The sequence below is a fragment of the Manis pentadactyla genome, chromosome Y (assembly GCF_030020395.1).
Source record: "Manis pentadactyla isolate mManPen7 chromosome Y, mManPen7.hap1, whole genome shotgun sequence".
Classification (NCBI taxonomy): domain Eukaryota; kingdom Metazoa; phylum Chordata; class Mammalia; order Pholidota; family Manidae; genus Manis; species Manis pentadactyla.
In genome coordinates this window covers 27,800,289-27,944,467 of record NC_080039.1, presented here as the reverse complement: position 1 = coordinate 27,944,467, position 144,179 = coordinate 27,800,289, and positions in this window count along the sequence as shown.

The following is a 144,179-nucleotide window of genomic DNA, read 5'->3' as shown; positions in this document are numbered from 1 at the left end:
AATATTGTCTACGTCATATCTGTCTGTGACAGTGTCTCCATCTATCTGATTCTTGGTAGAGGTAACAATGCTCCTGATGACTCAGGTGTAATCGGTCTTAGGTATTTCCTCTGAGGGGAATGGGACCCATTAAGTTAGTGAGCCACTCAGCCTGGAGATGTAGAAATGTGGAAGGCAGGCTAGAATAGTGCTTAAAGAGAGCATGTGTGGGTAAATCTGAATTTGATCATCCACATTCAAAAAAGACATATTTAGTTGAGGACCCCTGTGCTCCTGGATACCATCGGGAGGCGGGATTCCGATTGGACAAGAGCGAGTGGTCCAGGCCCCACTGACTAAAGGACTTGTGCTCCCGCTGCCCCAACTAGATGGCAAATTGCTTCTTTTTCAGGCTTCTACAAAATCACAAAATGAAAGTATATCCTTCTTCAAGAGTCACACCACGTATTCATACTTGACTCATTTCATTCAGCCTTAACATTTCAATTTGCAGCACGTCCTGTTTCAAACTATATCCCAAATCATAGTTCCTTCAGCGCCAACGCCCATCTCTCCAATGAAGCCACCCTCCTCCTTTTCTGCAGTCTGTTTTTCAAAAATTTAAGAAAGCATTACCTCAGAATAGCACGTGAGACTCTCCACTTGAATACCGCACACTGGTTCCATCCACTCGGGGAAATCCCATGTCTTTTATATTTCCTAGGCCTTGGCCTACCATGTGTGTATCCTACATTGAGTGACTTCCAAAAATTGTTAGGTGACATTCATTGGTGAGGGCCCTATTTGAAATTAACTGCCAGAGAAATGACTCCATTATTTGAAATACAAAGAGGTGATTCTCATCCTAATTCTCCTAGACAGTGGAATGAAGGAGCATTAAAAGCCTTGACATTGGTGGAGCAGGCCATCTGTAGACAACATTTAAGGCGATTAGATTACGGCCTTTCATGGCTTTTGTAGTCTTAGCCTCATCTGATACACCCACTAGAGTGTTATGGCAAGATGGGCCTTTAGAATGGATACATTTTCCTGTTACACCTAAAAAAGTAATCATGTCCTGTGTGACATTAGTTACCTCGTTGATTACCAATGCAAGGTTGTGGAGTGTGGAGCTATTTGGGAAAGAGTTTCAAGAATTAATTTTGCCCTTTATTAAGGAGCCAGTAGAATTTCTTTATCAAACAGGTGAAGAGTGGCCAGTAGCCCTACACTCCTTTACTGGATACATATCATATCATCTACCTCACAGTCCCCTATTGCATTTTGGGAGTAGAACTTCTATTGCTTTTCCCACCATTATTAGGTCTCTACCATTGCCTGAACCTGCTGCTTTGGTGTTTACAGATGGTTCTTCTAACGGCTTAACATCCAGTATTATAAATGAGGAAGCTAAACAGCTAGAAACTAGTGAAAAACTCTGCTCAACGAGTAGAAATGGAAGCTGCTTTATCGGCCTTTACAGTTCTTAGAAATCAACCCTTTAATCTTTATAGCGATTCATTATGTACAGTGAAACTATTTAAAACCGTAGAGACAGCTTTAATTGCAAGTGCCCAAACTACAATTTCTAAGCAACTACAGCAATTACAATCGTTCATTCAAGGACAAACCTGCAAAGTATTTGTGGGGGTATGTGAGAGGACATACCAATTTGCCTGGGCCGCTCTCTGAAGGAAACGCCAGGGCTGATTTTTTTTTACTAAACCTCAGATGTTTTCCATTGAACAGGCGAAGGAAAGTCGTTCTGTACATCATCAAAAATACCTCTGCTTTACGAAACAATACCAAATTACTAGAGAAGCAGCTAGAAATATCATAAGGGGCTGTACTACCTGTCTTGCTTCTCACCCTTATCTCCCTATGGGAGTTAACTCTCGTGGATTGAGAAGCGATGACTTGTGGCAAATGGGTGTGACCCATATACCGTCATTTGGAAGATTGTGCTATGTACATGTATGTGTAGATGCTTTTTCTCATGTGCTAATGGCCACCGCACGAAGTGGTGAAGCTTTTAAGGATGTTGTACAAACACCTCTTTTTTGCTCTGCCTGTGTGGGGATGCCCAAAGCTATAAGAAGAGATACGGTACCCGCATATGTGTCAAAATCTTTTAAGGGCTTTTTAAGTTCCTTGCATATATCATATAGCACAGGCATTCCTTATAACCCTCAAGAACAAGCCATAGTTGAAAGTGCGCATCAAATTTTAAAGACGCAAATAATAAAATCGCAAAATGCTGAAGGAAAAATTTTACACCACCCTAAGTTTGAAATCATGCTGTGTTTGTGATAAATTATTTGAATTGTAAGAATCAGGGATTTTCCCCCATGATGAGACATCACGGACAAGAGCAAGATGAAAAAAGTAAATAAACCGTTAGTTAAATGGAAAGATTTGCTCTCTTGCACTTGGAAGGGGCTGGATGTTCTTTTAACTTGTGGGTGAAGGTATGCTTGTACTTTTCCAGAGGACGCTGATTCCCCTATTTGGGAACCTGATCACTTGATACTCCCATAGGTCGCGCCCGCCGCCACTTCTTCCTAGCCTTCCTCGTAGGAAAACGCTCCTGCCTCCCTCACCTGCAATTCAAATGACATTTGAAAGTAGGCTTACAACACTTCCTACGGACCAAGAAGATTTCACACCTTTTCAGTGCCTTTGCCTGAACCATCGTCATGCTGTGACAGTGGCTGCTCTTGTAGGATCGCCACCTACATTGGGCCGGCCAAACATCTGGGTACTCGAGCTCGCATGCACACGAGACAGCAGCAGATTACCTCCACTCCAGATAAGCTGTTTCTTGTTATGCTTGTAATTGTATCGTGCCAGGTGAATGTTGTTTGTGCTGATAAACATTGGACATACGTTCCCCAGCCTCCTATATTCCATCCTACACCATGGGGAACACCTAATTTAAAAGTTTTTACTCATAATACTGATCTACTTGGAGGAGAATCTACTTAATTCATTAGTACCAGCATTAGTACTAATGTTTCTTACCATGGAAGAGGAAATAGACCTCCCACGTGTTTTAGTACAAATACCACCTGTGTGCCTCTTGGATGTCTTCCATTGAATTATGGAAGTTTTCTTACCGATTCTCCTGCTCGAGACCCCAATAAAAAGAACTTATGGGTCTTGAGTTTTTTCATTTCTGGGAACTCACAATTTTACTGAAACCATCGTTAAAAACAATCAATGCCCTGTGAATTTTCCTTTCTGTGAAGCATTAATTGCTGATAAGGATGCCTTTTGGGCTTTCAGAAATGTTAACACAGGATTTCCCAGATGGCCTGAGTGCTGATTTAAACATCAGGGGCCCCAATTTTCTCCTAAATCTCCTATTTAAAAAATCCTGATTATTCTGTTTCCAGTCCCACTTACGATTATAAACAATATGTAAGAAAAGAGCTCAAGAAAGTTACAATGTGGCTGGAATGACAGACTCATCCCGAAGCCTGAAAAAATTAATAGATGGTTTTCCGCCGGTTGGCTTAATCCCATGTTGTTTGTACACACTTCCTCTAATGTTCAATTGTATATTGATTTATACCGTTTGATTGCTGCTTCCCAAATGATATATTTGAAACGTCCTAGTTAACCTAATCATTTCAATGTTTTAACTGCTTGTGTTAAACCTCAATTCGCTATTCTTTTTCAGCATAAAGGAAAATGAATACAGATTTTGTTAGTGGAACTTGTTATGTAACATGCCTTAATTGCACCTTAACTACTTGTTTAAGTCCTACCTTTGGACCTACTGTGTATATGATGGTATAGCAACGATCTTATGTCAATTTCCCTGTTAATTTAGAAGGACCTTGGTATGATGATCCTGGCTTACAAGCTTTACAATTGATAGATGATATGCTACGTCATCATAAACGTTTTGTAGCAGCACTCGCTTTAGGAATTGCCGCACTTACAACCTTAGGAAGTGCCTTTGCATTATCCACAGCAGCCTTAGTTCAAGAAGTGCATACTGCCAATTATGTTTTTAATTTACGTAAGAAAGTGCCTATTGCTCTGCATTTGCAAGAGCAAATAGATAAAAAGATTGGGGCTAGATTAAATGCTTTAGAAGAAGCTGTATTATATATAGGCAACCAAGTGGAAAATTCAAAGACATGTTTGTCCACCAGGTGCCAGAGCTATTATAAATGGATTTGTCTTACACCTCATTTATATGATGATACGGAAATTTCCTGGGATAAAATAAATAATCATGTATGAGGCGTGTGGGATGATACCAATTTATCCCTAGATCTGGGCCAGTTGCAGCAAACTATTAGCAATATTACTTGTCATGAATCCTCTTCCTCTGCCACTGAAGTGATGGGACCTTTTCTTGCCACTCTACATTATAGCACTGCCAATGCCTGGATTCCATCTTACCTTCATTTCGGAATCATAGTCCTAATAATTGTTTTCCTTGTTTAATTTCCCCCAGTCATCGCCTGACTGCTGAGCAAAGGGTTAAAAGAGACTGCATTAGAATTGAAGATCTTAAAACTTTCTTTAAAAAAGGAAAAGGGGAGAGATGGTGGGAGCCATGCTATTCAATCTGTATAACAAAGCTCAGGCTGGAGGAAGATCCCTACAAAGCAGGGGCCTTCACAGCTGGCTTCCCCTAGTACTCACCTTGATTTTGTTTTTCTCCATTATACCACTGGCTTTGTTTTCGCTTGCATTTTTGCCAAGGGTTAGCTAACCGTTGCTAAGCAGCGCGGATAAGATGAGAACACAAGTTTTCCAGAAGCTTTTCAGGACAGTGCTCCTGAAGAATGCATCACGCAGGGTCCAGGTGGCAATCTTGGCATGAAATACCGAAACCTACTGTTAGTCAGTCAGACATTGTCCGACCCATCTCCACCTAAATGAGAATGCCCCCCTTTTTCATTACAATGCTAGTGAAAATAGTGATGGGGAGTCTTATGGAAATAGAGTTACGAGAGAATACTAAATAGAATAACCCTGTGTGACAATGTTCTCATGTTTTCTTCCACCTGCTACATCTGCAGCTCTTCTTCTTTCCCCATTACAGCCATGTACTAGAATTCACGTGTCCTATGTGAAATTAGCAAATAGCATAATTTTTCCAGAAGTAAAAATACCTCAAGACAAGTGGTGGGCATGGAAGCCACAGGGCATTAATCTGCAAAGAAGTAAAGAGCTAACATTCTCAAAGAATATTTCTCTCAAATACTACCAGCTTTACATCTCCCTGTATGGCCCCAGAAGGTGGCTGGTTAGCCAGAGACGGGTAAGATTCCTCACGGGAGGGACAACCTAAGACAGGCACGGTCGCAGCGGGGCCACCCGGTCAGAAAATGGGGGCCAACAGAGGTGAGGCATAGAACCTCACCCCCTCAGTTTTGAGAGAAATTTTCTGTGCCCATGGAAGTTTTGTTGCCCTTGTCTAGCTTGGGTTAATACCTAGTCTATAGGCACAGACCTGACCATCTACACTTGCCTTTTTACAGCACTAAATCATGCTTTCTATCTATACCTCGCATCGACCTGCTACATCAACATTTGATTAGAAACATAAAGGGGAAAATGTGCGATTCACCTGTAAAGTAAAAAAAAATCATAGAATGATGACACGTCAGCTCAAGTGAGTTTAGGTAAATTTAGGCAGCTGTAAACCATAAGGACGTGTGTTTCAGATTGATTTAAATTAGCAAGAATGCTTACAATTTTCTATTAGAATTTTCTGGATCTTTCAGAATGCCCAATTTTGACAAGTGTTTGTCTTTAAATCAATTTTATTAATACCGTCCGGAGGTTGAAGAATATATTTCATTTATACACTTAAACATACAGACACACAAAAATACCAACTGAGATGTAATGACTTGAGGTAGCAACACTTTCCACAAAAGAACATACACACAGACAGGTAAACCGATGCAAAGGTTTGAGTAACTGACATCCAGTTGCCTTCCTTACTTTTAGCTTATTTGAGTAAAAGTATCTCACTTTTCAAGAATACATTCTGAGGGCGAGCAGTTTACATCTCTGGGTTAAGGTCTAGGTGGCCCCAGACTAACAGGGCCGCTGAAGGCTCCAAACTGATAGGGTCTGTGTGTGTCCAGGAGGCTGGAAATGAAATGCCAGTAGAATTCTAGCACCAGTCACTTAAAGCCAGGCTGTATTGTGAAAGGTAATTTTCTTTCATGGAGTTTTACTTAAAACCTTCCCATTTTTGGAGGACAGTGATGAACCCAATAAGTAAAATAGATTTTCACCAAAATATTTTAGAAAACTAGTTCCATATTGTAGTAGTCCACGGGACTTTTATTATTTTCCTTCCTTGCATTAAAATTAATTTAGCTGTATAAGCTTATTATATCGTATACTTCTCTGGGGGGCCAAGCCTCTCCATTAGAGAGTTTGTATGGAGGCAAGGCTTGTGTGCAGGTCATAAGAAACTTCTTTTTTCACGGTCTGGGCATCAAACTGCTCCCAGTGTTTAGAGTGCATGCCAGAAGCGTGTCTGGCTTTAATCCTGAAGAGGTTGCTCCCACCTGGAAGAGACGGAAGGACAGGCGTGTGGCACCTTTTTGGCCTTTTCTCTGTGTATGGGCGTTCCCTTGCCTTGGAGCCTGTGTGGCAGGAGTCAGTCACCTCCTCTGCCAGGTCTACTGGACTTAACCACTCCTTAGCAGTGTGGCCTGCACCTTGCCTTGATTCCCCTCCTGCCTTCACACTCAGCAAGAGTCACCTAAGAACTCTAGATTTAGTGGCACCTTACCAGGGTGCTCCTACTTTACACCTTCCGGGAGTCCTCATCCAGACCCTAGTTTCTCTGCATGGGATGTAGTCATTCCTTGAGAGCACCCTGCCTGTCCGATCAGTGCAGGGACTGTGTGACCTCTCACTGATTGAGCTTTGGTCAGAGCCTCAAGCCTGTTTTGCTTCCCTGGGGCTCCAGAAAAGGAAATTCCTAGCCCCAGGGTGGCTGCCTCTAAGGAAGGGAGGTCAGTAGAAGAGAGCCATTGACATGTTGGGCTCTAGTAATCAATTCTCCAAAGACCTACCCCGATTGACTCCAGATGTGTGCCTTTCCAGGGCCTGAGTGCCTGTGGAGACGTGGGCTGAGAGTTTGTGTTCTCGGTGGTCCTGCCAGATCCAGATCCAGATTTCAGTGGTAAGGGGGCAATGAAGTATGTGGTCTGGACTTGAGATTTGTTTGGAGACAAAATTTATTGGAACAGGAAACCGAAAAGCCGTGTAAGCGTTTGGTGTTAACATCCCCAAAGCACTGGAGGGTTTTCTGCGACACTTGCATACTTCATTTCTTGTACCGAAAGTGAGAGTTCTGCAACCAATTATACTTGCACTGATAATTGGAGTGTAAGCAGTCAGGAGGCTTCCTTTGAAGATCGCTCACAGCATGCATATAGAGTGTGTGTGGCTACATTTCTTCTCCTGTGGTTGTTGGGATGCTATTTATTGGCAGTGGCTCGCTCACCATAACTGAAACACAGGGCTTCTCCCCCATGTGTGTCCTCTGGTGTTGGGTGAGGTGTGCCCTCTGTGTGAAGCCCCACCCACACTCCCTGCAAACATAGGGCTTCTTCCCCCACGGTTTATCTCTGGTGTCAGATGGGCTGTGATGTCTGCGTGATGCCCTGCCCACACTCCCTGCAAACATAGGGCTTCTTCCCCCACGGTTTATCTCTGGTGTCCGATGGGCTGTGATGTCTGCGTGATGCCATGCCCACACTCCCTGCAAACATAGGGCTACTCCCGGTGTGTGACCTCACGTGTCAGAGGAGGTATGCCGCCTGCATGAAGCCTGACCCACACTCCCTGTAAACCGGGCTTCTCCCCAGTATGTGTCCTCTCGTGTCAGATGAGAGCCCACTCCCATGTAGATGCCCGCCACACTCCCTGCAAACATAGGGCTACTCCCGGTGTGTGACCTCACGTGTCAGAGGAGGTATGCCGCCTGCATGAAGCCTGACCCACACTCCCTGTAAACCGGGCTTCTCCCCAGTATGTGTCCTCTCGTGTCAGATGAGAGCCCACTCCCATGTAGATGCCCGCCACACTGCCTTCAAATATAGGGCATGTCCCCCATGTGCCCTCCAGTGTGGGATGAGATTTGTCCTATCAGTGCAGCCTTAATCACTCCTTCTGTACTTGACTCTTACAGTTGACATACCTACCCACACAAATAATTTGTCTGTGTCTTCTGGATTCACTGTGTGGCCTGTGCTGGCCTCCATCATTCTTTTATGTGTCCTGGAGCCCCCCATTTTTCCTTTGGGTGGGTTGGGGAATGTCCCCAAAAGCTATTGCCTTAAACTTTTAAGCAAAGTTTTGGACCTTTCTTTGACCTCCTGACCTTCACCTTTGCCCCTCCAGCTGTGTTGGCCTGGACAGGGATCCTCCGGTTGGAGATGTTTTCCTCGAGGTGTTTGTGGGGGGATCTGGGATTGATGATTGCGCTCCACATGGTGGCTGAGGAATTTCTGACTGGAGAAGGCCAGAGAGCAGGAGGCACATGGCTGGATCTCTGGCTTTGGTTCTGCTGAAAGAAGAAGTTTCTGGTCGGGTAGATGTTGACAAGCCTGTCTGGGTGGGCTGCTTTGTCTTGTGGGCCTGCCCCACTAATCCTTTTTATTGTGCTAACAGCACAACCTGTGTGTGGCATCTCTTAGGAATGGCACAAATCTAAATGTGATTTATTCCCGTAGGAATTAAGAATCACAGAAAAAGGTATTTGCAAGAAGCCTATCTGTGAGAACATGTAGCAGGGAGTCGCTCCAGCAGGGAGGGGCGAGGGTGATTGAGAAAGCGTGGGCTGTGTATCACTTCAGAAAGACGCAGAAAAGTTTTGAGCCAGCCAAGAAAATGAAGACATATGTAAAGAAATCTTAATATTGATATATAACTTGCTTAGGCAACAGCAGGGAGAGGATGCGAACCCTGCAGCACTTCTCCAATGAGGAACCAGGGGAGGTGCTCATGTGCTAAAGAGTAAATTGCTTTCTGTTAGGGCCCTGAGTGTGCCTGCTCCCCAGGCACCTGATCGTGCAAGGCATTAAAGCCTCACTGTGTTGTTCTTTTTGTCTCTGTGTCAGCTTACTGAGTTTGGACCAGTAAGACTATATCTCACACATCTCCATTCCATTTTGATTCACTGCATCTTCCTCAGAAATCCACAAAACCCACATCCAGGGCATTTTCTACATATTGCTCAGGGTAGGAACTTTAAAGTGTCTTCAGAGGCAGCGTCCCTCTTCCTCAGATGGACCTGCAGTGGCCTTCTCCTACATCCTAATATTGTCTACGTCATATCTGTCTGTGACAGTGTCTCCATCTATCTGATTCTTTGTAGAGGTAACAATGCTCCTGATGACTCAGGTGTAATCGGTCTTAGGTATTTCCTCTGAGGGGAATGGGACCCATTAAGTTAGGAGCCACTCAGCCTGGAGATGTAGAAATGTGGAAGGCAGGCTAGAATAGTGCTTAAAGAGAGCATGTGTGGGTAAATCTGAATTTGATCATCCACATTCAAAAAAGACATATTTAGTTGAGGACCCCTGTGCTCCTGGATACCATCGGGAGGCGGGATTCCGATTGGACAAGAGCGAGTGGTCCAGGCCCCACTGACTAAAGGACTTGTGCTCCCGCTGCCCCAACTAGATGGCAAATTGCTTCTTTTTCAGGCTTCTACAAATCACAAAATGAAAGTATATCCTTCTTCAAGAGTCACACCACGTATTCATACTTGACTCATTTCATTCAGCCTTAACATTTCAATTTGCAGCACGTCCTGTTTCAAACTATATCCCAAATCATAGTTCCTTCAGCGCCAACGCCCATCTCTCCAATGAAGCCACCCTCCTCTTTCTGCAGTCTGTTTTTCAAAAATTTAAGAAAGCATTACCTCAGAATAGCACGTGAGACTCTCCAGTTGAATACCGCACACTGGTTCCATCCCACTCGGGGAAATCCCATGTCTTTATATTTCCTAGGCCTTGGCCTACCATGTGTGTATCCTACATTGAGTGACTTCCAAAAATTGTTAGGTGACATTCATTGGTGAGGCCCTATTTGAAATTAACTGCCAGAGAAATGACTCCATTATTTGAAATACAAAGAGGTGATTCTCATCCTAATTCTCCTAGACAGTGGAATGAAGGAGCATTAAAAGCCTTGACATTGGTGGAGCAGGCCATCTGTAGACAACATTTAAGGCGATTAGATTACGGCCTTTCATGGGCTTTTGTAGTCTTAGCCTCATCTGATACACCCACTAGAGTGTTATGGCAAGATGGGCCTTTAGAATGGATACATTTTCCTGTTACACCTAAAAAAGTAATCATGTCCTGTGTGACATTAGTTACCTCGTTGATTACCAATGCAAGGTTGTGGAGTGTGGAGCTATTTGGGAAAGAGTTTCAAGAATTAATTTTGCCCTTTATTAAGGAGCCAGTAGAATTTCTTTATCAAACAGGTGAAGAGTGGCCAGTAGCCCTACACTCCTTTACTGGATACATATCATATCATCTACCTCACAGTCCCCTATTGCATTTTGGGAGTAGAACTTCTATTGCTTTTCCCACCATTATTAGGTCTCTACCATTGCCTGAACCTGCTGCTTTGGTGTTTACAGATGGTTCTTCTAACGGCTTAACATCCAGTATTATAAATGAGGAAGCTAAACAGCTAGAAACTAGTGAAAAACTCTGCTCAACGAGTAGAAATGGAAGCTGCTTTATCGGCCTTTACAGTTCTTAGAAATCAACCCTTTAATCTTTATAGCGATTCATTATGTACAGTGAAACTATTTAAAACCGTAGAGACAGCTTTAATTGCAAGTGCCCAAACTACAATTTCTAAGCAACTACAGCAATTACAATCGTTCATTCAAGGACAAACCTGCAAAGTATTTGTGGGGGTATGTGAGAGGACATACCAATTTGCCTGGGCCGCTCTCTGAAGGAAACGCCAGGGCTGATTTTTTTTTACTAAACCTCAGATGTTTTCCATTGAACAGGCGAAGGAAAGTCGTTCTGTACATCATCAAAAATACCTCTGCTTTACGAAACAATACCAAATTACTAGAGAAGCAGCTAGAAATATCATAAGGGGCTGTACTACCTGTCTTGCTTCTCACCCTTATCTCCCTATGGGAGTTAACTCTCGTGGATTGAGAAGCGATGACTTGTGGCAAATGGGTGTGACCCATATACCGTCATTTGGAAGATTGTGCTATGTACATGTATGTGTAGATGCTTTTTCTCATGTGCTAATGGCCACCGCACGAAGTGGTGAAGCTTTTAAGGATGTTGTACAAACACCTCTTTTTTGCTCTGCCTGTGTGGGGATGCCCAAAGCTATAAGAAGAGATACGGTACCCGCATATGTGTCAAAATCTTTTAAGGGCTTTTTAAGTTCCTTGCATATATCATATAGCACAGGCATTCCTTATAACCCTCAAGAACAAGCCATAGTTGAAAGTGCGCATCAAATTTTAAAGACGCAAATAATAAAATCGCAAAATGCTGAAGGAAAAATTTTACACCACCCTAAGTTTGAAATCATGCTGTGTTTGTGATAAATTATTTGAATTGTAAGAATCAGGGATTTTCCCCCATGATGAGACATCACGGACAAGAGCAAGATGAAAAAAGTAAATAAACCGTTAGTTAAATGGAAAGATTTGCTCTCTTGCACTTGGAAGGGGCTGGATGTTCTTTTAACTTGTGGGTGAAGGTATGCTTGTACTTTTCCAGAGGACGCTGATTCCCCTATTTGGGAACCTGATCACTTGATACTCCCATAGGTCGCGCCCGCCGCCACTTCTTCCTAGCCTTCCTCGTAGGAAAACGCTCCTGCCTCCCTCACCTGCAATTCAAATGACATTTGAAAGTAGGCTTACAACACTTCCTACGGACCAAGAAGATTTCACACCTTTTCAGTGCCTTTGCCTGAACCATCGTCATGCTGTGACAGTGGCTGCTCTTGTAGGATCGCCACCTACATTGGGCCAGCCAAACATCTGGGTACTCGAGCTCGCATGCACACGAGACAGCAGCAGATTACCTCCACTCCAGATAAGCTGTTTCTTGTTATGCTTGTAATTGTATCGTGCCAGGTGAATGTTGTTTGTGCTGATAAACATTGGACATACGTTCCCCAGCCTCCTATATTCCATCCTACACCATGGGGAACACCTAATTTAAAAGTTTTTACTCATAATACTGATCTACTTGGAGGAGAATCTACTTAATTCATTAGTACCAGCATTAGTACTAATGTTTCTTACCATGGAAGAGGAAATAGACCTCCCACGTGTTTTAGTACAAATACCACCTGTGTGCCTCTTGGATGTCTTCCATTGAATTATGGAAGTTTTCTTACCGATTCTCCTGCTCGAGACCCCAATAAAAAGAACTTATGGGTCTTGAGTTTTTTCATTTCTGGGAACTCACAATTTTACTGAAACCATCGTTAAAAACAATCAATGCCCTGTGAATTTTCCTTTCTGTGAAGCACTAATTGCTGATAAGGATGCCTTTTGGGCTTTCAGAAATGTTAACACAGGATTTCCCAGATGGCCTGAGTGCTGATTTAAACATCAAGGGCCCCAATTTTCTCCTAAATCTCCTATTTAAAAAATCCTGATTATTCTGTTTCCAGTCCCACTTACGATTATAAACAATATGTAAGAAAAGAGCTCAAGAAAGTTACAATGTGGCTGGAATGACAGACTCATCCCGAAGCCTGAAAAAATTAATAGATGGTTTTCCGCCAGTTGGCTTAATCCCATGTTGTTTGTACACACTTCCTCTAATGTTCAATTGTATATTGATTTATACCGTTTGATTGCTGCTTCCCAAATGATATATTTGAAACGTCCTAGTTAACCTAATCATTTCAATGTTTTAACTGCTTGTATTAAACCTCAATTCGCTATTCTTTTTCAGCATAAAGGAAAATGAATACAGATTTTGTTAGTGGAACTTGTTATGTAACATGCCTTAATTGCACCTTAACTACTTGTTTAAGTCCTACCTTTGGACCTACTGTGTATATGATTGTATAGCAACGATCTTATGTCAATTTCCCTGTTAATTTAGAAGGACCTTGGTATGATGATCCTGGCTTACAAGCTTTACAATTGATAGATGATATGCTACGTCATCATAAACGTTTTGTAGCAGCACTCGCTTTAGGAATTGCCGCACTTACAACCTTAGGAAGTGCCTTTGCATTATCCACAGCAGCCTTAGTTCAAGAAGTGCATACTGCCAATTATGTTTTTAATTTACGTAAGAAAGTGCCTATTGCTCTGCATTTGCAAGAGCAAATAGATAAAAAGATTGGGGCTAGATTAAATGCTTTTGAAGAAGCTGTATTGTATATAGGCAGCCAAGTGGAAAATTCAAAGACATGTTTGTCCACCAGGTGCCAGAGCTATTATAAATGGATTTGTCTTACACCTCATTTATATGATGATACGGAAATTTCCTGGGATAAAATAAATAATCATGTATGAGGCGTGTGGGATGATACCAATTTATCCCTAGATCTGGGCCAGTTGCAGCAAACTATTAGCAATATTACTTGTCATGAATCCTCTTCCTCTGCCACTGAAGTGGTGGGACCTTTTCTTGCCACTCTACATTATAGCACTGCCAATGCCTGGATTCCATCTTACCTTCATTTTGGAATCATAGTCCTAATAATTGTTTTCCTTGTTTAATTTCCCCCAGTCATCGCCTGACTGCTGAGCAAAGGGTTAAAAGAGACTGCATTAGAATTGAAGATCTTAAAACTTTCTTTAAAAAAGGAAAAGGGGAGAGATGGTGGGAGCCATGCTATTCAATCTGTATAACAAAGCTCAGGCTGCAGGAAGATCCCTACAAAGCAGGGGCCTTCACAGCTGGCTTCCCCTAGTACTCACCTTGATTTTGTTTTTCTCCATTATACCACTGGCTTTGTTTTCGCTTGCATTTTTGCCAAGGGTTAGCTAACCGTTGCTAAGCAGCGCGGATAAGATGAGAACACAAGTTTTCCAGAAGCTTTTCAGGACAGTGCTCCTGAAGAATGCATCACGCAGGGTCCAGGTGGCAATCTTGGCATGAAATACCGAAACCTACTGTTAGTCAGTCAGACATTGTCCGACCCATCTCCACCTAAATGAGAATGCCCCCCTTTTTCATTACAATGCTAGTGAAAATAGTGATGGGGAGTCTTATGGAAATAGAGTTACGAGAGAATACTAAATAGAATAACCCTGTGTGACAATGTTCTCATGTTTTCTTCCACCTGCTACATCTGCAGCTCTTCTTCTTTCCCCATTACAGCCATGTACTAGAATTCACGTGTCCTATGTGAAATTAGCAAATAGCATAATTTTTCCAGAAGTAAAAATACCTCAAGACAAGTGGTGGGCATGGAAGCCACAGGGCATTAATCTGCAAAGAAGTAAAGAGCTAACATTCTCAAAGAATATTTCTCTCAAATACTACCAGCTTTACATCTCCCTGTATGGCCCCAGAAGGTGGCTGGTTAGCCAGAGACGGGTAAGATTCCTCACGGGAGGGACAACCTAAGACAGGCACGGTCGCAGCGGGGCCACCTGGTCAGAAAATGGGGGCCAACAGAGGTGAGGCATAGAAACTCACCCCCTCAGTTTTGAGAGAAATTTTCTGTGCCCATGGAAGTTTTGTTGCCCTTGTCTAGCTTGGGTTAATACCTAGTCTATAGGCACAGACCTGACCATCTACACTTGCCTTTTTACAGCACTAAATCATGCTTTCTATCTATACCTCGCATCGACCTGCTACATCAACATTTGATTAGAAACATAAAGGGGAAAATGTGCGATTCACCTGTAAAGTAAAAAAAAAAATCATAGAATGATGATACGTCAGCTCAAGTGAGTTTAGGTAAATTTAGGCAGCTGTAAACCATAAGGACGTGTGTTTCAGATTGATTTAAATTAGCAAGAATGCTTACAATTTTCTATTAGAATTATCTGGATCTTTTAGAATGCCCAATTTTGACAAGTGCTTGTCTTTAAATCAATTTTATTAATACCGTCCGGAGGTTGAAGAATATATTTCATTTATACACTTAAACATACAGACACACAAAAATACCGACTGAGATGTAATGACTTGAGGTAGCAACACTTTCCACAAAAGAACATACACACAGACAGGTAAACCGATGCAAAGGTTTGAGTAACTGACATCCAGTTGCCTTCCTTACTTTTAGCTTATTTGAGTAAAAGTATCTCACTTTTCAAGAATACATTCTGAGGGCGAGCAGTTTACATCTCTGGGTTAAGGTCTAGGTGGCCCCAGACTAACAGGGCCGCTGAAGGCTCCAAACTGATAGGGTCTGTGTGTGTCCAGGAGGCTGGAAATGAAATGCCAGTAGAATTCTAGCACCAGTCACTTAAAGCCAGGCTGTATTGTGAAAGGTAATTTTCTTTCATGGAGTTTTACTTAAAACCTTCCCATTTTTGGAGGACAGTGATGAACCCAATAAGTAAAATAGATTTTCACCAAAATATTTTAGAAAACTAGTTCCATATTGTAGTAGTCCACGGGACTTTTATTATTTTCCTTCCTTGCATTAAAATTAATTTAGCTGTATAAGCTTATTATATCGTATACTTCTCTGGGGGGCCAAGCCTCTCCATTAGAGAGTTTGTATGGAGGCAAGGCTTGTGTGCAGGTCATAAGAAACTTCTTTTTTCACGGTCTGGGCATCAAACTGCTCCCAGTGTTTAGAGTGCATGCCAGATGCGTTTCTGGCTTTAATCCTGAAGAGGTTGCTCCCACCTGGAAGAGACGGAAGGACAGGCGTGTGGCACCTTTTTGGCCTTTTCTCTGTGTATGGGCGTTCCCTTGCCTTGGAGCCTGTGTGGCAGGAGTCAGTCACCTCCTCTGCCAGGTCTACTGGACTTAACCACTCCTTAGCAGTGTGGCCTGCACCTTGCCTTGATTCCCCTCCTGCCTTCACACTCAGCAAGAGTCACCTAAGAACTCTAGATTTAGTGGCACCTTACCAGGGTGCTCCTACTTTACACCTTCCGGGAGTCCTCATCCAGACCCTAGTTTCTCTGCATGGGATGTAGTCATTCCTTGAGAGCACCCTGCCTGTCCGATCAGTGCAGGGACTGTGTGACCTCTCACTGATTGAGCTTTGGTCAGAGCCTCAAGCCTGTTTTGCTTCCCTGGGGCTCCAGAAAAGGAAATTCCTAGCCCCAGGGTGGCTGCCTCTAAGGAAGGGAGGTCAGTAGAAGAGAGCCATTGACATGTTGGGCTCTAGTAATCAATTCTCCAAAGACCTACCCCGATTGACTCCAGATGTGTGCCTTTCCAGGGCCTGAGTGCCTGTGGAGACGTGGGCTGAGAGTTTGTGTTCTCGGTGGTCCTGCCAGATCCAGATCCAGATTTCAGTGGTAAGGGGGCAATGAAGTATGTGGTCTGGACTTGAGATTTGTTTGGAGACAAAATTTATTGGAACAGGAAACCGAAAAGCCGTGTAAGCGTTTGGTGTTAACATCCCCAAAGCACTGGAGGGTTTTCTGCGACACTTGCATACTTCATTTCTTGTACCGAAAGTGAGAGTTCTGCAACCAATTATACTTGCACTGATAATTGGAGTGTAAGCAGTCAGGAGGCTTCCTTTGAAGATCGCTCACAGCATGCATATAGAGTGTGTGTGGCTACATTTCTTCTCCTGTGGTTGTTGGGATGCTATTTATTGGCAGTGGCTCGCTCACCATAACTGAAACACAGGGCTTCTCCCCCATGTGTGTCCTCTGGTGTTGGGTGAGGTGTGCCCTCTGTGTGAAGCCCCACCCACACTCCCTGCAAACATAGGGCTTCTTCCCCCACGGTTTATCTCTGGTGTCAGATGGGCTGTGATGTCTGCGTGATGCCCTGCCCACACTCCCTGCAAACATAGGGCTTCTTCCCCCACGGTTTATCTCTGGTGTCCGATGGGCTGTGATGTCTGCGTGATGCCATGCCCACACTCCCTGCAAACATAGGGCTACTCCCGGTGTGTGACCTCACGTGTCAGAGGAGGTATGCCGCCTGCATGAAGCCTGACCCACACTCCCTGTAAACCGGGCTTCTCCCCAGTATGTGTCCTCTCGTGTCAGATGAGAGCCCACTCCCATGTAGATGCCCGCCACACTCCCTGCAAACATAGGGCTACTCCCGGTGTGTGACCTCACGTGTCAGAGGAGGTATGCCGCCTGCATGAAGCCTGACCCACACTCCCTGTAAACCGGGCTTCTCCCCAGTATGTGTCCTCTCGTGTCAGATGAGAGCCCACTCCCATGTAGATGCCCGCCACACTGCCTTCAAATATAGGGCATGTCCCCCATGTGCCCTCCAGTGTGGGATGAGATTTGTCCTATCAGTGCAGCCTTAATCACTCCTTCTGTACTTGACTCTTACAGTTGACATACCTACCCACACAAATAATTTGTCTGTGTCTTCTGGATTCACTGTGTGGCCTGTGCTGGCCTCCATCATTCTTTTATGTGTCCTGGAGCCCCCCATTTTTCCTTTGGGTGGGTTGGGGAATGTCCCCAAAAGCTATTGCCTTAAACTTTTAAGCAAAGTTTTGGACCTTTCTTTGACCTCCTGACCTTCACCTTTGCCCCTCCAGCTGTGTTGGCCTGGACAGGGATCCTCCGGTTGGAGATGTTTTCCTCGAGGTGTTTGTGGGGGGATCTGGGATTGATGATTGCGCTCCACATGGTGGCTGAGGAATTTCTGACTGGAGAAGGCCAGAGAGCAGGAGGCACATGGCTGGATCTCTGGCTTTGGTTCTGCTGAAAGAAGAAGTTTCTGGTCGGGTAGATGTTGACAAGCCTGTCTGGGTGGGCTGCTTTGTCTTGTGGGCCTGCCCCACTAATCCTTTTTATTGTGCTAACAGCACAACCTGTGTGTGGCATCTCTTAGGAATGGCACAAATCTAAATGTGATTTATTCCCGTAGGAATTAAGAATCACAGAAAAAGGTATTTGCAAGAAGCCTATCTGTGAGAACATGTAGCAGGGAGTCGCTCCAGCAGGGAGGGGCGAGGGTGATTGAGAAAGCGTGGGCTGTGTATCACTTCAGAAAGACGCAGAAAAGTTTTGAGCCAGCCAAGAAAATGAAGACATATGTAAAGAAATCTTAATATTGATATATAACTTGCTTAGGCAACAGCAGGGAGAGGATGCGAACCCTGCAGCACTTCTCCAATGAGGAACCAGGGGAGGTGCTCATGTGCTAAAGAGTAAATTGCTTTCTGTTAGGGCCCTGAGTGTGCCTGCTCCCCAGGCACCTGATCGTGCAAGGCATTAAAGCCTCACTGTGTTGTTCTTTTTGTCTCTGTGTCAGCTTACTGAGTTTGGACCAGTAAGACTATATCTCACACATCTCCATTCCATTTTGATTCACTGCATCTTCCTCAGAAATCCACAAAACCCACATCCAGGGCATTTTCTACATATTGCTCAGGGTAGGAACTTTAAAGTGTCTTCAGAGGCAGCGTCCCTCTTCCTCAGATGGACCTGCAGTGGCCTTCTCCTACATCCTAATATTGTCTACGTCATATCTGTCTGTGACAGTGTCTCCATCTATCTGATTCTTTGTAGAGGTAACAATGCTCCTGATGACTCAGGTGTAATCGGTCTTAGGTATTTCCTCTGAGGGGAATGGGACCCATTAAGTTAGGAGCCACTCAGCCTGGAGATGTAGAAATGTGGAAGGCAGGCTAGAATAGTGCTTAAAGAGAGCATGTGTGGGTAAATCTGAATTTGATCATCCACATTCAAAAAAGACATATTTAGTTGAGGACCCCTGTGCTCCTGGATACCATCGGGAGGCGGGATTCCGATTGGACAAGAGCGAGTGGTCCAGGCCCCACTGACTAAAGGACTTGTGCTCCCGCTGCCCCAACTAGATGGCAAATTGCTTCTTTTTCAGGCTTCTACAAATCACAAAATGAAAGTATATCCTTCTTCAAGAGTCACACCACGTATTCATACTTGACTCATTTCATTCAGCCTTAACATTTCAATTTGCAGCACGTCCTGTTTCAAACTATATCCCAAATCATAGTTCCTTCAGCGCCAACGCCCATCTCTCCAATGAAGCCACCCTCCTCTTTCTGCAGTCTGTTTTTCAAAAATTTAAGAAAGCATTACCTCAGAATAGCACGTGAGACTCTCCACTTGAATACCGCACACTGGTTCCATCCCACTCGGGGAAATCCCATGTCTTTATATTTCCTAGGCCTTGGCCTACCATGTGTGTATCCTACATTGAGTGACTTCCAAAAATTGTTAGGTGACATTCATTGGTGAGGCCCTATTTGAAATTAACTGCCAGAGAAATGACTCCATTATTTGAAATACAAAGAGGTGATTCTCATCCTAATTCTCCTAGACAGTGGAATGAAGGAGCATTAAAAGCCTTGACATTGGTGGAGCAGGCCATCTGTAGACAACATTTAAGGCGATTAGATTACGGCCTTTCATGGGCTTTTGTAGTCTTAGCCTCATCTGATACACCCACTAGAGTGTTATGGCAAGATGGGCCTTTAGAATGGATACATTTTCCTGTTACACCTAAAAAAGTAATCATGTCCTGTGTGACATTAGTTACCTCGTTGATTACCAATGCAAGGTTGTGGAGTGTGGAGCTATTTGGGAAAGAGTTTCAAGAATTAATTTTGCCCTTTATTAAGGAGCCAGTAGAATTTCTTTATCAAACAGGTGAAGAGTGGCCAGTAGCCCTACACTCCTTTACTGGATACATATCATATCATCTACCTCACAGTCCCCTATTGCATTTTGGGAGTAGAACTTCTATTGCTTTTCCCACCATTATTAGGTCTCTACCATTGCCTGAACCTGCTGCTTTGGTGTTTACAGATGGTTCTTCTAACGGCTTAACATCCAGTATTATAAATGAGGAAGCTAAACAGCTAGAAACTAGTGAAAAACTCTGCTCAACGAGTAGAAATGGAAGCTGCTTTATCGGCCTTTACAGTTCTTAGAAATCAACCCTTTAATCTTTATAGCGATTCATTATGTACAGTGAAACTATTTAAAACCGTAGAGACAGCTTTAATTGCAAGTGCCCAAACTACAATTTCTAAGCAACTACAGCAATTACAATCGTTCATTCAAGGACAAACCTGCAAAGTATTTGTGGGGGTATGTGAGAGGACATACCAATTTGCCTGGGCCGCTCTCTGAAGGAAACGCCAGGGCTGATTTTTTTTTACTAAACCTCAGATGTTTTCCATTGAACAGGCGAAGGAAAGTCGTTCTGTACATCATCAAAAATACCTCTGCTTTACGAAACAATACCAAATTACTAGAGAAGCAGCTAGAAATATCATAAGGGGCTGTACTACCTGTCTTGCTTCTCACCCTTATCTCCCTATGGGAGTTAACTCTCGTGGATTGAGAAGCGATGACTTGTGGCAAATGGGTGTGACCCATATACCGTCATTTGGAAGATTGTGCTATGTACATGTATGTGTAGATGCTTTTTCTCATGTGCTAATGGCCACCGCACGAAGTGGTGAAGCTTTTAAGGATGTTGTACAAACACCTCTTTTTTGCTCTGCCTGTGTGGGGATACCCAAAGCTATAAGAAGAGATACGGTACCCGTATATGTGTCAAAATCTTTTAAGGGCTTTTTAAGTTCCTTGCATATATCATATAGCACAGGCATTCCTTATAACCCTCAAGAACAAGCCATAGTTGAAAGTGCGCATCAAATTTTAAAGACGCAAATAATAAAATCGCAAAATGCTGAAGGAAAAATTTTACACCACCCTAAGTTTGAAATCATGCTGTGTTTGTGATAAATTATTTGAATTGTAAGAATCAGGGATTTTCCCCCATGATGAGACATCACGGACAAGAGCAAGATGAAAAAAGTAAATAAACCGTTAGTTAAATGGAAAGATTTGCTCTCTTGCACTTGGAAGGGGCTGGATGTTCTTTTAACTTGTGGGTGAAGGTATGCTTGTACTTTTCCAGAGGACGCTGATTCCCCTATTTGGGAACCTGATCACTTCATACTCCCATAGGTCGCGCCCGCTGCCACTTCTTCCTAGCCTTCCTCGTAGGAAAACGCTCCTGCCTCCCTCACCTGCAATTCAAATGACATTTGAAAGTAGGCTTACAACACTTCCTACGGACCAAGAAGATTTCACACCGTTTCAGTGCCTTTGCCTGAACCATCGTCATGCTGTGACAGTGGCTGCTCTTGTAGGATCGCCACCTACATTGGGCCGGCCAAACATCTGGGTACTCGAGCTCGCATGCACACGAGACAGCAGCAGATTACCTCCACTCCAGATAAGCTGTTTCTTGTTATGCTTGTAATTGTATCGTGCCAGGTGAATGTTGTTTGTGCTGATAAACATTGGACATACGTTCCCCAGCCTCCTATATTCCATCCTACACCATGGGGAACACCTAATTTAAAAGTTTTTACTCATAATACTGATCTACTTGGAGGAGAATCTACTTAATTCATTAGTACCAGCATTAGTACTAATGTTTCTTACCATGGAAGAGGAAATAGACCTCCCACGTGTTTTAGTACAAATACCACCTGTGTGCCTCTTGGATGTCTTCCATTGAATTATGGAAGTTTTCTTACCGATTCTCCTGCTCGAGACCCCAATAAAAAGAACTTATGGGTCTTGAGTTTTTTCATTTCTGGGAACTCACAATTTTACTGAAACCATCGTTAAAAACAATCAATGCCCTGTGAATTTTCCTTTCTGTGAAGCATTAATTGCTGATAAGGATGCCTTTTGGGCTTTCAGAAATGTTAACACAGGATTTCCCAGATGGCCTGAGTGCTGATTTAAACATCAGGGGCCCCAATTTTCTCCTAAATCTCCTATTTAAAAAATCCTGATTATTCTGTTTCCAGTCCCACTTACGATTATAAACAATATGTAAGAAAAGAGCTCAAGAAAGTTACAATGTGGCTGGAATGACAGACTCATCCCGAAGCCTGAAAAAATTAATAGATGGTTTTCCGCCGGTTGGCTTAATCCCATGTTGTTTGTACACACTTCCTCTAATGTTCAATTGTATATTGATTTATACCGTTTGATTGCTGCTTCCCAAATGATATATTTGAAACGTCCTAGTTAACCTAATCATTTCAATGTTTTAACTGCTTGTGTTAAACCTCAATTCGCTATTCTTTTTCAGCATAAAGGAAAATGAATACAGATTTTGTTAGTGGAACTTGTTATGTAACATGCCTTAATTGCACCTTAACTACTTGTTTAAGTCCTACCTTTGGACCTACTGTGTATATGATGGTATAGCAACGATCTTATGTCAATTTCCCTGTTAATTTAGAAGGACCTTGGTATGATGATCCTGGCTTACAAGCTTTACAATTGATAGATGATATGCTACGTCATCATAAACGTTTTGTAGCAGCACTCGCTTTAGGAATTGCCGCACTTACAACCTTAGGAAGTGCCTTTGCATTATCCACAGCAGCCTTAGTTCAAGAAGTGCATACTGCCAATTATGTTTTTAATTTACGTAAGAAAGTGCCTATTGCTCTGCATTTGCAAGAGCAAATAGATAAAAAGATTGGGGCTAGATTAAATGCTTTAGAAGAAGCTGTATTATATATAGGCAACCAAGTGGAAAATTCAAAGACATGTTTGTCCACCAGGTGCCAGAGCTATTATAAATGGATTTGTCTTACACCTCATTTATATGATGATACGGAAATTTCCTGGGATAAAATAAATAATCATGTATGAGGCGTGTGGGATGATACCAATTTATCCCTAGATCTGGGCCAGTTGCAGCAAACTATTAGCAATATTACTTGTCATGAATCCTCTTCCTCTGCCACTGAAGTGATGGGACCTTTTCTTGCCACTCTACATTATAGCACTGCCAATGCCTGGATTCCATCTTACCTTCATTTCGGAATCATAGTCCTAATAATTGTTTTCCTTGTTTAATTTCCCCCAGTCATCGCCTGACTGCTGAGCAAAGGGTTAAAAGAGACTGCATTAGAATTGAAGATCTTAAAACTTTCTTTAAAAAAGGAAAAGGGGAGAGATGGTGGGAGCCATGCTATTCAATCTGTATAACAAAGCTCAGGCTGGAGGAAGATCCCTACAAAGCAGGGGCCTTCACAGCTGGCTTCCCCTAGTACTCACCTTGATTTTGTTTTTCTCCATTATACCACTGGCTTTGTTTTCGCTTGCATTTTTGCCAAGGGTTAGCTAACCGTTGCTAAGCAGCGCGGATAAGATGAGAACACAAGTTTTCCAGAAGCTTTTCAGGACAGTGCTCCTGAAGAATGCATCACGCAGGGTCCAGGTGGCAATCTTGGCATGAAATACCGAAACCTACTGTTAGTCAGTCAGACATTGTCCGACCCATCTCCACCTAAATGAGAATGCCCCCCTTTTTCATTACAATGCTAGTGAAAATAGTGATGGGGAGTCTTATGGAAATAGAGTTATGAGAGAATACTAAATAGAATAACCCTGTGTGACAATGTTCTCATGTTTTCTTCCACCTGCTACATCTGCAGCTCTTCTTCTTTCCCCATTACAGCCATGTACTAGAATTCACGTGTCCTATGTGAAATTAGCAAATAGCATAATTTTTCCAGAAGTAAAAATACCTCAAGACAAGTGGTGGGCATGGAAGCCACAGGGCATTAATCTGCAAAGAAGTAAAGAGCTAACATTCTCAAAGAATATTTCTCTCAAATACTACCAGCTTTACATCTCCCTGTATGGCCCCAGAAGGTGGCTGGTTAGCCAGAGACGGGTAAGATTCCTCACGGGAGGGACAACCTAAGACAGGCACGGTCGCAGCGGGGCCACCCGGTCAGAAAATGGGGGCCAACAGAGGTGAGGCATAGAACCTCACCCCCTCAGTTTTGAGAGAAATTTTCTGTGCCCATGGAAGTTTTGTTGCCCTTGTCTAGCTTGGGTTAATACCTAGTCTATAGGCACAGACCTGACCATCTACACTTGCCTTTTTACAGCACTAAATCATGCTTTCTATCTATACCTCGCATCGACCTGCTACATCAACATTTGATTAGAAACATAAAGGGGAAAATGTGCGATTCACCTGTAAAGTAAAAAAAAATCATAGAATGATGACACGTCAGCTCAAGTGAGTTTAGGTAAATTTAGGCAGCTGTAAACCATAAGGACGTGTGTTTCAGATTGATTTAAATTAGCAAGAATGCTTACAATTTTCTATTAGAATTTTCTGGATCTTTCAGAATGCCCAATTTTGACAAGTGTTTGTCTTTAAATCAATTTTATTAATACCGTCCGGAGGTTGAAGAATATATTTCATTTATACACTTAAACATACAGACACACAAAAATACCAACTGAGATGTAATGACTTGAGGTAGCAACACTTTCCACAAAAGAACATACACACAGACAGGTAAACCGATGCAAAGGTTTGAGTAACTGACATCCAGTTGCCTTCCTTACTTTTAGCTTATTTGAGTAAAAGTATCTCACTTTTCAAGAATACATTCTGAGGGCGAGCAGTTTACATCTCTGGGTTAAGGTCTAGGTGGCCCCAGACTAACAGGGCCGCTGAAGGCTCCAAACTGATAGGGTCTGTGTGTGTCCAGGAGGCTGGAAATGAAATGCCAGTAGAATTCTAGCACCAGTCACTTAAAGCCAGGCTGTATTGTGAAAGGTAATTTTCTTTCATGGAGTTTTACTTAAAACCTTCCCATTTTTGGAGGACAGTGATGAACCCAATAAGTAAAATAGATTTTCACCAAAATATTTTAGAAAACTAGTTCCATATTGTAGTAGTCCACGGGACTTTTATTATTTTCCTTCCTTGCATTAAAATTAATTTAGCTGTATAAGCTTATTATATCGTATACTTCTCTGGGGGGCCAAGCCTCTCCATTAGAGAGTTTGTATGGAGGCAAGGCTTGTGTGCAGGTCATAAGAAACTTCTTTTTTCACGGTCTGGGCATCAAACTGCTCCCAGTGTTTAGAGTGCATGCCAGATGCGTTTCTGGCTTTAATCCTGAAGAGGTTGCTCCCACCTGGAAGAGACGGAAGGACAGGCGTGTGGCACCTTTTTGGCCTTTTCTCTGTGTATGGGCGTTCCCTTGCCTTGGAGCCTGTGTGGCAGGAGTCAGTCACCTCCTCTGCCAGGTCTACTGGACTTAACCACTCCTTAGCAGTGTGGCCTGCACCTTGCCTTGATTCCCCTCCTGCCTTCACACTCAGCAAGAGTCACCTAAGAACTCTAGATTTAGTGGCACCTTACCAGGGTGCTCCTACTTTACACCTTCCGGGAGTCCTCATCCAGACCCTAGTTTCTCTGCATGGGATGTAGTCATTCCTTGAGAGCACCCTGCCTGTCCGATCAGTGCAGGGACTGTGTGACCTCTCACTGATTGAGCTTTGGTCAGAGCCTCAAGCCTGTTTTGCTTCCCTGGGGCTCCAGAAAAGGAAATTCCTAGCCCCAGGGTGGCTGCCTCTAAGGAAGGGAGGTCAGTAGAAGAGAGCCATTGACATGTTGGGCTCTAGTAATCAATTCTCCAAAGACCTACCCCGATTGACTCCAGATGTGTGCCTTTCCAGGGCCTGAGTGCCTGTGGAGACGTGGGCTGAGAGTTTGTGTTCTCGGTGGTCCTGCCAGATCCAGATCCAGATTTCAGTGGTAAGGGGGCAATGAAGTATGTGGTCTGGACTTGAGATTTGTTTGGAGACAAAATTTATTGGAACAGGAAACCGAAAAGCCGTGTAAGCGTTTGGTGTTAACATCCCCAAAGCACTGGAGGGTTTTCTGCGACACTTGCATACTTCATTTCTTGTACCGAAAGTGAGAGTTCTGCAACCAATTATACTTGCACTGATAATTGGAGTGTAAGCAGTCAGGAGGCTTCCTTTGAAGATTGCTCACAGCATGCATATAGAGTGTGTGTGGCTACATTTCTTCTCCTGTGGTTGTTGGGATGCTATTTATTGGCAGTGGCTCGCTCACCATAACTGAAACACAGGGCTTCTCCCCCATGTGTGTCCTCTGGTGTTGGGTGAGGTGTGCCCTCTGTGTGAAGCCCCACCCACACTCCCTGCAAACATAGGGCTTCTTCCCCCACGGTTTATCTCTGGTGTCAGATGGGCTGTGATGTCTGCGTGATGCCCTGCCCACACTCCCTGCAAACATAGGGCTTCTTCCCCCACGGTTTATCTCTGGTGTCCGATGGGCTGTGATGTCTGCGTGATGCCATGCCCACACTCCCTGCAAACATAGGGCTACTCCCGGTGTGTGACCTCACGTGTCAGAGGAGGTATGCCGCCTGCATGAAGCCTGACCCACACTCCCTGTAAACCGGGCTTCTCCCCAGTATGTGTCCTCTCGTGTCAGATGAGAGCCCACTCCCATGTAGATGCCCGCCACACTCCCTGCAAACATAGGGCTACTCCCGGTGTGTGACCTCACGTGTCAGAGGAGGTATGCCGCCTGCATGAAGCCTGACCCACACTCCCTGTAAACCGGGCTTCTCCCCAGTATGTGTCCTCTCGTGTCAGATGAGAGCCCACTCCCATGTAGATGCCCGCCACACTGCCTTCAAATATAGGGCATGTCCCCCATGTGCCCTCCAGTGTGGGATGAGATTTGTCCTATCAGTGCAGCCTTAATCACTCCTTCTGTACTTGACTCTTACAGTTGACATACCTACCCACACAAATAATTTGTCTGTGTCTTCTGGATTCACTGTGTGGCCTGTGCTGGCCTCCATCATTCTTTTATGTGTCCTGGAGCCCCCCATTTTTCCTTTGGGTGGGTTGGGGAATGTCCCCAAAAGCTATTGCCTTAAACTTTTAAGCAAAGTTTTGGACCTTTCTTTGACCTCCTGACCTTCACCTTTGCCCCTCCAGCTGTGTTGGCCTGGACAGGGATCCTCCGGTTGGAGATGTTTTCCTCGAGGTGTTTGTGGGGGGATCTGGGATTGATGATTGCGCTCCACATGGTGGCTGAGGAATTTCTGACTGGAGAAGGCCAGAGAGCAGGAGGCACATGGCTGGATCTCTGGCTTTGGTTCTGCTGAAAGAAGAAGTTTCTGGTCGGGTAGATGTTGACAAGCCTGTCTGGGTGGGCTGCTTTGTCTTGTGGGCCTGCCCCACTAATCCTTTTTATTGTGCTAACAGCACAACCTGTGTGTGGCATCTCTTAGGAATGGCACAAATCTAAATGTGATTTATTCCCGTAGGAATTAAGAATCACAGAAAAAGGTATTTGCAAGAAGCCTATCTGTGAGAACATGTAGCAGGGAGTCGCTCCAGCAGGGAGGGGCGAGGGTGATTGAGAAAGCGTGGGCTGTGTATCACTTCAGAAAGACGCAGAAAAGTTTTGAGCCAGCCAAGAAAATGAAGACATATGTAAAGAAATCTTAATATTGATATATAACTTGCTTAGGCAACAGCAGGGAGAGGATGCGAACCCTGCAGCACTTCTCCAATGAGGAACCAGGGGAGGTGCTCATGTGCTAAAGAGTAAATTGCTTTCTGTTAGGGCCCTGAGTGTGCCTGCTCCCCAGGCACCTGATCGTGCAAGGCATTAAAGCCTCACTGTGTTGTTCTTTTTGTCTCTGTGTCAGCTTACTGAGTTTGGACCAGTAAGACTATATCTCACACATCTCCATTCCATTTTGATTCACTGCATCTTCCTCAGAAATCCACAAAACCCACATCCAGGGCATTTTCTACATATTGCTCAGGGTAGGAACTTTAAAGTGTCTTCAGAGGCAGCGTCCCTCTTCCTCAGATGGACCTGCAGTGGCCTTCTCCTACATCCTAATATTGTCTACGTCATATCTGTCTGTGACAGTGTCTCCATCTATCTGATTCTTTGTAGAGGTAACAATGCTCCTGATGACTCAGGTGTAATCGGTCTTAGGTATTTCCTCTGAGGGGAATGGGACCCATTAAGTTAGGAGCCACTCAGCCTGGAGATGTAGAAATGTGGAAGGCAGGCTAGAATAGTGCTTAAAGAGAGCATGTGTGGGTAAATCTGAATTTGATCATCCACATTCAAAAAAGACATATTTAGTTGAGGACCCCTGTGCTCCTGGATACCATCGGGAGGCGGGATTCCGATTGGACAAGAGCGAGTGGTCCAGGCCCCACTGACTAAAGGACTTGTGCTCCCGCTGCCCCAACTAGATGGCAAATTGCTTCTTTTTCAGGCTTCTACAAATCACAAAATGAAAGTATATCCTTCTTCAAGAGTCACACCACGTATTCATACTTGACTCATTTCATTCAGCCTTAACATTTCAATTTGCAGCACGTCCTGTTTCAAACTATATCCCAAATCATAGTTCCTTCAGCGCCAACGCCCATCTCTCCAATGAAGCCACCCTCCTCTTTCTGCAGTCTGTTTTTCAAAAATTTAAGAAAGCATTACCTCAGAATAGCACGTGAGACTCTCCAGTTGAATACCGCACACTGGTTCCATCCCACTCGGGGAAATCCCATGTCTTTATATTTCCTAGGCCTTGGCCTACCATGTGTGTATCCTACATTGAGTGACTTCCAAAAATTGTTAGGTGACATTCATTGGTGAGGCCCTATTTGAAATTAACTGCCAGAGAAATGACTCCATTATTTGAAATACAAAGAGGTGATTCTCATCCTAATTCTCCTAGACAGTGGAATGAAGGAGCATTAAAAGCCTTGACATTGGTGGAGCAGGCCATCTGTAGACAACATTTAAGGCGATTAGATTACGGCCTTTCATGGGCTTTTGTAGTCTTAGCCTCATCTGATACACCCACTAGAGTGTTATGGCAAGATGGGCCTTTAGAATGGATACATTTTCCTGTTACACCTAAAAAAGTAATCATGTCCTGTGTGACATTAGTTACCTCGTTGATTACCAATGCAAGGTTGTGGAGTGTGGAGCTATTTGGGAAAGAGTTTCAAGAATTAATTTTGCCCTTTATTAAGGAGCCAGTAGAATTTCTTTATCAAACAGGTGAAGAGTGGCCAGTAGCCCTACACTCCTTTACTGGATACATATCATATCATCTACCTCACAGTCCCCTATTGCATTTTGGGAGTAGAACTTCTATTGCTTTTCCCACCATTATTAGGTCTCTACCATTGCCTGAACCTGCTGCTTTGGTGTTTACAGATGGTTCTTCTAACGGCTTAACATCCAGTATTATAAATGAGGAAGCTAAACAGCTAGAAACTAGTGAAAAACTCTGCTCAACGAGTAGAAATGGAAGCTGCTTTATCGGCCTTTACAGTTCTTAGAAATCAACCCTTTAATCTTTATAGCGATTCATTATGTACAGTGAAACTATTTAAAACCGTAGAGACAGCTTTAATTGCAAGTGCCCAAACTACAATTTCTAAGCAACTACAGCAATTACAATCGTTCATTCAAGGACAAACCTGCAAAGTATTTGTGGGGGTATGTGAGAGGACATACCAATTTGCCTGGGCCGCTCTCTGAAGGAAACGCCAGGGCTGATTTTTTTTTACTAAACCTCAGATGTTTTCCATTGAACAGGCGAAGGAAAGTCGTTCTGTACATCATCAAAAATACCTCTGCTTTACGAAACAATACCAAATTACTAGAGAAGCAGCTAGAAATATCATAAGGGGCTGTACTACCTGTCTTGCTTCTCACCCTTATCTCCCTATGGGAGTTAACTCTCGTGGATTGAGAAGCGATGACTTGTGGCAAATGGGTGTGACCCATATACCGTCATTTGGAAGATTGTGCTATGTACATGTATGTGTAGATGCTTTTTCTCATGTGCTAATGGCCACCGCACGAAGTGGTGAAGCTTTTAAGGATGTTGTACAAACACCTCTTTTTTGCTCTGCCTGTGTGGGGATGCCCAAAGCTATAAGAAGAGATACGGTACCCGCATATGTGTCAAAATCTTTTAAGGGCTTTTTAAGTTCCTTGCATATATCATATAGCACAGGCATTCCTTATAACCCTCAAGAACAAGCCATAGTTGAAAGTGCGCATCAAATTTTAAAGACGCAAATAATAAAATCGCAAAATGCTGAAGGAAAAATTTTACACCACCCTAAGTTTGAAATCATGCTGTGTTTGTGATAAATTATTTGAATTGTAAGAATCAGGGATTTTCCCCCATGATGAGACATCACGGACAAGAGCAAGATGAAAAAAGTAAATAAACCGTTAGTTAAATGGAAAGATTTGCTCTCTTGCACTTGGAAGGGGCTGGATGTTCTTTTAACTTGTGGGTGAAGGTATGCTTGTACTTTTCCAGAGGACGCTGATTCCCCTATTTGGGAACCTGATCACTTGATACTCCCATAGGTCGCGCCCGCCGCCACTTCTTCCTAGCCTTCCTCGTAGGAAAACGCTCCTGCCTCCCTCACCTGCAATTCAAATGACATTTGAAAGTAGGCTTACAACACTTCCTACGGACCAAGAAGATTTCACACCTTTTCAGTGCCTTTGCCTGAACCATCGTCATGCTGTGACAGTGGCTGCTCTTGTAGGATCGCCACCTACATTGGGCCAGCCAAACATCTGGGTACTCGAGCTCGCATGCACACGAGACAGCAGCAGATTACCTCCACTCCAGATAAGCTGTTTCTTGTTATGCTTGTAATTGTATCGTGCCAGGTGAATGTTGTTTGTGCTGATAAACATTGGACATACGTTCCCCAGCCTCCTATATTCCATCCTACACCATGGGGAACACCTAATTTAAAAGTTTTTACTCATAATACTGATCTACTTGGAGGAGAATCTACTTAATTCATTAGTACCAGCATTAGTACTAATGTTTCTTACCATGGAAGAGGAAATAGACCTCCCACGTGTTTTAGTACAAATACCACCTGTGTGCCTCTTGGATGTCTTCCATTGAATTATGGAAGTTTTCTTACCGATTCTCCTGCTCGAGACCCCAATAAAAAGAACTTATGGGTCTTGAGTTTTTTCATTTCTGGGAACTCACAATTTTACTGAAACCATCGTTAAAAACAATCAATGCCCTGTGAATTTTCCTTTCTGTGAAGCATTAATTGCTGATAAGGATGCCTTTTGGGCTTTCAGAAATGTTAACACAGGATTTCCCAGATATCCTGAGTGCTGATTTAAACATCAAGGGCCCCAATTTTCTCCTAAATCTCCTATTTAGAAAATCCTGATTATTCTGTTTCCAGTCCCACTTACGATTATAAACAATATGTAAGAAAAGAGCTCAAGAAAGTTACAATGTGGCTGGAATGACAGACTCATCCCGAAGCCTGAAAAAATTAATAGATGGTTTTCCGCCAGTTGGCTTAATCCCATGTTGTTTGTACACACTTCCTCTAATGTTCAATTGTATATTGATTTATACCGTTTGATTGCTGCTTCCCAAATGATATATTTGAAACGTCCTAGTTAACCTAATCATTTCAATGTTTTAACTGCTTGTATTAAACCTCAATTCGCTATTCTTTTTCAGCATAAAGGAAAATGAATACAGATTTTGTTAGTGGAACTTGTTATGTAACATGCCTTAATTGCACCTTAACTACTTGTTTAAGTCCTACCTTTGGACCTACTGTGTATATGATTGTATAGCAACGATCTTATGTCAATTTCCCTGTTAATTTAGAAGGACCTTGGTATGATGATCCTGGCTTACAAGCTTTACAATTGATAGATGATATGCTACGTCATCATAAACGTTTTGTAGCAGCACTCGCTTTAGGAATTGCCGCACTTACAACCTTAGGAAGTGCCTTTGCATTATCCACAGCAGCCTTAGTTCAAGAAGTGCATACTGCCAATTATGTTTTTAATTTACGTAAGAAAGTGCCTATTGCTCTGCATTTGCAAGAGCAAATAGATAAAAAGATTGGGGCTAGATTAAATGCTTTTGAAGAAGCTGTATTGTATATAGGCAGCCAAGTGGAAAATTCAAAGACATGTTTGTCCACCAGGTGCCAGAGCTATTATAAATGGATTTGTCTTACACCTCATTTATATGATGATACGGAAATTTCCTGGGATAAAATAAATAATCATGTATGAGGCGTGTGGGATGATACCAATTTATCCCTAGATCTGGGCCAGTTGCAGCAAACTATTAGCAATATTACTTGTCATGAATCCTCTTCCTCTGCCACTGAAGTGGTGGGACCTTTTCTTGCCACTCTACATTATAGCACTGCCAATGCCTGGATTCCATCTTACCTTCATTTTGGAATCATAGTCCTAATAATTGTTTTCCTTGTTTAATTTCCCCCAGTCATCGCCTGACTGCTGAGCAAAGGGTTAAAAGAGACTGCATTAGAATTGAAGATCTTAAAACTTTCTTTAAAAAAGGAAAAGGGGAGAGATGGTGGGAGCCATGCTATTCAATCTGTATAACAAAGCTCAGGCTGCAGGAAGATCCCTACAAAGCAGGGGCCTTCACAGCTGGCTTCCCCTAGTACTCACCTTGATTTTGTTTTTCTCCATTATACCACTGGCTTTGTTTTCGCTTGCATTTTTGCCAAGGGTTAGCTAACCGTTGCTAAGCAGCGCGGATAAGATGAGAACACAAGTTTTCCAGAAGCTTTTCAGGACAGTGCTCCTGAAGAATGCATCACGCAGGGTCCAGGTGGCAATCTTGGCATGAAATACCGAAACCTACTGTTAGTCAGTCAGACATTGTCCGACCCATCTCCACCTAAATGAGAATGCCCCCCTTTTTCATTACAATGCTAGTGAAAATAGTGATGGGGAGTCTTATGGAAATAGAGTTACGAGAGAATACTAAATAGAATAACCCTGTGTGACAATGTTCTCATGTTTTCTTCCACCTGCTACATCTGCAGCTCTTCTTCTTTCCCCATTACAGCCATGTACTAGAATTCACGTGTCCTATGTGAAATTAGCAAATAGCATAATTTTTCCAGAAGTAAAAATACCTCAAGACAAGTGGTGGGCATGGAAGCCACAGGGCATTAATCTGCAAAGAAGTAAAGAGCTAACATTCTCAAAGAATATTTCTCTCAAATACTACCAGCTTTACATCTCCCTGTATGGCCCCAGAAGGTGGCTGGTTAGCCAGAGACGGGTAAGATTCCTCACGGGAGGGACAACCTAAGACAGGCACGGTCGCAGCGGGGCCACCCGGTCAGAAAATGGGGGCCAACAGAGGTGAGGCATAGAAACTCACCCCCTCAGTTTTGAGAGAAATTTTCTGTGCCCATGGAAGTTTTGTTGCCCTTGTCTAGCTTGGGTTAATACCTAGTCTATAGGCACAGACCTGACCATCTACACTTGCCTTTTTACAGCACTAAATCATGCTTTCTATCTATACCTCGCATCGACCTGCTACATCAACATTTGATTAGAAACATAAAGGGGAAAATGTGCGATTCACCTGTAAAGTAAAAAAAAAAATCATAGAATGATGATACGTCAGCTCAAGTGAGTTTAGGTAAATTTAGGCAGCTGTAAACCATAAGGACGTGTGTTTCAGATTGATTTAAATTAGCAAGAATGCTTACAATTTTCTATTAGAATTATCTGGATCTTTTAGAATGCCCAATTTTGACAAGTGCTTGTCTTTAAATCAATTTTATTAATACCGTCCGGAGGTTGAAGAATATATTTCATTTATACACTTAAACATACAGACACACAAAAATACCGACTGAGATGTAATGACTTGAGGTAGCAACACTTTCCACAAAAGAACATACACACAGACAGGTAAACCGATGCAAAGGTTTGAGTAACTGACATCCAGTTGCCTTCCTTACTTTTAGCTTATTTGAGTAAAAGTATCTCACTTTTCAAGAATACATTCTGAGGGCGAGCAGTTTACATCTCTGGGTTAAGGTCTAGGTGGCCCCAGACTAACAGGGCCGCTGAAGGCTCCAAACTGATAGGGTCTGTGTGTGTCCAGGAGGCTGGAAATGAAATGCCAGTAGAATTCTAGCACCAGTCACTTAAAGCCAGGCTGTATTGTGAAAGGTAATTTTCTTTCATGGAGTTTTACTTAAAACCTTCCCATTTTTGGAGGACAGTGATGAACCCAATAAGTAAAATAGATTTTCACCAAAATATTTTAGAAAACTAGTTCCATATTGTAGTAGTCCACGGGACTTTTATTATTTTCCTTCCTTGCATTAAAATTAATTTAGCTGTATAAGCTTATTATATCGTATACTTCTCTGGGGGGCCAAGCCTCTCCATTAGAGAGTTTGTATGGAGGCAAGGCTTGTGTGCAGGTCATAAGAAACTTCTTTTTTCACGGTCTGGGCATCAAACTGCTCCCAGTGTTTAGAGTGCATGCCAGATGCGTTTCTGGCTTTAATCCTGAAGAGGTTGCTCCCACCTGGAAGAGACGGAAGGACAGGCGTGTGGCACCTTTTTGGCCTTTTCTCTGTGTATGGGCGTTCCCTTGCCTTGGAGCCTGTGTGGCAGGAGTCAGTCACCTCCTCTGCCAGGTCTACTGGACTTAACCACTCCTTAGCAGTGTGGCCTGCACCTTGCCTTGATTCCCCTCCTGCCTTCACACTCAGCAAGAGTCACCTAAGAACTCTAGATTTAGTGGCACCTTACCAGGGTGCTCCTACTTTACACCTTCCGGGAGTCCTCATCCAGACCCTAGTTTCTCTGCATGGGATGTAGTCATTCCTTGAGAGCACCCTGCCTGTCCGATCAGTGCAGGGACTGTGTGACCTCTCACTGATTGAGCTTTGGTCAGAGCCTCAAGCCTGTTTTGCTTCCCTGGGGCTCCAGAAAAGGAAATTCCTAGCCCCAGGGTGGCTGCCTCTAAGGAAGGGAGGTCAGTAGAAGAGAGCCATTGACATGTTGGGCTCTAGTAATCAATTCTCCAAAGACCTACCCCGATTGACTCCAGATGTGTGCCTTTCCAGGGCCTGAGTGCCTGTGGAGACGTGGGCTGAGAGTTTGTGTTCTCGGTGGTCCTGCCAGATCCAGATCCAGATTTCAGTGGTAAGGGGGCAATGAAGTATGTGGTCTGGACTTGAGATTTGTTTGGAGACAAAATTTATTGGAACAGGAAACCGAAAAGCCGTGTAAGCGTTTGGTGTTAACATCCCCAAAGCACTGGAGGGTTTTCTGCGACACTTGCATACTTCATTTCTTGTACCGAAAGTGAGAGTTCTGCAACCAATTATACTTGCACTGATAATTGGAGTGTAAGCAGTCAGGAGGCTTCCTTTGAAGATTGCTCACAGCATGCATATAGAGTGTGTGTGGCTACATTTCTTCTCCTGTGGTTGTTGGGATGCTATTTATTGGCAGTGGCTCGCTCACCATAACTGAAACACAGGGCTTCTCCCCCATGTGTGTCCTCTGGTGTTGGGTGAGGTGTGCCCTCTGTGTGAAGCCCCACCCACACTCCCTGCAAACATAGGGCTTCTTCCCCCACGGTTTATCTCTGGTGTCAGATGGGCTGTGATGTCTGCGTGATGCCCTGCCCACACTCCCTGCAAACATAGGGCTTCTTCCCCCACGGTTTATCTCTGGTGTCCGATGGGCTGTGATGTCTGCGTGATGCCATGCCCACACTCCCTGCAAACATAGGGCTACTCCCGGTGTGTGACCTCACGTGTCAGAGGAGGTATGCCGCCTGCATGAAGCCTGACCCACACTCCCTGTAAACCGGGCTTCTCCCCAGTATGTGTCCTCTCGTGTCAGATGAGAGCCCACTCCCATGTAGATGCCCGCCACACTCCCTGCAAACATAGGGCTACTCCCGGTGTGTGACCTCACGTGTCAGAGGAGGTATGCCGCCTGCATGAAGCCTGACCCACACTCCCTGTAAACCGGGCTTCTCCCCAGTATGTGTCCTCTCGTGTCAGATGAGAGCCCACTCCCATGTAGATGCCCGCCACACTGCCTTCAAATATAGGGCATGTCCCCCATGTGCCCTCCAGTGTGGGATGAGATTTGTCCTATCAGTGCAGCCTTAATCACTCCTTCTGTACTTGACTCTTACAGTTGACATACCTACCCACACAAATAATTTGTCTGTGTCTTCTGGATTCACTGTGTGGCCTGTGCTGGCCTCCATCATTCTTTTATGTGTCCTGGAGCCCCCCATTTTTCCTTTGGGTGGGTTGGGGAATGTCCCCAAAAGCTATTGCCTTAAACTTTTAAGCAAAGTTTTGGACCTTTCTTTGACCTCCTGACCTTCACCTTTGCCCCTCCAGCTGTGTTGGCCTGGACAGGGATCCTCCGGTTGGAGATGTTTTCCTCGAGGTGTTTGTGGGGGGATCTGGGATTGATGATTGCGCTCCACATGGTGGCTGAGGAATTTCTGACTGGAGAAGGCCAGAGAGCAGGAGGCACATGGCTGGATCTCTGGCTTTGGTTCTGCTGAAAGAAGAAGTTTCTGGTCGGGTAGATGTTGACAAGCCTGTCTGGGTGGGCTGCTTTGTCTTGTGGGCCTGCCCCACTAATCCTTTTTATTGTGCTAACAGCACAACCTGTGTGTGGCATCTCTTAGGAATGGCACAAATCTAAATGTGATTTATTCCCGTAGGAATTAAGAATCACAGAAAAAGGTATTTGCAAGAAGCCTATCTGTGAGAACATGTAGCAGGGAGTCGCTCCAGCAGGGAGGGGCGAGGGTGATTGAGAAAGCGTGGGCTGTGTATCACTTCAGAAAGACGCAGAAAAGTTTTGAGCCAGCCAAGAAAATGAAGACATATGTAAAGAAATCTTAATATTGATATATAACTTGCTTAGGCAACAGCAGGGAGAGGATGCGAACCCTGCAGCACTTCTCCAATGAGGAACCAGGGGAGGTGCTCATGTGCTAAAGAGTAAATTGCTTTCTGTTAGGGCCCTGAGTGTGCCTGCTCCCCAGGCACCTGATCGTGCAAGGCATTAAAGCCTCACTGTGTTGTTCTTTTTGTCTCTGTGTCAGCTTACTGAGTTTGGACCAGTAAGACTATATCTCACACATCTCCATTCCATTTTGATTCACTGCATCTTCCTCAGAAATCCACAAAACCCACATCCAGGGCATTTTCTACATATTGCTCAGGGTAGGAACTTTAAAGTGTCTTCAGAGGCAGCGTCCCTCTTCCTCAGATGGACCTGCAGTGGCCTTCTCCTACATCCTAATATTGTCTACGTCATATCTGTCTGTGACAGTGTCTCCATCTATCTGATTCTTTGTAGAGGTAACAATGCTCCTGATGACTCAGGTGTAATCGGTCTTAGGTATTTCCTCTGAGGGGAATGGGACCCATTAAGTTAGGAGCCACTCAGCCTGGAGATGTAGAAATGTGGAAGGCAGGCTAGAATAGTGCTTAAAGAGAGCATGTGTGGGTAAATCTGAATTTGATCATCCACATTCAAAAAAGACATATTTAGTTGAGGACCCCTGTGCTCCTGGATACCATCGGGAGGCGGGATTCCGATTGGACAAGAGCGAGTGGTCCAGGCCCCACTGACTAAAGGACTTGTGCTCCCGCTGCCCCAACTAGATGGCAAATTGCTTCTTTTTCAGGCTTCTACAAATCACAAAATGAAAGTATATCCTTCTTCAAGAGTCACACCACGTATTCATACTTGACTCATTTCATTCAGCCTTAACATTTCAATTTGCAGCACGTCCTGTTTCAAACTATATCCCAAATCATAGTTCCTTCAGCGCCAACGCCCATCTCTCCAATGAAGCCACCCTCCTCTTTCTGCAGTCTGTTTTTCAAAAATTTAAGAAAGCATTACCTCAGAATAGCACGTGAGACTCTCCAGTTGAATACCGCACACTGGTTCCATCCCACTCGGGGAAATCCCATGTCTTTATATTTCCTAGGCCTTGGCCTACCATGTGTGTATCCTACATTGAGTGACTTCCAAAAATTGTTAGGTGACATTCATTGGTGAGGCCCTATTTGAAATTAACTGCCAGAGAAATGACTCCATTATTTGAAATACAAAGAGGTGATTCTCATCCTAATTCTCCTAGACAGTGGAATGAAGGAGCATTAAAAGCCTTGACATTGGTGGAGCAGGCCATCTGTAGACAACATTTAAGGCGATTAGATTACGGCCTTTCATGGGCTTTTGTAGTCTTAGCCTCATCTGATACACCCACTAGAGTGTTATGGCAAGATGGGCCTTTAGAATGGATACATTTTCCTGTTACACCTAAAAAAGTAATCATGTCCTGTGTGACATTAGTTACCTCGTTGATTACCAATGCAAGGTTGTGGAGTGTGGAGCTATTTGGGAAAGAGTTTCAAGAATTAATTTTGCCCTTTATTAAGGAGCCAGTAGAATTTCTTTATCAAACAGGTGAAGAGTGGCCAGTAGCCCTACACTCCTTTACTGGATACATATCATATCATCTACCTCACAGTCCCCTATTGCATTTTGGGAGTAGAACTTCTATTGCTTTTCCCACCATTATTAGGTCTCTACCATTGCCTGAACCTGCTGCTTTGGTGTTTACAGATGGTTCTTCTAACGGCTTAACATCCAGTATTATAAATGAGGAAGCTAAACAGCTAGAAACTAGTGAAAAACTCTGCTCAACGAGTAGAAATGGAAGCTGCTTTATCGGCCTTTACAGTTCTTAGAAATCAACCCTTTAATCTTTATAGCGATTCATTATGTACAGTGAAACTATTTAAAACCGTAGAGACAGCTTTAATTGCAAGTGCCCAAACTACAATTTCTAAGCAACTACAGCAATTACAATCGTTCATTCAAGGACAAACCTGCAAAGTATTTGTGGGGGTATGTGAGAGGACATACCAATTTGCCTGGGCCGCTCTCTGAAGGAAACGCCAGGGCTGATTTTTTTTTACTAAACCTCAGATGTTTTCCATTGAACAGGCGAAGGAAAGTCGTTCTGTACATCATCAAAAATACCTCTGCTTTACGAAACAATACCAAATTACTAGAGAAGCAGCTAGAAATATCATAAGGGGCTGTACTACCTGTCTTGCTTCTCACCCTTATCTCCCTATGGGAGTTAACTCTCGTGGATTGAGAAGCGATGACTTGTGGCAAATGGGTGTGACCCATATACCGTCATTTGGAAGATTGTGCTATGTACATGTATGTGTAGATGCTTTTTCTCATGTGCTAATGGCCACCGCACGAAGTGGTGAAGCTTTTAAGGATGTTGTACAAACACCTCTTTTTTGCTCTGCCTGTGTGGGGATGCCCAAAGCTATAAGAAGAGATACGGTACCCGCATATGTGTCAAAATCTTTTAAGGGCTTTTTAAGTTCCTTGCATATATCATATAGCACAGGCATTCCTTATAACCCTCAAGAACAAGCCATAGTTGAAAGTGCGCATCAAATTTTAAAGACGCAAATAATAAAATCGCAAAATGCTGAAGGAAAAATTTTACACCACCCTAAGTTTGAAATCATGCTGTGTTTGTGATAAATTATTTGAATTGTAAGAATCAGGGATTTTCCCCCATGATGAGACATCACGGACAAGAGCAAGATGAAAAAAGTAAATAAACCGTTAGTTAAATGGAAAGATTTGCTCTCTTGCACTTGGAAGGGGCTGGATGTTCTTTTAACTTGTGGGTGAAGGTATGCTTGTACTTTTCCAGAGGACGCTGATTCCCCTATTTGGGAACCTGATCACTTGATACTCCCATAGGTCGCGCCCGCCGCCACTTCTTCCTAGCCTTCCTCGTAGGAAAACGCTCCTGCCTCCCTCACCTGCAATTCAAATGACATTTGAAAGTAGGCTTACAACACTTCCTACGGACCAAGAAGATTTCACACCTTTTCAGTGCCTTTGCCTGAACCATCGTCATGCTGTGACAGTGGCTGCTCTTGTAGGATCGCCACCTACATTGGGCCAGCCAAACATCTGGGTACTCGAGCTCGCATGCACACGAGACAGCAGCAGATTACCTCCACTCCAGATAAGCTGTTTCTTGTTATGCTTGTAATTGTATCGTGCCAGGTGAATGTTGTTTGTGCTGATAAACATTGGACATACGTTCCCCAGCCTCCTATATTCCATCCTACACCATGGGGAACACCTAATTTAAAAGTTTTTACTCATAATACTGATCTACTTGGAGGAGAATCTACTTAATTCATTAGTACCAGCATTAGTACTAATGTTTCTTACCATGGAAGAGGAAATAGACCTCCCACGTGTTTTAGTACAAATACCACCTGTGTGCCTCTTGGATGTCTTCCATTGAATTATGGAAGTTTTCTTACCGATTCTCCTGCTCGAGACCCCAATAAAAAGAACTTATGGGTCTTGAGTTTTTTCATTTCTGGGAACTCACAATTTTACTGAAACCATCGTTAAAAACAATCAATGCCCTGTGAATTTTCCTTTCTGTGAAGCATTAATTGCTGATAAGGATGCCTTTTGGGCTTTCAGAAATGTTAACACAGGATTTCCCAGATATCCTGAGTGCTGATTTAAACATCAAGGGCCCCAATTTTCTCCTAAATCTCCTATTTAGAAAATCCTGATTATTCTGTTTCCAGTCCCACTTACGATTATAAACAATATGTAAGAAAAGAGCTCAAGAAAGTTACAATGTGGCTGGAATGACAGACTCATCCCGAAGCCTGAAAAAATTAATAGATGGTTTTCCGCCAGTTGGCTTAATCCCATGTTGTTTGTACACACTTCCTCTAATGTTCAATTGTATATTGATTTATACCGTTTGATTGCTGCTTCCCAAATGATATATTTGAAACGTCCTAGTTAACCTAATCATTTCAATGTTTTAACTGCTTGTATTAAACCTCAATTCGCTATTCTTTTTCAGCATAAAGGAAAATGAATACAGATTTTGTTAGTGGAACTTGTTATGTAACATGCCTTAATTGCACCTTAACTACTTGTTTAAGTCCTACCTTTGGACCTACTGTGTATATGATTGTATAGCAACGATCTTATGTCAATTTCCCTGTTAATTTAGAAGGACCTTGGTATGATGATCCTGGCTTACAAGCTTTACAATTGATAGATGATATGCTACGTCATCATAAACGTTTTGTAGCAGCACTCGCTTTAGGAATTGCCGCACTTACAACCTTAGGAAGTGCCTTTGCATTATCCACAGCAGCCTTAGTTCAAGAAGTGCATACTGCCAATTATGTTTTTAATTTACGTAAGAAAGTGCCTATTGCTCTGCATTTGCAAGAGCAAATAGATAAAAAGATTGGGGCTAGATTAAATGCTTTTGAAGAAGCTGTATTGTATATAGGCAGCCAAGTGGAAAATTCAAAGACATGTTTGTCCACCAGGTGCCAGAGCTATTATAAATGGATTTGTCTTACACCTCATTTATATGATGATACGGAAATTTCCTGGGATAAAATAAATAATCATGTATGAGGCGTGTGGGATGATACCAATTTATCCCTAGATCTGGGCCAGTTGCAGCAAACTATTAGCAATATTACTTGTCATGAATCCTCTTCCTCTGCCACTGAAGTGGTGGGACCTTTTCTTGCCACTCTACATTATAGCACTGCCAATGCCTGGATTCCATCTTACCTTCATTTTGGAATCATAGTCCTAATAATTGTTTTCCTTGTTTAATTTCCCCCAGTCATCGCCTGACTGCTGAGCAAAGGGTTAAAAGAGACTGCATTAGAATTGAAGATCTTAAAACTTTCTTTAAAAAAGGAAAAGGGGAGAGATGGTGGGAGCCATGCTATTCAATCTGTATAACAAAGCTCAGGCTGCAGGAAGATCCCTACAAAGCAGGGGCCTTCACAGCTGGCTTCCCCTAGTACTCACCTTGATTTTGTTTTTCTCCATTATACCACTGGCTTTGTTTTCGCTTGCATTTTTGCCAAGGGTTAGCTAACCGTTGCTAAGCAGCGCGGATAAGATGAGAACACAAGTTTTCCAGAAGCTTTTCAGGACAGTGCTCCTGAAGAATGCATCACGCAGGGTCCAGGTGGCAATCTTGGCATGAAATACCGAAACCTACTGTTAGTCAGTCAGACATTGTCCGACCCATCTCCACCTAAATGAGAATGCCCCCCTTTTTCATTACAATGCTAGTGAAAATAGTGATGGGGAGTCTTATGGAAATAGAGTTACGAGAGAATACTAAATAGAATAACCCTGTGTGACAATGTTCTCATGTTTTCTTCCACCTGCTACATCTGCAGCTCTTCTTCTTTCCCCATTACAGCCATGTACTAGAATTCACGTGTCCTATGTGAAATTAGCAAATAGCATAATTTTTCCAGAAGTAAAAATACCTCAAGACAAGTGGTGGGCATGGAAGCCACAGGGCATTAATCTGCAAAGAAGTAAAGAGCTAACATTCTCAAAGAATATTTCTCTCAAATACTACCAGCTTTACATCTCCCTGTATGGCCCCAGAAGGTGGCTGGTTAGCCAGAGACGGGTAAGATTCCTCACGGGAGGGACAACCTAAGACAGGCACGGTCGCAGCGGGGCCACCCGGTCAGAAAATGGGGGCCAACAGAGGTGAGGCATAGAAACTCACCCCCTCAGTTTTGAGAGAAATTTTCTGTGCCCATGGAAGTTTTGTTGCCCTTGTCTAGCTTGGGTTAATACCTAGTCTATAGGCACAGACCTGACCATCTACACTTGCCTTTTTACAGCACTAAATCATGCTTTCTATCTATACCTCGCATCGACCTGCTACATCAACATTTGATTAGAAACATAAAGGGGAAAATGTGCGATTCACCTGTAAAGTAAAAAAAAAAATCATAGAATGATGATACGTCAGCTCAAGTGAGTTTAGGTAAATTTAGGCAGCTGTAAACCATAAGGACGTGTGTTTCAGATTGATTTAAATTAGCAAGAATGCTTACAATTTTCTATTAGAATTATCTGGATCTTTTAGAATGCCCAATTTTGACAAGTGCTTGTCTTTAAATCAATTTTATTAATACCGTCCGGAGGTTGAAGAATATATTTCATTTATACACTTAAACATACAGACACACAAAAATACCGACTGAGATGTAATGACTTGAGGTAGCAACACTTTCCACAAAAGAACATACACACAGACAGGTAAACCGATGCAAAGGTTTGAGTAACTGACATCCAGTTGCCTTCCTTACTTTTAGCTTATTTGAGTAAAAGTATCTCACTTTTCAAGAATACATTCTGAGGGCGAGCAGTTTACATCTCTGGGTTAAGGTCTAGGTGGCCCCAGACTAACAGGGCCGCTGAAGGCTCCAAACTGATAGGGTCTGTGTGTGTCCAGGAGGCTGGAAATGAAATGCCAGTAGAATTCTAGCACCAGTCACTTAAAGCCAGGCTGTATTGTGAAAGGTAATTTTCTTTCATGGAGTTTTACTTAAAACCTTCCCATTTTTGGAGGACAGTGATGAACCCAATAAGTAAAATAGATTTTCACCAAAATATTTTAGAAAACTAGTTCCATATTGTAGTAGTCCACGGGACTTTTATTATTTTCCTTCCTTGCATTAAAATTAATTTAGCTGTATAAGCTTATTATATCGTATACTTCTCTGGGGGGCCAAGCCTCTCCATTAGAGAGTTTGTATGGAGGCAAGGCTTGTGTGCAGGTCATAAGAAACTTCTTTTTTCACGGTCTGGGCATCAAACTGCTCCCAGTGTTTAGAGTGCATGCCAGATGCGTTTCTGGCTTTAATCCTGAAGAGGTTGCTCCCACCTGGAAGAGACGGAAGGACAGGCGTGTGGCACCTTTTTGGCCTTTTCTCTGTGTATGGGCGTTCCCTTGCCTTGGAGCCTGTGTGGCAGGAGTCAGTCACCTCCTCTGCCAGGTCTACTGGACTTAACCACTCCTTAGCAGTGTGGCCTGCACCTTGCCTTGATTCCCCTCCTGCCTTCACACTCAGCAAGAGTCACCTAAGAACTCTAGATTTAGTGGCACCTTACCAGGGTGCTCCTACTTTACACCTTCCGGGAGTCCTCATCCAGACCCTAGTTTCTCTGCATGGGATGTAGTCATTCCTTGAGAGCACCCTGCCTGTCCGATCAGTGCAGGGACTGTGTGACCTCTCACTGATTGAGCTTTGGTCAGAGCCTCAAGCCTGTTTTGCTTCCCTGGGGCTCCAGAAAAGGAAATTCCTAGCCCCAGGGTGGCTGCCTCTAAGGAAGGGAGGTCAGTAGAAGAGAGCCATTGACATGTTGGGCTCTAGTAATCAATTCTCCAAAGACCTACCCCGATTGACTCCAGATGTGTGCCTTTCCAGGGCCTGAGTGCCTGTGGAGACGTGGGCTGAGAGTTTGTGTTCTCGGTGGTCCTGCCAGATCCAGATCCAGATTTCAGTGGTAAGGGGGCAATGAAGTATGTGGTCTGGACTTGAGATTTGTTTGGAGACAAAATTTATTGGAACAGGAAACCGAAAAGCCGTGTAAGCGTTTGGTGTTAACATCCCCAAAGCACTGGAGGGTTTTCTGCGACACTTGCATACTTCATTTCTTGTACCGAAAGTGAGAGTTCTGCAACCAATTATACTTGCACTGATAATTGGAGTGTAAGCAGTCAGGAGGCTTCCTTTGAAGATCGCTCACAGCATGCATATAGAGTGTGTGTGGCTACATTTCTTCTCCTGTGGTTGTTGGGATGCTATTTATTGGCAGTGGCTCGCTCACCATAACTGAAACACAGGGCTTCTCCCCCATGTGTGTCCTCTGGTGTTGGGTGAGGTGTGCCCTCTGTGTGAAGCCCCACCCACACTCCCTGCAAACATAGGGCTTCTTCCCCCACGGTTTATCTCTGGTGTCAGATGGGCTGTGATGTCTGCGTGATGCCCTGCCCACACTCCCTGCAAACATAGGGCTTCTTCCCCCACGGTTTATCTCTGGTGTCCGATGGGCTGTGATGTCTGCGTGATGCCATGCCCACACTCCCTGCAAACATAGGGCTACTCCCGGTGTGTGACCTCACGTGTCAGAGGAGGTATGCCGCCTGCATGAAGCCTGACCCACACTCCCTGTAAACCGGGCTTCTCCCCAGTATGTGTCCTCTCGTGTCAGATGAGAGCCCACTCCCATGTAGATGCCCGCCACACTCCCTGCAAACATAGGGCTACTCCCGGTGTGTGACCTCACGTGTCAGAGGAGGTATGCCGCCTGCATGAAGCCTGACCCACACTCCCTGTAAACCGGGCTTCTCCCCAGTATGTGTCCTCTCGTGTCAGATGAGAGCCCACTCCCATGTAGATGCCCGCCACACTGCCTTCAAATATAGGGCATGTCCCCCATGTGCCCTCCAGTGTGGGATGAGATTTGTCCTATCAGTGCAGCCTTAATCACTCCTTCTGTACTTGACTCTTACAGTTGACATACCTACCCACACAAATAATTTGTCTGTGTCTTCTGGATTCACTGTGTGGCCTGTGCTGGCCTCCATCATTCTTTTATGTGTCCTGGAGCCCCCCATTTTTCCTTTGGGTGGGTTGGGGAATGTCCCCAAAAGCTATTGCCTTAAACTTTTAAGCAAAGTTTTGGACCTTTCTTTGACCTCCTGACCTTCACCTTTGCCCCTCCAGCTGTGTTGGCCTGGACAGGGATCCTCCGGTTGGAGATGTTTTCCTCGAGGTGTTTGTGGGGGGATCTGGGATTGATGATTGCGCTCCACATGGTGGCTGAGGAATTTCTGACTGGAGAAGGCCAGAGAGCAGGAGGCACATGGCTGGATCTCTGGCTTTGGTTCTGCTGAAAGAAGAAGTTTCTGGTCGGGTAGATGTTGACAAGCCTGTCTGGGTGGGCTGCTTTGTCTTGTGGGCCTGCCCCACTAATCCTTTTTATTGTGCTAACAGCACAACCTGTGTGTGGCATCTCTTAGGAATGGCACAAATCTAAATGTGATTTATTCCCGTAGGAATTAAGAATCACAGAAAAAGGTATTTGCAAGAAGCCTATCTGTGAGAACATGTAGCAGGGAGTCGCTCCAGCAGGGAGGGGCGAGGGTGATTGAGAAAGCGTGGGCTGTGTATCACTTCAGAAAGACGCAGAAAAGTTTTGAGCCAGCCAAGAAAATGAAGACATATGTAAAGAAATCTTAATATTGATATATAACTTGCTTAGGCAACAGCAGGGAGAGGATGCGAACCCTGCAGCACTTCTCCAATGAGGAACCAGGGGAGGTGCTCATGTGCTAAAGAGTAAATTGCTTTCTGTTAGGGCCCTGAGTGTGCCTGCTCCCCAGGCACCTGATCGTGCAAGGCATTAAAGCCTCACTGTGTTGTTCTTTTTGTCTCTGTGTCAGCTTACTGAGTTTGGACCAGTAAGACTATATCTCACACATCTCCATTCCATTTTGATTCACTGCATCTTCCTCAGAAATCCACAAAACCCACATCCAGGGCATTTTCTACATATTGCTCAGGGTAGGAACTTTAAAGTGTCTTCAGAGGCAGCGTCCCTCTTCCTCAGATGGACCTGCAGTGGCCTTCTCCTACATCCTAATATTGTCTACGTCATATCTGTCTGTGACAGTGTCTCCATCTATCTGATTCTTTGTAGAGGTAACAATGCTCCTGATGACTCAGGTGTAATCGGTCTTAGGTATTTCCTCTGAGGGGAATGGGACCCATTAAGTTAGGAGCCACTCAGCCTGGAGATGTAGAAATGTGGAAGGCAGGCTAGAATAGTGCTTAAAGAGAGCATGTGTGGGTAAATCTGAATTTGATCATCCACATTCAAAAAAGACATATTTAGTTGAGGACCCCTGTGCTCCTGGATACCATCGGGAGGCGGGATTCCGATTGGACAAGAGCGAGTGGTCCAGGCCCCACTGACTAAAGGACTTGTGCTCCCGCTGCCCCAACTAGATGGCAAATTGCTTCTTTTTCAGGCTTCTACAAATCACAAAATGAAAGTATATCCTTCTTCAAGAGTCACACCACGTATTCATACTTGACTCATTTCATTCAGCCTTAACATTTCAATTTGCAGCACGTCCTGTTTCAAACTATATCCCAAATCATAGTTCCTTCAGCGCCAACGCCCATCTCTCCAATGAAGCCACCCTCCTCTTTCTGCAGTCTGTTTTTCAAAAATTTAAGAAAGCATTACCTCAGAATAGCACGTGAGACTCTCCACTTGAATACCGCACACTGGTTCCATCCCACTCGGGGAAATCCCATGTCTTTATATTTCCTAGGCCTTGGCCTACCATGTGTGTATCCTACATTGAGTGACTTCCAAAAATTGTTAGGTGACATTCATTGGTGAGGCCCTATTTGAAATTAACTGCCAGAGAAATGACTCCATTATTTGAAATACAAAGAGGTGATTCTCATCCTAATTCTCCTAGACAGTGGAATGAAGGAGCATTAAAAGCCTTGACATTGGTGGAGCAGGCCATCTGTAGACAACATTTAAGGCGATTAGATTACGGCCTTTCATGGGCTTTTGTAGTCTTAGCCTCATCTGATACACCCACTAGAGTGTTATGGCAAGATGGGCCTTTAGAATGGATACATTTTCCTGTTACACCTAAAAAAGTAATCATGTCCTGTGTGACATTAGTTACCTCGTTGATTACCAATGCAAGGTTGTGGAGTGTGGAGCTATTTGGGAAAGAGTTTCAAGAATTAATTTTGCCCTTTATTAAGGAGCCAGTAGAATTTCTTTATCAAACAGGTGAAGAGTGGCCAGTAGCCCTACACTCCTTTACTGGATACATATCATATCATCTACCTCACAGTCCCCTATTGCATTTTGGGAGTAGAACTTCTATTGCTTTTCCCACCATTATTAGGTCTCTACCATTGCCTGAACCTGCTGCTTTGGTGTTTACAGATGGTTCTTCTAACGGCTTAACATCCAGTATTATAAATGAGGAAGCTAAACAGCTAGAAACTAGTGAAAAACTCTGCTCAACGAGTAGAAATGGAAGCTGCTTTATCGGCCTTTACAGTTCTTAGAAATCAACCCTTTAATCTTTATAGCGATTCATTATGTACAGTGAAACTATTTAAAACCGTAGAGACAGCTTTAATTGCAAGTGCCCAAACTACAATTTCTAAGCAACTACAGCAATTACAATCGTTCATTCAAGGACAAACCTGCAAAGTATTTGTGGGGGTATGTGAGAGGACATACCAATTTGCCTGGGCCGCTCTCTGAAGGAAACGCCAGGGCTGATTTTTTTTTACTAAACCTCAGATGTTTTCCATTGAACAGGCGAAGGAAAGTCGTTCTGTACATCATCAAAAATACCTCTGCTTTACGAAACAATACCAAATTACTAGAGAAGCAGCTAGAAATATCATAAGGGGCTGTACTACCTGTCTTGCTTCTCACCCTTATCTCCCTATGGGAGTTAACTCTCGTGGATTGAGAAGCGATGACTTGTGGCAAATGGGTGTGACCCATATACCGTCATTTGGAAGATTGTGCTATGTACATGTATGTGTAGATGCTTTTTCTCATGTGCTAATGGCCACCGCACGAAGTGGTGAAGCTTTTAAGGATGTTGTACAAACACCTCTTTTTTGCTCTGCCTGTGTGGGGATGCCCAAAGCTATAAGAAGAGATACGGTACCCGCATATGTGTCAAAATCTTTTAAGGGCTTTTTAAGTTCCTTGCATATATCATATAGCACAGGCATTCCTTATAACCCTCAAGAACAAGCCATAGTTGAAAGTGCGCATCAAATTTTAAAGACGCAAATAATAAAATCGCAAAATGCTGAAGGAAAAATTTTACACCACCCTAAGTTTGAAATCATGCTGTGTTTGTGATAAATTATTTGAATTGTAAGAATCAGGGATTTTCCCCCATGATGAGACATCACGGACAAGAGCAAGATGAAAAAAGTAAATAAACCGTTAGTTAAATGGAAAGATTTGCTCTCTTGCACTTGGAAGGGGCTGGATGTTCTTTTAACTTGTGGGTGAAGGTATGCTTGTACTTTTCCAGAGGACGCTGATTCCCCTATTTGGGAACCTGATCACTTGATACTCCCATAGGTCGCGCCCGCCGCCACTTCTTCCTAGCCTTCCTCGTAGGAAAACGCTCCTGCCTCCCTCACCTGCAATTCAAATGACATTTGAAAGTAGGCTTACAACACTTCCTACGGACCAAGAAGATTTCACACCTTTTCAGTGCCTTTGCCTGAACCATCGTCATGCTGTGACAGTGGCTGCTCTTGTAGGATCGCCACCTACATTGGGCCAGCCAAACATCTGGGTACTCGAGCTCGCATGCACACGAGACAGCAGCAGATTACCTCCACTCCAGATAAGCTGTTTCTTGTTATGCTTGTAATTGTATCGTGCCAGGTGAATGTTGTTTGTGCTGATAAACATTGGACATACGTTCCCCAGCCTCCTATATTCCATCCTACACCATGGGGAACACCTAATTTAAAAGTTTTTACTCATAATACTGATCTACTTGGAGGAGAATCTACTTAATTCATTAGTACCAGCATTAGTACTAATGTTTCTTACCATGGAAGAGGAAATAGACCTCCCACGTGTTTTAGTACAAATACCACCTGTGTGCCTCTTGGATGTCTTCCATTGAATTATGGAAGTTTTCTTACCGATTCTCCTGCTCGAGACCCCAATAAAAAGAACTTATGGGTCTTGAGTTTTTTCATTTCTGGGAACTCACAATTTTACTGAAACCATCGTTAAAAACAATCAATGCCCTGTGAATTTTCCTTTCTGTGAAGCATTAATTGCTGATAAGGATGCCTTTTGGGCTTTCAGAAATGTTAACACAGGATTTCCCAGATATCCTGAGTGCTGATTTAAACATCAAGGGCCCCAATTTTCTCCTAAATCTCCTATTTAGAAAATCCTGATTATTCTGTTTCCAGTCCCACTTACGATTATAAACAATATGTAAGAAAAGAGCTCAAGAAAGTTACAATGTGGCTGGAATGACAGACTCATCCCGAAGCCTGAAAAAATTAATAGATGGTTTTCCGCCAGTTGGCTTAATCCCATGTTGTTTGTACACACTTCCTCTAATGTTCAATTGTATATTGATTTATACCGTTTGATTGCTGCTTCCCAAATGATATATTTGAAACGTCCTAGTTAACCTAATCATTTCAATGTTTTAACTGCTTGTATTAAACCTCAATTCGCTATTCTTTTTCAGCATAAAGGAAAATGAATACAGATTTTGTTAGTGGAACTTGTTATGTAACATGCCTTAATTGCACCTTAACTACTTGTTTAAGTCCTACCTTTGGACCTACTGTGTATATGATTGTATAGCAACGATCTTATGTCAATTTCCCTGTTAATTTAGAAGGACCTTGGTATGATGATCCTGGCTTACAAGCTTTACAATTGATAGATGATATGCTACGTCATCATAAACGTTTTGTAGCAGCACTCGCTTTAGGAATTGCCGCACTTACAACCTTAGGAAGTGCCTTTGCATTATCCACAGCAGCCTTAGTTCAAGAAGTGCATACTGCCAATTATGTTTTTAATTTACGTAAGAAAGTGCCTATTGCTCTGCATTTGCAAGAGCAAATAGATAAAAAGATTGGGGCTAGATTAAATGCTTTTGAAGAAGCTGTATTGTATATAGGCAGCCAAGTGGAAAATTCAAAGACATGTTTGTCCACCAGGTGCCAGAGCTATTATAAATGGATTTGTCTTACACCTCATTTATATGATGATACGGAAATTTCCTGGGATAAAATAAATAATCATGTATGAGGCGTGTGGGATGATACCAATTTATCCCTAGATCTGGGCCAGTTGCAGCAAACTATTAGCAATATTACTTGTCATGAATCCTCTTCCTCTGCCACTGAAGTGGTGGGACCTTTTCTTGCCACTCTACATTATAGCACTGCCAATGCCTGGATTCCATCTTACCTTCATTTTGGAATCATAGTCCTAATAATTGTTTTCCTTGTTTAATTTCCCCCAGTCATCGCCTGACTGCTGAGCAAAGGGTTAAAAGAGACTGCATTAGAATTGAAGATCTTAAAACTTTCTTTAAAAAAGGAAAAGGGGAGAGATGGTGGGAGCCATGCTATTCAATCTGTATAACAAAGCTCAGGCTGCAGGAAGATCCCTACAAAGCAGGGGCCTTCACAGCTGGCTTCCCCTAGTACTCACCTTGATTTTGTTTTTCTCCATTATACCACTGGCTTTGTTTTCGCTTGCATTTTTGCCAAGGGTTAGCTAACCGTTGCTAAGCAGCGCGGATAAGATGAGAACACAAGTTTTCCAGAAGCTTTTCAGGACAGTGCTCCTGAAGAATGCATCACGCAGGGTCCAGGTGGCAATCTTGGCATGAAATACCGAAACCTACTGTTAGTCAGTCAGACATTGTCCGACCCATCTCCACCTAAATGAGAATGCCCCCCTTTTTCATTACAATGCTAGTGAAAATAGTGATGGGGAGTCTTATGGAAATAGAGTTACGAGAGAATACTAAATAGAATAACCCTGTGTGACAATGTTCTCATGTTTTCTTCCACCTGCTACATCTGCAGCTCTTCTTCTTTCCCCATTACAGCCATGTACTAGAATTCACGTGTCCTATGTGAAATTAGCAAATAGCATAATTTTTCCAGAAGTAAAAATACCTCAAGACAAGTGGTGGGCATGGAAGCCACAGGGCATTAATCTGCAAAGAAGTAAAGAGCTAACATTCTCAAAGAATATTTCTCTCAAATACTACCAGCTTTACATCTCCCTGTATGGCCCCAGAAGGTGGCTGGTTAGCCAGAGACGGGTAAGATTCCTCACGGGAGGGACAACCTAAGACAGGCACGGTCGCAGCGGGGCCACCCGGTCAGAAAATGGGGGCCAACAGAGGTGAGGCATAGAAACTCACCCCCTCAGTTTTGAGAGAAATTTTCTGTGCCCATGGAAGTTTTGTTGCCCTTGTCTAGCTTGGGTTAATACCTAGTCTATAGGCACAGACCTGACCATCTACACTTGCCTTTTTACAGCACTAAATCATGCTTTCTATCTATACCTCGCATCGACCTGCTACATCAACATTTGATTAGAAACATAAAGGGGAAAATGTGCGATTCACCTGTAAAGTAAAAAAAAAAATCATAGAATGATGATACGTCAGCTCAAGTGAGTTTAGGTAAATTTAGGCAGCTGTAAACCATAAGGACGTGTGTTTCAGATTGATTTAAATTAGCAAGAATGCTTACAATTTTCTATTAGAATTATCTGGATCTTTTAGAATGCCCAATTTTGACAAGTGCTTGTCTTTAAATCAATTTTATTAATACCGTCCGGAGGTTGAAGAATATATTTCATTTATACACTTAAACATACAGACACACAAAAATACCGACTGAGATGTAATGACTTGAGGTAGCAACACTTTCCACAAAAGAACATACACACAGACAGGTAAACCGATGCAAAGGTTTGAGTAACTGACATCCAGTTGCCTTCCTTACTTTTAGCTTATTTGAGTAAAAGTATCTCACTTTTCAAGAATACATTCTGAGGGCGAGCAGTTTACATCTCTGGGTTAAGGTCTAGGTGGCCCCAGACTAACAGGGCCGCTGAAGGCTCCAAACTGATAGGGTCTGTGTGTGTCCAGGAGGCTGGAAATGAAATGCCAGTAGAATTCTAGCACCAGTCACTTAAAGCCAGGCTGTATTGTGAAAGGTAATTTTCTTTCATGGAGTTTTACTTAAAACCTTCCCATTTTTGGAGGACAGTGATGAACCCAATAAGTAAAATAGATTTTCACCAAAATATTTTAGAAAACTAGTTCCATATTGTAGTAGTCCACGGGACTTTTATTATTTTCCTTCCTTGCATTAAAATTAATTTAGCTGTATAAGCTTATTATATCGTATACTTCTCTGGGGGGCCAAGCCTCTCCATTAGAGAGTTTGTATGGAGGCAAGGCTTGTGTGCAGGTCATAAGAAACTTCTTTTTTCACGGTCTGGGCATCAAACTGCTCCCAGTGTTTAGAGTGCATGCCAGATGCGTTTCTGGCTTTAATCCTGAAGAGGTTGCTCCCACCTGGAAGAGACGGAAGGACAGGCGTGTGGCACCTTTTTGGCCTTTTCTCTGTGTATGGGCGTTCCCTTGCCTTGGAGCCTGTGTGGCAGGAGTCAGTCACCTCCTCTGCCAGGTCTACTGGACTTAACCACTCCTTAGCAGTGTGGCCTGCACCTTGCCTTGATTCCCCTCCTGCCTTCACACTCAGCAAGAGTCACCTAAGAACTCTAGATTTAGTGGCACCTTACCAGGGTGCTCCTACTTTACACCTTCCGGGAGTCCTCATCCAGACCCTAGTTTCTCTGCATGGGATGTAGTCATTCCTTGAGAGCACCCTGCCTGTCCGATCAGTGCAGGGACTGTGTGACCTCTCACTGATTGAGCTTTGGTCAGAGCCTCAAGCCTGTTTTGCTTCCCTGGGGCTCCAGAAAAGGAAATTCCTAGCCCCAGGGTGGCTGCCTCTAAGGAAGGGAGGTCAGTAGAAGAGAGCCATTGACATGTTGGGCTCTAGTAATCAATTCTCCAAAGACCTACCCCGATTGACTCCAGATGTGTGCCTTTCCAGGGCCTGAGTGCCTGTGGAGACGTGGGCTGAGAGTTTGTGTTCTCGGTGGTCCTGCCAGATCCAGATCCAGATTTCAGTGGTAAGGGGGCAATGAAGTATGTGGTCTGGACTTGAGATTTGTTTGGAGACAAAATTTATTGGAACAGGAAACCGAAAAGCCGTGTAAGCGTTTGGTGTTAACATCCCCAAAGCACTGGAGGGTTTTCTGCGACACTTGCATACTTCATTTCTTGTACCGAAAGTGAGAGTTCTGCAACCAATTATACTTGCACTGATAATTGGAGTGTAAGCAGTCAGGAGGCTTCCTTTGAAGATTGCTCACAGCATGCATATAGAGTGTGTGTGGCTACATTTCTTCTCCTGTGGTTGTTGGGATGCTATTTATTGGCAGTGGCTCGCTCACCATAACTGAAACACAGGGCTTCTCCCCCATGTGTGTCCTCTGGTGTTGGGTGAGGTGTGCCCTCTGTGTGAAGCCCCACCCACACTCCCTGCAAACATAGGGCTTCTTCCCCCACGGTTTATCTCTGGTGTCAGATGGGCTGTGATGTCTGCGTGATGCCCTGCCCACACTCCCTGCAAACATAGGGCTTCTTCCCCCACGGTTTATCTCTGGTGTCCGATGGGCTGTGATGTCTGCGTGATGCCATGCCCACACTCCCTGCAAACATAGGGCTACTCCCGGTGTGTGACCTCACGTGTCAGAGGAGGTATGCCGCCTGCATGAAGCCTGACCCACACTCCCTGTAAACCGGGCTTCTCCCCAGTATGTGTCCTCTCGTGTCAGATGAGAGCCCACTCCCATGTAGATGCCCGCCACACTCCCTGCAAACATAGGGCTACTCCCGGTGTGTGACCTCACGTGTCAGAGGAGGTATGCCGCCTGCATGAAGCCTGACCCACACTCCCTGTAAACCGGGCTTCTCCCCAGTATGTGTCCTCTCGTGTCAGATGAGAGCCCACTCCCATGTAGATGCCCGCCACACTGCCTTCAAATATAGGGCATGTCCCCCATGTGCCCTCCAGTGTGGGATGAGATTTGTCCTATCAGTGCAGCCTTAATCACTCCTTCTGTACTTGACTCTTACAGTTGACATACCTACCCACACAAATAATTTGTCTGTGTCTTCTGGATTCACTGTGTGGCCTGTGCTGGCCTCCATCATTCTTTTATGTGTCCTGGAGCCCCCCATTTTTCCTTTGGGTGGGTTGGGGAATGTCCCCAAAAGCTATTGCCTTAAACTTTTAAGCAAAGTTTTGGACCTTTCTTTGACCTCCTGACCTTCACCTTTGCCCCTCCAGCTGTGTTGGCCTGGACAGGGATCCTCCGGTTGGAGATGTTTTCCTCGAGGTGTTTGTGGGGGGATCTGGGATTGATGATTGCGCTCCACATGGTGGCTGAGGAATTTCTGACTGGAGAAGGCCAGAGAGCAGGAGGCACAAGGCTGGATCTCTGGCTTTGGTTCTGCTGAAAGAAGAAGTTTCTGGTCGGGTAGATGTTGACAAGCCTGTCTGGGTGGGCTGCTTTGTCTTGTGGGCCTGCCCCACTAATCCTTTTTATTGTGCTAACAGCACAACCTGTGTGTGGCATCTCTTAGGAATGGCACAAATCTAAATGTGATTTATTCCCGTAGGAATTAAGAATCACAGAAAAAGGTATTTGCAAGAAGCCTATCTGTGAGAACATGTAGCAGGGAGTCGCTCCAGCAGGGAGGGGCGAGGGTGATTGAGAAAGCGTGGGCTGTGTATCACTTCAGAAAGACGCAGAAAAGTTTTGAGCCAGCCAAGAAAATGAAGACATATGTAAAGAAATCTTAATATTGATATATAACTTGCTTAGGCAACAGCAGGGAGAGGATGCGAACCCTGCAGCACTTCTCCAATGAGGAACCAGGGGAGGTGCTCATGTGCTAAAGAGTAAATTGCTTTCTGTTAGGGCCCTGAGTGTGCCTGCTCCCCAGGCACCTGATCGTGCAAGGCATTAAAGCCTCACTGTGTTGTTCTTTTTGTCTCTGTGTCAGCTTACTGAGTTTGGACCAGTAAGACTATATCTCACACATCTCCATTCCATTTTGATTCACTGCATCTTCCTCAGAAATCCACAAAACCCACATCCAGGGCATTTTCTACATATTGCTCAGGGTAGGAACTTCAAAGTGTCTTCAGAGGCAGCGTCCCTCTTCCACAGATGGACCTGCAGTGGCCTTCTCCTACATCCTAATATTGTCTACGTCATATCTGTCTGTGACAGTGTCTCCATCTATCTGATTCTTTGTAGAGGTAACAATGCTCCTGATGACTCAGGTGTAATCGGTCTTAGGTATTTCCTCTGAGGGGAATGGGACCCATTAAGTTAGGAGCCACTCAGCCTGGAGATGTAGAAATGTGGAAGGCAGGCTAGAATAGTGCTTAAAGAGAGCATGTGTGGGTAAATCTGAATTTGATCATCCACATTCAAAAAAGACATATTTAGTTGAGGACCCCTGTGCTCCTGGATACCATCGGGAGGCGGGATTCCGATTGGACAAGAGCGAGTGGTCCAGGCCCCACTGACTAAAGGACTTGTGCTCCCGCTGCCCCAACTAGATGGCAAATTGCTTCTTTTTCAGGCTTCTACAAATCACAAAATGAAAGTATATCCTTCTTCAAGAGTCACACCACGTATTCATACTTGACTCATTTCATTCAGCCTTAACATTTCAATTTGCAGCACGTCCTGTTTCAAACTATATCCCAAATCATAGTTCCTTCAGCGCCAACGCCCATCTCTCCAATGAAGCCACCCTCCTCTTTCTGCAGTCTGTTTTTCAAAAATTTAAGAAAGCATTACCTCAGAACAGCACGTGAGACTCTCCAGTTGAAAACCGCACACTGGTTCCATCCCACTCGGGGAAATCCCATGTCTTTATATTTCCTAGGCCTTGACCTACCATGTGTGTATCCTACATTGAGTGACTTCCAAAAATTGTTAGGTGACATTCATTGGTGAGGCCCTATTTGAAATTAACTGCCAGAGAAATGACTCCATTATTTGAAATACAAAGAGGTGATTCTCATCCTAATTCTCCTAGACAGTGGAATGAAGGAGCATTAAAAGCCTTGACATTGGTGGAGCAGGCCATCTGTAGACAACATTTAAGGCGATTAGATTACGGCCTTTCATGGGCTTTTGTAGTCTTAGCCTCATCTGATACACCCACTAGAGTGTTATGGCAAGATGGGCCTTTAGAATGGATACATTTTCCTGTTACACCTAAAAAAGTAATCATGTCCTGTGTGACATTAGTTACCTCGTTGATTACCAATGCAAGGTTGTGGAGTGTGGAGCTATTTGGGAAAGAGTTTCAAGAATTAATTTTGCCCTTTATTAAGGAGCCAGTAGAATTTCTTTATCAAACAGGTGAAGAGTGGCCAGTAGCCCTACACTCCTTTACTGGATACATATCATATCATCTACCTCACAGTCCCCTATTGCATTTTGGGAGTAGAATTTCTATTGCTTTTCCCACCATTATTAGGTCTCTACCATTGCCTGAACCTGCTGCTTTGGTGTTTACAGATGGTTCTTCTAACGGCTTAACATCCAGTATTATAAATGAGGAAGCTAAACAGCTAGAAACTAGTGAAAAACTCTGCTCAACGAGTAGAAATGGAAGCTGCTTTATCGGCCTTTACAGTTCTTAGAAATCAACCCTTTAATCTTTATAGCGATTCATTATGTACAGTGAAACTATTTAAAACCGTAGAGACAGCTTTAATTGCAAGTGCCCAAACTACAATTTCTAAGCAACTACAGCAATTACAATCGTTCATTCAAGGACAAACCTGCAAAGTATTTGTGGGGGTATGTGAGAGGACATACCAATTTGCCTGGGCCGCTCTCTGAAGGAAACGCCAGGGCTGATTTTTTTTACTAAACCTCAGATGTTTTCCATTGAACAGGCGAAGGAAAGTCGTTCTGTACATCATCAAAAATACCTCTGCTTTACGAAACAATACCAAATTACTAGAGAAGCAGCTAGAAATATCATAAGGGGCTGTACTACCTGTCTTGCTTCTCACCCTTATCTCCCTATGGGAGTTAACTCTCGTGGATTGAGAAGCGATGACTTGTGGCAAATGGGTGTGACCCATATACCGTCATTTGGAAGATTGTGCTATGTACATGTATGTGTAGATGCTTTTTCTCATGTGCTAATGGCCACCGCACGAAGTGGTGAAGCTTTTAAGGATGTTGTACAAACACCTCTTTTTTGCTCTGCCTGTGTGGGGATGCCCAAAGCTATAAGAAGAGATACGGTACCCGCATATGTGTCAAAATCTTTTAAGGGCTTTTTAAGTTCCTTGCATATATCATATAGCACAGGCATTCCTTATAACCCTCAAGAACAAGCCATAGTTGAAAGTGCGCATCAAATTTTAAAGACGCAAATAATAAAATCGCAAAAGGCTGACGGAAGAATTTTACACCACCCTAAGTTTGAAATCATGCTGTGTTTGTGATAAATTATTTGAATTGTAAGAATCAGGGATTTTCCCCCATGATGAGACATCACGGACAAGAGCAAGATGAAAAAAGTAAATAAACCGTTAGTTAAATGGAAAGATTTGCTCTCTTGCACTTGGAAGGGGCTGGATGTTCTTTTAACTTGTGGGTGAAGGTATGCTTGTACTTTTCCAGAGGACGCTGATTCCCCTATTTGGGAACCTGATCACTTGATACTCCCATAGGTCGCGCCCGCCGCCACTTCTTCCTAGCCTTCCTCGTAGGAAAACGCTCCTGCCTCCCTCACCTGCAATTCAAATGACATTTGAAAGTAGGCTTACAACACTTCCTACGGACCAAGAAGATTTCACACCTTTTCAGTGCCTTTGCCTGAACCATCGTCATGCTGTGACAGTGGCTGCTCTTGTAGGATCGCCACCTACATTGGGCCAGCCAAACATCTGGGTACTCGAGCTCGCATGCACACGAGACAGCAGCAGATTACCTCCACTCCAGATAAGCTGTTTCTTGTTATGCTTGTAATTGTATCGTGCCAGGTGAATGTTGTTTGTGCTGATAAACATTGGACATACGTTCCCCAGCCTCCTATATTCCATCCTACACCATGGGGAACACCTAATTTAAAAGTTTTTACTCATAATACTGATCTACTTGGAGGAGAATCTACTTAATTCATTAGTACCAGCATTAGTACTAATGTTTCTTACCATGGAAGAGGAAATAGACCTCCCACGTGTTTTAGTACAAATACCACCTGTGTGCCTCTTGGATGTCTTCCATTGAATTATGGAAGTTTTCTTGCCGATTCTCCTGCTCGAGACCCCAATAAAAAGAACTTATGGGTCTTGAGTTTTTTCATTTCTGGGAACTCACAATTTTACTGAAACCATCGTTAAAAACAATCAATGCCCTGTGAATTTTCCTTTCTGTGAAGCATTAATTGCTGATAAGGATGCCTTTTGGGCTTTCAGAAATGTTAACACAGGATTTCCCAGATGGCCTGAGTGCTGATTTAAACATCAGGGGCCCCAATTTTCTCCTAAATCTCCTATTTAAAAAATCCTGATTATTCTGTTTCCAGTCCCACTTACGATTATAAACAATATGTAAGAAAAGAGCTCAAGAAAGTTACAATGTGGCTGGAATGACAGACTCATCCCGAAGCCTGAAAAAATTAATAGATGGTTTTCCGCCAGTTGGCTTAATCCCATGTTGTTTGTACACACTTCCTCTAATGTTCAATTGTATATTGATTTATACCGTTTGATTGCTGCTTCCCAAATGATATATTTGAAACGTCCTAGTTAACCTAATCATTTCAATGTTTTAACTGCTTGTGTTAAACCTCAATTCGCTATTCTTTTTCAGCATAAAGGAAAATGAATACAGATTTTGTTAGTGGAACTTGTTATGTAACATGCCTTAATTGCACCTTAACTACTTGTTTAAGTCCTACCTTTGGACCTACTGTGTATATGATTGTATAGCAACGATCTTATGTCAATTTCCCTGTTAATTTAGAAGGACCTTGGTATGATGATCCTGGCTTACAAGCTTTACAATTGATAGATGATATGCTACGTCATCATAAACGTTTTGTAGCAGCACTCGCTTTAGGAATTGCCGCACTTACAACCTTAGGAAGTGCCTTTGCATTATCCACAGCAGCCTTAGTTCAAGAAGTGCATACTGCCAATTATGTTTTTAATTTACGTAAGAAAGTGCCTATTGCTCTGCATTTGCAAGAGCAAATAGATAAAAAGATTGGGGCTAGATTAAATGCTTTAGAAGAAGCTGTATTATATATAGGCAACCAAGTGGAAAATTCAAAGACATGTTTGTCCACCAGGTGCCAGAGCTATTATAAATGGATTTGTCTTACACCTCATTTATATGATGATACGGAAATTTCCTGGGATAAAATAAATAATCATGTATGAGGCGTGTGGGATGATACCAATTTATCCCTAGATCTGGGCCAGTTGCAGCAAACTATTAGCAATATTACTTGTCATGAATCCTCTTCCTCTGCCACTGAAGTGATGGGACCTTTTCTTGCCACTCTACATTATAGCACTGCCAATGCCTGGATTCCATCTTACCTTCATTTCGGAATCATAGTCCTAATAATTGTTTTCCTTGTTTAATTTCCCCCAGTCATCGCCTGACTGCTGAGCAAAGGGTTAAAAGAGACTGCATTAGAATTGAAGATCTTAAAACTTTCTTTAAAAAAGGAAAAGGGGAGAGATGGTGGGAGCCATGCTATTCAATCTGTATAACAAAGCTCAGGCTGGAGGAAGGTCCCTACAAAGCAGGGGCCTTCACAGCTGGCTTCCCCTAGTACTCACCTTGATTTTGTTTTTCTCCATTATACCACTGGCTTTGTTTTCGCTTGCATTTTTGCCAAGGGTTAGCTAACCGTTGCTAAGCAGCGCGGATAAGATGAGAACACAAGTTTTCCAGAAGCTTTTCAGGACAGTGCTCCTGAAGAATGCATCACGCAGGGTCCAGGTGGCAATCTTGGCATGAAATACCGAAACCTACTGTTAGTCAGTCAGACATTGTCTGACCCATCTCCACCTAAATGAGAATGCCCCCCTTTTTCATTACAATGCTAGTGAAAATAGTGATGGGGAGTCTTATGGAAATAGAGTTACGAGAGAATACTAAATAGAATAACCCTGTGTGACAATGTTCTCATGTTTTCTTCCACCTGCTACATCTGCAGCTCTTCTTCTTTCCCCATTACAGCCATGTACTAGAATTCACGTGTCCTATGTGAAATTAGCAAATAGCATAATTTTTCCAGAAGTAAAAATACCTCAAGACAAGTGGTGGGCATGGAAGCCACAGGGCATTAATCTGCAAAGAAGTAAAGAGCTAACATTCTCAAAGAATATTTCTCTCAAATACTACCAGCTTTACATCTCCCTGTATGGCCCCAGAAGGTGGCTGGTTAGCCAGAGACGGGTAAGATTCCTCACGGGAGGGACAACCTAAGACAGGCACGGTCGCAGCGGTGCCACCTGGTCAGAAAATGGGGGCCAACAGAGGTGAGGCATAGAACCTCACCCCCTCAGTTTTGAGAGAAATTTTCTGTGCCCATGGAAGTTTTGTTGCCCTTGTCTAGCTTGGGTTAATACCTAGTCTATAGGCACAGACCTGACCATCTACACTTGCCTTTTTACAGCACTAGATCATGCTTTCTATCTATACCTCGCATCGACCTGCTACATCAACATTTGATTAGAAACATAAAGGGGAAAACGTGCGATTCACCTGTAAAGTAAAAAAAAAATCATAGAATGATGATACGTCAGCTCAAGTGAGTTTAGGTAAATTTAGGCAGCTGTAAACCATAAGGACGTGTGTTTCAGATTGATTTAAATTAGCAAGAATGCTTACAATTTTCTATTAGAATTTTCTGGATCTTTTAGAATGCCCAGTTTTGACAAGTGCTTGTCTTTAAATCAATTTTATTAATACCATCCGGAGGTTGAAGAATATATTTCATTTATACACTTAAACATACAGACACACAAAAATACCGACTGAGATGTAATGACTTGAGGTAGCAACACTTTCCACAAAAGAACATACACACAGACAGGTAAACCGATGCAAAGGTTTGAGTAACTGGCATCCAGTTGCCTTCCTTACTTTTAGCTTATTTGAGTAAAAGTATCTCACTTTTCAAGAATACATTCTGAGGGCGAGCAGTTTACATCTCTGGGTTAAGGTCTAGGTGGCCCCAGACTAACAGGGCCGCTGAAGGCTCCAAACTGATAGGGTCTGTGTGTGTCCAGGAGGCTGGAAATGAAATGCCAGTAGAATTCTAGCACCAGTCACTTAAAGCCAGGCTGTATTGTGAAAGGTAATTTTCTTTCATGGAGTTTTACTTCAAAACTTCCCATTTTTGGAGGACAGTGATGAACCCAATAAGTAAAATAGATTTTCGCCAAAATATTTTAGAAAACTAGTTCCATATTGTAGTAGTCCACGGGACTTTTATTATTTTCCTTCCTTGCATTAAAATTAATTTAGCTGTATAAGCTTATTATATCGTATACTTCTCTGGGGGGCCAAGCCTCTCCATTAGAGAGTTTGTATGGAGGCAAGGCTTGTGTGCAGGTCATAAGAAACTTCTTTTTTCACGGTCTGGGCATCAAACTGCTCCCAGTGTTTAGAGTGCATGCCAGATGCGTTTCTGGCTTTAATCCTGAAGAGGTTGCTCCCACCTGGAAGAGACGGAAGGACAGGCGTGTGGCACCTTTTTGGCCTTTTCTCTGTGTTTGGGCGTTCCCTTGCCTTGGAGCCTGTGTGGCAGGAGTCAGTCACCTCCTCTGCCAGGTCTACTGGACTTAACCACTCCTTAGCAGTGTGGCCTGCACCTTGCCTTGATTCCCCTCCTGCCTTCACACTCAGCAAGAGTCACCTAAGAACTCTAGATTTAGTGGCACCTTACCAGGGTGCTCCTACTTTACACCTTCCGGGAGTCCTCATCCAGACCCTAGTTTCTCTGCATGGGATGTAGTCATTCCTTGAGAGCACCCTGCCTGTCCGATCAGTGCAGGGACTGTGTGACCTCTCACTGATTGAGCTTTGGTCAGAGCCTCAAGCCTGTTTTGCTTCCCTGGGGCTCCAGAAAAGGAAATTCCTAGCCCCAGGGTGGCTGCCTCTAAGGAAGGGAGGTCAGTAGAAGAGAGCCATTGACATGTTGGGCTCTAGTAATCAATTCTCCAAAGACCTACCCCGATTGACTCCAGATGTGTGCCTTTCCAGGGCCTGAGTGCCTGTGGAGACGTGGGCTGAGAGTTTGTGTTCTCGGTGGTCCTGCCAGATCCAGATCCAGATTTCAGTGGTAAGGGGGCAATGGAGTATGTGGTCTGGACTTGAGATTTGTTTGTAGACAAAATTTATTGGAACAGGAAACCGAAAAGCCGTGTAAGCGTTTGGTGTTAACATCCCCAAAGCACTGGAGGGTTTTCTGCGACACTTGCATACTTCATTTCTTGTACCGAAAGTGAGAGTTCTGCAACCAATTATACTTGCACTGATAATTGGAGTGTAAGCAGTCAGGAGGCTTCCTTTGAAGATTGCTCACAGCATGCATATAGAGTGTGTGTGGCTACATTTCTTCTCCTGTGGTTGTTGGGATGCTATTTATTGGCAGTGGCTCGCTCACCATAACTGAAACACAGGGCTTCTCCCCCATGTGTGTCCTCTGGTGTTGGGTGAGGTGTGCCCTCTGTGTGAAGCCCCACCCACACTCCCTGCAAACATAGGGCTTCTTCCCCCACGGTTTATCTCTGGTGTCAGATGGGCTGTGATGTCTGCGTGATGCCCTGCCCACACTCCCTGCAAACATAGGGCTTCTTCCCCCACGGTTTATCTCTGGTGTCCGATGGGCTGTGATGTCTGCGTGATGCCATGCCCACACTCCCTGCAAACATAGGGCTACTCCCGGTGTGTGACCTCACGTGTCAGAGGAGGTATGCCGCCTGCATGAAGCCTGACCCACACTCCCTGTAAACCGGGCTTCTCCCCAGTATGTGTCCTCTCGTGTCAGATGAGAGCCCACTCCCATGTAGATGCCCGCCACACTGCCTTCAAATATAGGGCATGTCCCCCATGTGCCCTCCAGTGTGGGATGAGATTTGTCCTATCAGTGCAGCCTTAATCACTCCTTCTGTACTTGACTCTTACAGTTGACATACCTACCCACACAAATAATTTGTCTGTGTCTTCTGGATTCACTGTGTGGCCTGTGCTGGCCTCCATCATTCTTTTATGTGTCCTGGAGCCCCCCATTTTTCCTTTGGGTGGGTTGGGGAATGTCCCCAAAAGCTATTGCCTTAAACTTTTAAGCAAAGTTTTGGACCTTTCTTTGACCTCCTGACCTTCACCTTTGCCCCTCCAGCTGTGTTGGCCTGGACAGGGATCCTCCGGTTGGAGATGTTTTCCTCGAGGTGTTTGTGGGGGGATCTGGGATTGATGATTGCGCTCCACATGGTGGCTGAGGAATTTCTGACTGGAGAAGGCCAGAGAGCAGGAGGCACAAGGCTTGATCTCTGGCTTTGGTTCTGCTGAAAGAAGAAGTTTCTGGTCGGGTAGATGTTGACAAGCCTGTCTGGGTGGGCTGCTTTGTCTTGTGGGCCTGCCCCACTAATCCTTTTTATTGTGCTAACAGCACAACCTGTGTGTGGCATCTCTTAGGAATGGCACAAATCTAAATGTGATTTATTCCCGTAGGAATTAAGAATCACAGAAAAAGGTATTTGCAAGAAGCCTATCTGTGAGAACATGTAGCAGGGAGTCGCTCCAGCAGGGAGGGGCGAGGGTGATTGAGAAAGCGTGGGCTGTGTATCACTTCAGAAAGACGCAGAAAAGTTTTGAGCCAGCCAAGAAAATGAAGACATATGTAAAGAAATCTTAATATTGATATATAACTTGCTTAGGCAACAGCAGGGAGAGGATGCGAACCCTGCAGCACTTCTCCAATGAGGAACCAGGGGAGGTGCTCATGTGCTAAAGAGTAAATTGCTTTCTGTTAGGGCCCTGAGTGTGCCTGCTCCCCAGGCACCTGATCGTGCAAGGCATTAAAGCCTCACTGTGTTGTTCTTTTTGTCTCTGTGTCAGCTTACTGAGTTTGGACCAGTAAGACTATATCTCACACATCTCCATTCCATTTTGATTCACTGCATCTTCCTCAGAAATCCACAAAACCCACATCCAGGGCATTTTCTACATATTGCTCAGGGTAGGAACTTCAAAGTGTCTTCAGAGGCAGCGTCCCTCTTCCACAGATGGACCTGCAGTGGCCTTCTCCTACATCCTAATATTGTCTACGTCATATCTGTCTGTGACAGTGTCTCCATCTATCTGATTCTTTGTAGAGGTAACAATGCTCCTGATGACTCAGGTGTAATCGGTCTTAGGTATTTCCTCTGAGGGGAATGGGGACCCATTAAGTTAGGAGCCACTCAGCCTGGAGATGTAGAAATGTGGAAGGCAGGCTAGAATAGTGCTTAAAGAGAGCATGTGTGGGTAAATCTGAATTTGATCATCCACATTCAAAAAAGACATATTTAGTTGAGGACCCCTGTGCTCCTGGATACCATCGGGAGGCGGGATTCCGATTGGACAAGAGCGAGTGGTCAGGCCCCACTGACTAAAGGACTTGTGCTCCCGCTGCCCCAACTAGATGGCAAATTGCTTCTTTTTCAGGCTTCTACAAATCACAAAATGAAAGTATATCCTTCTTCAAGAGTCACACCACGTATTCATACTTGACTCATTTCATTCAGCCTTAACATTTCAATTTGCAGCACGTCCTGTTTCAAACTATATCCCAAATCATAGTTCCTTCAGCGCCAACGCCCATCTCTCCAATGAAGCCACCCTCCTCTTTCTGCAGTCTGTTTTTCAAAAATTTAAGAAAGCATTACCTCAGAACAGCACGTGAGACTCTCCAGTTGAAAACCGCACACTGGTTCCATCCCACTCGGGGAAATCCCATGTCTTTATATTTCCTAGGCCTTGACCTACCATGTGTGTATCCTACATTGAGTGACTTCCAAAAATTGTTAGGTGACATTCATTGGTGAGGCCCTATTTGAAATTAACTGCCAGAGAAATGACTCCATTATTTGAAATACAAAGAGGTGATTCTCATCCTAATTCTCCTAGACAGTGGAATGAAGGAGCATTAAAAGCCTTGACATTGGTGGAGCAGGCCATCTGTAGACAACATTTAAGGCGATTAGATTACGGCCTTTCATGGGCTTTTGTAGTCTTAGCCTCATCTGATACACCCACTAGAGTGTTATGGCAAGATGGGCCTTTAGAATGGATACATTTTCCTGTTACACCTAAAAAAGTAATCATGTCCTGTGTGACATTAGTTACCTCGTTGATTACCAATGCAAGGTTGTGGAGTGTGGAGCTATTTGGGAAAGAGTTTCAAGAATTAATTTTGCCCTTTATTAAGGAGCCAGTAGAATTTCTTTATCAAACAGGTGAAGAGTGGCCAGTAGCCCTACACTCCTTTACTGGATACATATCATATCATCTACCTCACAGTCCCCTATTGCATTTTGGGAGTAGAATTTCTATTGCTTTTCCCACCATTATTAGGTCTCTACCATTGCCTGAACCTGCTGCTTTGGTGTTTACAGATGGTTCTTCTAACGGCTTAACATCCAGTATTATAAATGAGGAAGCTAAACAGCTAGAAACTAGTGAAAAACTCTGCTCAACGAGTAGAAATGGAAGCTGCTTTATCGGCCTTTACAGTTCTTAGAAATCAACCCTTTAATCTTTATAGCGATTCATTATGTACAGTGAAACTATTTAAAACCGTAGAGACAGCTTTAATTGCAAGTGCCCAAACTACAATTTCTAAGCAACTACAGCAATTACAATCGTTCATTCAAGGACAAACCTGCAAAGTATTTGTGGGGGTATGTGAGAGGACATACCAATTTGCCTGGGCCGCTCTCTGAAGGAAACGCCAGGGCTGATTTTTTTTACTAAACCTCAGATGTTTTCCATTGAACAGGCGAAGGAAAGTCGTTCTGTACATCATCAAAAATACCTCTGCTTTACGAAACAATACCAAATTACTAGAGAAGCAGCTAGAAATATCATAAGGGGCTGTACTACCTGTCTTGCTTCTCACCCTTATCTCCCTATGGGAGTTAACTCTCGTGGATTGAGAAGCGATGACTTGTGGCAAATGGGTGTGACCCATATACCGTCATTTGGAAGATTGTGCTATGTACATGTATGTGTAGATGCTTTTTCTCATGTGCTAATGGCCACCGCACGAAGTGGTGAAGCTTTTAAGGATGTTGTACAAACACCTCTTTTTTGCTCTGCCTGTGTGGGGATGCCCAAAGCTATAAGAAGAGATACGGTACCCGCATATGTGTCAAAATCTTTTAAGGGCTTTTTAAGTTCCTTGCATATATCATATAGCACAGGCATTCCTTATAACCCTCAAGAACAAGCCATAGTTGAAAGTGCGCATCAAATTTTAAAGACGCAAATAATAAAATCGCAAAAGGCTGACGGAAGAATTTTACACCACCCTAAGTTTGAAATCATGCTGTGTTTGTGATAAATTATTTGAATTGTAAGAATCAGGGATTTTCCCCCATGATGAGACATCACGGACAAGAGCAAGATGAAAAAAGTAAATAAACCGTTAGTTAAATGGAAAGATTTGCTCTCTTGCACTTGGAAGGGGCTGGATGTTCTTTTAACTTGTGGGTGAAGGTATGCTTGTACTTTTCCAGAGGACGCTGATTCCCCTATTTGGGAACCTGATCACTTGATACTCCCATAGGTCGCGCCCGCCGCCACTTCTTCCTAGCCTTCCTCGTAGGAAAACGCTCCTGCCTCCCTCACCTGCAATTCAAATGACATTTGAAAGTAGGCTTACAACACTTCCTACGGACCAAGAAGATTTCACACCTTTTCAGTGCCTTTGCCTGAACCATCGTCATGCTGTGACAGTGGCTGCTCTTGTAGGATCGCCACCTACATTGGGCCAGCCAAACATCTGGGTACTCGAGCTCGCATGCACACGAGACAGCAGCAGATTACCTCCACTCCAGATAAGCTGTTTCTTGTTATGCTTGTAATTGTATCGTGCCAGGTGAATGTTGTTTGTGCTGATAAACATTGGACATACGTTCCCCAGCCTCCTATATTCCATCCTACACCATGGGGAACACCTAATTTAAAAGTTTTTACTCATAATACTGATCTACTTGGAGGAGAATCTACTTAATTCATTAGTACCAGCATTAGTACTAATGTTTCTTACCATGGAAGAGGAAATAGACCTCCCACGTGTTTTAGTACAAATACCACCTGTGTGCCTCTTGGATGTCTTCCATTGAATTATGGAAGTTTTCTTGCCGATTCTCCTGCTCGAGACCCCAATAAAAGAACTTATGGGTCTTGAGTTTTTTCATTTCTGGGAACTCACAATTTTACTGAAACCATCGTTAAAAACAATCAATGCCCTGTGAATTTTCCTTTCTGTGAAGCATTAATTGCTGATAAGGATGCCTTTTGGGCTTTCAGAAATGTTAACACAGGATTTCCCAGATGGCCTGAGTGCTGATTTAAACATCAGGGGCCCCAATTTTCTCCTAAATCTCCTATTTAAAAAATCCTGATTATTCTGTTTCCAGTCCCACTTACGATTATAAACAATATGTAAGAAAAGAGCTCAAGAAAGTTACAATGTGGCTGGAATGACAGACTCATCCCGAAGCCTGAAAAAATTAATAGATGGTTTTCCACCAGTTGGCTTAATCCCATGTTGTTTGTACACACTTCCTCTAATGTTCAATTGTATATTGATTTATACCGTTTGATTGCTGCTTCCCAAATGATATATTTGAAACGTCCTAGTTAACCTAATCATTTCAATGTTTTAACTGCTTGTGTTAAACCTCAATTCGCTATTCTTTTTCAGCATAAAGGAAAATGAATACAGATTTTGTTAGTGGAACTTGTTATGTAACATGCCTTAATTGCACCTTAACTACTTGTTTAAGTCCTACCTTTGGACCTACTGTGTATATGATTGTATAGCAACGATCTTATGTCAATTTCCCTGTTAATTTAGAAGGACCTTGGTATGATGATCCTGGCTTACAAGCTTTACAATTGATAGATGATATGCTACGTCATCATAAACGTTTTGTAGCAGCACTCGCTTTAGGAATTGCCGCACTTACAACCTTAGGAAGTGCCTTTGCATTATCCACAGCAGCCTTAGTTCAAGAAGTGCATACTGCCAATTATGTTTTTAATTTACGTAAGAAAGTGCCTATTGCTCTGCATTTGCAAGAGCAAATAGATAAAAAGATTGGGGCTAGATTAAATGCTTTAGAAGAAGCTGTATTATATATAGGCAACCAAGTGGAAAATTCAAAGACATGTTTGTCCACCAGGTGCCAGAGCTATTATAAATGGATTTGTCTTACACCTCATTTATATGATGATACGGAAATTTCCTGGGATAAAATAAATAATCATGTATGAGGCGTGTGGGATGATACCAATTTATCCCTAGATCTGGGCCAGTTGCAGCAAACTATTAGCAATATTACTTGTCATGAATCCTCTTCCTCTGCCACTGAAGTGATGGGACCTTTTCTTGCCACTCTACATTATAGCACTGCCAATGCCTGGATTCCATCTTACCTTCATTTCGGAATCATAGTCCTAATAATTGTTTTCCTTGTTTAATTTCCCCCAGTCATCGCCTGACTGCTGAGCAAAGGGTTAAAAGAGACTGCATTAGAATTGAAGATCTTAAAACTTTCTTTAAAAAAGGAAAAGGGGAGAGATGGTGGGAGCCATGCTATTCAATCTGTATAACAAAGCTCAGGCTGGAGGAAGGTCCCTACAAAGCAGGGGCCTTCACAGCTGGCTTCCCCTAGTACTCACCTTGATTTTGTTTTTCTCCATTATACCACTGGCTTTGTTTTCGCTTGCATTTTTGCCAAGGGTTAGCTAACCGTTGCTAAGCAGCGCGGATAAGATGAGAACACAAGTTTTCCAGAAGCTTTTCAGGACAGTGCTCCTGAAGAATGCATCACGCAGGGTCCAGGTGGCAATCTTGGCATGAAATACCGAAACCTACTGTTAGTCAGTCAGACATTGTCTGACCCATCTCCACCTAAATGAGAATGCCCCCCTTTTTCATTACAATGCTAGTGAAAATAGTGATGGGGAGTCTTATGGAAATAGAGTTACGAGAGAATACTAAATAGAATAACCCTGTGTGACAATGTTCTCATGTTTTCTTCCACCTGCTACATCTGCAGCTCTTCTTCTTTCCCCATTACAGCCATGTACTAGAATTCACGTGTCCTATGTGAAATTAGCAAATAGCATAATTTTTCCAGAAGTAAAAATACCTCAAGACAAGTGGTGGGCATGGAAGCCACAGGGCATTAATCTGCAAAGAAGTAAAGAGCTAACATTCTCAAAGAATATTTCTCTCAAATACTACCAGCTTTACATCTCCCTGTATGGCCCCAGAAGGTGGCTGGTTAGCCAGAGACGGGTAAGATTCCTCACGGGAGGGACAACCTAAGACAGGCACGGTCGCAGCGGGGCCACCCAGTCAGAAAATGGGGGCCAACAGAGGTGAGGCATAGAACCTCACCCCCTCAGTTTTGAGAGAAATTTTCTGTGCCCATGGAAGTTTTGTTGCCCTTGTCTAGCTTGGGTTAATACCTAGTCTATAGGCACAGACCTGACCATCTACACTTGCCTTTTTACAGCACTAAATCATGCTTTCTATCTATACCTCGCATCGACCTGCTACATCAACATTTGATTAGAAACATAAAGGGGAAAACGTGCGATTCACCTGTAAAGTAAAAAAAAAATCATAGAATGATGATACGTCAGCTCAAGTGAGTTTAGGTAAATTTAGGCAGCTGTAAACCATAAGGACGTGTGTTTCAGATTGATTTAAATTAGCAAGAATGCTTACAATTTTCTATTAGAATTTTCTGGATCTTTTAGAATGCCCAGTTTTGACAAGTGCTTGTCTTTAAATCAATTTTATTAATACCATCCGGAGGTTGAAGAATATATTTCATTTATACACTTAAACATACAGACACACAAAAATACCGACTGAGATGTAATGACTTGAGGTAGCAACACTTTCCACAAAAGAACATACACACAGACAGGTAAACCGATGCAAAGGTTTGAGTAACTGGCATCCAGTTGCCTTCCTTTCTTTTAGCTTATTTGAGTAAAAGTATCTCACTTTTCAAGAATACATTCTGAGGGCGAGCAGTTTACATCTCTGGGTTAAGGTCTAGGTGGCCCCAGACTAACAGGGCCGCTGAAGGCTCCAAACTGATAGGGTCTGTGTGTGTCCAGGAGGCTGGAAATGAAATGCCAGTAGAATTCTAGCACCAGTCACTTAAAGCCAGGCTGTATTGTGAAAGGTAATTTTCTTTCATGGAGTTTTACTTCAAAACTTCCCATTTTTGGAGGACAGTGATGAACCCAATAAGTAAAATAGATTTTCGCCAAAATATTTTAGAAAACTAGTTCCATATTGTAGTAGTCCACGGGACTTTTATTATTTTCCTTCCTTGCATTAAAATTAATTTAGCTGTATAAGCTTATTATATCGTATACTTCTCTGGGGGGCCAAGCCTCTCCATTAGAGAGTTTGTATGGAGGCAAGGCTTGTGTGCAGGTCATAAGAAACTTCTTTTTTCACGGTCTGGGCATCAAACTGCTCCCAGTGTTTAGAGTGCATGCCAGATGCGTTTCTGGCTTTAATCCTGAAGAGGTTGCTCCCACCTGGAAGAGACGGAAGGACAGGCGTGTGGCACCTTTTTGGCCTTTTCTCTGTGTTTGGGCGTTCCCTTGCCTTGGAGCCTGTGTGGCAGGAGTCAGTCACCTCCTCTGCCAGGTCTACTGGACTTAACCACTCCTTAGCAGTGTGGCCTGCACCTTGCCTTGATTCCCCTCCTGCCTTCACACTCAGCAAGAGTCACCTAAGAACTCTAGATTTAGTGGCACCTTACCAGGGTGCTCCTACTTTACACCTTCCGGGAGTCCTCATCCAGACCCTAGTTTCTCTGCATGGGATGTAGTCATTCCTTGAGAGCACCCTGCCTGTCCGATCAGTGCAGGGACTGTGTGACCTCTCACTGATTGAGCTTTGGTCAGAGCCTCAAGCCTGTTTTGCTTCCCTGGGGCTCCAGAAAAGGAAATTCCTAGCCCCAGGGTGGCTGCCTCTAAGGAAGGGAGGTCAGTAGAAGAGAGCCATTGACATGTTGGGCTCTAGTAATCAATTCTCCAAAGACCTACCCCGATTGACTCCAGATGTGTGCCTTTCCAGGGCCTGAGTGCCTGTGGAGACGTGGGCTGAGAGTTTGTGTTCTCGGTGGTCCTGCCAGATCCAGATCCAGATTTCAGTGGTAAGGGGGCAATGGAGTATGTGGTCTGGACTTGAGATTTGTTTGGAGACAAAATTTATTGGAACAGGAAACCGAAAAGCCGTGTAAGCGTTTGGTGTTAACATCCCCAAAGCACTGGAGGGTTTTCTGCGACACTTGCATACTTCATTTCTTGTACCGAAAGTGAGAGTTCTGCAACCAATTATACTTGCACTGATAATTGGAGTGTAAGCAGTCAGGAGGCTTCCTTTGAAGATTGCTCACAGCATGCATATAGAGTGTGTGTGGCTACATTTCTTCTCCTGTGGTTGTTGGGATGCTATTTATTGGCAGTGGCTCGCTCACCATAACTGAAACACAGGGCTTCTCCCCCATGTGTGTCCTCTGGTGTTGGGTGAGGTGTGCCCTCTGTGTGAAGCCCCACCCACACTCCCTGCAAACATAGGGCTTCTTCCCCCACGGTTTATCTCTGGTGTCAGATGGGCTGTGATGTCTGCGTGATGCCCTGCCCACACTCCCTGCAAACATAGGGCTTCTTCCCCCACGGTTTATCTCTGGTGTCCGATGGGCTGTGATGTCTGCGTGATGCCATGCCCACACTCCCTGCAAACATAGGGCTACTCCCGGTGTGTGACCTCACGTGTCAGAGGAGGTATGCCGCCTGCATGAAGCCTGACCCACACTCCCTGTAAACCGGGCTTCTCCCCAGTATGTGTCCTCTCGTGTCAGATGAGAGCCCACTCCCATGTAGATGCCCGCCACACTGCCTTCAAATATAGGGCATGTCCCCCATGTGCCCTCCAGTGTGGGATGAGATTTGTCCTATCAGTGCAGCCTTAATCACTCCTTCTGTACTTGACTCTTACAGTTGACATACCTACCCACACAAATAATTTGTCTGTGTCTTCTGGATTCACTGTGTGGCCTGTGCTGGCCTCCATCATTCTTTTATGTGTCCTGGAGCCCCCCATTTTTCCTTTGGGTGGGTTGGGGAATGTCCCCAAAAGCTATTGCCTTAAACTTTTAAGCAAAGTTTTGGACCTTTCTTTGACCTCCTGACCTTCACCTTTGCCCCTCCAGCTGTGTTGGCCTGGACAGGGATCCTCCGGTTGGAGATGTTTTCCTCGAGGTGTTTGTGGGGGGATCTGGGATTGATGATTGCGCTCCACATGGTGGCTGAGGAATTTCTGACTGGAGAAGGCCAGAGAGCAGGAGGCACAAGGCTGGATCTCTGGCTTTGGTTCTGCTGAAAGAAGAAGTTTCTGGTCGGGTAGATGTTGACAAGCCTGTCTGGGTGGGCTGCTTTGTCTTGTGGGCCTGCCCCACTAATCCTTTTTATTGTGCTAACAGCACAACCTGTGTGTGGCATCTCTTAGGAATGGCACAAATCTAAATGTGATTTATTCCCGTAGGAATTAAGAATCACAGAAAAAGGTATTTGCAAGAAGCCTATCTGTGAGAACATGTAGCAGGGAGTCGCTCCAGCAGGGAGGGGCGAGGGTGATTGAGAAAGCGTGGGCTGTGTATCACTTCAGAAAGACGCAGAAAAGTTTTGAGCCAGCCAAGAAAATGAAGACATATGTAAAGAAATCTTAATATTGATATATAACTTGCTTAGGCAACAGCAGGGAGAGGATGCGAACCCTGCAGCACTTCTCCAATGAGGAACCAGGGGAGGTGCTCATGTGCTAAAGAGTAAATTGCTTTCTGTTAGGGCCCTGAGTGTGCCTGCTCCCCAGGCACCTGATCGTGCAAGGCATTAAAGCCTCACTGTGTTGTTCTTTTTGTCTCTGTGTCAGCTTACTGAGTTTGGACCAGTAAGACTATATCTCACACATCTCCATTCCATTTTGATTCACTGCATCTTCCTCAGAAATCCACAAAACCCACATCCAGGGCATTTTCTACATATTGCTCAGGGTAGGAACTTCAAAGTGTCTTCAGAGGCAGCGTCCCTCTTCCACAGATGGACCTGCAGTGGCCTTCTCCTACATCCTAATATTGTCTACGTCATATCTGTCTGTGACAGTGTCTCCATCTATCTGATTCTTTGTAGAGGTAACAATGCTCCTGATGACTCAGGTGTAATCGGTCTTAGGTATTTCCTCTGAGGGGAATGGGACCCATTAAGTTAGGAGCCACTCAGCCTGGAGATGTAGAAATGTGGAAGGCAGGCTAGAATAGTGCTTAAAGAGAGCATGTGTGGGTAAATCTGAATTTGATCATCCACATTCAAAAAAGACATATTTAGTTGAGGACCCCTGTGCTCCTGGATACCATCGGGAGGCGGGATTCCGATTGGACAAGAGCGAGTGGTCCAGGCCCCACTGACTAAAGGACTTGTGCTCCCGCTGCCCCAACTAGATGGCAAATTGCTTCTTTTTCAGGCTTCTACAAATCACAAAATGAAAGTATATCCTTCTTCAAGAGTCACACCACGTATTCATACTTGACTCATTTCATTCAGCCTTAACATTTCAATTTGCAGCACGTCCTGTTTCAAACTATATCCCAAATCATAGTTCCTTCAGCGCCAACGCCCATCTCTCCAATGAAGCCACCCTCCTCTTTCTGCAGTCTGTTTTTCAAAAATTTAAGAAAGCATTACCTCAGAACAGCACGTGAGACTCTCCAGTTGAAAACCGCACACTGGTTCCATCCCACTCGGGGAAATCCCATGTCTTTATATTTCCTAGGCCTTGACCTACCATGTGTGTATCCTACATTGAGTGACTTCCAAAAATTGTTAGGTGACATTCATTGGTGAGGCCCTATTTGAAATTAACTGCCAGAGAAATGACTCCATTATTTGAAATACAAAGAGGTGATTCTCATCCTAATTCTCCTAGACAGTGGAATGAAGGAGCATTAAAAGCCTTGACATTGGTGGAGCAGGCCATCTGTAGACAACATTTAAGGCGATTAGATTACGGCCTTTCATGGGCTTTTGTAGTCTTAGCCTCATCTGATACACCCACTAGAGTGTTATGGCAAGATGGGCCTTTAGAATGGATACATTTTCCTGTTACACCTAAAAAAGTAATCATGTCCTGTGTGACATTAGTTACCTCGTTGATTACCAATGCAAGGTTGTGGAGTGTGGAGCTATTTGGGAAAGAGTTTCAAGAATTAATTTTGCCCTTTATTAAGGAGCCAGTAGAATTTCTTTATCAAACAGGTGAAGAGTGGCCAGTAGCCCTACACTCCTTTACTGGATACATATCATATCATCTACCTCACAGTCCCCTATTGCATTTTGGGAGTAGAATTTCTATTGCTTTTCCCACCATTATTAGGTCTCTACCATTGCCTGAACCTGCTGCTTTGGTGTTTACAGATGGTTCTTCTAACGGCTTAACATCCAGTATTATAAATGAGGAAGCTAAACAGCTAGAAACTAGTGAAAAACTCTGCTCAACGAGTAGAAATGGAAGCTGCTTTATCGGCCTTTACAGTTCTTAGAAATCAACCCTTTAATCTTTATAGCGATTCATTATGTACAGTGAAACTATTTAAAACCGTAGAGACAGCTTTAATTGCAAGTGCCCAAACTACAATTTCTAAGCAACTACAGCAATTACAATCGTTCATTCAAGGACAAACCTGCAAAGTATTTGTGGGGGTATGTGAGAGGACATACCAATTTGCCTGGGCCGCTCTCTGAAGGAAACGCCAGGGCTGATTTTTTTTACTAAACCTCAGATGTTTTCCATTGAACAGGCGAAGGAAAGTCGTTCTGTACATCATCAAAAATACCTCTGCTTTACGAAACAATACCAAATTACTAGAGAAGCAGCTAGAAATATCATAAGGGGCTGTACTACCTGTCTTGCTTCTCACCCTTATCTCCCTATGGGAGTTAACTCTCGTGGATTGAGAAGCGATGACTTGTGGCAAATGGGTGTGACCCATATACCGTCATTTGGAAGATTGTGCTATGTACATGTATGTGTAGATGCTTTTTCTCATGTGCTAATGGCCACCGCACGAAGTGGTGAAGCTTTTAAGGATGTTGTACAAACACCTCTTTTTTGCTCTGCCTGTGTGGGGATGCCCAAAGCTATAAGAAGAGATACGGTACCCGCATATGTGTCAAAATCTTTTAAGGGCTTTTTAAGTTCCTTGCATATATCATATAGCACAGGCATTCCTTATAACCCTCAAGAACAAGCCATAGTTGAAAGTGCGCATCAAATTTTAAAGACGCAAATAATAAAATCGCAAAAGGCTGACGGAAGAATTTTACACCACCCTAAGTTTGAAATCATGCTGTGTTTGTGATAAATTATTTGAATTGTAAGAATCAGGGATTTTCCCCCATGATGAGACATCACGGACAAGAGCAAGATGAAAAAAGTAAATAAACCGTTAGTTAAATGGAAAGATTTGCTCTCTTGCACTTGGAAGGGGCTGGATGTTCTTTTAACTTGTGGGTGAAGGTATGCTTGTACTTTTCCAGAGGACGCTGATTCCCCTATTTGGGAACCTGATCACTTGATACTCCCATAGGTCGCGCCCGCCGCCACTTCTTCCTAGCCTTCCTCGTAGGAAAACGCTCCTGCCTCCCTCACCTGCAATTCAAATGACATTTGAAAGTAGGCTTACAACACTTCCTACGGACCAAGAAGATTTCACACCTTTTCAGTGCCTTTGCCTGAACCATCGTCATGCTGTGACAGTGGCTGCTCTTGTAGGATCGCCACCTACATTGGGCCAGCCAAACATCTGGGTACTCGAGCTCGCATGCACACGAGACAGCAGCAGATTACCTCCACTCCAGATAAGCTGTTTCTTGTTATGCTTGTAATTGTATCGTGCCAGGTGAATGTTGTTTGTGCTGATAAACATTGGACATACGTTCCCCAGCCTCCTATATTCCATCCTACACCATGGGGAACACCTAATTTAAAAGTTTTTACTCATAATACTGATCTACTTGGAGGAGAATCTACTTAATTCATTAGTACCAGCATTAGTACTAATGTTTCTTACCATGGAAGAGGAAATAGACCTCCCACGTGTTTTAGTACAAATACCACCTGTGTGCCTCTTGGATGTCTTCCATTGAATTATGGAAGTTTTCTTGCCGATTCTCCTGCTCGAGACCCCAATAAAAAGAACTTATGGGTCTTGAGTTTTTTCATTTCTGGGAACTCACAATTTTACTGAAACCATCGTTAAAAACAATCAATGCCCTGTGAATTTTCCTTTCTGTGAAGCATTAATTGCTGATAAGGATGCCTTTTGGGCTTTCAGAAATGTTAACACAGGATTTCCCAGATGGCCTGAGTGCTGATTTAAACATCAGGGGCCCCAATTTTCTCCTAAATCTCCTATTTAAAAAATCCTGATTATTCTGTTTCCAGTCCCACTTACGATTATAAACAATATGTAAGAAAAGAGCTCAAGAAAGTTACAATGTGGCTGGAATGACAGACTCATCCCGAAGCCTGAAAAAATTAATAGATGGTTTTCCGCCAGTTGGCTTAATCCCATGTTGTTTGTACACACTTCCTCTAATGTTCAATTGTATATTGATTTATACCGTTTGATTGCTGCTTCCCAAATGATATATTTGAAACGTCCTAGTTAACCTAATCATTTCAATGTTTTAACTGCTTGTGTTAAACCTCAATTCGCTATTCTTTTTCAGCATAAAGGAAAATGAATACAGATTTTGTTAGTGGAACTTGTTATGTAACATGCCTTAATTGCACCTTAACTACTTGTTTAAGTCCTACCTTTGGACCTACTGTGTATATGATTGTATAGCAACGATCTTATGTCAATTTCCCTGTTAATTTAGAAGGACCTTGGTATGATGATCCTGGCTTACAAGCTTTACAATTGATAGATGATATGCTACGTCATCATAAACGTTTTGTAGCAGCACTCGCTTTAGGAATTGCCGCACTTACAACCTTAGGAAGTGCCTTTGCATTATCCACAGCAGCCTTAGTTCAAGAAGTGCATACTGCCAATTATGTTTTTAATTTACGTAAGAAAGTGCCTATTGCTCTGCATTTGCAAGAGCAAATAGATAAAAAGATTGGGGCTAGATTAAATGCTTTAGAAGAAGCTGTATTATATATAGGCAACCAAGTGGAAAATTCAAAGACATGTTTGTCCACCAGGTGCCAGAGCTATTATAAATGGATTTGTCTTACACCTCATTTATATGATGATACGGAAATTTCCTGGGATAAAATAAATAATCATGTATGAGGCGTGTGGGATGATACCAATTTATCCCTAGATCTGGGCCAGTTGCAGCAAACTATTAGCAATATTACTTGTCATGAATCCTCTTCCTCTGCCACTGAAGTGATGGGACCTTTTCTTGCCACTCTACATTATAGCACTGCCAATGCCTGGATTCCATCTTACCTTCATTTCGGAATCATAGTCCTAATAATTGTTTTCCTTGTTTAATTTCCCCCAGTCATCGCCTGACTGCTGAGCAAAGGGTTAAAAGAGACTGCATTAGAATTGAAGATCTTAAAACTTTCTTTAAAAAAGGAAAAGGGGAGAGATGGTGGGAGCCATGCTATTCAATCTGTATAACAAAGCTCAGGCTGGAGGAAGGTCCCTACAAAGCAGGGGCCTTCACAGCTGGCTTCCCCTAGTACTCACCTTGATTTTGTTTTTCTCCATTATACCACTGGCTTTGTTTTCGCTTGCATTTTTGCCAAGGGTTAGCTAACCGTTGCTAAGCAGCGCGGATAAGATGAGAACACAAGTTTTCCAGAAGCTTTTCAGGACAGTGCTCCTGAAGAATGCATCACGCAGGGTCCAGGTGGCAATCTTGGCATGAAATACCGAAACCTACTGTTAGTCAGTCAGACATTGTCTGACCCATCTCCACCTAAATGAGAATGCCCCCCTTTTTCATTACAATGCTAGTGAAAATAGTGATGGGGAGTCTTATGGAAATAGAGTTACGAGAGAATACTAAATAGAATAACCCTGTGTGACAATGTTCTCATGTTTTCTTCCACCTGCTACATCTGCAGCTCTTCTTCTTTCCCCATTACAGCCATGTACTAGAATTCACGTGTCCTATGTGAAATTAGCAAATAGCATAATTTTTCCAGAAGTAAAAATACCTCAAGACAAGTGGTGGGCATGGAAGCCACAGGGCATTAATCTGCAAAGAAGTAAAGAGCTAACATTCTCAAAGAATATTTCTCTCAAATACTACCAGCTTTACATCTCCCTGTATGGCCCCAGAAGGTGGCTGGTTAGCCAGAGACGGGTAAGATTCCTCACGGGAGGGACAACCTAAGACAGGCACGGTCGCAGCGGTGCCACCTGGTCAGAAAATGGGGGCCAACAGAGGTGAGGCATAGAACCTCACCCCCTCAGTTTTGAGAGAAATTTTCTGTGCCCATGGAAGTTTTGTTGCCCTTGTCTAGCTTGGGTTAATACCTAGTCTATAGGCACAGACCTGACCATCTACACTTGCCTTTTTACAGCACTAAATCATGCTTTCTATCTATACCTCGCATCGACCTGCTACATCAACATTTGATTAGAAACATAAAGGGGAAAACGTGCGATTCACCTGTAAAGTAAAAAAAAAATCATAGAATGATGATACGTCAGCTCAAGTGAGTTTAGGTAAATTTAGGCAGCTGTAAACCATAAGGACGTGTGTTTCAGATTGATTTAAATTAGCAAGAATGCTTACAATTTTCTATTAGAATTTTCTGGATCTTTTAGAATGCCCAGTTTTGACAAGTGCTTGTCTTTAAATCAATTTTATTAATACCATCCGGAGGTTGAAGAATATATTTCATTTATACACTTAAACATACAGACACACAAAAATACCGACTGAGATGTAATGACTTGAGGTAGCAACACTTTCCACAAAAGAACATACACACAGACAGGTAAACCGATGCAAAGGTTTGAGTAACTGGCATCCAGTTGCCTTCCTTACTTTTAGCTTATTTGAGTAAAAGTATCTCACTTTTCAAGAATACATTCTGAGGGCGAGCAGTTTACATCTCTGGGTTAAGGTCTAGGTGGCCCCAGACTAACAGGGCCGCTGAAGGCTCCAAACTGATAGGGTCTGTGTGTGTCCAGGAGGCTGGAAATGAAATGCCAGTAGAATTCTAGCACCAGTCACTTAAAGCCAGGCTGTATTGTGAAAGGTAATTTTCTTTCATGGAGTTTTACTTCAAAACTTCCCATTTTTGGAGGACAGTGATGAACCCAATAAGTAAAATAGATTTTCGCCAAAATATTTTAGAAAACTAGTTCCATATTGTAGTAGTCCACGGGACTTTTATTATTTTCCTTCCTTGCATTAAAATTAATTTAGCTGTATAAGCTTATTATATCGTATACTTCTCTGGGGGGCCAAGCCTCTCCATTAGAGAGTTTGTATGGAGGCAAGGCTTGTGTGCAGGTCATAAGAAACTTCTTTTTTCATGGTCTGGGCATCAAACTGCTCCCAGTGTTTAGAGTGCATGCCAGATGCGTTTCTGGCTTTAATCCTGAAGAGGTTGCTCCCACCTGGAAGAGACGGAAGGACAGGCGTGTGGCACCTTTTTGGCCTTTTCTCTGTGTTTGGGCGTTCCCTTGCCTTGGAGCCTGTGTGGCAGGAGTCAGTCACCTCCTCTGCCAGGTCTACTGGACTTAACCACTCCTTAGCAGTGTGGCCTGCACCTTGCCTTGATTCCCCTCCTGCCTTCACACTCAGCAAGAGTCACCTAAGAACTCTAGATTTAGTGGCACCTTACCAGGGTGCTCCTACTTTACACCTTCCGGGAGTCCTCATCCAGACCCTAGTTTCTCTGCATGGGATGTAGTCATTCCTTGAGAGCACCCTGCCTGTCCGATCAGTGCAGGGACTGTGTGACCTCTCACTGATTGAGCTTTGGTCAGAGCCTCAAGCCTGTTTTGCTTCCCTGGGGCTCCAGAAAAGGAAATTCCTAGCCCCAGGGTGGCTGCCTCTAAGGAAGGGAGGTCAGTAGAAGAGAGCCATTGACATGTTGGGCTCTAGTAATCAATTCTCCAAAGACCTACCCCGATTGACTCCAGATGTGTGCCTTTCCAGGGCCTGAGTGCCTGTGGAGACGTGGGCTGAGAGTTTGTGTTCTCGGTGGTCCTGCCAGATCCAGATCCAGATTTCAGTGGTAAGGGGGCAATGGAGTATGTGGTCTGGACTTGAGATTTGTTTGTAGACAAAATTTATTGGAACAGGAAACCGAAAAGCCATGTAAGCGTTTGGTGTTAACATCCCCAAAGCACTGGAGGGTTTTCTGCGACACTTGCATACTTCATTTCTTGTACCGAAAGTGAGAGTTCTGCAACCAATTATACTTGCACTGATAATTGGAGTGTAAGCAGTCAGGAGGCTTCCTTTGAAGATTGCTCACAGCATGCATATAGAGTGTGTGTGGCTACATTTCTTCTCCTGTGGTTGTTGGGATGCTATTTATTGGCAGTGGCTCGCTCACCATAACTGAAACACAGGGCTTCTCCCCCATGTGTGTCCTCTGGTGTTGGGTGAGGTGTGCCCTCTGTGTGAAGCCCCACCCACACTCCCTGCAAACATAGGGCTTCTTCCCCCACGGTTTATCTCTGGTGTCAGATGGGCTGTGATGTCTGCGTGATGCCCTGCCCACACTCCCTGCAGACATAGGGCTTCTTCCCCCACGGTTTATCTCTGGTGTCCGATGGGCTGTGATGTCTGCGTGATGCCATGCCCACACTCCCTGCAAACATAGGGCTACTCCCGGTGTGTGACCTCACGTGTCAGAGGAGGTATGCCGCCTGCATGAAGCCTGACCCACACTCCCTGTAAACCGGGCTTCTCCCCAGTATGTGTCCTCTCGTGTCAGATGAGAGCCCACTCCCATGTAGATGCCCGCCACACTCCCTGCAAACATAGGGCTACTCCCGGTGTGTTACCTCACGTGTCAGAGGAGGTATGCCGCCTGCATGAAGCCTGACCCACACTCCCTGTAAACCGGGCTTCTCCCCAGTATGTGTCCTCTCGTGTCAGATGAGAGCCCACTCCCATGTAGATGCCCGCCACACTGCCTTCAAATATAGGGCATGTCCCCCATGTGCCCTCCAGTGTGGGATGAGATTTGTCCTATCAGTGCAGCCTTAATCACTCCTTCTGTACTTGACTCTTACAGTTGACATACCTACCCACACAAATAATTTGTCTGTGTCTTCTGGATTCACTGTGTGGCCTGTGCTGGCCTCCATCATTCTTTTATGTGTCCTGGAGCCCCCCATTTTTCCTTTGGGTGGGTTGGGGAATGTCCCCAAAAGCTATTGCCTTAAACTTTTAAGCAAAGTTTTGGACCTTTCTTTGACCTCCTGACCTTCACCTTTGCCCCTCCAGCTGTGTTGGCCTGGACAGGGATCCTCCGGTTGGAGATGTTTTCCTCGAGGTGTTTGTGGGGGGATCTGGGATTGATGATTGCGCTCCACATGGTGGCTGAGGAATTTCTGACTGGAGAAGGCCAGAGAGCAGGAGGCACAAGGCTGGATCTCTGGCTTTGGTTCTGCTGAAAGAAGAAGTTTCTGGTCGGGTAGATGTTGACAAGCCTGTCTGGGTGGGCTGCTTTGTCTTGTGGGCCTGCCCCACTAATCCTTTTTATTGTGCTAACAGCACAACCTGTGTGTGGCATCTCTTAGGAATGGCACAAATCTAAATGTGATTTATTCCCGTAGGAATTAAGAATCACAGAAAAAGGTATTTGCAAGAAGCCTATCTGTGAGAACATGTAGCAGGGAGTCGCTCCAGCAGGGAGGGGCGAGGGTGATTGAGAAAGCGTGGGCTGTGTATCACTTCAGAAAGACGCAGAAAAGTTTTGAGCCAGCCAAGAAAATGAAGACATATGTAAAGAAATCTTAATATTGATATATAACTTGCTTAGGCAACAGCAGGGAGAGGATGCGAACCCTGCAGCACTTCTCCAATGAGGAACCAGGGGAGGTGCTCATGTGCTAAAGAGTAAATTGCTTTCTGTTAGGGCCCTGAGTGTGCCTGCTCCCCAGGCACCTGATCGTGCAAGGCATTAAAGCCTCACTGTGTTGTTCTTTTTGTCTCTGTGTCAGCTTACTGAGTTTGGACCAGTAAGACTATATCTCACACATCTCCATTCCATTTTGATTCACTGCATCTTCCTCAGAAATCCACAAAACCCACATCCAGGGCATTTTCTACATATTGCTCAGGGTAGGAACTTCAAAGTGTCTTCAGAGGCAGCTTCCCTCTTTCATGAATGGACCTGCAGTGGCCTTCTCCTACATCCTAATATTGTCTACGTCATATCTGTCTGTGACAGTGTCTCCATCTATCTGATTCTTTGTAGAGGTAACAATGCTCCTGATGACTCAGGTGTAATCAGTCTTAGGTATTTCCTCTGAGGGGAATGGGACCCATTAAGTTAGGAGCCACTCAGCCTGGAGATGTAGAAATGTGGAAGGCAGGCTAGAATAGTGCTTAAAGAGAGCATGTGTGGGTAAATCTGAATTTGATCATCCACATTCAAAAAAGACATATTTAGTTGAGGACCCCTGTGCTCCTGGATACCATCGGGAGGCGGGATTCCGATTGGACAAGAGCGAGTGGTCCAGGCCCCACTGACTAAAGGACTTGTGCTCCCGCTGCCCCAACTAGATGGCAAATTGCTTCTTTTTCAGGCTTCTACAAATCACAAAATGAAAGTATATCCTTCTTCAAGAGTCACACCACGTATTCATACTTGACTCATTTCATTCAGCCTTAACATTTCAATTTGCAGCACGTCCTGTTTCAAACTATATCCCAAATCATAGTTCCTTCAGCGCCAACGCCCATCTCTCCAATGAAGCCACCCTCCTCTTTCTGCAGTCTGTTTTTCAAAAATTTAAGAAAGCATTACCTCAGAACAGCACGTGAGACTCTCCAGTTGAAAACCGCACACTGGTTCCATCCCACTCGGGGAAATCCCATGTCTTTATATTTCCTAGGCCTTGGCCTACCATGTGTGTATCCTACATTGAGTGACTTCCAAAAATTGTTAGGTGACATTCATTGGTGAGGCCCTATTTGAAATTAACTGCCAGAGAAATGACTCCATTATTTGAAATACAAAGAGGTGATTCTCATCCTAATTCTCCTAGACAGTGGAATGAAGGAGCATTAAAAGCCTTGACATTGGTGGAGCAGGCCATCTGTAGACAACATTTAAGGCGATTAGATTACGGCCTTTCATGGGCTTTTGTAGTCTTAGCCTCATCTGATACACCCACTAGAGTGTTATGGCAAGATGGGCCTTTAGAATGGATACATTTTCCTGTTACACCTAAAAAAGTAATCATTTCCTGTGTGACATTAGTTACCTCGTTGATTACCAATGCAAGGTTGTGGAGTGTGGAGCTATTTGGGAAAGAGTTTCAAGAATTAATTTTGCCCTTTATTAAGGAGCCAGTAGAATTTCTTTATCAAACAGGTGAAGAGTGGCCAGTAGCCCTACACTCCTTTACTGGATACATATCATATCATCTACCTCACAGTCCCCTATTGCATTTTGGGAGTAGAACTTCTATTGCTTTACCCAAAATTATTAGGTCTCTACCATTGCCTGAACCTGCTGCTTTGGTGTTTACAGATGGTTCTTCTAACGGCTTAACATCCAGTATTATAAATGAGGAAGCTAAACAGCTAGAAACTAGTGAAAAACTCTGCTCAACGAGTAGAAATGGAAGCTGCTTTATCGGCCTTTACAGTTCTTAGAAATCAACCCTTTAATCTTTATAGCGATTCATTATGTACAGTGAAACTATTTAAAACCGTAGAGACAGCTTTAATTGCAAGTGCCCAAACTACAATTTCTAAGCAACTACAGCAATTACAATCGTTCATTCAAGGACAAACCTGCAAAGTATTTGTGGGGGTATGTGAGAGGACATACCAATTTGCCTGGGCCGCTCTCTGAAGGAAACGCCAGGGCTGATTTTTTTTACTAAACCTCAGATGTTTTCCATTGAACAGGCGAAGGAAAGTCGTTCTGTACATCATCAAAAATACCTCTGCTTTACGAAACAATACCAAATTACTAGAGAAGCAGCTAGAAATATCATAAGGGGCTGTACTACCTGTCTTGCTTCTCACCCTTATCTCCCTATGGGAGTTAACTCTCGTGGATTGAGAAGCGATGACTTGTGGCAAATGGGTGTGACCCATATACCGTCATTTGGAAGATTGTGCTATGTACATGTATGTGTAGATGCTTTTTCTCATGTGCTAATGGCCACCGCACGAAGTGGTGAAGCTTTTAAGGATGTTGTACAAACACCTCTTTTTTGCTCTGCCTGTGTGGGGATGCCCAAAGCTATAAGAAGAGATACGGTACCCGCATATGTGTCAAAATCTTTTAAGGGCTTTTTAAGTTCCTTGCATATATCATATAGCACAGGCATTCCTTATAACCCTCAAGAACAAGCCATAGTTGAAAGTGCGCATCAAATTTTAAAGACGCAAATAATAAAATCGCAAAAGGCTGACGGAAGAATTTTACACCACCCTAAGTTTGAAATCATGCTGTGTTTGTGATAAATTATTTGAATTGTAAGAATCAGGGATTTTCCCCCATGATGAGACATCACGGACAAGAGCAAGATGAAAAAAGTAAATAAACCGTTAGTTAAATGGAAAGATTTGCTCTCTTGCACTTGGAAGGGGCTGGATGTTCTTTTAACTTGTGGGTGAAGGTATGCTTGTACTTTTCCAGAGGACGCTGATTCCCCTATTTGGGAACCTGATCACTTGATACTCCCATAGGTCGCGCCCGCCGCCACTTCTTCCTAGCCTTCCTCGTAGGAAAACGCTCCTGCCTCCCTCACCTGCAATTCAAATGACATTTGAAAGTAGGCTTACAACACTTCCTACGGACCAAGAAGATTTCACACCTTTTCAGTGCCTTTGCCTGAACCATCGTCATGCTGTGACAGTGGCTGCTCTTGTAGGATCGCCACCTACATTGGGCCAGCCAAACATCTGGGTACTCGAGCTCGCATGCACACGAGACAGCAGCAGATTACCTCCACTCCAGATAAGCTGTTTCTTGTTATGCTTGTAATTGTATCGTGCCAGGTGAATGTTGTTTGTGCTGATAAACATTGGACATACGTTCCCCAGCCTCCTATATTCCATCCTACACCATGGGGAACACCTAATTTAAAAGTTTTTACTCATAATACTGATCTACTTGGAGGAGAATCTACTTAATTCATTAGTACCAGCATTAGTACTAATGTTTCTTACCATGGAAGAGGAAATAGACCTCCCACGTGTTTTAGTACAAATACCACCTGTGTGCCTCTTGGATGTCTTCCATTGAATTATGGAAGTTTTCTTGCCGATTCTCCTGCTCGAGACCCCAATAAAAAGAACTTATGGGTCTTGAGTTTTTTCATTTCTGGGAACTCACAATTTTACTGAAACCATCGTTAAAAACAATCAATGCCCTGTGAATTTTCCTTTCTGTGAAGCATTAATTGCTGATAAGGATGCCTTTTGGGCTTTCAGAAATGTTAACACAGGATTTCCCAGATGGCCTGAGTGCTGATTTAAACATCAGGGGCCCCAATTTTCTCCTAAATCTCCTATTTAAAAAATCCTGATTATTCTGTTTCCAGTCCCACTTACGATTATAAACAATATGTAAGAAAAGAGCTCAAGAAAGTTACAATGTGGCTGGAATGACAGACTCATCCCGAAGCCTGAAAAATTTAATAGATGGTTTTCCGCCGGTTGGCTTAATCCCATGTTGTTTGTACACACTTCCTCTAATGTTCAATTGTATATTGATTTATACCGTTTGATTGCTGCTTCCCAAATGATATATTTGAAACGTCCTAGTTAACCTAATCATTTCAATGTTTTAACTGCTTGTGTTAAACCTCAATTCGCTATTCTTTTTCAGCATAAAGGAAAATGAATACAGATTTTGTTAGTGGAACTTGTTATGTAACATGCCTTAATTGCACCTTAACTACTTGTTTAAGTCCTACCTTTGGACCTACTGTGTATATGATTGTATAGCAACGATCTTATGTCAATTTCCCTGTTAATTTAGAAGGACCTTGGTATGATGATCCTGGCTTACAAGCTTTACAATTGATAGATGATATGCTACGTCATCATAAACGTTTTGTAGCAGCACTCGCTTTAGGAATTGCCGCACTTACAACCTTAGGAAGTGCCTTTGCATTATCCACAGCAGCCTTAGTTCAAGAAGTGCATACTGCCAATTATGTTTTTAATTTACGTAAGAAAGTGCCTATTGCTCTGCATTTGCAAGAGCAAATAGATAAAAAGATTGGGGCTAGATTAAATGCTTTTGAAGAAGCTGTATTGTATATAGGCAGCCAAGTGGAAAATTCAAAGACATGTTTGTCCACCAGGTGCCAGAGCTATTATAAATGGATTTGTCTTACACCTCATTTATATGATGATACGGAAATTTCCTGGGATAAAATAAATAATCATGTATGAGGTGTGTGGGATGATACCAATTTATCCCTAGATCTGGGCCAGTTGCAGCAAACTATTAGCAATATTACTTGTCATGAATCCTCTTCCTCTGCCACTGAAGTGGTGGGACCTTTTCTTGCCACTCTACATTATAGCACTGCCAATGCCTGGATTCCATCTTACCTTCATTTTGGAATCATAGTCCTAATAATTGTTTTCCTTGTTTAATTTCCCCCAGTCATCGCCTGACTGCTGAGCAAAGGGTTAAAAGAGACTGCATTAGAATTGAAGATCTTAAAACTTTCTTTAAAAAAGGAAAAGGGGAGAGATGGTGGGAGCCATGCTATTCAATCTGTATAACAAAGCTCAGGCTGCAGGAAGATCCCTACAAAGCAGGGGCCTTCACAGCTGGCTTCCCCTAGTACTCACCTTGATTTTGTTTTTCTCCATTATACCACTGGCTTTGTTTTCGCTTGCATTTTTGCCAAGGGTTAGCTAACCGTTGCTAAGCAGCGCGGATAAGATGAGAACACAAGTTTTCCAGAAGCTTTTCAGGACAGTGCTCCTGAAGAATGCATCACGCAGGGTCCAGGTGGCAATCTTGGCATGAAATACCGAAACCTACTGTTAGTCAGTCAGACATTGTCCGACCCATCTCCACCTAAATGAGAATGCCCCCCTTTTTCATTACAATGCTAGTGAAAATAGTGATGGGGAGTCTTATGGAAATAGAGTTACGAGAGAATACTAAATAGAATAACCCTGTGTGACAATGTTCTCATGTTTTCTTCCACCTGCTGCTTCTGTAGCTTTTCTTCTTTCCCCATTACAGCCATGTACTAGAATTCATGTGTCCTATGTGAAATTAGCAAATAGCATAATTTTTCAAGAAGTAAAAATTCCTCAAGCAAGTCGTGGGCATGGAAGCTTCAGGGCATAAATCTGCAAAGAAGTAAAGACCTAACATTCTCAAAGAATATTTCTCTCAAATACTACCAGCTTTACATCTCCCTGTATGGCCCCAGAAGGTGGCTGGTTAGCCAGAGACGGGTAAGATTCCTCACGGGAGGAACAACCTAAGACAGGCACAGTCGCAGCGGGGCCATCAGGTGAGAAAATGGGGGCCAACAGAGGTGAGGCTTAGAACCTCAACCCCCAGTTTTGAGAGAAGTTTTCTGTGCCCATGGAAGTATTGTTTCCCTTGTCTAGCTTGGGTTAATACCTAGTCTATAGTCACAGACCTGACCAACTGCACTTGCCTTTTTACAGCACTAAGTCATGCTTTCTATCTATACCTTGCATCTACCTACTACATCAACATTTCTTTAGAAACATAAAGTTGAAAATGTGCAATTCACCTGTAGAACATTAAAAAAAAATCAAAGAATGATCATACATCAGCTTAAGTGAGTTTAGGTAAATTTAGGCAGCTGTAACCATAAGTACATGTGTGTTTCAGATTGATTTAAATTAGCATGAATGCTTACTATTTCCTGTTAGAATTTTCTGGATCTATTAGAATGCCCAATTTTGACAAGTGCTTGTCTTTAAATCAATTTTATTAATACCGATCGGAGGTTGAAGTATATATTTCATTTACACAATTAAAAATACAGACACATAAGGATTCCGACTGAGATGTGATGACTTGAGTTAGCAACACTTTTCACAAAAGAACATACACACAGACAGATATACCGAAGCAAAGGTTTGAGTAACTGATATCTGATTGGCTTCCTTTTAGCTTATTTGAGGAAAAGTATCTCACTTTTCAAGAATACATTCTGAGGGCGAGCAGTTTACATCTCTGGGTTAAGGTCTAGGTGGCCCCAGACTAACAGGGCCGCTGAAGGCTCCAAACTGATAGGGTCTGTGTGTGTCCAGGAGGCTGGAAATGAAATGCCAGTAGAATTCTAGCACCAGTCACTTAAAGCCAGGCTGTATTGTGAAAGATAAATTTCTTTCAGGGCGTTTTACTTCAAAACTTCCCATTTTTGGAGGACAGTGATGAACCCAATAAGTAAAACAGATTTTCGCTGAAATAATTGAGAAAACTAGTTCCATATTGTAGTACTCCATGGGACTTTTATTATTTTCCTTCCTTGCATTAAAATTAATTTAGCTGTATAAGCTTATTATAACGTATACTTCTCTGAGGGGCCAAGCATCTCCATTAGAGAGTTTGTATGGAGGCAAGACTTGTGTGCAGGACATAAGACACTTCTTTTTTCACGGTCTGAGCATCAAACTGCTCCCAGTGTTTAGAGTGCATGCCAGAAGCGTGTCTGGCTTTCATCCTGAAGAGGTTGCTCCCACCTGGAAGAGAGGGAATTACAGGCGTGTGGCACCTTTTTGGCGTTTTCTCTGTGTATGGGCGTTCCCTTGCCTTGGAGCCTGTGTGTCAGCAGTCAGTCACCTCCTCTGTCGGTCCTACTCTACTTAACCACTCCTTAGCAGTGTGGCCTGCACCTTGCCTTGATTCCCCTCATGCCTTCCCACTCAGCAAGAGTCACCTAAGAACTCTAGATTTAGTGGCACCTTACCAGTGTGCTCCTACTTTACGCCTTCCGGGAGTCCTCATCCAAACCTTAGTTTCTCTGCATGGGATGTAGTCATTCCTTGAGAGCCCCCTGCCTGTCCAATCAGTGCAGTGACTGTGTGACCTCTCACTGACTGAGCCCTGATCAGAGCCACAAGCCTGTTTTGCTTCCCTGGGGCTGCAGAAAAGGAAATTCCTGGGGCTGCCTGTAAGGAAGGGATTTCAATAGAAGAGAGCCATTGACATGTTGGGCTCTACTAATCAATTCTCCAAAGACCTTCTCCGATTGACTCCAGATGTGTGCCTTTCCAGGGCCTGAGTGCCTGTGGAGATGTGGGCTGAGAGTTTGTGTTCTCGGCGGTCCTGCCAGATCCAGATCCAGATTTCAGTGGTAAGGGGGCAATGAAGTATGTGGTCTGGACTCAGATTTGTTGGAGACAAAATTTATTGGAACAGGAAACCAAAAAGCTGCGTAGTGGTTTGGTGTTAACATCCCCAAAGCACTGGAGAGTTTCCTGCCCCACTTGCATACTTCATTTCTTGTACTGAAAGTGAGAGTTCTGCAACCACTTAAATTTGCACTCATATTTGGATTGCAAGCAGTCAGGAGGCTTCCTTTGAAGATTGCTCACAGCATGCATATAGAGTGAATGTGACTTCATTTGTTCTATTTGGTTATTCTGATGCAATTTATTGGCAGTGGCTCGCTCCACATAACTGAAACACAGGGTTTCTCCCCCATGTGTGTCCTCTGGTGTTGGGTGATGTGTGCCCTGTGTATGAAGCCCCGCCCACACTCCCTGCAAACATAGGGCTTCTTCCCCCATGGTTTATCTCTGGTGTCAGATGGGCTGTGATGTCTGCGTGATGCCCTGCCCACACTCCCTGCAAACATAGGGCTACTCCCGGTGTGTGACCTCACGTGTCGGAGGAGGTATGCCACCTGCATGAAGCCTGACCCACACTCCCTGTAAACCGGGCTTCTCCCCAGTATGTGTCCTCTCGTGTCAGATGAGAGCCCACTCCCATGTAGATCCCCGCCACACTCCCTGCAAACATAGGGCATCTCCCCCTTGTGTCCTCCAGTGTGGGATGAGATTTGTCCTATCAGTGCAACCTTGATCACACCTTCTGTACTTGACTCTTACAGTTGACATACCTACCCCCACAAATAATTTGTCTGTGTCTTCTGGATTCACTTTGTGGCCTGTGCTGGCCTCCATCCTTCTTTTATGTGCCCTGGAGCCCTCCATTTGTCCTTTGGGTGGGTTGGGAAATGTCCCCAAAGCCTCTTTTGCCTTAAACTTTTAAGCAAAATTTGGACCTTTCTTTGACCTCCTGACCTTCACCTTTGCCCCTCCAGCTGTGTTGGCCTGGACAGGGATCCTCCGGTTGGAGATGTTTTCCTGGAGGTGTTTGTGGGGGGATCTGGGATTGATGATTGCGCTCCACATGGTGGCTGAGGAATTTCTGACTGCAGAAGGCCAGAGAGCAGGAGGCACATGGCTGGATCTCTGGCTTTGGTTCTGCTGAAAGAAGAAGTTTCTGGTCGGGTAGATGTTGACAAGCCTGTCTGGGTGGGATGCTTTGTCATGTGGGCCTGCCGCACTAATCCCTTTTATTGTGCTAATGGCACAACCTGTGTGTGGCATCTGTTAGGAAAGGCACAAAACTAAATGTGATTTATTCCTGTAAGAATTAACAATCACAGAAAAAGGTATTTGCAAGAAGCCTATCTGTTAGAACATGTAGCAGGGAGTCGCTCCAGCTGGGAGCGGCGAGGGTGATTGAGAAAGCGTGGGCTGTGTATCACTTCAGAAAGACGCAGAAAAGTTTTGAACCAGCCAAGAAAATTAAGACAAATTTAAAGAAATCTTAATATTGAATAAACATGCTTAGGCAATATCAGGTAGAGCATGTGAACCCTTCAGCACTTCTCCAATGAGGAACCAGGGGAGGTGCTCATGTGCTAAAGAGTAAATTGCTTTCTGTTAGGGCCCTGAGTGTGCCTGCTCCCCAGGCACCTGATCGTGCAAGGCATTAAAGCCTCACTGTGTTGTTCTTTTTGTCTCTGTGTCAGCTTACTGAGTTTGGACCAGTAAGACTGTATCTCACACATCTCCATTCCATTTTGATTCACTGCATCTTCATCAGAATTCCACAAAACCCACATCCAGGGCATTTTCTACATATTGCTCAGGGTAGGAACTTTAAAGTGTCTTCAGAGGCAGCGTCCCTCTTCCACAGATGGACCTGCAGTGGCCTTCTCCTACATCCTAATATTGTCTACGTCATATCTGTCTGTGACAGTGTCTCCATCTATCTGATTCTTTGTAGAGGTAACAATGCTCCTGATGACTCAGGTGTAATCAGTCTTAGGTATTTCCTCTGAGGGGAATGGGACCCATGAAGTTAGGAGCCACTCAGCCTGGAGATGTAGGAATGTGGAAGGCAGGCTAGAATAGTGCTCAAAGAGAGCATGTGTGGGTAAATCTGAATTTGATCTTCCACGTTCAAAAAAGACATATTTAGTTGAGGACCCCTGTGCTTCTGGATACCATCAGGAGGCGGGATTCCGATTGGACAAGAGCGAGCGGTCCAGGCCTCACTGACTGAAGGACTTTTGCTCCCGTTGCCCCAACTAGACTGCAAATTGCTTCTTTTTCAGGTTTCTACAGATCAAAAAATGAACGTATATCCTTCTTCAAGAGTCACAGCATGTATTCATACTTGACTCATTTCATTCAGCCTTAGCATTTTAATTGCAGCGAGTCCTGTTTCAAACTATATCCCAAATCACAGTTCTTTCAGCGCCAACTACCATCTCTCGAATCAACCCACCATCTTCTTTCTGCAGTCTGTTTTTCAAGAATTAAAGAAAGCATTATCTCCAAACAGCACATGGGACTCTCCAGTTGAAAACCATACACTGGTTCCATCCCATAGGACTTACCTTCATTTTAGAATCATAGTCCTAATAATACTTTTCCTTGCTTAATTTCTTCCAGTCATCCCTTGACTGCTGAGCAAAGGGATAAAAGAGAATGCATTAGAATCGAAGATCTTAAAACTTTCTTTAAAAAAGGAAAAGGGGAGAGATGGTGGGAGCCTTGCTATTCAAGCTGTATAGCAAAGCTCAGGCTGGAGGAAGACCACTTCAAAGCACGGGCCTTCACAGCTGGCTTCCCCTAGTACTCACCTTGATTTTGTTTTTCTCCATTATACCACTGGCTTTGTTTTCGCTTGCATTTTTGCCAAGGGTTAGCTAACCATTGCTAAGCAGCATGGAAAAGGTGAGAACACAAGTTTTCCAGAACATTTCAGGACAGTGCTCCTGAAGAATGGATCACGCAGTGGCCAGGTGACAATCTTGGCATGAAATACTGAATCCTACTGTTAGTTAGTCAGACATTGACCGACCCATCTCCACCTAAATGAGAATGCCCTCCTTTTTATTCACAATGCCAGTGAAAATAGTGATGGGGAGTCTTATAGAAATAGAGTTACATGAGATTACTAAATAGAATAACCCTGTGTGACAATGTTCTCATGTTTCTTCCACCTGCTACTTCTGTAGCTTTTCTTCTTTCCCCATTACAGCCATGTACTAGAATTCACGTGTCCTATGTGAAATTAGCAAATAGCATAATTTTTCAAGAAGTAAAAATACCTCAAGACAAGTGGTGTGCATGGAAGCCACAAGGCATAAATACGCAAAGAAGTAAAGAACTAACATTCTCAAAGAATATTTTTCTCAATTACTACCAGCTTTACATCTCCCTGTATGGCCCCAGAAGGTGGCTGGTTAGCCAGAGACGGGTAAGATTCCTCACGGGAGGAACAACCTAAGACAGGCACAGTCGCAGCGGGGCCATCAGGTGAGAAAATGGGGGCCAACAGAGGTGAGGCTTAGAACCTCACCCCCCCAGTTTTGAGAGAAATTTTCTGTGCCCATTAAAGTTTTGTTTCCCTTGTCTAGCTTGTGTTAATACCTAGTCTATAGGCACAGTACTGACCAACTACACTTGAGTTTTTATAGCACTAAGTCATGTTTTCTGTCTATACCTTGCATCTACCTACTACATCAACATTTCATTAGAAACATAAAGGGGAATATGTGCGATTCACCTGTAAAGTATTAAAAAAAAATCTAAGAATGTTCATGCATCAGCTTAAGTGAGTTTTGGTAAATTTAGGCAGCTGTAACCAAAAGGACATGTGTGTTTCAGATTGATTTAAATTAGCAAGAATGCTTACTATTTTCTGTTAGAATTTTCTGGATATTTTAGAATGCCAAAATTTGACAAGTGCTTGTCTTTAAATCAATTTTATTAATACCGTTCGGAGGTTGAAGAATATATTTCATTTACGCACTTAAACATACAGACACATAAGCATTCCGACAGAGATGAGTTAGCAACACTTTTCACAAAAGAACATACACACAGACAGATAAACCGAAGCAAAGGTTTGAGTAACTGATATCTGATTGTCTTCCTTTTAGCTTATTTGAGTAAAAGTATCTCACTTTTCAAGAATACATTCTGCGGTCGAGCAGTTAACATCACTGGGTTAATGTGTAGGTGGCCCCAGAATAAAAGGGCCGCTGAAGACTCCAAACTGATAGGGTCTGTGTGTGTCCAGGAGGCTGGAAATGAAATGCCAGTAGAATTCTAGTACCAGTCACTTAAAGCCAGGCTTTATTGTGAATGATAAATTTCTTTCACGGAGTTTTACTTCAAAACTTCCCATTTTTGGAGGACAGTGATGAACCCAATAAGTAAAATAGATTTTTGCCAAAATAATTTAGAAAACGAGTTCCATATTGTAGTAGTCCACGGGACTTTTATTATTTTCCTTCCTTGCATTAAAATTAATTTAGCTCTATAAGCTTATTATACTGTATACTTCTCTGAGGGGCCAAGCCTCCCCATTATATAGTTTGTATTGAGGCAAGGCTTGTGTGCAGGACATAAGACACTTCTTTTTTCACGGTCTGGGCATCAAACTGCTCCCAGTGTTTAGAGTGCATGCCAGATGCGTGTCTGGCTCTAATCCTGAAGAGGTTGCTCCCACCTGGAAGAGAGGGAATTACAGGCGTGTGGCACCTTGTTGTCCTTTTCTCTGTGTGTGGGTGTTCCCTTGCCTTGGAGCCTGTGTGGCAGCAGTCAATCACCACCTCTGCCAGGCCAACTGGACTTACCAACTCCTTAGCAGTGTGGCCTGCACCTTGCCTTGATTTCCCTCATGCCTTCCCACTCAGCAAGACTCACCAAGAACTCTAGATTTAGTGGCACCTTACCAGTGTGGTCCTACTTTACACCTTCCGGGAGTCCTCATCCAGACCCTAGTTTCTCTGCATGGGATTTAGTCATTCCTTGAGAGCCCCTTGCCTGTCCGATCAGTGCAGTGACTGTGTGACCTCTCACTCACTGAGCCTTGATCAGAGCCACAAGCCTGTTTTGCTTTCCTGGGGCTGCAGAAAAGGAAATTCCTGGGGCTGCCTCTAAGGAAGGGAGTTCAATAGAAGAGAGCCATTGACATGTTGGGCTCAGGTTTCAGTTTGATTATTTCCCTGACTTCATTTCCATTACACAGGATAAAATGGCCCGAGCCTAAGAGGACTGCTTTGAGTGGATAGCAGGAAACCTTCCAAGGCCAGAGATAAAATTCAGAGGCTGCAACTGACATTTATAGGGTTGGGGCTCTCCATACTCTTATACATCAGTTTCTGCCAGTTACTCGTTTTCATCGTGCTAGTCACCCACTGTAAGAAATCTGATCTGTGAGACAAGAGGTCAGGGGTCACCTCCAACTCTCATAGGCAACAGCCTTGCCGGAGGTTTACTCAGTGCCATGTAATCAGTTGGTCATAGCCGAGATCCAGGACCACAGTCTTCTAGTCCTGTCTGCCCTCAGAGACTGCAGATTAGGATAGGAAAGCAGGAAGTGGGTTCAGACACTCCCTAACATTCACATCTGTCTGGACGTTGGGGATCAGGAGAGGCAGAGACCAGGAAGCCTTTCACGGTAGATTTAAGGCTTGTAGCCAATGCTAATCACCTTTTCAGTCTCTAATGGTACCCAGACACATTTTATGAGATAAAGAGTACAGCATTAAGTCAGAAATAAGAGTGAAGCATAGACCTCTTACCTTGTGGTGGTGAGCATCAGGTTCTGTGTAATTGATAAGTTAGGAGATAGTTAGGAATGCCATCTGCCTTCCTATGTCCAGGGTGGCCTGAAGAAGCAGGCTGGAGGTCTGTGACAGAGAGTCTCTCCTCATAGATACCCAGGTGATCTATCAGGGCCTGATTCCAGGTACACGAGCCTTTGAGAACCTGCTGAAGTGTAGCATCAACTTAGACTCTCACAGGGGACCATGTCTTTCCTCAGTCCCTCGCATCTGAGGAGATGCCTGTTTAAAGGGAATCCTGGCCTCCACTCAGCTGACATTTCCAGCTCCCAAGGGAGATGGGGGATCCATTGAGGGAGATGCAGGGGAACCAGTTGCTGGACACTTTGAGATAGGCAGCTGAGTTTGTCCCGTGTAAGTGGTTGACAATAGCCCCATGTTGTGTGCCTCAGATGGCTTCCTTCTGTATGGACAGTGAAAGAAAAGGCAGGCTCGGCTGCTGATACCTCCAAAGTTATCATGTATGAGCCCTCCAAAGATGATGCTGGGGCTCTTGTTTGCAGTCAAATAATGAACTTAACAAACAGTCAAGGTTGGAGAGCAAGGTACAGGCATTTATTTAGAAATGGAAAAATGTGGAGATGTAAAGAAGTGGTCAAATTTGAGAGACTTTTAGGAATGCAAGTACAACAGGACTTGGTACTAGATTGGATGAAGAATATAGGAATTTCACACAGTCATTTTGACTTGATTGGATGGATGACAGGATTGTCAGCTGAGATACAAAATACTGAATTAGTTTATTTATTTTTGGCAGATTGATGGTGATTTCGGTATGAAAATTATTTTGAGACACCTGTGGAATATCCAAAGAGAGATAGTAAATGGGAAGTTGGATATATAAATCTGGCTTAGCAGACAGGACTAAGCTAGAGATATACATTTAGAAGTCATTAGCATATAGGTTGTAACTTTGGAAATGATAATGGATGAGATGATTGAGGAAAAATGTAAAGAGAGAGATGGGAAGGCAGCCTGAAAGAAGCCTGGGAAAGCCCAGCTTTTCAGGGAATGGGAGGGGAGATGGGGTAAGCTGATTTAAGCATACAGGGGTGAGTGTCCAGACAGGATTAAAGTGTGCTGTCCAGTAAGCCAACGCAGACAGATGTATCTCAAGCAGAAGGCCTGGGCAGCCAACTGAGTGGTCAAGGAAGACCAGACCAGGGCTTGACAGTTGACCCAGAGAGTATACACCAAGAAGGTCACAGGTAGCCTTGGCAACAGACTGTTTTGATTGGACAATGGGGGCAAGGCCAGAATGGAGTAAGTTGGGAGAGAGGGAGAAGTGAGGCAGTGAGAGAGCCAGCATGGATGACTCTGGAGAACGTGTGGGGAAGAGGAGTGCAAGGGCAAGTTTTCAGCAGCTGGAGGGAGGTGACTCTGATGGAGGGCTTTCCCCTCTCTGTTGCTTTATGACAGGAGGTGCCACTGAACTTCCAGAAGAAAGGGTGAGATAAAATGACCACTCTTACAGGGAGTCTGAGTGGGAAGTAGAGCTTGGGGTTCAGCTCTCAGCACGTGAGGGACAGTTCCTCAAAGGGAGTAGGGTCCCCCTCCTACATCACTGCAGGAGGAAAGGAGAACAGCACAGATGGGACACAAATCTGTTGGCAGCCTCTGAGACAAGCACCTAGGGAGTCCCTGAGGGAGCCACGGGGCTCTATTGAGCAGCGACTCCTGGAAGATGCCTCCACACCTGCCAGGGAGAAACACACAGACAACCTTGGAATCAGTGTCCTCATTCCACCTGCCAGGAGCCCGAGCTGCCCTCTCAGACCTGGTGGGATGGCCAGAGGTTCCCACCTTCTTGTCCTCTGATCACTTCTTCGCAAGTGGATTGAAAGATCCAGTCATGGCAGCCAGGAGGGTCATTCACAGCTCACTGGCCTCTGAGGTAGCCTCGCCTGTGTCTGTCCTGCCTCCAGGCCCCATCTGCTTCATGGCCCTGGTCATCACTCTGGGCCTCACCTAGATCATATCGTCCTCTGAGGTGGAACTGGTAGTGGCTTCCCTCGCATCCAGCAGCTCTTCAGCAGTGAATGTGGGCCCCTTCCCTGCCTCTTTATGGAGGTCACCAGGGTGGCTGCCTGGGCCTGGGGGCTGAGGCTCCAGGGGTGACCCGTACTTCCTGGCCAATCACCTCCTGCTGTCACTAGTCTGTTTCGGCAGGCACCTGGCACAGCCTGCCACCACACACCCAGATGCTTCACGTGGGAATGCCAGTCCCCACTGATCACAATTCTGTGTCCAGGTGGAGTCAGTGGAGTCTGAGTGAGAGGCAGAGGGGCTTGCTCCCTGCTTGCTCCTTGCAGGTCTTCCACTGGGCTATTAGATGGGGAGGGCACTCCACCCTTCTTACTTGTGACAGGTCACCTAAGCATTTTTTTAAATTAAGTCTTTCAATGAAAAACATTGTGGTTACTACATTCACCCATATTATCAAGTCCCCTGCATACCCCATTGCAGTCACTGTCCATTAGTGTAATAAGATGCCACAGAGTCACGGCTTGTCTTCTCTGTGCTACATTGTCTTCCCCATGAAACCCCCGCACATGTGAACCCAATCATAATGCCCCTCAAACCCCCACTCCCTCCCTCCCCACCCACCATCCTCCACCCCTTCCCTTTGGTAACGACTAGTCCCTTCTTGGAGTCTGTGCATCTACTGCTGTTTTGTTCCTTCCGTTTTGCCTCATTGTTGTACTGCACAAATGAGGGAAATCACTTGGTACTTTTCCTTCTCTGCCTGGCTTATTTTACTGAGCATAATATCTTCCAGATCCATCCATATTGTTGTAAATGGTAGTACTTGTTTTCTTCTTATGGCTGAGTAATACTCCATTGCGTACATGTAACACATCTACTCTTTCCATTCATCTATTTGATGGACACTTTGGTTGCTTCCATGTCTTGGCTATTATAAATACTGCTTTGATAAACATAGGAGTGTATATGTCTTTTTGGATCTGATAAATTATATTCACTGGGTAAATTCCTAGGAGTGGAATTCCTGGGCTGAATGGTATTTTTAGCTTTTTTGAGAAACCTCCATATTGCTTTCCACGGGGGTTGAACTAGCTTACATTCCCACCAGCTGTGTAGGAGGGTTCCCCTCCACATCCTTGCCAGCATTCGCTGTTCTTACTCTTTTAAAATACTGGCCATCCTAACTGGTGTGAGGAGATATCTCAGTGTCGTTTTAATTTTCATTTCTCTCATGATTAGTAATCTGGGACATCTTTTTGCGTGCCTGTTTGCCATTTCTATTTCTTTTTGGAGAAGAGTCTGTTCAGTTCCTCTGCCCATTTTTTGATCTAGTTATTTGTTTTTCGTGTGTTGAGGCATGTGAGTTCTTTATATATTTTGGATGTGCTAACCCCTTATCAGATGAGTCACTTACAAATATATTCTCCCATACTCTAGGGTGCCTGTTTGCTTTGCTTATGGTGTCCTTTGCTGTACCAAAGCTTTCTAGTTTGACGTAGTCCCATGTGCTCATTTCTGTTTCCCTTGCCCAAGCAGATGTGTTCAGGAAAAGTTGCTCATGCTTATTTTCAAGAGATTTTTGCCTATGTTTTCTTGTAAGAGTTTTATGGTTTCATGACTTATATTCAGGTCTTTGACCCATTTCGAGTTTACTTTTGTGTATGGAGTTAGGCAGTAATCCAGTCTCATTGTCTTACATGTACCTGTCCAGTTTTGCCAAAACCAACTGTGGAAGAGGCTGTCACTTCTCCATTGTATATCCATGGCTCCTTTATCATATATTAATTGACCATATATGCTTGGGTTTATATCTGGGCTCTCTAGTCTGTTCCACTTCTCTGTGGCTCTGTTCTTGTGCCAGTACCAAATTGTCTTGATTACTGTGGCTTTGTAGTAGAGCTTGAAGTCTTGGAGTGTAATTCCCCCCTGCTTTGTTCTTCCTTTTCAGGATTGCTTTGACTATTTGGGGTCTTTTATGGTTCCATGTGAATTTTAGAATTATTTGTTCTAGTTCATTGAAGAATGCCTTTGGTATTTTGACAGGGATTGCATTGAATCTGTAGATTGCTTTAGGCAGGATGGCCACTTTGACAATATTAATTCTTCCTATCCATGAGCATGGGATGTATTGCCATTTATTGGTGTCCTCTTTAATTTCTCTCATGAGTGTCTTGTAGTTTTCAAGGTATAGGTCTTTCACCTCCTTGGTCAGGTTTATCCCTCAGTATTTTCTTCTTTTTAATGCAATTGTGAATGGAATTGTTTTCCTGATTTCTCTTTCTGCACATTCATTGTTAGTATGTAAGAACTTAACAGATTTCTACATGTTAATTTTATATCCTGCAACTTTGCTGAATTCGGTTATTAGATCTAGTAGATTATTGGTGATTCTTTAGGGTTTTCTTTGTATAATATCATGTCATCTGCAAATAGTGAGAGTTTAACATCTTCCTTACCAATTTGGATTCCTTTTATCCCTTTGTGTTGTCTGATTGCTGTGGCTAGGACCTCAAGCACTGTGTTGAATAAAGTGGTGAGAGTGGGCATCCTTGTCTTTTTCCTGATCTTAGAGGAAAAGCTTTCAGCTTTTTGCTATTAAGTATGATGTTAATTTGGGTTTGTCATATATGGCATTTAGTATGTTGAGGTACATACCCTCTATACCCATTTTGTTGAGAATTTTAAAAATATGATTAGATGTATTTTGTCAAATGCTTTCTAAGTATCTATTGAGATGATTATGCGCTGTTATCCTCCTTCTTATTAATGTGGTGTTTGATAGATTGATTTATGAATATTATACCATCCTTGCATCCTTGGAATAAATCCCACTTGGTCATGTTGGATGATTTTTTTGGTATATTTTTGGATTTGGCTGCTAATATTTTGCATAGGAATTTTGCATTTATGTTCATCAGGGATATTGGTCTGTAATTTTCTTTTTGGGTGGTCTTTGTATGGTTTTGGTATTAGACTGATGCTGGCCTCATGGAATGGGTTTGGAAGTATTCCCTCCTGTTCAACTTTTTGGAATTCCTCAAAAATGATGGGTATGAGCACTTCCTTAAATGTTTGGGAGCCTTTGGCTCTGAATCCATCTGTACCTGGTGTTTCGTTTTGAGGCATTTTCTGATTACGAATTTGATTTAATTGCTGGTAATTGGTCTATTCAGATTTTCTGTTTCTCCGTGGGTCAGTCTTGGAAGGTTGTATTTTTCTAGGAATTTGTCCATTTCTTCTACATTGTTCGATTTATTGACACATAATTATTCATAGTGTTCTCTAAGAATTCATTGTATTTTTGCAGTATCCATTGTGATTATTCCTTCTTTATTTCTGATTCTTTTTATGTGCGTACACCCTCTTTGTCTTGATAAGTGTAGCTAGGGTTTTATCTATTTTGTTTATCTTCTCAAAGAACTAAGTCTCGGTTTCATTGATTTTTTTGGTATTGTTTTATTTTTCTCTATTTATTTTTGCTTGATCTTTTTTATATCCCTCCTTCTACTGACTTTGGATTTCATTTGTTCATCTTTTACTAGTTTCTTAATTCTGATTTGATTTTAGACTGTTTATTTGGGATTGTTCTTGTTTCTTGAGCTAAGCCTGTATTGCTATGTACTTTCCTCTTAGAACTGCCTTTGCCACACATCCCATGTATTTTGTACTGTTTTGTTTTTGTTTTCATTGGTCTCCATGTATTGCTTGATTTCTATTTTAATTTGTTCATTGTTCCATTGACTATTTAGAAGCATGTTTAGACTCCATGAGTTTGTAAGTCTTTTTTGTGAAATTTATTTCTATTTTCATACTCTTGTTGTCTGATAAGCTGCTTGATACAATTTCAATCTTTTTAAATTTATTGAGGCTCTTCATGTGGCCTCGTATGTGATCTATTCTGGAGAATGTTCCATGTACACTTGAGAAAAGTGTGTATCCACTGCTTTTGGATAGAGTGTCCTGTAGATATCTGTTAAGCCCATTTGATTTAGTGTGTTATTCAGTGCCTCGGTTTCCTTACTTTTGCTGTCTGGTTGATCTGTCTATTAATGTGAGTGGTGTGTTAAAGTCTCCTAAAATGTATGTTTTAATCTATTTACTCCTTTAGTTCTGCTAGTATTTGTTTTACATATTTAGGTGCTCATGTGTTGGGTGAAAAGATATTTATAATGGTTATATCCTCTTATTGGGCCATCCCCTTTATCACTTATGCAGTGTCCTTCTTTGTCTCTTTTTACTCTCTTTGTTTTGAAATCTATTTTGTCTGATATAAGTACTGCTACTCCTGTTTTTTTCTCCCTATTATTTGCATGAAATGTCAATATCTTTTTGCATCCCTTCACTTTTAGTCTGTGTATGTCTTTAGGTCTGAAATGGGTCTCTTGTAAGCAGCATATAGATAGGTCTTGTTTCTCTACCCATTCTGCCACTCTGTGTCTTTCGATTGGTGCATTCAGTCCATTTACATTTAAGGTGATTATTGATATATATGTACTTATTGCCATTTTATTAATTATTTTCTGCTGTTTTATCTATTCTTCTATTGTTGTTGATGGTTTTCTGTAGTGTTATAACTGAATTTCTCTCTCTTTTTAATATTTATTCATTTTTTGTATATGAATTTATTGTAAGCTTTAGGTTTGTGGTTACCAGAGATTCAAGGATAACTTCTTTAGTACATAACAGTCTATCTTAAATTGCTGATTACTCTATTTCAAATGGAATGTAAAGGTACTTTTTTCACCTTCGTCTTGGTCCTCCTCATTTTTTTTTTTTTTTTTTTTGTATTAGATGTCATACTCTGGTATTTTTGTGTATCCCTTGACTGATTTTGTGTATAGTCGATTTTTCTTCTTTTGTTTTGCTTTAATTTCAAACTTGCTTGGCAATTCGTTGGTGTACTACCTGTACTCTGGGTTTATTTTCACTGGAGAAAGCTAAGAGTTAGTCTTAGGGTGATTTCCGTCCATACCAATCCTTTTCATGTATCATGTAAGTCTGGCTTAATGGTGGTGAATTTCTTCAACTTTTGTTTATCTGCAAATTGTTTTATCCCTGCTTCAAATTTAAATGATAATCGTGCTGCATAGAGGATTCTTGGTTGGACGTCTTTCTGTTTCAGTGCATTAACTGTATTATGCCCCTCCCTTCTGGCCTGAAGGGTTTATGTTAAAAAGCCTGCTGATAGCTTGATGTGATTTCTTTTATAATAATATCTTTTTTCTCTCTCTGGCTGTTTTCAACATTCTCTCCTTATCCTTGATTTTTGCCATTTTAATTATATGTCTTGGTGTTGTCTTGAGAGATTTCCCTTTGTTATGGGATTTGTGTACTGCCATGACCAGATTGTCTATTTCCTTCCCTAGACTTGGGACGTTTATAGCAATTATTTCCATCAGGAGATTGTCTATCTCTTTGTCTTTCTCTTCATCTGGTGACCCTATTATGCAACTATTGTTTCATTTAGATTGGTCACATACCTCTCTTTTCATTCTTTCATTTCTGCAGATCTGTTTTTCTCTGTTCCTCAGATTCTTTGTCTACCTGTTCTCTAATTTCTACTTCATTCAGTGTTTCCTCTATATAACCTAATCTACTTTAAAATCCCTCCATTGTATGTTTTACCACAGATACTGTATTATTCAACTCTGAGTGGCTCATTTCAGGTTTTCTGTCTCTTTGTTGAAGTCCTCCCCAATATCTTGAATACTTTTCTGTAAATCTGTGAAAATGTTTATGACTTTAATTTTGAAGTCTTTATGAAGAAGACATGATCTCTGTTTCATTTAGACCTCTTTCTGGGGATCTGTCTTGTAGTTTTGATTGGATCAAACTCCTATGCATGCTGATTTTGTCAGGGATTCTGTATTTCTTTCTTTGCATTAGATGTGTATACTATGCTTTCTGGTCTAAAGATAAACAGCTTTATGAAGAACGTGGGTTATGGTGCCCAGAAGCTCAAGATTCTTTACTCTGTAGTGCCTGGTTCTATTTTATGGGGCTCCAGTTGTTGGTGTGCTATGGATGGGGCACCTTTCTGTCTGTCTTCTGTAGTGGTCTAAGTCTGGGTGGGCAGTTTGCTTGATCTGCTGCCTTTGTGATGAGCTCAGGAATCTCCCTTGTGATCACTGTGTGTGGGGCCACCCTCTGCCTGGCCTGCATCAATGGCAGGGCTGCAGGGTTAATGCAGTAGTATGACCAGTGTGCCCCAGCTAGACCCACAGCACCAGGTTTGGATACCTGCAGAGAAGATGGAGCATTTTGGGCTGGCTCCTCCAGGCACCTTTCTTTTTGGGATTAAATGGAGGTAAACAAGTTTGGGATGTCTTCCTTTATCTGCCAGGCAGCAAAGTCGGATGCTGCTTCTGGGTCAAGTGGGTTGATTCCCAGCAGCATGCAGGGAGGTGCCTCATGGCTGTGTTGCCAGCAAGGGTGATGGAGCATCTGGAGCTCCTGAGAGTTCATGATCTTTTGGGCTAAGGAGGGCCTGAGAGGTATCCTTTACCTGCGCTTCATCCTGAGCAGAGGGTTTCATCCAGCACTCAACACCTCTGGCTCCCCTTCCACTGCTGGCAAGTCTTTCAAACTGTTGCCTCTGCTTTGGATCTCAGGACTGAAGAAGCGTGGCTGCCCTCCACACTGGCTGGAGTCTTGGCCTCCCAGAGTACAGCACCTGCTCCCGGTGTCCAGCCCCAGTAATCACCAGAACCGAATGTAATATGGGCTCATGCTCCCAGGGAAGATCTCCAGGGCCAGGTGTGCAGCACTCTTGGGCTCCTACCCCCTTCCCACTCTGTTCCCCTTTCCCCTACCTGTTGCCTGGTGTGCAGGGAGGTCTTGGGTCCAACTTAATCTTGGCTTTGCCTCCGCACTCCTCTCTGTGTGGTCCTCTCCTCGTCCTCAGGTGCAGGGGGGTCTGTTCTGCAGTCTTAGGTCATTGTCAGTCTATTTGCATTTGCTGTATTTTCCTGTTTTTGTGTGTTTTTGGAGGAGGTTCCCATCTTGCCTTCCTATTCCGTCATCTTTAATCTGATCAAGGCACAAAATCTTGATCATAATATAAATTAGTCATGGAGATTAAAAATCAGCATAAGAATAAATATAAATAAATAAATAAAATCTCCATCAGAAATTAAAAATCAATAGGCACAGTCATAAATTACTATAATTGAAAATAGTACATGAATCAACAATTATATTCAGAGGCCTCAACAATTCTTTCTCAGTGGCTGGTAGAACAAGTAAACATGAAATCAGTACGGATGTAGAAGACCTGAGCAACACTATCAAACATCAGGACTTAGTTTATATTTATAAAATACTGCACCTAATAAAAGCAGAGTACATTTTCTTTTCATGTACACATGGGATGACATACACTATCGTGGAGCACATCTTGTTTCATAAACAAATCTCAATGAATTTAAAATTATCATTCATATAAACTATGTTCTTAGGTTACAGTGGAATCGAACTAGAAATAAATAACAGTAAGATTACTGGAAAATTCTTAATATTTGGAAATTGATCAAAGAAGAAATCTACAGAAATTTTGAAATCTTTTGATTTGAATGAAGATAAAATACCACAGATTAAATTTGTGGGCTGCAACTAAATCAGTGCTTACAGAGAACCTTACATTGTTAAATTCTTACATTAGAAGAGAATAAGAGTCTCAAATAAATAATCTAATCTTCAACTTAACAGTTTCAAAATAAACCCAACACAAGCAGAAGTAAGAAAAATATAAAGAAAAGCCAATGAAATTGGAAAGAGAAAGCAAGTGAAATAAAAGTTGCCTCTTAAAAGGTTAATAAAATTGATAAGCCTCTAACTATACTGACCAAGAAAAAAGCAGGAAAATTAACAATATCAGGAATACAATATGGGGAATGTCACTAAAGGCCACACAGATGGTAAGAGGATAAAGGAATACTATGAAAAACTTTATGATGCTCAGAAATGAAACTTAGATGAAATATACTAGTAACGTGAATGACTGCCTACAAAATCTCACCCAAAAAGAAATAGATAAACATAGCAAATCTTATGTCTATTTAAAATTTTGTATTCACTGTTTAAATGCTCAAAAAAAGCACACATCAGTCCCAGACGGTCTCAGAGATGCATTCTCCCATACACTTAATTAAGGAAGAAATAACACCAATACTACTCAGTCTCAAGAGTATAAAGGGAACACTTCCTTACTCATTTAGGCATTAGAATGTGAAATCAAAGATATTACAAGAAAAAGAAACTGGAAACCAAGAGCGTAGATGCTAAAATCTCCATAAAATATTATCAAACCAAAGCTAGAAATATATAGAATGCATAATACATCATGACCAAAGAGGTAATGGTTTATTCTAATAAAGAAAAGGCTGGTTCAACATTTGAAAATCAAAGTAATTCACCAGATTAATAGACAAATAGGAAAAATATGTTCATTAAAATAGATGCAGAGAAAGCATTAGTTTTTGTATTGAAGTATTGTCTTATGTTGCTTTCAAGTATACAACACAGTGGTTCACCAGTTACCCCTATTATTAAATCCTCACCCCCAATAGTGCAGTTATTATCTGTTAATTTAGGAATATGTTACAGAATAATCGACTATATTCTCCATGCTGTACTAGTATCCCCATGACCAATTTAAATTATAATTGAGAATTTTTGTGCCTTTTGATCTCCCTCCCCCTGCCCTCTCTGCCACAACCCCTCTCCCATGGTAACCACCAGTCACTTCTCAGTGTCTGTGAATCTACTGCTGCTTTGTTCATTTTGTTCTCTTTAGGTTCTATGTCGAACAAATAAGTGAAATCATATGGTATTTGCCTTTCTCTGCCTGGCTTGTTTCACTTAGCATAATACCCTCTAGGTCCTACAATATTGTTGAAAATGGAAGAATTTCTTTTTTATGGCTAAATGGTATTCTATTGTATATATGTACTTTGTAAGCATCTATACATGACTTTTTAAATCTCCTAGAAAACTAGGAATAGAAGGAAGCATCCTCAACATAATAAAAGGGATCAACAAAAACCTGATAGTTAATATCATCCTTAATGCTTAGAGATTTACTACTCTCCCTGAGAGATGAAGAACAAAGCAAAGAAATCCTCTCTCACAATGACTCCTCAGAAAAGTACTGGAAGTCCCAATCAATGCAGTAATAGAGAATTAGAATTAAAAGGCATAGAGATTGAAAGAGAAGAAATAAAACTAACTGTACTTTCAGACTACATAATTTATTTATGAAAACATTGCCAAAGAATCTACACAAAAAGATCCTAGATATAATATGAGTTTAGCAAGTTTGTAAGATACAAAGTCAGTGTACAAAAATTAACTGTATTTCTATTGACAAGGAATGCACAATGGGTTTCAAATTCTTTTAAAATACCACTTACAATAGCACAAAAATGAAATATTCATATATAAACCTAATATATATTTAATATATACAGTGTTTGTATACTAACAAGTATAAAACACCACTGAAAGAAATCAACGACCTAAATAAATGGAGATATACACCATGCTCATATATTGGAAGATTCAGTATTGTTAGGATGTCAGTTCTCCCAATTAGCTCTTTAGATTCAATGAAATTGCAACAAAAGTCCCAGAAAACATTTTTCTTGTAGATTTGATGAGTTTATTCTAAACTTCACATGGAAAGCCAAAGGAATCAGAACAGCCAAAACAATTTTGAAAAAAATAGTGTTGTAGAACTCACACTGATTTCAATACTGACTGTAATCCTAAAGTAGTCAATATAGTATGATATTTACAAAAGCATAGACACGTAGATCAATGGAAGGGAAAAGATATCCTAGAAATAAATTCATGTAAATAGTCACATGATATTTGAAAATAGAAAAAGATAATTCCGAGTAGAAAATGTATCTTTTCCAACAAATGGCACTGGGTCAATTGGACAAATGTGCAAAAAATTCTGTTCTGTAATTAAAACCTTATACAAAAATTAACTTGACAGATTAACCAATATAAAAGGATGGATAAAAATGTGCTATATACATCCGATGGAATATTTTGAATTAGATAGGAAGGAAATCCTGTCATGTTACTACATGAATGAAACCTAAGAATAGTTTGCTCAGTGAAATAAGCCAGTTACAGTAATAAAAACACTGCATAAGTCCATTTATATGACATGAAGTACCTAAAATTATGAAACCCATGGAAGCAGAGAATACAATAGTGGTTTCATGGAGGTGGGTGTCTGGAAAATGGAGAGTTTGTATTCAGTGAACATGAAGTTTCAGTTATGCTGAATGGATAAGTTCCAGAGATATGCTGTACAACATAGCACCTAGTGAGAAATAAAGTTTTGTGTACTTCAAAATTTGTTAAAAAGATGGATCTCATGCCAAGGGTTCTTGGCACTGATCCCCATGACTCCCACACACAAGGGACACAAGGAAACACTGGGAGATGTTAGATATGTGCTTTACCTTGGTTGTGGTGATGGTATCACAGTGGTTGCATATTCCAATCTCATTAAACTATACCCATTAGATATGTATGGTTCTTTTACATTAGAGGGGGTGAGCATTTAATAATATATGTAACTGTTGAACCACTGTGTTGTATATTTGAAACCAATATAGTATTGTATATCAATGATACCTCAATAAGAAAGGATATACTATAAATATGTTCAGCTCTTTTGTATATCAATTAGCAACTCAATAAAGCTGTTAAAAATTGATTCAAAATTGATCATAGTTCTAAATGTAAAATCATAAGATGTCTGGAAGAAAACACAAGAAAATATCTGTGTTTCCTTGATTTAAGCAGAGTTTTTAGATTTGATATCCAAAGTAAAATCCATTTTAAATCATTAATTGTATTTCACTATAATTTAACAACCATTTACAGTGTGAAAGACATTATTAAGAGAACAAAGGACCAACTCCTGCAAGGAGCACAAGAAGAGGTAGCATGGGAATGTAAACTGTGAGGTTTTGAGGAAGAGGAACAAGATTTGTTGAAGAGTGAGAATGCAACACAGCAAGGCTTGGCAAGGAGAGGTAAAGGCCATGAAGGAGGAGGATGTGCTCCTGTGAGAAGCATAAGAGGCAGCATGAGAACACCAGCTGTGAGGTGCTGAAGAGAATGTAAGAGAGTTGTTGCAATGCAAGGCACTGTAGGATGGGTAAAGGATGTAGCAGAGGAGGTGCTCAGGGGAGCAACAGGGAAGCTGCCATCAGCTCTGGAAGTCATAGATGATACATAAGAGAAGGATGAGAGGGTGGTGATGTAGGCACCCCACTCTCTTTCTTGAAAGCCCTCCCAGTTGTAGTCAAGAAAATAACACAGCAACTTCACATTCCTCCAGGAGAGGTGCAGGCCCCTCCCGAGGTTGTGGAGCGCTCTGTGCTCTGTTCTTAGACACAGGCTGAGCTGGTTTAGGTTTTGAGTCTTTTAGGCTACTGGAGAATGTTTATCCTGCACTTGGCACAAATTCTGAGGCCCTAATAGTGTTTGATATGAAAGGGTGTCATATGGGTCTGGGATGAAACATGTGCAGTTGCCTTTGCTGTTGCAAAATGGACAGTAAAGGCAATGAACGCCTTGTGTGATAGACCTCTCAAGGTCCCGTGAGCTAGATGTTCATGAAACCAAAGATGGTTATGGCCGGGGTCTCTGGCAGTGGCTTGAATAGACTTGATGACTCATTGGATTCTGGTCGCAACTCTGTAAATGAGCAGAGATCCAGCACCCCTTCACAGAGAACCAATTGGCTACCATGTACCATGCCTTGCTGTCTGTGGAGCCCATGAACAGAAGAGCCCCAACAAAATAAATGATGAGCAGGCACACTGGGTCAGGTGCATTTGCTAGAAGGAAAGACTGCCTCTGATGTGGCCCAGTGGTTACATCAATGTTTGTTGCTTGTGAGGCAGAATACAATGTGGGCTGTAGCTCATTTGTGAGGCTTGCCTTTGGCCTCTGAGGAAGTCAGCAGAGCCCAGTAGGGGTGCATTGTGTGACTGAGTGCCACAGCAACCTGGAAACTCCAATCAGTGGAAGTAGCCTTGGATGTTTTGACACATGGACCAGTGATGGCTGGCCCGCCTGGCACCTTGGGGACCGGGCCTGGAAGCTGGGCCTCCTGTGTATTCCTGGAGTAATAGCAGAGTGGCCCCCAGAGATCACAGTAGTGTACCCTAAATGCCCAGAAGGTAAGATCATCTTACCGGGCAGCTTCCTTTTATCTTTATGGCCAGTGCATATACCTCTATACCTGGACCCCTCAGTAATCTCCACAAGGAGAGGGGTAAAGGTATGGTATACTAGAGCTGGATAGGACCCCTTTCTGCCGGGGTCCTATCACAGGACCACTCTCTCACATGCATCCTACCTGATGGACAAGATTTTCCTATATTGGTGTCACTAAAACATGTATTTTATCACCCTTAAGGTTAATCTCCTCTAATGTCTGACTGAATTGGGCATGCACCCTAGCAAAAACTGTTGCTTGCTGGGTGAGCATGGAAAGTGTGAATCATGAGCTCATCTGAGTAGAACTGGTTTGAACACAGCTGGAATGATCACTTGGTGGCAATCAATCTCCTCAAGCTTGAGGATTATCACATGATTTCTGTTGCTATCTGTATGTTGTTGTAGCCTCTGTTGCTGTTATGGAATCTGGTTACAATGCTCCAGCTTTCTAGCACAGGGACCATCGCAGAAGATTGAGGGTGTGTATATTGTGAGTTGAGAATCCTGGAGGGATGGAGTGTAGGGAAAATGGAACTTCCCATGGCCAGGATCCTCACGTAACCCCTCATCTACCTGATGATGTAATTTGGCTTACTGCTAGGCTAATGCTTACATACCCATTGGCAATAAAGCCAGTATAGCCTGTGTTGCTATATAAAGAGCTCTGTCCAGTGCTTGAGAAGAGCAGAGACTGGAGGCAAAGGTAGAGCCTGGAGAAGAGAGCAAGAGAGAGCCAGGAGTGGAGGTAAGGGATGTGAGGTGGCAGAGAAGCTTGGTGTCCGAGACTAGATTGCTGCATGCAGACTGCCCCAGAGGCGGACACGGTTCTAGTGCTTGACCTGCTACTGTGAGAATAACGCTGGGTATAAACCCTTTTACCCATACTGTTCCATTGTCATTTTTTGGTCTCACTGAATCCACAGTGATCTTACCTTGGGCTGAAACCCTCAGGCAAGACACTATGTCATAGGATATGTATATGCTCAGCTGTAGCATATACTTCCAGTTTCCCAATATGGTTTGCCAGTTGACAGTCCTTAAAGCAATAATGAGTTTACTTGTTCTTTATCCTTGCTAAGTATATTGTCTGTCTTTTTTATTTTATCTATTCTTGTGTGAATGTAATGGTATCACATAGCAGTTTCAATTTGAATTTCCTGTTGATTAATGAAGTTAGCACTATTTTGTTTTTTTTTTGTTTTCTGGCTATCTGGAGATCTTTTTGTGAAGAACTTTAGTTGTGACCAATTTTTTTTTTAAGTTATTATATTTATTTACATTTCATTAATCTTAATCATTAATTTCCCCTTTTATCCCTATGATGCATTTCTTATACTTTCCACAGAATGTTCTTTTCTCTGTGGTTTTCTTTGTGAATTTTAAATTAAATATTTAACTAGCTTGTTTTCCATGTTATGTAACAAAAGTGTGTTGTGGCCATATTGCAGAAGCAAGATAGATTCTCATCCAGAATTTGGTTTGGATGTCAAGACCGATGATAGCACACGCACGCGCGCGTGCGCACACACACACACACACACACACACACACACACACACACACAAAGAGGATATGAAAGGTTTTATTACTTAGAAAATGACACTTTCCATGGAGAACATTAAGGTTTTATTACTTAGAAAATGAAACTTGCCATGGAGAACAGGGCAGGCCTTTAAAGCTGATCTGAAAATGGCTTGAGAGAGCAAGGAAAGGAAATGATGTTAGTTTTGTATGGTGCTTAAGGAGTGCAGCCAGGGTGAGGATTCCTGTGCATGGGCAGGGAGGGCATTCTGTGGTTTGAATCTCCTGCCTGCACCAAAGGAGGGAACACCCAGGATTATTCATTGGTTTGTCCAGACACGGGGCTGAAGGTGAAAAGGGAAGGGTATGGCTTAAAAGCTGTCATTAGTCAAACATCAAAACAAGGAGTCAAACTCTTTATTCCAAAGTATTTAAATTTTTCTGTGTTCAGTTTTATCTTTAGCTCATACCCTTTGGTAATATAGACTTTATGTTTTGGATTCTCTACTTTTTCTGCTTTGTTTTCCTCTTTGACATGAGAGTTATTTAGGAGACATTCTTTTTTTAAATTTCACAATCGTCCCAGTTTAGGTTTTGTTATTTCTCCTGTTGTTGTTGTATTCTAATTTTATTGCCTACATCCAGGAAAAGTAGTCTGTCTTTTGGGAGATGATGCAATTTTCTCTGTAGGTAATAACTAGCTAATTTTTAAAATTAACTTACTGATATATAATTCATATATCATAAATTCACCCACTTAAAGTGTACAATTCAATGAATTTTACTGTATACACAGAGTTGTGCAACCATTGCCACAATCTAGTTTTAATAGTTTCATCACCCTAAAATGAAACCCAGTGCCCTTTACAAGTCACTCCCCTCTCCTCCTATCACTGTGCCCTTGTCCTAGGAAACTACTAACCTAATTTCTATCTTTAATTTTGCCTATAAAACATATTTCATATAAATGGAATTATATAATATGTGGTCTTTTGTGAATGGGCTAATTTAATTTGTTTTCAAGGTTCATCAATGATACTGTGTGTATCAGTACTTCACATTTTATTGCAAGATAACATTCCATTGTATGCATACACAATGTTTTATCTTGTACACCACTTAATAGACTTTTGCGTTGTTTCCACTTTTTGGCTATTATGAGTTATTCTGTTATGACCATTCTTGTACACATCTTTTGTGTAGATACATGTTTTAATTTATCTTTGGCATATTCCTAGATGTAGAATTGCTGGGTAATATGGTAACTCTATGGTTCAACATTTTGAGGAACTGCCAAACTGTTCTCCAGAGGAGCTTCACCATTTTACAATCCTAGCAGTATATAAGGGCTGAGATTTCTCCATATCCTCTCATTCTTAATGTCTGTACTACAGCCATCTAGTGGGTATGAAATGATATCTAATTGTACTTTTGCTTTGCATTTCCGTAATGACTAATTATGTTGAACATCTTTTCTTGTGCTTATTAGCCATTTGTATATCATTATTTGGAAGAAATGTCTATTCAGATGCTTGTACCTTTTTTCAATTGAGATATTTATCTTCATAATATAGAGTTGTAAAAGTTCTTTATATATTCTGTATAAAAGTCCTTTTTCAGATACATGATTTTCAAAATTGTCCTCTCATTCCAAGGTTGGTCCTTTTCAATTTCTTGATGTTCCCTGACAGCACAAAAAATTTTAATTTTGATGAATTCCAAATTACTTATATTTTCTTTTGTCATGTGTTTGTGGTTATGCATCCAAGAAACCATTGTCTGATCCAAGGTAGTAAAGATTACTTCTATATTTTCCTTTAAGATTTTTTAATAGTTGAGCTCTTATATTTAGATCTGTTATCCATCTTGAGTTGATTTTCTTATACAGTGTGAGATAGGGGTACAAATTCATTAATTTTCATGTGTATATCTTGTTGCACCATTTGTTGAAGAGACTATTCTTTCCACTATTAAATTTTCCTGATACTTTTGTAAAAAATCAATTGACCATAAATGTAAGAGTTCATTTCTAGGCACTTAATTCTCTTCCATTGATCTATATAACTGTCCATATGCCAATACTACACTGTTCTGATTACTGGAGTTTTATAAGAAGTTTTGAAATTAGAAAGAAACTAATTAACAAAATACTTCTATTTTTTTTATCCCTTTCAAGTTAGTTTTGGCTATTCTGTGCCCTCTCATTTCCATATGAATTTCAGGAATTACTTATCAATTTCTGCAAAAACTCCAGCTGGAATTTGGAAGAGAATTAGGTCGAATCTGTAAATCAATTTAAGGTATATTTCCATTTTATCAGTATTTAGCCCTCTGATCCATAAACATGGAATGTGTTCCCATATTTAGGTTTTTAATTTCCTTCAACAATATTTTATAGTTTCCAGTGTACAAGTCTTGCAGGTTTTTTAAAATTATATTTTAGTGTTTAAATGATCCTTTTTAAAAAATTAAAATATCATTAATATACGATCTTATGTTGGTTTCAAATGTACAACACAGTGGTTCAACAGTTACCCATATTACTAAATACTCACCCCCTCTAGTGTGGTCACTACCTGTCAACATAGTCAGTTGTTATAGAATCATTAATTGTAGTCTCTGTGCTAACAAACCATGATCAACTTTATATTGTGACTCTGAATTACTGTGTCCCTAAACCACCATCCCCCACCCCACCTTTGTAACCACTAGTCTCTTCTCCATGTTTATGAGTCTACTGCTGTTTTGTTCCTTCTGTTTAGCATTGTTCTTTTGTTAGTGTCATTAATACACAATTCCATGAGCAATATTGTGGTTACTAGATTCCCCCCATTATCAATTCCCCACCACATACTCCATTACAGACACTATCCATCAGTGTGGTAAGATGCTATAGAGTCACTATTGTCTTCTCTGTTCTATACTGCCTACCCCGAGCCTCTGCACATTATGTGTGCTAATCATAAAGCCCTTATTACCCTTCTCCCTCCCTTCCCACCCAATCCCCAGTCCCTTTCCCTTTGGCAACTGTTGTTAGTCCATTCTTGGGTTCTGTGACTCTGCTACTGTTTTGTTCCTACAATTTTTGCTTTTTTTGTATACTACACAGATTAGTGAAATCATTTGGTACTTGTCTTCCTCCGCCTGGCTTATTTCACTGAGCATAATACCCTCGAGCTCCATCCATGTTGTTGAAAATGATATGATTTGTTTCCTTCTTTTGGCTTATTAATATTCCATTGTGTATTGTACCACATCTTTATCCATTCATCTACTGATGGACACTTAGGTTGCTTCCATTCCTTGGCTATTGTAAATAGTGCAGTGATAAACATAGGGGTGCATTTGTCTTTTTGAATCTGAGAAGTTGTTTCTTTGGGTAAATTCCCAGGAGTGGAATTCCTGGGTCAAATAGTATTTCTATTTGTAGTTTTTTGGAAACCTCCATAATGCTTTCCACAATGGGTGAACTAGTTTACATTCCCACCAGGAGTGTAGGAGGGTCCCCCTTTCTCCACATTCTTGCTAGAATTTGTTGTTCCTATTCTTTTCTGTGTTGGCCATCCTAACTGGCATGAGGTGATATCTCACTGTGGTTTTAATTTTCATTGTATAAATTAATGATGTGGAGCATCTTTTCATGTACCTATTAGCCAGCTGAATTTCTTCTTTGGAGAATTTTCTGTTCATTTCCTTCACCAACTTTTTAATCAGGTTATTTGCTTTTTGGGTGTTGAGGCATGTGAGTCCTTTATATATTTTGGATGTTAACCCTTTGTAAGATTTGTCATTTACAAATATATTCTCCCATACTGTAGGATGCCTTTTGTTCTGCTGGTAGTGTCCTCTGCTGTCAGAAGCTTTTTAGCATGATGTAGTCCCATTTGTTCATTTTTTATTTTGTTTCCCTTGTCCAATGAGCTGTGTTCGGGAAAAACTTGCTCATGTTTATATCCAAGAGAGTTTTGCCTATATTTTCTTCAAAGAGTTTTATGGTTTCATGACTTACATTCAGGCCTTTGATCCATTTTTAGTTTACTTTTTTGTATGGGGCTAGACAATAATCCAGGTTCATTCTCTTGTATATAGCTGTCCAGTTTTTGCAGTTCTTTTCTAAAGTTTATTTTTAAGGATTTTATTCTTTTTGATGCCATTTGTAGATGGAATTGTTGAATTGTTTTCTTACTTTCATTCTGATTGATCTTGGCTGTTGTATGGAAACACATTGAAATAAAATGTAGTAGAAATATATTTTAGTATATGAATATTGTATCCTGTGCTCTAGCTGAACTTGCTTATTAGTTCTAAGTGGTTTGTATGCATTCTTTAGGAATTTCTACATGCAAGTTCATAACATCTGAAAATATAGTTTTACTTCTTTATTTCAAATCTGAAGGCCTTTTATTGACCAATGTTGAGTAGAAGTGGTGGGAACAGACATCCTTATCTTTTTCCTGATCTTAGAGTAAAAGTTTTCAGTCTTCCACCATTAAGTATGATGTTAACTGCGGAGATTTCATAGCTACCTATACCAGGCTGAGGAAGTCCCCTTCTATTTCTGGTTTGTTGAGTGTTTTTATAATGAAAAGGTGTTGGTTTCCTTTCAGATGATTTTTATGCATCTATTGAGATGATCGAATAGAGTTTTTTCCCCTTCAGTCTCGTTGCATTTCTGGGATACATCCCACTTGGTTATGGTGTATAATCCTTATAATGTACTGCTGGATCCCGTTTGCTAATGTGATGTTGAGGACGTTTGTATCTATGTTCATAAGGGATATTGGTATTTAGTTTTCTTTTCTTTTGATAACTTCACCTGGTTTTGGTATCAGGATATACTAACCTAATGGAATAAGATGGGGATTCCCCTCTTTTGTTTTTTAGAAGAGTGTATGAAGAGTTGGTATTAATTCTTTGAATGTGATAGAATTTACCAGTGAAGCCATATAGGTTGGGCTTCTCTTAGTGTAAAATTTTTAAAAATTGTTTTTTCAGTATCTTTTATTATTATGTCTATGATGACTTTTTAATTTCTTCTATAGTCTTATTCCATGGTTTATATTTTTCCAGGAATTTGTATATTTCCTCAAAGTCATCTAATTTGTTGGCATATTCCTGTTCACAGTATTTCTTTTTAAATACCTTTTATTTTGGTAAGACTGGTAGTGATGTTGCCTCTTCCTGGTTTTAGTAATTTGAGTCTTTTATTGTTTTTCCTTGACCGGTCTATGTAAAAGTTTGACAATATTGTTGGTCTTTTCAAAGAATCAAGCTTCGATTTAACATGCTATTTTATTTTTCTGTTGTCTATTTTATTAATTTCTTATCTAATCATCATTATTAAATCATTTTCTCTTTCATAGCTATGTCTCTGTATCCTTGGCTTCTTGTTATTAACTGTAACGTCATTATTGTACTCCTCATTGATTCAATGCCATCCCTATCAATATACCAACAGCGTTCATCAAAGAACTAGAACAAATAGTTCTAATATTCTTACGGAGCCACAAAAGACCCTGAATAGCCAAAGTAATCCTGAGAGGGAAGAACAAAGCTGGGGAGATTGTGCTCCCTAACTTCAAGCTCTACTACAAAGCCACAGTAATCAAGACAATTTGGTACTGGCACAAAAACAGACCTATAGATCAGTGGAACAGAATGGAGAGCCCAGATACAAATCCAACAATATATGGCCAATTCCCATATGATAAAGGAGCCATGAATATACAATCTGGAAATGACAGTCTCTTCAACAGCTGGTGTTGGCAAAACTGGACAACTGCATGTAAGAGAATGAAACTGGATTATTGTCTGACTCCATAAACAAAAGTAAACTCAAAATGGATCAAAGACCTGAATGTAACTCATGAAACCATAAAATTCTTTGAAGAAAACATAGGCAAAAATCTCCTGAGTGTAAACATTAGCAACTTTTTCCTGAGCACATCTCTTCAGGCAAGAGAAACAAAAGCAAAAATGAACAAGTGGGACTAAATCAAACTAAACAAAAAGCTTCTGTACAGCATAGGACACCATCAGCAGAACAAAAAGCAACCTGCAATATATTCATAAATGACTTATGTGATAAGGGGTTAACATCCATAATATATAAAGAACTCACATGCCTTAACAGCCCAGATACCGCGTTCACCCCTTGTGGCGGTGACGACAGCGATACGTACACAGACCTGGTTCACTTCAGTTGTTTATTGTTGCTCGGAAGGCCGGGAGAAGGTGAGTGAGAAGAAACAACAGCCGGGGGGAGCGAATGAGAGGAAGTATGAGAGGAGAGAGAGACAGAGATTGAGAGAGAATAAGTGAGAGACTGAGAGAGTGAGTGAGTGAGAGAGTGCTTCTCTTTCCTGCTTATGCCTTATATAAAGGAAGCTGGCCTATGGTGATCAAGATCATGCAAGCCTATAGGAGCAACTTCCTTATGCTAATGCCACCAAACCAGGCAGGGTGGTGCCCAGGAAGCGTGCGCCACCTTAGGGCATTGGTCAACTAGAGTGGAAGGGCGGTGTTCAGCCACAGTGGGACTCAGCCTCGGCCATAGGCCGGCCCCTACATCTCCCCCTTTTTTGTTTTTTAACACAATGAGGCTCGGGGACCATGCCTGTCTTAGGTTGTCAGGGAGGTGCAGCATCCTTACCCGTCATAAGGCAACAGACAGCTAAGGTCTGTGCCCTGTCTTAGGTTGGTATGCGTACCTCCTGATCTTACCCGTCTTTGACTACTGGTCCAACATATTGTGCTACACCCTAGGGGAGATGCCTTCTTCTATAGCTGCCATGGCCTGCACCAGAGCCATCGCCCGCACTTTCCGATGTTGCCATTGCATGGAACAGAACACCCATGCCTGACCAGGCTTTGGTGGCATTTAGCATGGCTTCAGCAAACTGAGCTACAGACAGCGCCTCTAACTTTTGGGGACTAACATTCAATTTTTCTTGCCATAGCTGAGTGGTGAGCACATCAAACTCACTGGACCAATTGGTGGATAACATCTTGCCTAATTTCCTGGACAGATTGGCAGCTTTAGAGAGGTTATGAAAGGAATGCCAGTAACACATAGAGCTGTCAAAAGGCAGATATGGGAGATTAAGTGTACTATAGGTAGAGAAAAAGGCAGGAAAGGTATGTGCAGTTTCAGTCACTGGGAGTGGAATAGGCCAAGCCTTCACCAGACCCCATAGTTCTCTGGGTTCCGCTATCGCCTGCTGAAGGATCAGTAGCAGGATGAGCATCAGTGGCATCGGCATCTCGCACTTCCGGTTCTGGTCTTGCCACTCTCCGTGTCAGGCGTTCAGGCACCCAGATGGGATTGTTTCGGTCCTGTGGGAAAACACAAACAGAGCCTCGGTTCCAGATTAACACTGGATCCAGGCCTTTCCATGATCCTTCCAATACATCCTTCCACATAACTGCGGGCATGTCTTTAGGCCTGGAACGGCGATTATGCCGCTCTGCTGCACTGTGGCCATCTTTGTCCAATGTCAAAAAATTTAAAATGAACAATATGATGTTAAGTTTGTCTCTGGGGGATCTGAAGTCTGCCCCTATTCCCCCTTTTTGTTTATAGAGAGCATTTTTAAGGGTCAGGTTGGCGCGCTCTATCACGCCTTGCCCTTGAGGGTTATAGGGAATGCCTGTGGTGTGGGTGATATCCATTGTTTTTAAAAAGCTGAGGAGCGATTGGGATGTATATGCTGGCCCATTGTCAGTTTTTAAATGTTTGGGCTTTCCCCAGGCCGAAAATGCCTGGAGGCAGTGAGATATGACATCTCTAGATTTTTCTCCTGTATGGCAAGAGGCAAAAATGATGCCTGAGCAGGTGTCTACAGACACATGGACATATTTCATCTTACCGAATTCTGGAATATGGGTAACATCCATTTGCCAAATGTGATTGGGGAGTAGCCCCTTTGGATTAACTCCTTCTGAGATGGAGGGTAGGAGTGTGACACACCATTTGCAACTGACTACTATGGCTCTTGCTTGGTCTCTAGTAATATTATATTTTAGGCGAAGGGTATGTGCATTGACATGGAATTGTTTGTGAAATTGAGCAGCTTGTTCTACAGGGTCAAATAGAGCTAAGATGTTAAACTCACGGGTCAGGGCATCGGCACGTCTGTTTCCCTCAGCAATGGGTCCTGGGAGGGAAGTGTGGGCTCTTACATGTCCAATAAAGAAAGGTTCTGATCGAGTCCATATTAGTTGTTGTAGCTTTCTAAAAATGTTGGCAACGGGGGAAGACTGGCTAATATAACTTACATTCTCTAAGATGGACACAGCAGTCACTACATACTGACTATCTGCTAAAAGGTTAAAAGGTTCCTGTGAGAAAAGCGTAAAGGCTTGTGCTACAGCCAACAGCTCTGTTTGTTGGGCTGAAGTGGTTGGAAAACTGAATGTCCAAGATTGGTCACCAGTGACCACAGTCCCAATGCCATTCTTTGACCCATCAGTGAACACCACCTTGGCTTTGGGTATGGGATTACATCTTGTGTTTTTAGGAAAGATGACGGGATTAGAGAGGCAGAACTGTAGCCAAGGGTGTTTTGGGTAGTGGTTGTCAAAGGAAGCATTGGTGATGGTGTAAGCAACAGCCCATGCATCACAGCATGCAGTAAGACATTCAATCTGCTCAGCAGTATAAGGCGTTATTATTATGTTTGGGGGAATCCCGAATGTTTTTATAGCTGTCCTGATTCCCTTGATGATCAAATCAGCTATACTCTGAGGATACCATCTTAATGTTTTTCCTGGAGAGTGGGCCAGATATACCCAGAGAATTGGCCCTTCCTGCCAAAGTACCCCTGTTGGGCTATTATTACTGGGTATCACTATAAGGAATAGCAGTTTGCCATAGTCTATTCTATCTACCTGGGCAAGCTGTAAGCGGGATTGGACTAGGCTCAAGGCTTCCTTGGCTTGCTTACTGAGAGAGCGCGGAGATGATAAATCAGAATCGCCCTTCAGTGTCTCATATAATGGACTGAGCTCTTCATCTGTAAGCTTTAGGAATGGCCTTACCCAATTTATATCTCCAAGTAGTTTTTGAAAATCATTAGGGGTTTTTAATTGATCTGTTGTTATGGTCATTTTTAATGGCCTAGCAATAGTATCTTCCAATTTAATTCCTAAATACTGTTTGGTGCAAGTTGCCTGTATTTTCTCTGGTGCTAGTTCCAGGCCCCATATCTTAAAGTGTGCTTGCAAGAAGCAGAGGGCTTCTTCTACTTTACTATTCTTTTCATGACATAAGAGAATATCATCCATATAATGATAGATAATTACATCAGGGAACTTTTTTCTAACTTCTGCCAGGGCCTCACGCACATACAACTGGCACATAGTAGGGCTATTTGCCATGCCTTGTGGCAACACTTTCCACTCATACCGCTCATCTGGGCAATCATGGTTGATGGCTGGTACAGTGAAGGCAAACTTTTTACAGTCCTCAGAATGAAGAGGGATGGAAAAGAAACAATCTTTGATATCTATTACAATTGATTTCCAACCTTTTGGCAGGGCCATAGGCAATGGTAAACCTAATTGCACTGATCCCATGAGAATCATCTGATTATTTACAGCTCTTAAATCAGGCAGCAATCTCCATTTTCCTGACTTCTTTCTTATGACACATATGGGTGTATTAAATGGGGAAGTAGAACTTTGAAGATGCCCTGCGGCAATTTGCTCTTGCACTAATGTGTCATTGGTGTCCCTGCAAACTTTGAGGTACACATTTAAATCTTTATTTTACCAAGGCCTGATAGCCTCTTTACACCATTTATTTGCTTGCTCATAGGCCAACTGTTTTACTAGGGGCATTGCTGTGTCAACATCTCCAAATATACGGCCTGCAGTTTGCATTAACTTTGCCAAGAAGTCTGCATAAGGCTCATTTGGTCCTTGGAGTACTTTAGATAATTGACCCTGTAAATCACCAATGCCCTGGAGTGTTTTCCAGGCCTTGACAGCTGCTGTAGCTATTTGCATATACACATCAGGAGGGTAATTTATCTGATTATGCTGTATCTGATTAAGGTCCTGTGTCCATTAGCATCTCTAGGTTCCACTGATTGTTCCCTGCGGCAGCGTTGCGCCGGGCAGTGTCTTGAGAAAGCTCTGCCCACGCAGTTTTGAATAGCAGGTACTGACCTCCAGTAAGGCATGCTCTGGCTACATTAGCCCAATCATCTGGTGTTAGATTCTGAGTGGCTAATGACTCCACTATGGCCACAGTGAACGCTGCTTGCACTCCATAGGTGATGGCAGCTTCCTTTAGGCTTTTAACAAGCTTAAAATCTAGGGCTTGATGGTATCTTTGCTGGGTGTTTGGATCTTCTATTACTGGGAAGGCTGCATTCCCCTCCATGTTTAGCCATTCCCTCCATCTATTCTTGCCCAATTGTTCTTGGCACCCCTGGCCACCACAATATGAGTAACTCTGGTAAAGGGGTGGCTCTGCTCTATAGGTTGGAGAGCAAAATGGATAATTTGGGGCGGTTGGCACAATCTCTTCTACCTTACTGCTCTTATTGGGGAGAGGGGCTGAGCTAGTCTCTCCTTCCTCTCTGCTTATTCTCAGTCGGCTCAGTGAAGAGCACAATGTGGGCGGATGTCCTCTCTGAGCAGCCCTAGCCTCTAACTCTTCTCCTGATAATTCTTGGTCCTCTTCCTCATCAGAGGACCCCCCCCTGTGTAGATCCACTTTCAGATGCTCTCGCAGAGGCTCTTTCCTCTTTCACTTCCTCAAGAATCTCCTCTCCCTCCCTTATGGCTTCTCTACAACTAGGTTTATTCTCCTTTAGGCAGCTCTTAACCAGCCCCCATATGGGGAGCGTCCCAGCCGGGAGCGGCTCCCTGCGATCTGCGCTGCGCAGATCCTCACCTAACTTTTCCCACACGGGGGTAGTGATTCTTCCTGCATCTAGGAACCACGGAGCATGCTTCTCCACCGTGTGGAGGAAAGCCCTTGCGGTTTTTGTTTTTAATGAGGTTCCGTTGGCCCTCAGGAGTGCTCTCAAAGGCTCTTCTACTCTAATTCGAGACTCTTCAGATCCCATGTTAGCGATTAAAGGATAAAAGGCTACTTCTAAGTTTATGGGTAAAGGGAACTCTTATCGCTAACCTGCATTCGTCGCTATACCGCGAACTTTCCTTGCTTCGTCGCTTTCCCGCGAACTTTCCTGGCTTCGTCGCTTTCCCGCGAACTTTCCTGGCTTCGTCGCTATCCCGCGAACTTTCACTGGCGCCCTAACTTTTCATAACATTTTTGACAAAACAAAACAGTACAACAAATAACACTATGACGGACAGACAAAACAGAAATCCCCACCACAGCCGCTTGCTATCTCCTTTCCTACTCCTACATTTGCTTTGCTCGTTGGTCCACTCACCCTTCTCATCTGAGGCGCCTTCCCGAGCAATCCTTCCGAACGGGGTCCACAGGTACTGCTTCAGGGTAAGAAGCTCTATGGCGTCCGCGTCCGGCAGATTCTCCTCTGGGTGGTTGGAGAAAAAAACTCCCGGGTTTCGGCACCAGATACCGCGTTCACCCCTTGTGGCGGTGACGACAGCGATACGTACACAGACCTGGTTCACTTCAGTTGTTTATTGTTGCTCGGAAGGCCGGGAGAAGGTGAGTGAGAAGAAACAACAGCCGGGGGGAGCGAATGAGAGGAAGTATGAGAGGAGAGAGAGACAGAGATTGAGAGAGAATAAGTGAGAGACTGAGAGAGTGAGTGAGTGAGAGAGTGCTTCTCTTTCCTGCTTATGCCTTATATAAAGGAAGCTGGCCTATGGTGATCAAGATCATGCAAGCCTATAAGGAGCAACTTCCTTATGCTAATGCCACCAAACCAGGCAGGGTGGTGCCCAGGAAGCGTGCGCCACCTTAGGGCATTGGTCAACTAGAGTGGAAGGGCGGTGTTCAGCCACAGTGGGACTCAGCCTCGGCCATAGGCCGGCCCCTACACCAGAAACCTAACCTGATTGAAAAATGGGCACAGGATATGAACAGACACTTCTCCAAAGAAGAAATTTGTATGGCCAACAGGCACATGAAGAGATGCTCCACATCACTAACTGTCAGGGAAATCCAAATTAAAACCACCATGAGATATCGCCTCACGCCAGTTAGGATGAGCGCTCTACAAAAGACAAGCAACAACAAATGCTGGCGAGGATGCAAAGAAAGGGGAACCCTCCTACCCTATTTGTGGTATTGTAAATTGGCCCAACCATTGTGGAAAGCAATATGCAGGTTCCTCAAAAAACTCAAAATAGAAATAACATTTGACCCAGGAATTTCACTCCTAGGAATTTACCCTAAGAATGTAGGATCCCTATTTCAAAAAGACATAAGCACCCTTATGTTTATCACAGCAAAATTTACAATAGCCAAGAAATGGAAGCATCCTAAGTGTCCATCAGTAGAAGAATGGATAAAGAAGAGGTGGTGCATATACAGAATGGAAAATTGTTCAGCCATAAGAAGAAAAGAGATCTTACCATATGCAACAATGTGAATGGATCTAGAGGATATTATGCTCAGTGGAATAAGCCAGGTGTAGAAAGACAAATACAAAATGATTTCACTCATTTGTGGAGTATGGAAGCAAAGCAAAACAGAAGGAACAAAATAGCAGTGGACTCACAGACATCGAGAAGGACTAATGGTGACCAAAGGGGAGTGGTTGGGGAAGGTGGATGGGAAGGGAGTAGGGGAATAAGGGGCACTATAATTTGCAATCACAATATAGGTACGTTATGGGGATGGTGCCGCATGGAGAAGGCAATTAATGAAATGACTCTCATCTTACTATGCTGATGGACTGTGACTACAATAAAGGGGGTGAGGACTTGACAATATGTGAAAATACTGAAACCACAGTGTTTTTATGTGAAACCATTATAAGATTGTACATCAATGACAGTTTAATTAAAAAAGGTAATGCTGGCCTTATAGAATGAGTTAGGAAGTGTTATCTCTGCTTCTGGTTTTCTGGAAGAGATTGTAGGAAGTTCGTATTATTTCTTCTTTAAATTTTTAGTAGAAATCATCTAGACCTTGTACTTTCTGTTTTGGAAGGTTATTAATTGTTGATACAATTTATTTAATTAGATATAAGCCTTGTCAGATTTCCTTTTTCTTCTTGTGTGTTTTGGTAGATGGTGTGTTCCAGGGAAGTGTTTCATTTCATCTAAGTCATGAAATTTGTAGTCTGCTGCTCATGATATAACATAACTCTCCTTTCAATGTCCATGTGATCAGTTGTGATGGCTCATATTTCATTTCTGATACTAGTAGTGTCTGTCTTCTCTCTTCTTTTCTTGGTTAGCCTGGCTGGCTAATATTTTATATGTTTATTGATTTTTTTTCAAAGAACCATCTTTGGTTTCATTGATTTTTCTATTAATTTCCAGTTTTCAGTTTCACTGAGTTCTGCCCTAATTTTCAAAAAACTTTTAATTCTCTTTGAGACCTAATCTTATACCCATGTGTTATTTAGAATTGTGTTGTTTAATATTCAAATAATTTGGGATTTCCTAGTTGTCTTTCTGTTTAGTTCCATTGCAGTCTAAGAAAATACATTGTATGTATGATTTTCATTTCTTTATCTTTGTTAAGGTATGTTTTATGGCCCAGCATGTTGTCTGTCTTGGTGAATATTCCATGTGCCTTGAGAAGGTTGTATATTCTGCTGTGGTAGAATGAAGCATTCTAGAAACTGTCAATTAGATCTAGTTAATTAATGGTTCTATTAAGTTCAATATTATCCTTATGGATTTTCTGTATTCTGGATCTTTTGTCTGTCACTGCAGTTCTATCAGTTTTTGCCTCATGTATTTTGATACTTTGTTTTTAGGAACATATGTATTAAGGATTGTTGTGTCTTAGAGCACTGGCACCTTTATTATTATGTAATGTCCCTTTTTATCCCTGAAACTTTTCCTTACCCTCAAATCTGCCCTATCTGAAATTCATACAGTTTTCTTTTGATTAGTATTGGCATGGTCTATCATTCTCCATCACTTTACTTTTAATATAGCTGCATCTTTATATTTAATGTGGGCTTCTTGTAGACAACATATAGTTGGATCTTGTTTTCTTTAATGCACTTTGATTTTTTTAAATTTTTAATTGGTGTTTTTAAACCATTTACAGTTGAAGTCTTTATTGATATAACATTAACATCTACATTATTTGGAACCATTTTCTAGTCATTATCATTATCATTATTTTCCTTGTTCTGTTTTCTTTGGTTTTAATTGTATATTTTATATGATTTCATTGTTTCTTGCCTCTTATCACATTAATTATACTCCTTGAAAAAAATTTTAAGTAGTTGTCCTAGTGTTTGCAATACACATTTACAACTAACTTTCATCCACTTTCAAATAACACTGTACTGCTTTATGGGGAATTGAAAATACCCTATAATAACAAAATAATGCCAATTCCTCTCTCCCATGCCTTATAACATTGCTATCATACATTTAACTTATTCATAAGTGAAAATCATCCAATGTATTGTTGACAGTATTACTTTGAGTAATCTTCTCTGTCAAGTCATTTAAGAATAGTAAATACAAGACAATTTAACCTTAATTTGTGCATTCTTTAACACTCTTCCTCTTTTAATGTAGCTCCAAATTTCTGACCTATAAAGTTTTCCTTGTCCCTGAAGAACTTCTCTTTAATATATTTTATAAGACAGGTCTACTGATGATGCATTCTCTCAATTTTTATTTGTGTGAGAAAGAATTCTTCACTGTTAAAGGATAATTTCACTGGGTGTAGAGTTTCAGTTGGGTGGGTTTTTTCTTTCAGCACTTTAAACATTTCAGTCTACTGTCTTCTTGCTTTCGTGGTGTCTGGTAAGAATTCTGTAATTCTTTCCCTTGGTCTTATAAAAGTGAGGTGTTTTATCCCTGTGGCTTCTTTCAAGATTATCTCTGTCTTTGATTTTCTGCAGTTTGAATATGATATGTGTAGGTGTTGATTTTTTATGATTTGTGCAGGTTAGTATTCACTTATCTTAATGGATCTGTTGTTTCGTACCTGGTAATAACTTTGGACTCTTCTTAGCCATTTTTTCTTCAAATAGTTATTACATTCCCTTCTCTCTTTCCTTTCCTTCTGGTATTTCTATTACATGTTATGTTGTACCTTTTGTAGAATCTTGGACTTTCTGTTCTCCTTCTCTTTTCAGTCTTTTGTCCTTGGACTTTCTGTTCTGCTTTTTTTTCAGTCTTTTTTTCTTTGCTTTTCAGTTTGGGAAGTTTCCACTGACATATCTTCAAACTCACTATTTATCTATCAGCTGTGTTCAGTTTAAAGGTGAGCCCATCAAAGACATTCTCTATTTCTGTCATAGTGTATTTTTTTAATTTCTAAGATTTTCTTTTGATGGTTTCTCAGAATTTCCATGTTTTTGTTTATACTACCCATCTGTTCTTGCATGTTGTCCACTTTTTTCATTAGAGCTTTTAGCATATTAAGTATGGTTAGTTTACATTCCCGGTCTTATCATTCTGAAATATGGGCTATATCCAGGTCTGGTTCTGAGGCTTGCTCAGTCTCTTCAGACTGTGTTTTTCTGCTCTTCATCATGCTTTCTAATTGTTTGTTGAAAGATGAATATGGTCTATTTGATAAAAATAACTGAGGTAAGTAGGCCTTTAGTGTGAGGTTTTTATCTGTCAAAGGTTTAAGCTGTTTTTACTATTTGGTGTAGCTATAAGCATCGGAGGCTAAAATCTCCTCTATTGTAATTGTTTTTCTCTCTTTTGTCTTGAATTTTCCTAGAGAGCTCTGTTTAAATAGGGTCTGAACTTTATAGTTCTTTTCAGAAGCCATCCCCTGTTATTACACAGGAGTCAGACTGATGTGATGGGAAGGTGGGGGTGTGGGGAATGTTCTACAGTCATATGATTATTTAACAGTCTTTCAATGAGTTTATTCTTCTGGGATGTTACCCTCACAAGTGCTTCAGGCTAGAGTTTGGTGTTTCCCTTACCACAAATTTTTTAGGCTCTGGTAAAACTCATACTGGTTAGGCTCTGGTAAAGTAGTTTCTCTTGAGGGAAAGGCTTTGTTAAGGAGAATAGAACACTCTGGGTATATTTCAAAATGGTTACTTTCTCCCTTCCTTTACTGGAAGCATGAGAGGATTTTTCTCTGATTGCCACCCTAAGAAAACAGTGGGGTCCCAGTGGTAAACACATGTAAGTGTGGGGGTTTCCTTAAGGCTGGACCTCTAGAATCTTTTAATCTCACAAATTAACCCACACTCACTCTCCAACAACTAGCCAATTACTCTTTAAGTGTTTCTATCCCACATTGGCTTCAGTGCAATTTCTCCTTCCACTAAATTGTGATTCTTCATATCCACTTGTCTGCCTTTCCAGTTTTTGTGGAAGTGGCTTGCCCTGTGAACTCAATTTTCTGATGTATCTAAGAAGAGTTGTTCATTTTCAGTTTCTAGTGTTTTTCCTGTTGTGAAGACAGGAATGGTGACTTCCAAGTTCTTTACATGTCATATCAGAAAACAGAAGTCAATTTAATTTTCATGATTTCTTAAGTTATCACATTTTAAGTATTTTCCCTGCCTAACATGTTTAAAGTGAAATTTAAAATTTTCCAAGTGTGTGCATTTTGCATTCTATTTTAGTTTTTATTTTAATTAAATTGTGGTCAGGGAATTTGTCCTCTAATTTTCTTATTTTTAAAACTTTTGAATTTTCTTGATAGCAGTTTATACAATTAATTTTATAACTTTTATGTAGACATTTAAATATAACTTTTAACGATATGCTGTGTGTTCAATATTGTTAATTAATTATATTATTAAAATATTTAATGTTCTTCTTTATTCAACAAATACTTGTTGAAAATCAATATGATTCAGGCACTGTTTTAGTTACCTGTGAAACAATGATAGGCAAAATAAAATCCTTGTTCTTGTGAGACTCACAATCTAGAGGTAAGATGCAGACAAGCAGATTGACAACTACAATACTATGTAAAAAGTGCTATAATTGAGAGTCATACAGAGTTCTATGTAAGAATGTAGGTAGGGCACATGTAATACAGACTGGGGAGTCCTTGAAGGCTTTCTTGGAAGAAATTATGACCAAAGTTAAGACTTAAATGAGGGATAGGAGATAACTAGGAGAGGAGAATTTTTTAAATGTTCCAAACATGTTTGAAGAACTGGTGATGACTGTTAGCAGTGCTCTTTTAGGAACTTAAAGAAGTTCATTGTGGATGGATTATGCAATGTGATTGGAAGGTAGATGGCAGGGTGGCAAAATGAGATTAGAGAGTATCCAAATTATGTGAAGCTTTTTGTTTATGTTAAGTAGCTTGGAATTTATCCTAAGGGAAGTGAGGAACCACTGAAGAAATTTAAGCAGGTGACTGACATAGTACAAATTGAATTTTAAAAAATTCTCTACCTTCAAAATGGAGAATGAATTGAAATAAAGAAACATAGTAGTGTATTTAACCTTCTATTATTACAACCTCTGATGTCTATTTTTAATTAAATTTGAATTATCCAAGTAATATATGAATCCATTCACCTAAAAACAGTAATTAGGACCTAAACCTCATACTGTATACAAAAATTAATCCAAAATAGATCAGAAACCTAATGTATAGTGTTAGACTATAAAAGTTTCAGAAGTTAACATAGGATAAAGTCTTTGGGACCTAGAGATAAAGGCAGCATTGTTAGACATGAGACCAACAGGACAGTCCATATAATCAAAATTTGATAAATTGGACCTCATCAAAATTAAAAACATTTGCATTGTGAAAATAATTTTAAGAGGATGAAAAGGCAAGGTGAAGATTTGGAGAAAATATTTGCAAGTCATGTATTTGACAAAGAACTTGTAAGTAAAATATAGAAAGGTTCTCAAAACTCAACAACAAAAACAATCAAATAATCCTATTAGAAAGTAGTCAAAAAACATGAATGCATTTCACCAAACAGGATGAATTATATACAGATGGCAAGTAAGCACATGAAAAGAGATTTAACATCATTATCCTTTAGGGAGACACAACTTAAAACCACAATGTTTTAATTATGTTTTAGAATAGTTCAGATGAAAAATAGTGATAATACCAGATGTTGGTGAGGATACACAAACTAGGTGTCTAATACATTCCTGGTAGAAATGCCAAATAGTGAAGGCACTGTGGTAAACATTGCTGCAGTTTCTTGTAAAACTAAACATGCAATTACCATAAAATGAAGCACTTACACACCTGGACATTTATCCAGAAAAATTAAAACCTATATTCATATAAAAATGAGCAGGAGTGTTAATGGCACTTAATTAATAATACAAAAATACTGGCAGCAACTCAAATGCTGTTCAGCAGGCAAATGGTTGAGCAAACTTTGTTAATATCCATGCCATGGAATACTATTCAGCCTTGGTAATTAATGACCTATTGATATATGCCACAACCTAGATGAACTTCAAGGGTATTGTGCTTAATGAAAAAATTCAATCCCCCAAATTACATACTTCATGGTTCCATTTAGATAAAATTACAAAATGACAAAATTTAGAATTATGAAGAAAAGATTAGTGGTTGTCAGGGGACAGGGATGAGGGTGGGTGTAGTTGGGGGTGAATGAAAATAAAAGAGCACAAGGGAGAGTTCCTTTATGGTAATGGAACAGCTCTGTATCTTAACGGTGGTGTTGCTTACACAAAGCTAAACATTGGATAAAATTGCATCGAACCAACACACAAACACAGACACAGATGCAGATTTTAAAACTGAAAACTGAATGAAGTCTACGGTATACTTAATAGTAATGTCTCAATGTCAAATTCCTGGTTCTGATATTGTCCTACATTTTATTAAGATGCTATCATTGGAAGCCTGAAGAAGGGTCACAGGATTTTGGACTATTTTTGCAGTTTCCTATTTGAAAATAAAGTTTTTAAAAAGAATTAGGACATCACATATAAATCTAAAATCCCTTTTGGTTACTACCCCTGATTTCATTCACTTCTCCCAGATCCCAGATCTCACTACATCTATGAATTTAGTATGTATCCTTCCATAATTATTTTACATTTTATGCACACATATATGTACTTATTAAAGTATATGTGAATGTATAGTATTATTTATGTGTGCTTCTTTCTACATAAATATTATCATATGGTATATGTCATTCTGTAACTTACTTTTTTCATTCAAAGTTTTATTTATAAGATATATTCATATTGATGCATAACAGCTTTAATTAGTTTAATATGACGGCTTTATGGAATTCTACTGAATACGCAGTTTTTAATTTCACTATCTATTATTGGATATTCAGGTGGTTTTTGAATTTTTGCAGGGTTGTAGAAGATATTCTTGTACATGTCTCCTGATACCTGTGTATTTTTCTCCAGAAAGGAAATGGAATTAGTGTGTCATTTATTAACATTTTCAGTTTTACCAGCACTGCCAGAGTGTACTCCAAAATTGCTTCAGCAATTTATACTCCCACGATTTCCCTACACTTTTGCTAAAATTAGCCCTTATATTCCAGTTGTAACCTATATGAAATCAGTCCACCTCATGGCAGTCTTAGCATGGTGTCATGTCCAAATAAACACTTGTCTAAAATCCAAAAAGAAGTTTAAAGGATTTACATTTTATTTTCCCTCTCAATATGCCATTCACAACACACAAAGTATATTTTAAAAATAAATTTTTTATTTACTCATTCAAGGACCCATGTACTCCTTGAAACTCCCATTCATTATGTCAAGTACGTATTCCTATCTCTTTCTACCACATGCAAAATTCCCTAACACACCATATCTAGTCGCAGTTAATTTTTATTATTTTACTTATTGTCTGCCCTTTCCAATGCAAATCCATCTTGGCTTGATTCATTTCTCTCTCTTAACAATTATTGTGACCTTTGGATACATCAGAGACCCCGTTCTAATATTAACTTATTTTATGACTGAGGAACTCATAAGACTCGGGGCTGGTACAAGGACTATCATGAAGCACTGCTACTGAGAGCCACTAACAGCTGTTTGAAGGTGTGGCTGAAAGCAGCCATCAGGAACAATAGACAAAAGCTTCTGTGGATGGGAGTCACCTCTGAGGGCAGCAGTTAAACGTTCAGTCTTGGGAGACCTTATTATTTTAAGATACCTGGCTTGTCTTCCAAAAACTATCTTTGTCTTCAGAAGAGACTGCTGTCATCTCAATAGACTTCCAATTGAGCATATAAAATAATTTTGCCTTGAGTAAATTTTTAACCTCGTTGAGCGTCAATTTCCCCATCTGAACATAAGAATACTTGCCTGTTAGATTTGTTGTGAAACTTAACTGAGACCAAATACATAATTAGCTTTATATAATGCTTGATACATGGTATGTAAGAATGATTGTTAATATTATTATTCTCCCCATCAAATTTAGTAAGGCTAAAGGCTCTGAAACCCTGGGTAAGAACTTGACCCAGATTCCTTGAATTGCAACCCGGCCTTCAGATTCCTCATCAGGAGGGTAGGACCAGGAATAAGAGCAATCCATTTGGCACAAGTCCAAACTTCATGACTGCACAAACACTGTAACTGTTCTGTATTCAGACATATCTGAAAGGATTTCTCCAGCATAAATTTCTAAATGTGCTGCTTGCTTTGTAATTCAATCTAGCACAGCAGCAGCAGTGCTATCATTATTTACATTTCTGCCTTTCCGTCTTAGATCCAACATATTTGTAGCAATATGAATTGGCCTGTAACAAAATTCTCGTCTCTTAAAAAAAGCATTTCATGTTACTTTTTCTTATACCCGTAAGCAAACAAATATTAACAATCTTTTGTAGTGATTTGTTCTGGAACATTTGGTAAAGAATAGTTTACAGAAATAAACTGATTCAGACACTATAGGTAGTTTGACATTAAGTTAGTCCTATTGTTTTTATTTTTAGAAATTAATTCAGTAGAGGAGAGCCACATCAGTAACATATTACTTTTCTAATATTGTTATCACAATTTAAAAAATTATAATGAACAAAAGAAAATATAAAGACCTTATGAACAATTGGAAAACTTCTCACTCTCAACCAACTTAACTCTTCTCCAGAATTTCAGTATCTCCAATAGTAACTTGGAAAGCTATTAACCCTCAATTTATAATTGTAAAGGAGAGAACAGCATTTTTATTTATGTATTTGTCAAGTCTTCAGATGGTTCTTATACTAATCAACTACTGTTCACTCTCTGCTTTACCGTAGTTGTGTTTGGAGTCTTACATTCTCTAACACTAATAAATAACTGCACACCTGCATTAGTCTTTCTTTACTAGGGTACCCTCAAATTCTTGAAAGACTAACCTGGTTGGTCTAGAATGGACTGCTGCATGACCCCAATAAATGAACTCTTTCAGAATCTGTTCCTAAGTCTAGACTATAAGCATGGGAAGAATAGCTTTTGAAAGATGAATAATTGAATGGTCAGGATTGTTCTATGTAGGAAGGCTACTGGAAGTGTTTATACATAAGGTTTCCAAGTACTATGTTTCTGTATTTATGCCTATACTTCCATTAATTCCTTCTTTAACTCCTTAATTGTCTCCTCTTGGCTCCAAACTCTGGATTTAGGACCATATATATCTCAAAGCAATCTTTCAGTGCACAAATGCCCTTAGTATTACATCCTTTCTGTAGAAGAGTAGAATTTTTCTTTAAAGGGGAATCACAGGGCCTCACACTTAGTGATTCCTATTTCAAAATTAGTTTTCTTTCCATAGATGCCTAAGTTGCTTCAGCACATAATCACAGCATCTTGTTCTGGAAAGGGGAAAAGAACTTCATCTAATTTTCAACTCATTGCAGGATTCAGTACTACAAATGAATGACAGTTTATAAATCATTTCTGATTGAGTGTTTAAACCTTATAAGTAGTACTTAAACGAGTTGTTAGGAAAGTATTTCTTAGAATGAGGTAATACTCACCTCCCTAAAATTTGCTTTGAGCAGATTCATGGTTACAAATAAGAAGCAATTTTTCCCTATTTTCATTTAACATGTTATCTTACCAAGTTATCTCTAGATGGATCAAATGTAGCATGTTTTAACAGGAAGTATTTCTCTGTTAATCCATACTCCAAACTATTGCCCAACTCTGTCAACCTACCAGCCATGATGCAGCATCCCAAACATGAGTGCCAAAACTAGGAGTGCATTCTGTTATTATATTAATATTAATTTTACAGTATGGTGGCAGGAAGTGCACTTTTGGTTCACTGACTATAGATATTATACTACGAAGAAATGACTGCCTGGAAGTCAGCCAGGTCCCTGGTGAAAAGGCCAACCCTAAGGACGACAAAGATAATGGAAGAAGGGAAACTATGCCACATGACCAAAAACATTACTGCGACACTCCAGAGCAGAGCTTCTCAACTCTCTGTGGTGAAGGTCCTTTTTATTTTTAATTACAATGTCATAGACTTTTGTGAAATAGGAACTCAGGCACTTGGATGTAGCAGCAATACCAAAATGCTCTAAAAATTGTAAATACTTACTTATCATTTGTATATTTGATCAGTATACTTATGGTACTTGTATGATTTGTATTTTTATCATAGTTATCAGAGACTTGTACAAAACAGTTTTAGGACTTTTATTGGTTGGTGGAACACATGACAAGTAAGAAAGGATGGTGATTGCATTTGACAACTTAATCCGTTGAGTAACATTCAAGTGACTTGCTAATTTAAGGATCTCTGCTGCTGCTAAGAACCAGATGTGTGTATATGTTAAATGCAAATTGGCGACCATGCTTAAGGACATAGTAAACATATGGTTATGCAGATTGTATCAATGAAACCAAATGCCGTTTATAAATCTGAAATTCATATGGAAACACAAAATACCCAGAATAGCCAAAGAAATCCTGAAAAGGAAGAATAACGCTGGGGGGATTACTCTCCTTGACTTCAAGCTCTACTACAAAGCCACATTAATCAAGACAATTTGGTAGTGGCACCACAATAGAACCTTAGACCAAAGGAACAGACTAGAGAGCCCAGATATAAACCCAAACATATATGGTCAATTAATGTATGATAAAGGAGCCATGGACATACAATGGGGAAATGACAGCCTCTTCAACAGCTGGTGTTGGCAAAACAGGACAGCCACATGCAAGAGAATGAAACTGGATTATTATCTAACCCCATGCACAACAGTAAACTCAAAATGGATAGAAGACCTGAATGTAAGTCATGAAACCATAAAACTCTTTGAAGAAAACGTAGGCAACAATCTCTTCAATGTAAACATGAGCAACTTTTTTTGGATGCATTTATCTTTTGTTTCGACCAAGGGAAACAAAAGCAAAAAATGAACACATGTGAGTACATCAAACTTAAAAGCTTCTGTACAGCAAAGGACACCATTAACAGAACAAAAAGGTATGTTACAGTATAGGAGAATATACTTGTAAAAGACATATCTGACAAGAGGTTAATATCCAAAATACATAAAAAAACTCACATGCCTCAACACCAAAAACCAAATAACCCTACTAAAAAATGGGTGGAGGGTATGAAGACAATTCCCCAAAGAAGAAACTCAGACCACCAACAGGCACATGAAAAAATGCTCCATGTCGCTAATCATCAGGGAAATGCAAATTAAAACCACAATGAAATATCACCTCACACGAGTTAGGATGGTCAACATAGAAAAGAATAGGAACAGAAAATTCTGGCGAGGATGTGGAGAAAGAGGAGCCCTCCTACACAACTGGCAGGAATGTAAGCTAGTTCAGCCATTGTGAAAAGCAACATGGAGATACTTTAAAAAACTAACAATAGAAATATCATTTGACCCAAGAATTCCACTCCTAGGAATTTTCCCTAAGTATGTAGCATCCCAGTTTCAAGAAGACAAATGCACCCCTATGTTTATCACAGCACTATTTGAAATAGCCAAGAAATGGAACCAACCAAAGTTGATGAATGGATCCATCAGTAGATGAATGGATAAAGAAGAGATGGTACATATACACAAATGGAATACTCCTCAGCCATAAGGAAGACACAAATTCTTCCATTTGTAAAAACATGGATGGAGCTGGAGGATATTATGCTTAGTGAAATCAGCCAGGTGGAGAAAGACAAGCACCAAATAATTTCCCTCATTTGTGGAGTGTAACAAAGAAGCAAAACTGAAGGAACAAAACGGCAACAGTCACAGACTCCAAGAAGGGACTAGTGGTTGGTTACCAAAGGGGAGGGGCATGGGAGGGCGGAAGAGGAGGGAGGGAGAAGGGGATGAGGGGCATTATGATTGGAACACATGGTGTTGGGGTGTTCATGGGGAAGACAGTGTAGGATAGAGAAGGCAAATAGTGACTCTGTGACATCTTACTATTCTGTTGGGCAGTGACTGCAGAGGGGTATCGGGGGAACATGATATGTAGTAACCGCATTGATTTTTTATGTGAAAACTTCATAAAAGTATATATCAATAATATCTTTAAAAAATAAATTGATAGATATATAGATAGATAGATAGATAAATAGATAAACAAACAATAAATAAATAAATAAAAGGCAAAGAAGAAAAAAAACCACTGTAGGGTTATGAGCAGAAGACTGACATAATTCGACTTACATTTTAACATTTTCACTTTAGTGATTGTGAAGACAGTAGGCCAGAGAGGCACAGGTAAAAATTAGGGAGACCTGTTAGGAAAGTATTACAGATACAAGAATGATATGATTGTGGCTTGGAGCTGGGTGTTGGGAGTGTGGGTAAGGATATATGGTCAGACTCCAGATATTTTTTTAAGAAAATATGGACAGGATTTTCTGGTGGATTGAATTTGGGGCATGAGGGAAAGAAGAAAATAATAATTTCAAGACTCTTGCCTGAGCAATTAGAATAACTTCTGTGCTATTTATTATAATGTAGAAAACCTCAATAGAAAACCATTCAATGTTTCTTGGATAAAGAATAGTTGAGGTTCTGAATATGCTGAGTAAGAGACATCTATTACATATCCAAGTGGAGATGTTGAGTACATAGTGGGATATACCATTCTGAAGTTCAGGGAAGGGATCATAGGCTATAGATATTAATTTTAGAGTCCTCTGTATATACAAGGAATTTAAAGTCATGAGACTGGATGAGATCAGCTAAGGAGAAGAGAAAAGGACCAAGGATTGAGTCCTGTGTTACTTCAATATTGTGTAACTGGGAAATTAAAATATCACCAGAAGACATTGAGAAGAAATAACCAGTAAGATAGAAAATGAAGCATGAAGGTGTCCTGGAATCCAAGTAAAGAAAGTTTCAACTATGTAAATATACTGACAGGTCAAGTAAGATGAAGACTGATAATTAACCTTTGAAGTCAGCAATATGGAGGTTATTGGCAACTTTAACAAGGTTATCTTATTAAATAGGGTCATCAGTTGAGAGTAAGAATGGAGTAGTGAGAATGGAGTACTATACATTAGAGGCTTAAGGAAAGAGTAGATGATATAAAATTGTCATGAAAATGTCATAATGTTGAAAAGCCCTCTGAGGTCAGTGGTCATGAATTTGAAAACTAAAATTAAATTGAGATCAAACCAGTTTACATGGAAACAGAACAAGTGGAGAATTGGACTTTTTTTTTCCCAAGTGAGTATGATAAATAGAAAGAGGGGCAAAAGAATTAATGGTATATGCCTGGGATCAGTGATTGTAATGATGGACTATGAAATATAAAATCTTTAGAAGGAAAAGTAGCAGGATCAATGGATTGGAAGTCCCAGTGAGGTAAAAACAACAACAACAACAAAAAACATTGGGATTGGGGCATTAGAAAGAGTGAGTAGAAAAGATAGGAAGAAGTGGTTTGAGAAAGTGATGCTCAATTTGAGATTATATACATAGCACAGTTATTTATTAAAGAGAGGCTGGAAAACCGATCGTGAGGCTGAGTTTCCAGAAGCGATTGCTCAGGACCAATGCCACAGAACTGGTCTAAGAAAGACTGTTGCTCTTTCATTAGGTGCCAAGAAATTTACTGTAGTGCAACAGTTACTGCTGCCAACACTGATGCCACTACTTTATTAAGGACTTGAGCTTGCAATCATTGCTCATCTTCAAAGCCAAGTTCTTTCACTACTACCTACTCCAGCAAAATGGCAACCACACAGCATCATTTTATGCATGTCTTCAATTCTGAATCAAAGTCTCAGGTCAGTGTATATGGAAGAAACTAAGTCTTATTCCTACATCTTAGAACACATAGTAGAAGTTTGAGTTTTGACTCCTACACTTAAGAGGTAAAAATTACAAGGTAGGAATTTCCAAAATACAAAAAAGCTACTCATATTATGTTGGTAAGACACAAATACAACAAATGTGTACTATAGATGTTTTAGAAATTAAAAACATATTTGTCAAAAAGGTATCCATTACTGAACTGGTGACTAGCAGTATGCATACAACTAAAACCAGAATTATTTAGTTGAATATTGAACATAGAGATTATTACAGGATGCCACACACACACACACACACACACACACACACACACACACACACACACACACAGAAAAATAAGAAAAATTAAGAGATATATGGATCTTTATGTCTGTTTAATGAGAGCTCCGAAGGAAATGAAGGGAAGAGAAGGGAGAGACAGAGACAAACAGAGAAACAGAGATAAAAGAGAAAGGTACAAAGAAAGGCAGAAGAGGAGGGAAGGAGGGAGAAAGAGAAGAATGAAAGAAATACTGGATTAAACTTTCCTTAAATTGAAGAATGACTTGTCTTCAGACTTAAAGAACCCACCAAATCTCAAGCAGGAATAATGGGAATGATGACATATGCCTAGTGTCTTGCCAATGGATTTCAGCCCCGGGCAAGTTCCCTATGGATTCAATGCGACCAAAGAAATTGACAGTAGAATGCTGTTTGGAGTGAAAGGGTTGTACACAACTTTATTTCCAGGTGGCAGGTCAGCCACTAAAATCTCATTCACTGAGAGCGAGCCTGCATGCAGCAATCGGTCTCTGCCTCTGGGCTCCTCTCTCCGTACAGCCGTCCTCTGGGCCTCTCTGCACAGCTGTCCCACACAGCCATCCTCTGGGCATCTGTCCTCACCTCTGCCACCACTCCAGCCTCTGCTCTGCTCTCCTGCAGCCTTGCAGTCCTGCCACCATGTCATGCCCAGAACACTGGGTAGAGCTCTCTATATAGAGCCAACAGCCATGTATTGCCCACAGGTGTGCAGTGAGCTAGTCAACCAGGGCCAGGTGAGAATGCTGGCCACAGGAACTTCATTTTATGCACACCTAGGTAGATCTTAGTAAAAAATTTAAGCTCTGAAGTCAAAGAAACTATCCTCTTCAAGCCACCTTTGTGTAGTGCATAAGGTACAGATTCTTATGGTGTAGTTCTGCTGAACCACTAACTCATCCCTACACCTAAATAGACTCAAGTGTACCAAAGATTTATCAGAATATATGAAATCATCAAAATAAAACAAATGTTAGAAGAAAACATGGGGAGATATAGCACTACACCTAGATGTCATATCTTCTAATGGAAAAGATTGGCCAGTTTGACTACATAACAGTTTACAACATTTACAAAGCATGAAGCATTATAAATAAAGCTAAAGAACAAAGACAAACTGATAAAGAAATTAGTGTTCATGTCAGAGGCCTAATTGCATTAATATTTACATATTAATACTGATCTTTAAATGTATATATTAAGTCCTTACAGTTCCATAATGAAAACACAACTCACTAGAAAAAATGGACAAAAAGCATGAAAATACAGTTCTTGGAATGATATATATATATAAGTAACCAATATTTATATGAGAAAGAAATTGAATCTCACCCATATTTTTAAAAACCCAAGGTATCATTTGTTATTTTTCAGATGGAGGAAGCTCAAGAAATGTGGTAATGTACTTAGCAAGAATGTGAGAAAAAAGGGCATTCACCTAAAATCTTGGTAGCAGTGAAAACTGGTGTAAGTTTTTTTGGGAGAATAATTTGTAATATTAAGCAAAATTAAAATACATGTATTCTTTGTCTCAGCCTTTTCACTTTAGAAATTTATCCCATAAGTAAATCAGCACAAATATCCAAAAATGTAGGTAGAAGATATTTATTGCAGCATTGTTTGTAAATACAAAAAAAACCTGAAAACATTCTAAATGTCCATTAGTCAGCGATAAGACTCAGGCATTTCTGGCAAAGCAAAAAGGCATGCATGACAGGAGTCTCATTTTGTGAGAACTAAAGAGGCTCAAAAATGTATTCTTTAAAAAAAACACAGCTTTATTGAGATATAGTTTTTGTACAGTAAAATTCACCCATTTAAGCTGAACAGTTCAGTGGTGTTTAAGCAGAGAGTTCTACAATAATCACAACTATCTAAGTCCAAAACATTTTCATCAACCCAAAAGAAATCCGATACTCATTAGTTGTCACTCCCCTTTTCCTCCCTTCCCAGCCCCTGAATTTACTAATCTATGTTCTGTCTTTATGAATTTGCCTATTCTGGATATTTTATATAAATAGAATCACACAGTGTGTGACCTTTGTGTCTGGCTTTTCTTATTTATTGTGATGTTTTCAAGGTTCACCCAGATTGTAGCATGAGTCAGTACTTTATTCCTTTCCATGGAAGAATAATATTCCATTGTGTGCATAGACAACATTTTATTTATCCAGTCATCAGGTTGGTTATTTCTACCTGTTGGCTATTCTGAATAATGTTGCTGTGAATATTTGTGTACAGGTTTTTTTTTGTGGACATATGTTTTCAAGTCTTCGGCTATATATTTAGGAATGGAATTGCAATATCATATGATAACTCCATGTTTAACATTTGGAGGAACTTTCAAATTGTTTTCCAAAGTGACTGCACCACTTTTACAATCTTTCCAGCAGTGCACGACGCTTCCAGTTTTCCCCGATGCTGGTTAACATTTGTAACTGTCTATTGTTATGATTTCAGCAACCCCAGTGGGTATCAAGAGGTGTATGTAACTGTGTTTTGTATTGTACTTTCCTAATAACTACTGATGTTGAGCATCTTTTCAAGCAAACATATACGCCATTTTATGTCTTCTTTCGAGAAATGTGTATTTAAATCATTTGCCCGTTTTTCAGTCCAGTTGTTTTGTTGTTGAGTCAAAAGATTTCTTTATCCCTTGTGGATACAAGTTCCTTATCACACGTATGATTTGAGAACATTTTTACCCTACCCCACTCTGCATTGTATTTTCACTTTCTTGATGTTACGTATGGCTGCTAAAAAGGTTTTGATTTTGAGGAAGTGTAATTTATCTATTTTTTCTTTTGCCATTTGTGCTTTTGTTATTATATCTAAAAAGCCTTTGCCTAATCCAAAGTGGCAAAGATTTACTTGTATGCTTTCTTCCAAGAATTTTGTAGTTTTAGCTAATATATTGGTTTTATGATCCATTTTGAGCTCATTTGTGTATATGGTTTGAAGTAGAGGTCCAACTTCATTCTTTTGCATGTAGCTAGCCTGTTGTTCCAGCACCATTTGTTAAAAAGATTATTCTCTACCCCCATTAAATTGTCCTAACAGCCTTGTAGAAAGTCAGCTGACCATAAGTGAAAGGGTTTACTTCTGGACTCTGAATCGTATTGCATTGACATATGTGTCTATCTGTATGCTGTCTTGATTATTGTAGTTTTGTAGTAAGTTTTGAAATCAGAAAGATTCAGTCCTCTTACTTCATTCTTTCTTTTCAATATTGTTTTGGTTGTTCTGTGCCCTCCAAACTTCCATAAAAGTGTTCGGATTCACTCATCAACCTCTGCAAAAAATACAGCTAGGAGTTTGAAAGGGATTATTTTGAACCTGTAGATTACTTTGGGGAATATTGCTATCTTAACGATATTAAGTCTTCTGATCCATGAACATGGAATGGCCTTCCTTTTATTTATGTCTTCTTTAATTTCTTTCAATAATATTTTCTACTTTTCAGTGTATAAGTCTTGCACTTCTTTTGTTAAATTTAATCCTAAACCTTTATGATGCTCTGTAAGTGAAATCATTTTCAGATCGTTTGTAACTAGTGTATAGAAATACAGACTTCTTAGCATATTGATCTTATACCATGACATCTAGCTGAATATGTGCGTATGTTTGTGTGTGTATGTGAGACTGTGTGTATTTTAGACAGAGAAACTGCTCAGGAAGTTTGCTACAAATAGACCATGATTCTACTATATGGAAGTAGTATGTTATGGGAGTTAAGGGTATGAGCTCTGGAGTCAGACTGCCTGGGTTCAAATCCCATTTATGGTATATGTGTGCTGTTGGACCCAAGGTAACTTACCTTTCTTCTCTTGCTCTCAGTCGCACCATCCTAAGCTGCGGATAATTTTAGTGCCTTCTTGGAGGACTTCTATGAGGATTATATGCATAAAGTACTTAGAATAATACACTGTTAATGCTCAATAAATGCTAGCATGTCATTAATATTACATGTCAGTCAGTTGGCTTATATGGAGTCAAACAGGGAAGACTGTCTATTTCCAGTCTGGAAAGTTTTTAAAAGAGCAAACAAAATACTTATTTTTAGCCTTAGGACAACTATATTATCTTGACATATTGGGGAAGGGTGTTCCTAAGAGATTCTCTATTTAAAACTGGGGACATCAGAGAGATAGTGAAAAACACAAAGAAAACATAGGACAGAAATAGGAAAGAGAAGAAAGTGAGAAGAAGAAACCAAGGAGGCAGGGTGAGGAAAGTAGGTGGTTGGGGAAAGGGAGCAGAACAAGAATAAGGTTCATGGGAGAGGTGGGAGGGGGTGGGGAGTGGGAGTGTGACCTTGTAATAAAGAGCTAAGAGCTTTATTGAAGTTTAACAGAAAAGAAACCCTTGTTTGAAATGAAGAGACTGGCTATATTTACTACTGGGTAGGATGTCATTTCTGAAGATAAACTGCTCGCAGAGCCAAATGTAATTCTCTGTGCTGTTGTCACCTGCAGCAGGCTGGGCTCCTCTGTAGGGGAATGCACAGTGTGGACAGATCAGCTACCTCAGAACTCCTGACATTCGCAAGGACTTGCCTTGCTTTGCCTCCATTCCCCATTCCCAAGTTTTAAAACTTCTGATTAATGTGGAGAAAAAAGTTATATTGCTGAAGAAAGTGAAGTGTATGTTGGTATGTATGTAGAGCAGGGAAGTGTCCTGCTAAGTAAATACCGGCATCTAAGCATCACGTGGCCAGATGCTTGATACAGTATTCATCACCTCCATCTTTTATTATTACAGTTGTCTATTTGCTGTCTTTCCTACTAAGTTATGAGCCCCTTCAGAGCAGGGACTCATTCACTAACTACACATTAATGAACAATAATTATTATATGTAACTTTATACCTATATTAATAATATAACATCAATTTGTTTATTTTCTATATTAATTTATTACTGTATGATTTCCCTGTGGGCCTATGTTAAAGCAAAAATGAAAACAACTGAGATTATTCATCCTTCCCACCTGAGAATCAAAAATAATTATAATGTCAATGATCATTTATTCATGCAACAATGCTTATTATGGACTACTTGCTACCTAAGTGAAAACTAGATTCAACAACTAAATTAATTTTCTTCACAGAGTTCACATTCAAACGGGTAAGGAGGGATGTTTACTCTGTGCCAAACACTATTCTAAGCATTTTGTATGTTTTAACCCATTTAATTCTCACAACAACCCTATGAGGTATATCTATAAATCATATTGATTTCACAAATGAGAACCAAAGCCCAAAAACATTAAGTAACTTGGCCAAGGATATACAGTTGGTGGGTTGCAGATCCGCAATTTGACTCAGACTGACGCATTCCAGAGCTTACACTCTTAACCACTACACCACAGACCCCTTTCCTCCACAAATCCCTTCAAGGATTTTTGCTCTATTCCCAATTGCTTGATATCCCTGAATATTCCATGTTGTTGTATACCCTCTTGACATGAATATCTTGTTAATTCTTCCTGAAATGCCTCACTAACCCAGAGGTTTAGAACCCAACCTAGAAGTCACTCACTCCAGGAGAAACCTTGCCTAGCAACCTCTTACTCAAAAAACCAATTTAGGTATCTCTCCTC